This window comes from Schistocerca piceifrons, chromosome X (assembly GCF_021461385.2).
Source record: "Schistocerca piceifrons isolate TAMUIC-IGC-003096 chromosome X, iqSchPice1.1, whole genome shotgun sequence".
Classification (NCBI taxonomy): Eukaryota; Metazoa; Arthropoda; class Insecta; order Orthoptera; family Acrididae; genus Schistocerca; species Schistocerca piceifrons.
In genome coordinates, this window is record NC_060149.1 from 41,822,124 (window position 1) to 41,966,302 (window position 144,179).

A 144,179-nucleotide genomic window follows, 5' to 3' on the forward strand; every position below is an offset into this window, starting at 1 on the left:
AGTGCGGTCTTTATCTGTGGAACAGCTTTGGAAAAGGTGTCTAGTATTTCAGCTTTACATGTGTCATCCTCTGTTTCAATGCCATTATCATCCCAGAGTGTGTGGATATGCTGTTTCGATCCACTTACTGATTTAACATAAGATCAGAGCTTCCTAGGATTTTCTGTCAAGTCGGTACATAGAATTTTACTTTCGAATTCACTGAACGCTTCACACAGAGCCCTCCTTATGCTAACTCCCCGGTTGGTAAAGTCGGGAATCACACTTTATTAATAATTGTAGTGCAACGTAATATCTCCAGTTACAGTTACATTTTCAGCTAGTACACCAAGCCCTTTCATCCATGCATGAATTTTTTCATCATTACTAACTTTTATACAAGAGCGTGTATACAATGAAAATGGCATGTTACTTTAAACATAGCTAGGTCTACTTTGCGTCTTCAGATCAATACCACAATGACACGTCTTGTAGGCGATGACACCTCGATCGGCGAAAGACTCAAGACCAGGAAGAGACGCGTTATTAATACGTGGAAAGGAGATACTCATCAAAATAAGAAAATTTTTTTATTGTCTTCTTAGGAGCAGTATTCGTTGCGCTAAAGTGAACAAAAGATAAAATAAAACATAGAGTATATCATTGTGGCATTTGGCAGGTTGGTCACAATGCAATATTCTAGACTTGGCTGAAGGTAACTGTAGTGTTTTGGAATGAATTCCAAATTCATTACTTGTCATTCAATTTCAAATAGATGAGAGAATATTCTAATATTGCCACAATAGCTTCCCAAATATTCAACATTCGAGACAGCTGTTGCGATGTTTCTTGCAGAGCAATCGCAGTTCCAAAACAGATCCCGAGATTATAGCCCTCCTCATTGCTTAGATTCACATTTCGTCTTTTTGTTCTATAAAAAATCCGACCTGTCAATTGCATTCCTCCACATTCGTGTCTCACGACACCAGTGGGTTCTGTTGCAACGTTGTTAAAATGATAGTGGTTGTTTGTGTAATGGTAATGGCATTCACAGGCGGATGGGCTATTCACTGAATAGCTGCAACCATGCCAACTTTGGCGAATACTGTTTGTCGGTCCTTCATCCAGGTACACTACTGGCCATTAAAATTGCTACACCACGAAGAAGACGTTCTACAGACGCGAAATTTAACCGACAGGAAGAAGATGCTGTGATATGCAAATGATTAACTTTTCAGAGCATTCACACAAGGTTGGAGCCGGTGGCGACACCTACAACGTGCTGACATGAGGAAAGTGTCCAACCGATTTCTCATACACTAACAGCAGTTGACCGGCGTTGCCTGGTGAAATGTTGTTGTAGTGCCTCGTGTAAGGACGAGAAATGCTTACCATCACGTTTCCGACTTTGATAAAGGTCGGATTGTAGCCTATCGCGATTGCGGTTTATCGTATCGCGACATTGCTGCTCGCGTTGATCGAGATCCAATGACTGTTAGCAGAACATGGAGTCGGTGGATTCGGGAGGGTAATACGGAACGCCGTTCTGGATCCCAACGGCCTCGTATCGCTAGCAGCCGAGATGACAGGCATCTTATCCGCATCGCTGTGACGGATCGTGCAGCCACATCTCGATCCTGAGTCAACAGATGGGGACGTTTGCAAGACAACAACCATCTGCACGAACAGTTCGACGACGTTTGCAGCAGCATGGACTATCAGCTCGGAGACCATGGCTGCGGTTACCCTTGACGCTGCATCACAGACTGGAGCGCCTGCGATGGTGTACTCAACGACGAACCTGGGTGCACAAATGGCAAAACGTCATTTTTTCCGATGAATCCGGGTTCTGTTTACAGCATCATGATGGTCGCATCCGTGTTTGGCGACATCGCGGTGAACGCACATTGGAAGCGTGCATTCGTCATCGCCATACTGGCGTATCACCCAGCGTCATGGTATGGGGTGCCATTGTTTACACGTCTCGGTCACCTCTTGTTCGCATTGACGGCGCTTTGAACAGTGGACGTGACATTTCAGATGTGTTACGACCCGTGGCTCTACCCTTCATTCGAACTCTGTGAAACACTACATTTCAGCAGGATAATGCACGACCTCATGTTCAGGTCCTGTACGGGCCTTTCTGGATACAGAAAATGTTCGACTGCTGCCCTGGCCAGCACATTCCCCAGATCTCTCACCAATTGTAAAGTCTGGTCAATGGTGGCCGAGCAACTGGCTCGTCACAATACGCCAGTCACTATTCTTGATGAACTACGGTGTCGTGTTGGAGCTGCACGGGCAGCTGTACCTATACACGCCATCCAAGCTCTGTTTGACTCAATGCCCAGGCGTATCATGGCCGTTATTATGGTAAGAGGTAGTTGTACTGGGTACTGATTTCTCAGGATTTATGCACCCAAATTGCGTGAAAATGTAATCACATGTCAGTTCAAGTATAATATATTTGTAGAATGAATACCCGTTTATCATCTGCATTTCTTCTTGGTGCAGCAATTTTAATGGCCAGTAGTGTAATTCATGAAAATAGCCCCTTACACTTCACAAGGGTGCGAGTGTCTTCCCTATTTTATGACACTTATATCATACCATAGCTACGTGATCATGTCTCTCATAGCATGCACTATGACATTATAACTATTTAATCTCCACAGTTCTACTGTGGGGAAGGTGTCAGACACAAATGAATAGAAATCATACGCATTGTTGTGCTCTTTTGTAACCTGATAGACCTCGGTAAGCATTCCTTAAGGCTGCGGACAGTTCGCTTGCGGAATACGGAAATAGTGATTCTCTGCTTCATATATTAATCTTATTCGCTCTCCTTAAAAAACCCATGAGCGCCCCTCAAGAACCGGTGGAGCGACTGTTTTGTAAGACATCACTTTCCTAGATTAACTACCTTTACTTACGAATCTTCCACAACCACACCTACATACATACTCCGTAGGTCGCCATACGGTGAGTAGCAGACGGTACCCCGTACTATTATTACTACTGATGCAGTCTAGCATCTGCAATTTCTGCTGTTCTTTTTTTTTGTGGTCGTTCCATGTTAAATTACCTTGGACGCTCGTTCATTGAAATTGCGCAGTTGTGTCTGTTTCTGTGTTTAATAGCCAATAATACAACTGAAAAATAACGTCTCTTTCCAACTATTTGTGCGAAGAAGGCTACATTTTATTATAGTAAGGGACAACTAAGTGCAGATCCACTGCAGGTTTTCCTGCTTATTGCTGCTATTTCCGTGTATTACGAATTTCCTCTATACAACGGCAACCTTAGAGAACAATCCTACGCAGCATCCTACAATACCCTCAATATCATTTACTTATGTTGTCTTTCTATATATCACTGGAGTTTTCAGACTCTATGATGTTCCTATACAGACGAGCAACATTTGAGAGCCACTGTATGGAGCTTCAACGTTATGCATCAGATCAATCTCAGATGAATATATTGTCAATAGCAACACCAGTTGATTCTACAGAAAAAAGGCTTATAACCTGATTTCTGTACCGTCTGGGAGAAATCGTTCCATCCAACAAAGAGCGGGACACTCAACTTTGATTATTGATAGACAAAAAGGGATCCTTAAGAAGAGTGTCTCTTCGCCATACATATAAGGGGTTACAATACGTAGCGGGCACACAAATATCTATCAGGCATTTTATGACCTCAGCACTACAGGTAGAAATGGTTACCTAACGCCAAACTGGACCAGTACACAATGCGAAGGCCCCGTAGTGCTACCGAGTCGTTATGACACTCATCATTCACTGAAATTCCCTGTTCTCACACGTTCTGCCCTCCGAGAAGTGGTCGATGGTCTACATTTGAGTGACAACTTCCATATCTGGATACACCTATCAAAGAGATGAGTCAGAGACAGATCATCGCAAAGATGGGTGCTCCGGAAATTAAACGAGACGCTGTACAGCGAGCTGTTCGGAGAGGTAGTGTCGAGGAATGTGTGGAACATGCTACCAGTATGATCCTTCTTGTGACTGATAGGTCCTGCTTAAGCTCTTTGGGCAACTAAGAAGATATCCCGTTACATGGGGTAGTGAAGAAAGTAATTCGATAATAAGGTACAAATCCGCGGCACTGCGTAGGTTGAAATGCAGACCATTAGTTTAGCACAGCAAACTCTTCCCGGTCGCGAAAACAGAATGCTGCCATATTATAAGAAAGAGCAGTAATTTTTTGTGTGAGAACTCCTTAGCTCCATGAACAGTTCCCTTAAGCCATCGAATAAATAGGTGACCATTAGGAGGATTTCGGGGAAGAATTTTGCCCATGTACTGCTTTAATGAAGATATTGTTTTCTTCCTGTTCTGCTCTGTTTCAATCAGACAATACAAATATCAAGTACCGTAATACTTTTCTACTAGACGCCCAGAACACAACGCTTACATATTTGAAAAATTTCATGTTACCTCCATGAGTTGCTCGTGAAGTACTTAATTATATAATGAGTTTCAGTCGTCAGTCCTTCATCAAGTTCATAGAGGTATACACACCATCATATTATTCTGAATATAAAATCGTTATCTTCAGGTGATAAAATACGGAATAGTACACTGTCATCATATTGTAATATATTCGCTTCCCAGCGAAAGTCCTGCAGCGTTTCATTTGACTGCCCCTTTTAACACGAAACAGAGTAATTACCTTTTGCACCGAAATAACGAGTTCCCTTCTTTTCCGAATGCCACTTATTTTCGTATTATGTGTATCTTTTAAGATAAAATGAAAAACTGACCAACAAAGTTGCGTAATCATGTGTAGAATAAAGTGTTACTACACGTAGTTTTCTTCGAGCGAGTGCCCATTGCACGTCCGCACGTGGGGTGTGTGTACCGCCCTGGAGAAGACTCAAATATGGCAAAATATTTAACGGGGGCCACTTGAATAAAATTGATACTAACAATGATACAGAGTACGGAACCGTACCATATGAACACGAGGCAAGGAAGCACGTTTAAGTTTACCTCCTTCACTTAACAGTTAATACCCTGTAACCACTTCAAGCAACCTTAACGAACAAAGTGTACACTGGTAGCGCTAAGACAGCACTGCCGAACATCAACTTTAAAACTTCCATTAGAGCAGTACAAATCGAATAATAGTCGGCATGTTTTTTTCTGTGAGTAAAAAAAGAACTTAATTACAAACTAAATTAGAAAACAGTAAGTGTATCGTCATTATTACACAGCAGACAATTCTCCCTAGCTTTATACTAGAAAATAGTAAATGATGCTGATTTTGTTCATTTCACTGATCAAAATGCAAATAAATCAAAAATTAATCACCCTAGCATAAAAGCAACACAAGAAACTATTAAAACGCTAGCCCTTTAGCAATAAATGTAATGTAATTTTGATTCGCTGTGTAGTTAACTGGTAGCAAACGAAAGAAATTGTATTAGATTTACTAATAAAAGGTCCAAGAAAGTTGTATTTTACCATCTTAGAAGAACCACGGAGCAATGGAGAGTTATGTAAAGTGCTTACATACTCTATACTAATAGCAACGTTTACAGAATGTGTAGTTTTTTTGGGGTTTACCAACGACAGACCTAGACTATTTAAATACAGCGGCAGTGTTTGCCTGGGTCCGTTGGTAGGAAAAAACTTGTTATGTCAAGGAATTGGTGGATGGGAGGTGTGACATTCACATTAAGATATTTGAAATTTGTCTGGGCACCGGTCTATGGTGGTTTAGAGTTTCTGCTGGCTCTCTGGGACATAAAGAGGTTTCAGACGTTCTTGAACTCTATAATTTCGTTTTAGATTCTAAACAAGATTGAAGATTTGAATAACTTACATTCCTTCACAAACTTAAATTCAGTACTGCTAGAATAGAAAATAAGTAACCACTAGTATGTATAAATCTGTGTTATAACATATATACATTTGTAATTCCTAGAAATAATTTCATACTGTGATATTAACTACAATTCGTCACGGTCTCTCTTATTGTCATATATTTCGTCTACCCAACTTCAGAAATGAGTCATGCAGAAGACTTTGTAAACAGATAACAACAAGTACGACTCATCGATAGTTAAAGCGAAATAACCGTTACTTTTTCCACCAATTTTTTTTTCCTGCACAGGGGGGGTTGATTCTGAAGAATTGTTTTAAGTGTCATTTGCAAGTTTATAAACAGTCGTTAACAAGATCCTGGGAGCCATAGCAGTACATGTAACACAACACTAGAAAACAACCATTTAATGTGAACGAAGTGAGCCATTATTTAAATAAAAAAGGAATGTGAACAGTAGACCAATAAACCATCATGTTAGGTTATCCTTCCCTTTCTCCGGAGGATGACCACAGAAGATACCAAGACAGAACGGCCACAGGACATCCCAAGGCTAAAGAACACCTTCAGTATGAGTATGTAATTATGTTAAATGTGTCTTGTGTTGCCATTGTCGCCAGAAAATTAGGTTTTTACCTCAAAGCATGTTGCTTTATTAAATAATTTTAGTAAATTAATAAAAATTTGTCACAGCTACTCGTCTCTGAAAAACTTTTTCGTAGTTTGGGAACATTAATGATCGTTTAATAGTCTGTATGGTTTAAAAAGGTCATTCAGCTTTGAGCCATGGTGTCTTGCTCCAGTAAGAGAACCCACCAGTTTGTGAAGCTTGTGGAGTGTGTATTTCAATATACGACATTTTAAAAAAAGAATGTTTTATGTTTTAACGCAGTAAATGGCAGTAGGAACCAGGCTCCCATTTTAGCTGATGACCACATGAGTGTGGTACACAGTTTAGCATTTTGTGTACAGTACAGTTTTCAATGTGTTGGAGAGTATTTGGAACACACATATGTCGTTTTGCATTCAGATAGACACAAGTATGGGCTATATTCAGTTAACAGTTCCTCTCTGAGCTCACGTTTCCGTGTTATTCCATGTTAGTAAAACTGAGACAGGGAAAGCTCTCACTTTCTGTTTGTGGAGGTGTGTTTTTCACAAGAAAACTATTAGGAAATATATTTTCATTGCATAACTTTTTTAACACTACTACAAGTTCAGCCTCAGTCCTACAGCTGGCTCTGGTATGGGCACTAAAGATCTCGATGTCGTACGGCTGAACAATTCTGTCATATTCGACTTAATATTATCTGTTAGGGACTTATGGAAATGTTGTCATATTTTTACAGTAATGATTGATAGCATTCAACCTTATTTCTGTAATACATACGGCTTAACAAAGCGTTTCGAGACAAAATGCATTCATTATCAGATTGTAAAAACTAAACTCATTACGTTAAAACACGCTTTATGAAGGCTAGAATAGTGTTGTAGAATTCCTAGTATATTAACGTTACGAGGTAAATTTTTGTACAACATGATGAAGAGATCATAGCTTCTCGAAACGCGTTGTTAAGCTGTATGTAGAAGCGAAATGCGGTTGAATACTACAAGTTGTTACTGTTTGTCATCATCATTTAGCCTAAGGCATCATTAACTACGAGAAACAGAAATATGTACTTTTGGTACAGCTCGTATTAAATGATGTTAAAATTACATTTCTTATTTGAATAATTTCGTTAAAATTTGATGACAGACTGTAAGAGCTGTGACACTAGCTAGAAAGTTTAATACTTATAAGAAGATTAAAACTACTAAAGTGATTTTTCTGTTTACTTTAATTTTGTACACAGACTAATAACAATAATAACATACAACTATTTATTTTATTGCAAATAGGCCACTAATTAGCAATATTAAAGGTAACAGACGAATTTCATCACCAAATTTCATTTCAGTATTTAATGTGATATCCACAATATGATAGTAAATGAGTACCGCCCGCACAATAACGTAATGTCAAACTCGTTAAGAGATGAAAACTGCTGTGCTATAGTATGGAACCTTGACAGTGATGTCAAGATTTGAATTTGCGATATATTAGGATTCGAAAAAAAGAAAGCACTCTCTCTGTCTCTCTCTCTTTCTCTCTCTCTCTCACACACACACACACACACACACACACACACACAGACAAACACACACACACACACACACACACACACACACACACACACACACACCGTAAGAGTCACACAACCTACCACACCATCATCACATGTAGCAGCCATCAGGTAATTATGGCTGCTCATTAGCTGCCATTATATTATTCTGTCCATCTTTTTCCACACAAGCTTCAATGTACACACGTGACTCGCGTCTGACGCGTTGTTTGCATTATATGCAGCGAACGTTGTCAACCAACTCTGTCAGCTGCATAGCAGAACTACTTCTACGTCGCTCTTACCTGCCTGCTTGTTAGTTGCATGTTGATGAGCAGCCGTAATGCCTTTCAATATTCACACCACTTTCTCGTGACACATCAAACATTTTCTCACATAATTCGATCACGTAAGTACCACTTTTCACGAAGAAATATTTTTGAGTATTTACACACTGGCAAATAAAAAAAAATTATATTTACCTGAAAAAGTTGATAGATATTTCTAGAAATTTAAAGACAACGTGGACATATTCATACAATAATTTAAGGCAAAAGTGATTTCTCATTGAAAGCAGCAAGCAAATGTTGATTATTCTAGTAACTGGAAGTCGTGCTATTCCCGGTTTCTAACACACATGTCAATCCTCAGGCTGCTGTAAACCTACATTTCCAATTCTGACGATAAGACGTCGACTGTGACCGTCTGTGATAGGTTGGTGGTGTTGTGTCAATTCCCCTGTCGCTTCTTGGAGGATTTGTGTGGACGCTGAAATGTCTGTGTTACACAGGAACAATGGATCAAGACTGGAATGCAAGTATCCCTGCCGACTATATCCACTACGATATATAGGTTGTTTATCCTCGGCACGATGGCGTCTACCAGCAGCACAGTGCTATGTATCACAGAGCTCGCAGTGTAGGTGCGTGTTTCGAAGAGCACTAGGATGTGTTTACCGTACTCCCCTTGCCACCATATCGCGGGGATTTAAACCAAATAGAGAATATGTGGGACCAAGTCGATCGAGCTGTTCACCCCATGGATCCTCACCCGTGAAACCTAGCGGAGCTGGCCACGGCACTGGCCTCAACATGGCTTTACATCCCTCTCGGTTCCATTCAAAACCTCAATGGCTCTCACCTGCACATCAGCAGTGCGAAAGTGGTTATTCAGGCTTTTGAAAGGTGGCCACAGCAATGTTACTTGGTCGGGTAGAGTCATCATCATCGTAGAGCACCAAAGGCACATTTCTACGTGAACCACGTGGCGTGAGCCACTGCACAATAATTGCTTAGTCCCTTGTACCGCTCCGCTATAATTGGGGCTTAGATCATTCTTGATTTATGTTACATGAACACTAGGCCCTAGCCCAAGGCATAGCTTTGTGCCGTATCTTAATGTTGGAGACATCATAAGAGGCTATAAACATTCAGAGCCATCAAACTCCGACACGCTTATCAAACAAAATAGTTTATACATATTTACGGCAAGACATGACCGTTGCGCGAATATTGTGAAATGTTTCAGTTTGAAACTACTATGTGAGTCCCTACAGCTTCTGATAGTATCTCCACCATTAACGGAACTTCAGACACAGAAATTCGCCCTGGGCAACGGAACAATTCAACAAAAGTTAACGTTTATGCAAATACCCGCGGTGGAAGCCTTCATTGCCGTAGATCTGCTTAAAACTAGGCCAGTGATGTGTAGATTAGAATTTTTACTAGATGAGAAAATGGAGTATGGGTGAGTGTGCATTCCGGGATGATTTAATTTTGGATCGCGTGACCATGGCCGTGGGGTGTGCAGTTAAGATGAGTCTGCAGAGCAGGAGCGAATTATCCAGTAAATACTCCAACAATTTGTATTCTACTGGAGCTGTAGGGAGAGATGAAACTGAAAAGAATACTCGCACTAGCTGGTATTACAGTTATAAGGAGCCTTCAATACATTTCATACGGGATTACCATTTGAAGACCCGGAAGAACACAGATGTTAGCCTTCTTCTTCTATTACAGTACTTGAGACTTGAATTCGGCTTACCGATGCTCACCCAAAAAAATCAATATCTGTAAAAACTAGATTGATGACAACATTATACTATGACAAACATCTATAAACTAGAGTAGACAACAGTATCGTAGCACATTTCACGTTCTTCATAGTTGGCAGGTAACTATATCTTACACAGATGTTAACAGATTTACTTGATTCTAATTCAAACAACCCACACTGCTGATCCACAAGAAACAGATACACCTAACGAGGAAGAGCGCGATAACGTCTCATTACCACTGAACAAATGGTGTTTGTAGATGTCCAATGACGCGGTAATGTTAAGCGTGTTGGATTAGGGGAAGCAACTGTAAATATAATGACTGCTATCCAAGCTCGTGTACCGAACCTACTAAATGATTTTACTAAAGTAAATGACGAATTAATTCAAAGACCCTGTGCTACATTAACGCCAATTCCTTAGTATCGATGGAGGAAGATGCATAGACCATATACACCATAGGGTGAACGGCTCCTTCACAAGCTACCCAATCAACCGCCTGGCTAACTTATAATATGGCGATACAACCGGCCGCAGAGGGATCGGAAGTCAGTTCCCTTTGGACAGCCCCCTCCAGCACAACATCGTCACCCTTTATGAAGATGGTATCTGTTTTTTCGGACAGGTCCGAAAGAACACATACAATTGGTGATCTTACAGCTCTCGAAGAATGAAATTACAAGCCTTATCTATATGAAGACGGTATCTATGTCCGAAAGAGCAGATACCATCTTCATAAGCCGGCTGGTGTGGCCGAGCGGTTCTAGGTGCTTCGTCTGGAACCGCGGGACCGCTACGGTCGCAGGTTCGAATCCTGCTTTGGGCATCGATGTGTGCGATGTCCTTAGGTTAGTTAGGTTTAAGTAGTTCTACGTTCCAGGGGACTGATGACCACAGAAGGTAAGTCACATAGTTCACAGTTCCATTTGAACCAACCCATAGTGCTCAGAGCCGTTTGAACCATTTGAACCATATTCACACAGGTAAGGCTTACCGGCCAAAGATCTTCTTCAGTGCCGATGCACTCACATTGCTCAAACTATTACCGGAATCGGTAGTTGACTGTCGCGAGTAATGAGTATAGTGATCAGGGACACTACAGATGTAGTGGGTGGACAGTAATTTGGGAATGTGGGTCTCACGGTGATCGTGCCAGAGGCAAATCCCTGCAATAGCACTATCCTCTGTGTCCTCTGTGACTCAGTCGGTCGTCAGCCTTAGGCTGTGGAGCGGTACCCTAGGTGGCCGTGCGGTTCTAGGCGCTTCAGTCAGGAACCGCGCGACAGCTACGGTCGCGGGTTCGAACCCTGCCTGGCATGGATGTGTGTGATGTCCTTAGGTTAGTTAGGTTTAAGTAGTTCTAAGTTCTAGGGGACTGATGACCTCAGATGTTAAGTCCCATAATGCTCAGCGCCATTTCAACCTTATATATATATATTATATATATATATATATATATATATATATATATATATATATATATATACAGCGCCACCGCGGATAGCCACGATGTAACGACAAAAGCGGCTTATAGTGAAATTGCGTGCTTGTGGAATATCGTCTCAGTTATGTGACTGGATTTTTGACTTCCTGTCAGAGAGGTCACAGTTCTTAGTGATTGACTGAAAGTCATCGAGTAAAACAGAAGTGATTTCTGGCGTTCCGCATGGTAGTGTTATAGGCCATTTGCTGTTACTTATCTACATAAACGATTTGGGAGACAATCTGAGCAACCATCTTAGGTTGTTTTCAGATGACGCTATCGCAGCCCGATCAGGACTCTGTATAGATACCGACGTATATGACGCCTACATTATGCCTAGAGATGTGGGCGGAGGAGGTACGGCTATTCTGCTGAGGGAAGGGAGTATGGAAACTGATGTATCGTATTTACCGTCTTCCTGGGGGTTCGCACGGTTGGTACAGTTCGTCTGGTGAACCTGTACGCCCCTTCCGGCACCGACAGAAGGAGAGAAAGCCGCACCTTTTTTCCCGCCGACCACTTGGTAGTAGGCGGAGATTTCAGTTGTGTACTCAGACCATCCGACCACGTGTCGCACTATACCACCTGCCCAGCACTTCAGGCACTTTTAAAGGACTTGGCTTTGTTGGACACTTAAGTCACACAACACGACGACCGAAAGGCATACACCTACTTTATTAATCATTCCGCGAGCCGTCTGGATCGAGTGTACATCACACGTGGCCTGCTGTCAGCAGTTGTCGACGGTGAGATGTGACCGGCAGCGTTCACGGATCACCAAGCGTATGTGTGTACTCTCACCCTCCGCCGCCAACGCGTCCTACGAAGTAGAGGTCCGTGGCGCCACAATGTTGCTCATTTTGATGGGGTAAATCGCAGACGTGAAGTTGAGTCCACATGTAGCAAATGTCACCGGCTGTTACTCGCCTACGGTTCCATACTTCAGTGGTCCCGCCTTGTCCCGAAAATTAGCCAGTTATGGACAAGATAGAGCGCTCTGGTATACTGCGACCACTGATTTCTACTACACTGTGCTCTGCGAACTGGCTGTGCAACCGCCGTCGCCCGAAAGACAATCGGCAGAGCACCACGTCAAGGCACAATTGGTACGTATCACCACCGTACGTCTCGCGGGTGTGCGGGTGCGAGTGACGACAACTGATGATGTTAGTGGAGAACGACCTTCCCTCCACCATAGCATTCAAAACAGAAGAAGGCGCAAGAGGCAGCTTATTGCCGAGGTCGAGACGGATGATGGACGACGAGCTGAAACGCAAATGGACATCGTCTGAGCGTTCACACAGCCATATACACTTCTCTACGAGCGCGAGTACAACATGGATGTATGTGTCAGGGAAGTCTCTTGAATTTTACAATAGGTATTTTGATCTCATGGGTCCATTGTAGGCCAGGATGTACAGAGAACTCCTAAGCCCCGATTTTCAGGCACCATCTGAATTCTCTGAGTTCACTGAGGATGTCTTGAATCGGGAGCCCAAACCCGGCGGAGGCTGTCGCCCACTTGCTTTTCGCCCACTGACAATGCTAAACACTGAGTAAATGCTGTTGACACGCATCCTCCGTGAGAGGCTCAAATTTACGGTAATGGCGGCCATTCACACTGATCAACCTTGCCTCGGAGGCGATACTAATTGGTTTACGACTTTAAGTACCTATATACACGTGGTGGCGCTCATGGAAACATGCCACCTCCACGGCGCTCTTGTTGCGCTGGCTTTTGACCATGCTGTCGATGGCATCGAACATGGCTTCCTGCGTGCAGTTAGGGAACACATCGGTACCCCACGCATGACATCTACTGTCCTTCGTTTGATCCTTGGGGCGGTCACGAAGATTACTGTAAACGGCTAGTGGTCCACCCCCGTCCGTGTTAACAGGTCCGTCAGACCGGGTTGTCCTCTTTCTGCTGTGTTATGCGCCATTGCCCTTTAACCAGCTCCTCACGGACTGCTTGGAAAGACTTAGCCTCCACTCCGTGACCTTTCGATGTGGTACATACGTCGTTAAGCGGTGATCCTAGCACGGACTGGTGACGAAATACAAACGGCGCTTTCATGGCTCCAACAGTATGGGGCTGTGGCAGGCAGTGTGATTAACGTCCGGAAATTACGCTAATGGAGGTGGGACGAGGCGCACCTGCAGAACTGGATGTACCCCTGGCAAAGGTCCCAATGCTCAAATGTTTAGGTATATCGCTCCACTGACAAATACAACGTAATGAGGCCTTTAAGTATCGTAAGTTCTTACTACGACTCATCATAGAGGCTCGCCTCAACAAATTTAGATAGTTGGATATTTTGCAACGCACTCAATACGTCAATGTGTACATGGCTTCTCACCTTAACTATTACGCCCACGTATTACCGATGAGACACACGATGGCTTCTTTGATATAGGCAGAGTTTGGACACGTGGTGAACGCTGATGCCGTTTCCAAGATCCGTTTTGTTACTCTTACTTTACCCTTCCACAAAGGAGGTGTTGGACTTACTCATGTCAAGCACAGAGCGTTGGCGCTGTACCTTCGCTCAATGTGGCGACTCTGGTTTTCATCAACATATTAGGGCGTTTTTCATGGAGCACTGCTGTATGTTGGGGGTTATACCGGAGACACGGAATCCGACAGCAATGACTTATTATAGTGTTCTCAAACGCTGGAATCCGGCTAACAACATTGTACGACGCCACCCCACGGTCGACTGGACGCGGGTTTGGCGAGCCATCCACGCGTCCTTCCTGTCAACTTTAGTGCAGTCGACGTGGTATGTGGTCACTAACGAGAAATTTCTGACAAGACGAAGGCTGCATGCCATTCACCTAGCTGACAACTCTATGTCCCACCGTTGCGCGACGGTAGACACAGACACAGACTGAACTGTGGCCCCGCAATCGAGTGCTGGCGTATGATCCGCCAGATACTGGCTTTCCTGCAACGCCGCCCCAATGTTTCGATTGTGCCTCTGGAACTCTCTCATCCCGACGCTATTTCCCTATGACCCGGTTGAGTGCGGTCAGTTGGGTTCATGGAATAGTGATACACTACATGCACCGCGACAGCGAAAAGGAAGCCCTCGATTTCTGGCAATACATGATCGACGAGTTCCTGGTCTTAACGAACAAAACAGAATACCGGGACCTTTTTGCTAACTATTTGAGATCGTCATTCATGGTCCCACAGCCCAGCTGGGGTGTGCCGGGTGTGAGAAGAAATTGACTTGCAGAGTGATGTTTCCACAATTCCCCTACGGTAACAGAAACAGTCTCTCGCTGTGTACAGCGGCCCCGTACGCTCCAACGGTTGATGACTGGTGATGTCCATTGCAATGGCGACCGCCTCTTACTGGTCGCCCGCTTCGATAAGGTGAACCCAGCGGGCAAGATAGCCCGTTTTCGTTCACATTATTGGCATTATTTTTGGCGTATGGCTCCCTTGTGTTTGTTGCTTCTTACATCACAAAAAACAGGATTGCTGGTGCGCTTTAGTGGTAGGAGGGGAGACACATCGTGGTTAGGCCTCGGAATTCGACCCGTACCCGCCTTGCTTCCTCCTTGCCTGCCGCTGACTGAGCTACTTATATATATATAAAAAAAAGTTATTAAACATGGTCGGCAGCCCGAGTTAGATTTCGGCCGATGCATTTCTTTTTAATTTATTGTTCCGTTTCCGTGTTTCCGTACACAAGAGTTGGAAGAAATGCAGTAATCGTTTTTACCATAAAACGGACAAAACCTCTCTTTTTTCAATTAAAAATAAAATAAAAAATAACAGAAAATAAAAATAAATAAACAATAATCGTCAGAGCATTAAAACATATGAAAATGCGGTTAAGCCAACCACTCATGAGAAGCGACAAATAAAATAAATTGTAAGACAACTGCACGCATAAAAAAGGTCAGACAGAGCGTTTGCTATGTAAGCAGGAGACCCCGCCTGCGAGTCCCGGTCGGGGAACACATTTTCAACTGTCCACGTTGATATTTATCAGCGCCTGTAGGCAGATTAAGGTCTGGATTTCGCTGTAATTTCATTCGTCACCGCTACTGCCGCTGGGTTGAGAACGCCATCGCACCACTCCATTTCATTCTCCTGAATCCGACGTCTAGCTCTGCCGACTGCCGACTTTGGCAGGAACTAATCACTTGTGAACACACACTGCTCACGGAGTGAGTTTCGGAAAAATTGCCCCGTATGTCTTTGCAGCAGTGGCTTATATGATGTCTGACACTAATCATACATGCTCAAGTTATTATTGTCGATGTTGTTGTTGTGGTTTCGCCGGCCGTGGTGGCCGTGCGGTTCTAGGCGCTGCAGTCCGGAACCACGGAACTGCTACGATCGCAGGTTCGAATCCTGCCTCGGGCATGGATGTGTGTGATGTCCTTAGGTTAGTTAGGTTTAAGTAGTTCTAAGTTCTAGGGGACTGATGATCCAAGATGTTAAGTCCCATAGTGCTCAGAGCCATTTGAACCGTTATTTTGTTGTGGTTTTCAGTCCAGGGACTGGTTTGATGCAGCTCTCCACGCTACTCTATCGTGTGCAAGCCTCTTCATCTCTAACTACTGCAACCTACATCCTTCTGAATCTGCTTAGTGTATCCATCTCTTGATCTTCGTCTACCATTTTTAGCCTCGACCCTTCCCTCCAATACTAAACTGGTCATCCCTTGATGCCTAAGAACGTGTCCTACCAACCGATCCGTCTTCTAGTCAAGCTGTGCTACAAATCCCTCTTCTCCGCAATTCTCTTCAGTACCTCCACATTAGTTACGTGATCTACCCATCTAATCTTCAGCATTCTTCTGTAGCACCACATTTCCAAGGTTTCTATTCTCTTCTTGTCTAAACTATTTATCGTCCTTGTTTCACTTCCATATACATACTTTCAGAAAGTTCTTCCTGACACTTAAATCAGTTCTCGATGTTAACAAATTTCTCGTCTTCAGAAACGCTTCCCTTGCCATTGCCACTATACATATTACTACTTCAACCATCATCAGTTATTTTGCTGCCCAAATACCAAACTCGTCTACGACTTTAAGTGTCTCATTTCCTAATCTAATTCTATCAGCTTCACCTGCTTTAATTCGACTACATTCAATTATCCTCCTTTTGCTTTTGCTGATGTTCATCTTATATTTCAAGACACTGTCCATTCTGTTCAATTGATCTTCCAGGCCCTTCGCTGTCTCAGACAGAATTACAATGTCATAGGCAAACCTCAAATTTTTTCGTCTCTTCTCCACGGATTTTAATTCCTACTCCAAATTTTTCGTTTGTTTCCTTTACTGCCTGCTCAATATACAGATTGAATAACATCGGGGATAGTCTACAACCCTGTGTCAGTATTGCCTCGCGTGTTCCATCTGAGTTTTTGATATTCATTTATGTGGTTCTCTTTTCACCAAAGGTCTCTTTAATTTTTCTGTAGGCAGTACCTATCTTACACCACGTGATATATGTTTCAATATCCTTACATTGGCCCTCTAGCCATCACTGCTTAGCCATTTTGCACTTCGTGTCGATCTCTTTTTTGAGACGTTTGTATTCCCCTCCGCCTGCTTAATTTACTGAATTATTGTATTTTCTTCTTTCATCAGTTACATTCAGTATCTCTTCTGTTATCCATGGATTTCTGCTAGCCCTCGTCTTTTGACATACTTGATCTTGTGCTGCCTTCACTATTTCATCTCTCGAAGGTACTCGTTCTTCTTCTACTATACTTCTTTCCCCTGTTCTTGTCAATCGTTCGCTAATACTCTCTTTGAAACACTCTACAATATCTGGTTCCTTCAGTTCATTCGGGTCCCATCACCGTAAATTCCTACCTTTCTGCAGTTCCCTCAGGTTACTGATTACTTCTAGTGAATTCTGGTGTTTCGGGTATTTTTTCCGCTTTGTTTACTTTCTTCTGGATTTTAATTTCTCCAGGTACAATATGGCTTGAAGGCTATATCTGAGTTTTATTATTGTTTGATGACCAGTAAATACCGTAAACCTAACAGAAATTATTAACGTTTTAGGTTACAGCAATAACTGGCGTGGTAGGAAGCATCTTTAAACTGGACGACCCTTCTGCCCTGCATTTCGCTTGTAACTAAGGTGTGCCGAGTTGAAATCAACGATTGTGCTTGCATGCTGGTGTGTGTGAGTGTGTGTGTGCGTGTGTGTGTGTGTGCTTTTTATTGACTGAGGCTTACCCTTCGGCAAATGGACGATTCCTTTTGAGTACACTAATTGCGAGAACACCTACGGTACTAGTCTATCTTACTGCCGACTACAAATTGGCGGTGAAATGACATCTGGCTTTCAGTTGCTTCTTATGTGTATCTGCGCTGTATGTACATATGAAATAAACTGTCCTTATATTTCAGATAAAAATCTGACTATGAGGATAGGTGATTTACGACGAGATAAATAAAGTAGCGTACCATATTAACTACGTGGTGGAAATTAATGAAAGAGTGGGAGCATGTTGCCAGAGGGGTTCCAGTCACGCACAGAAATTCAGATGTCACAAGGCTTGATGCCAGCGAGACTATAGCGCCAAATGGGGCTAACGTCGCAAGACGAAGCAGTTCAATAAACGTAAAAAGACTGCGTGTGTGTGTGTGTGTGTGTGTGTGTGTGTGTGTGTGCGTGTGTCTCAATTTGCCAGCAATTACTGTGCGCTATGATGGTTTCCTGCCACACAACGTGGCGCGAAGATATTTTCATGACATCACACAAGGAACATTCATCGGGAAACTGGAATAACGGCCGGCCGGAGTGGCCGAGCCGTTCTAGGCGCTACAGTCTGGAACCACGCGACCGCTACTGTCGCAGGTTCGAATCCTGCCTCGGGCATGGATGTGTGTGATGGCCTCAGGTTAGTTAGGTTTAAGTAGTTCTGAGTTCTAGGGGACTTATGACCTCAGCAGTTGAGTCCCATAGTGCTCAGAGCCATTTGAACCAATTTTTGGAATAAGGACGACGTGTGAAACGTGTAGCTCATGAGATTATTATTGGTCACAGCATTATTCCACAGTCATGGGGAGCAATCCTAACCACAGCACTGCTGCCCAAAGGAGAAGAAGTGGTAAAGAACGGTCAACTACAGCAACTGAATACCGCTGCACTGAACAACAGCAAGACGGGATCCACATCAAACAGTGGGTGCATTTGTTGCCACATTTCACAGGAGTGAAAGGTACGCAATCTCTTACTCTACAGTGGTACGGCTACTGCATGGAGGTGCTCACTTTGCCTGATGACCAGTATGTAGCGTTCCGTTGACACTCGCAGATTGGCGGCACCGTTTGCAATGATGCCAAGAGTGTAGGGTAGGGACTCGAACAGTGCGGAGCGCGTTAGAAGCTATTCTCGGGTGATAGCAGATTCAGTCTGAATAGTGATTTAGTACTTCTCTTCTTATGGAGACAAGTGATAAAAGGTAACGTACGCAGGAAATTTGTCGAAATGGTTCAAATGGCTCTGACCACTATGGGACTTAACATCTGAGGTCATCAGTCCCCTAGAACTTAGAACTACTAAAACCTAAATAACCTAAGGACATCACACACATCCATGCCCGTGGCAGGATTCGAACCTGCGACCGTAGCGGTCGCGCGGTTCCAGACTGTAGCGCCTAGAACCGCTCCGCCACTCTGGCCGGCGAAATTTGTCGAACACGATCGTTTTGGTGTGCAGGTGTTTAGGTGTGTGGCGCCAATTTTTACATGGCTATACTGATCTCAAAATCTTTGGACATGGTACACTCACTTGTCCACGCTATTGTGACGCTGTAATCCGTCGCCATGTGTATCTCTTCAGCGGTGCGTTAAGCCGTGAGTTTACTTTTAAGGATGATAATGCACGACCACATCGAACAACGGAGATGGAGCAGTTTTTAGAACTAGAAGATATTCGTTAAATGGACTGGTCTGCCCGTTATCCCGACTTATATGTCATCGAACAAGTGTTGGAAGCGGTGGGAAGACGCATTCCAACACGTCCACATATTCCAGTGACTGTCCAGTTTCCAACTACACTGTTGGAGGAGTGGAACGCCCTACCTTAGTAACTCCTTATCAGTCTTGTGGTCAGAATGTGAACACATTGTAGAGCATGTATTGTTGTCCGTGGTGATTACACACCAAATAAGAACCATGTCCCGCCTTTTTCAGTGTCCAGGTGACACCATAAATCGCGGTAGCTCAAATGTGCTTATTGCCTTTGAATAAAAATGTCATTCCTTTTCGTCCCATTGCATATTCCTTTCATTTACCTTCTGCCTTATAACGTAGCAGTTCTTCTAATGTACGCTCCAAGATTCATCGAGCTGTGTTACTTGGCTGTGACACTTCATGCGAAAGTTGTATTGATCCTTAAATTTTGCACACCAGTTTACTAGTGCGGAGCCAAGGAGGATGGGAGCGGCCGCTTATTGTTAGAGAGCCTGCAGACCACACGCAAGATGGTTTGCCAACCCCCATTCAGCAGCTTGGAGAGAAACATCGCCAACGGATAGAAACAATAAAAGACTTTCCAAATAAACACGGCAATACATCGCCAGACAACATGTGACAGTGTTCCAAGAATCGGAACTCATATGACTCCGCCGACCTGGATTTATAAGCACGCCTAGACCGTAAGACCGGCAGTGTTTACCAGCCGCTAGGAACAGCTCCGGACAGTGCTTCAGCCGGCCCTAGCATTGTATGCACTCGCCGTAACATTGTAGTAGCACGCTGTATTTTGTATTGTATAGAGTAGATTTTGGTCCGTATTTCTCTTCCATTGTCTTGTTTCCTTATTTGGCTTGCCACCACAAGAGTTGTGGATTTTCTTGTTGATCTTGAGTTCAAAACGTAGTGTGTGCCAAAAAGGCGTCATTTTTTAATTATAGTGAAGTGTGTTCAAATTGACTGTTAGTTCTTTTTTAGTGCCGACCGCAGTACACAACAGTTATTGGTGACGAGGATAAAACTTTCATTTTCGAACTGAATGGCCTCCACAGATGAACTTCTTCAGTCCTTGGTGGAAAATCTACAGCAGATTCAGGCAGCGGTCACAAGGTCAGGGCATCGCTGTCACTCCCCAACACTGCAAGAGGTAGTTCATAAAGTAGATTCCATCGGACGTAAATTGAACACTTTGCACGTGCCTCCACCGACGTTTCCGGCTTTCGACAGATTTGTCGAACTCTGGTCAAATTATGCGGAATGGTTGTAACAACATTTACTGACACATGGGATCGACGGCGAAAATCTTTCTTTTCAGCGACAGTCGGTCCACACGAGTATCTTTTATTTCAACAATGGAATCCTGAGCAGTCTCCTCCCGATCTCTCATTTACCCATATTAAAAGCCGCCATTTTGTGTACCCTGACGCACAAATACACGTCAGCTCCACCCGTCAGACTTTCTTGTCTTGTCGCAAGTCACCAGGTCAGACTTATCGGGAGTGGATTACGACGCTCCAGGGTCTATCCCGCAATTGTAAATTCAGGTGAGCTAACGTTGCCTGCAAGCATTCTTATGCCTCTTCGTTGATCCGCGATATGGTGGTGTTTCAAGCCCCTGACGAGGGTCTTTTAGTTGATATTTTGCGTTTGAACAGCCATCGCGTCTTGATCCAGCTGTATTCGCGGGTCGCCAGTTGTCTAGCGCCGAGCGGGAGTCTCGTCGATCCGTTGGTCCATCCCGTGGCCGGAAATCTTTCACCCGGCTTCCCTCCTGTCCAAACTTTTTCCGGACTCACCGACGGTCTAAGTAGCCCCACTGGCGAGCAAGATGCATGGCTTGCGGGCCATATCGCCGTGACGTGTCAGGCTTCGCAAAACAACAACACGTAGATGCCACGCTTCCTACGGATGCACAGGCTCATCACGAATCGTCACCTCAGGACCTGGACGCCTCGCATTCCTTTGATGGCCAAGTATTCTCCATCACTCCCCAGTCGGGTACCCGTTTTCTCCTTAGTTTGGAGGTCGCGCATATTCCGGTGGTCTTCAAACTGACACGGCATCATGCCTTTTCTATTGCAGATGATGCTACGTACCAACGCTTGGGATCGGTGGCCTTATCCCCGTACACTCGCGCCTTGCACAGTTTCAGTAATCACTCTAAATCAGTCGACGGCGTTTTTTCCACACAAATCTCTTACTGCGGCCGTTCATTCGCCGCTCAGTGTTTAGTGGTCCGATCTCCTGGCGCTACTAGCCTTCCGGGTGTGGACACTTTTGTTCGTCTGGGTTTATCAGTGCAGGACGCCGCTCAGGTGGTGTCGATTCCCTAATCGGATACCCTCTCGCCTCGTTGCTCAGCAAATACAAAACGTTGTTCTCATCCTCTACACCAGGGGTGAAGGGTTTCACTGTGCATGTTCAGCTATTCCCTTTGGTGTTCCTCGTTTTTATAAGACCCATATGGTCGCCTTGGCTCTCCGAGACTGGCCCCAGGTGGAACTTCGCCGCCTGCAAGACGAAGGCATCATTTCTCTCGTCACGCACAGTCGCTGGGCGACGCCTATCGTGATAGTCGAGAAGCCGAACGGCGCTTAACGCATCTGTCGAGAATTATAAGGTCACGGTCAATTCTCAGTCCGTTATCGATGCCTGTCCTGTCCCATCGATGGATGAAATATTCACACGTCTTGTGGGCTCGACAGTTTGCACCAATTATGATTTGCGCAAAGCTTATTTGCATCTGTCATTGGACGAGGTATTGCAACAGACCCTACTCATCAATACCCCATGCGGCCTTTTCCAGTACAACTGCCTCCCTTTTGGCAGCACCAGGGACCGCTCCATTATCGAACGTAATTGGGAACGCCTAACAAGCCATGTGTCTGGGGCGGTCAATTATCTGTACAATGTCATCGTCGGTGGCTCTCCCCGACGGACCTCGCTGACAAGCTGGATTAGCCGTTTCAGGTGTTTTCCGAGGCTAACCTGCGTTGCCGGAAAGAAACGTGTGACTTTTTTGCGCGAGATGTCATCTATCTCGGGTTCACGATTCACGCCCGCAGCCTACACGCTTCTAAGGAATATGTCGAGGCGATTCAAAATCTGCCTTCTCCCACCAACGTGAAGCAACTGCAATATGACCTCGGTTAAATCAACTATTATCGGCGTTTTATACCCTGCGCACAAGGGTGCGCATTTTGTTTGGGACACGGTGAGTGAGCAGGCTTTCACATGTATCAAATCAGCTCTCTTCTGCCCTCCTTGTCAGGCCACCTAGGATCCTTCCCTGACCCTCATTGTCGCTGCCGATGCCTCGGACTATGGCCTGGATGCGGTCCTCTCGCAAGTGGTCGGACGGTGGTTTTCGCACCCAAGTAACTGATCGACGCTCAAACCAAATACAGTCAAATTGAAAAGGATGTTTTGGCGCTGTTTTCGCCCTGACGAAATTCTACGATTTCATGTATGGTCGTCCGATCACCAACCTTTGGTTTCTTTGTTTCACCTGGATACTGCAGTGCACACCCTGACGGCACGCCGCCTCCAGCGTTGGGTGCTCTTAATGGCGACGTTAGTCTTTGATAATGTCTAACGCACCTCAGAACGGCACGCAAACGCCGATTTTCTCTACCGGCTCCCTCCCAGTGCGGTGTTAATGCGTCAGGATTGGCCAGGAGGGGAAAGCATTGAGCACCCATTGGGATGAAGAGATGAAACGTAGTTTAAACTGTATGAATCTTTAATGCCGTAAAGGAAGGCAGGCCTGGAGGAGCCGCCGAGACTGAATGGGCAGCCGCCCAAGAGAGCAGCTGCGATAGGCGTCTGATCGGTTTGGAAGCTGCCAGCAGAAGAGAGCAAACGGCGTGTCCACTCTCGGCAGCTGGCCGCAGTTCCACCCACATTTGACCACCTCCAGGCCTCTCTATTGCTCGGTCAGATCGTAAGACGCACAGATCGATAGCGTTACCTCGTCAGCAACGCGTGAGTTTAGCTACTGATGGTTCAACACGTGAGTTTCAGGGTGGTTATATACGGTTCCGGGTAACGTGACTAAGACGCTGCAACTTACCGTCAGGCAGAAGGCACTGACGAACATCAAATAAAAAATTAAAAATCAAACTTTATACAAATAAATCAATTCAGTATCGGCCCCCACTGTACAGCAGACTGTGAGTTTGACGCTTCCCCCTTGGTTTGTTTCCATGTGGAACCGGACGTGGATGCAGCTCTGGACGCACTTCCACTGGATGCCGATGCGATCCACTGGGGCACCGTTTGGGATCAGACATTGAAAGCTCTCCACCGCCAAATCGCTGCGGGTTGGCCAACCAGTCGTCGTAGCGTCCACAATGCAGAGGTCCAGCATTTTCTGGATCATCAGCACAGTCTCTTTTTCCACAGTGGTGTCATCCCTTTGCATACTGATTTGGACCAAACAGCTGGCTCGCCCACACCTTTGTTGGCGCTGTTTGGATAAAGACATTGCCTCCCTCGCGTTAGCCTGCAATACAGGCCAAACACATCAGGCGGCACACCCTCTCCTGTATTTTTCGTGGCAGGTGGCAGCTGCTCCGTGGGAACGTCTCCATTTGGATTTCGTAGACCATTTCAAGGTTCTCAGTGGCTCATAATGATAGACTCTGTATCAGGATACCCTTATGTCTCCCGCGTGAAGAACACCACTTCTGCTGGGGCAATCAAAATTCTCAGCCAACTCTTTCCTGTTGAGAGACTCCCCAAAACGACTCTTACATATAATGGTCCACAGCTTATTTAGACCGAATTTAAGCAATTCTGTGGAGCCAATGTAATTTCCCTGCTCCATACTGCCCCATTTCACCCTGCATCAAACGGCCGGGCAGGACGTTTTGTATGGAAGTAAGACCCAGCTCGATTAGCTGCTGAGACATTACCCGCTGGAGGAGGCCATGCTTCTTTTCTTGGCTACGTACTGCGCCGCACCCCATGCAGGTAAAAGTCCGATGGAGATACTTCACCGTCGATCATTCCGCTCCCCCTCATCTGTCCCGATTCCCGAGGCTTCTGACCCTCCGGCCCACACGCCGGAACACTACTTTCGCGTCAGGCTGGCGACCTGGATCGGACCTTCTCTCATCTACGGGCATGCTGGGCGCCTGCCCTCATCACTGAGCCCTGCGGCCGGGTGTTGTCTCTCCGGTGGGCCGACGGTTGCTCTGACGCTAGCACGTCAACCATCTCCGCAACCGTCTAGTTGAATATGATGTCCCGGGGGAGCTGCCAGTGCCTATCGCCGATCGTCTCATGTCGGAACTTCCCCCTCAGCCGCTGTCTCCGTCACCAGCTGCCCGTGCTGCGTTTCCACCTCCCGCCCCTGCCGGCCACGGACCCATGGACGTCGACCAGGACGCCCCTGTTCCTACGGACTTTTGTAGTGTTGTGCATTTTTTTCCCAGGGGGAGAAATGTTGTAGCGGCCCCTAATTGATAGAGGGCCAGCAAAACCGCCTTGCAAGATGGGTTCCTAACCCTCTTTCAGGAGAAAAATATCGTCAGCATTGTGTAGAGTAGATTTTGGTCAGTTTTTTTCTTCCAGAGTCTTGTTTCCTTATTTGGTTTGTCACCACAAGAGTTGTGGATTTTCTTGTTGTTCTTGCGTTTAAAACTTAGTGTATGCCAAAAAGGCGTTTTTTTTAATTATAGTGAAGTGTGTTCAAATTGACTGCTCGTTCTTTTTCCTGCCGCCCACAGGACACAACAGGACGGGCGCTGGGGTGGGAGTGGAGGGGCAGGCGGGGCAGATGTCATGAGTGTCGTCATCCTGCCCTAAAAAATATGCCACGAAATCATTTTTCCTTTTACATACCTTATTAATAATTGTCTAGAATAAGACAAGGTTTTCTAAAGAAATTACAAGCTTCGATTACGGCAGGATAAGTAAAATTTATGTTCCTGGGACCAAACTACGGAGGTCATCGGTCCCTAAGCTTACACACTACTTAATCCAACTTAAACTAACTTACGCTAAGGACAAAACACACACACACACACACACACACACACACACACACACACACACACACATGCCCGAGGGAGGACTCTAACTTCCAATGGGGGAGTTGCGCGAGCCATAACAAAGCGTTCAAGACCTCGCGGCTACCATGCACGATTGTGTCATTCTGAGATTTTGCTCTCATGGACTGATTTGCAGCGTAACTGAGTGTGTAAAACATTACATGAATCTAACACCGATCCTGAGCTCACAGGTGGAAATGACTAGAAAATGGAATTTAATGTATGGCAAGACATGTGAGGAATGATTCTCCACAAGGAAAAACCAGTAGAAAGAATGAGTTTCCCCATTTTTGAGCACACGTATCCACAGTCTGCAGACTTACAATCTAAAACCTGAGTGCAGTTCTGATAATGGTGAGGGTACACTTTGATTTCATATCGAAGTTGTGGAAGCGTTTTTGCTATTATGGTTCTTAAAACAACCGAATGGCACAGGTACGTCTCAACATTTGGGGGACGCTATAAAAGGGGTACATTTATCTGAACTGCAATTTTTTCGAAGTTATAGTCGAACTTTGAACTAGGAAACGATGTTGACAAACAATATCAAGTGCTTTAACATAATAATTATCAAATACACTGACTTGAAAAAAATCGCAACACCAGGAAGGAGTTGTGCGATGTAGCCCAAAGTTGGTAAGAGTGTTCTACATCTGAAAGATGATGTCTATTCATATTTCATGGCAGTCGCATAAGACTGGCACTAGTAGTGCCACTATGAGGCTACACATCAGGTTTGCTTTAAATACACGCTGTAACGGTCGTGAGCGATAGTTCCCTTTGACATTGGGCGTGATTAGTTGATGTTAGAAAATATTGCCTTTAAGGTGACAAAGACACCACTATCAACACAGGCATGAGTTATAATGAGGTCGTGTAATAGGGCTACGAAAAGCTGGATGTTCCTTCTGCAATACTGCGGCAGAAATGTAGCCATTGTACATGATAGCTGATAGCGGTGGCCATGAGAATGTACCGTCGATGGGAGACCGTGTTTCAAACGGCCATGTGGCACTACCGAGAGGAAGGACTGTCGTGCCGGCGCATGTCTTTGTTGCATCTTACTGCATCTGCAGCGACAATTTTAGCAGAAGTAGGCAGCACTGTCACACAACAAACTGTTACAAATCGATTGTTTCAAGGACAACTCCGAGACAGACGCCCTATAGCCTGCATTCCATTGAACCCAAACCACTGCCATTTGCGACTTCAGTGGTGTCAAGAGAGAGACTGACTGGAGGGTAAGGTGGAAATCCGTTGTATTTTCTGATGAGAGCTAGTTCAGCCTTGGTGGCCATGATGGTCGTATGTTGGTTAGAAAGAGACCAGCTGCGGGCTTGCTACCAACTTGTCTGCATGCTAGACACAGTGGACCTACAGCGAGGTTATGGTCTGGGGTGTGAGTTCGTATGACAGGAGCACTCTCATGGTTATCTCACACAAACAAACTACAAATTTGTAAGTTGTCATACGTCTCATCTTTGTATCTGCACAGTGAGTGTACTAACGTGTACATATTTAGCTTACCACTTAGCGCACAAATGGAGAAAACATCTGAACTGTCTTCTCAAGCCCTGGGTGTCAAACAGACATTCTAAATAAATATGACCCTGGCCCTGTAAGGCATCTAATATCAGGTGCGGATCGTAGCAAAAATTATTACAAATGCTGCTGTCACGTACCTAGAATGCATGAATTAATAACAGTGAGAGTTTAGGGTACATTCTAGAAACACAACACAGCTATTCGCTTTATTTTTACAAATAATTTATCAACTGTTGCTTTCTGGGATCAAGTAATAAACAACATTAATGTTCAATTACTTTTGGCACTCATAGCAAAATATTTAATTCTTGTACATACTGAAATGACGGTTGTTAAAATCATTATCTCTACACATTAAATTTTTTTATCACATGAATGAATGATTATTATAAATCCTCATCAGCTCATTTAAATCTACGCAGTTGTAGCTGTCAATGCACTGAGTTGATGGAGAATAAATTTCCTTTTAGAACCAACGAAAAAACTCTCATGTACTCTATGTGAGGTTAGGTTATTATCCTAGCTTTTGATATTCGATGGTCAAAGCATATGCAATTGGGAGTGAGCAAAATCTAGACTAAACATTTACTGTGGCCTAATGCGCAATGGTACTTTACCAAACGGCATCTGCAATGGTGTTGTCTCCATGCTGGATCTGAAGCGCTAATCCCCTACTCTGGCCTTGACTGAATTCACTCAGTTGCTACTTTTCTGCATTCCATAGAACGTTAAACTTTCCCTAGGCGAAATAATGGCTATTGCACACTCGCTATGGGTTGGAGTGACGTACAAAATTTCTTACCCACAAAAATTTTGACAGGAATAATTAACTACTGCTTTTTCTATCTGTCGCCATGATACGTGAAGCGTATCATTCTGTCTTTATAGAAAGCAAAGCTCTCAACACCCTCACTTAATTCCACACTCTTGTGTGGTCTGTTGCAAGATGCGGGAGAGAGAGGGAGAGATGGAGCCTTAAGGTCTCAAAATGCTTTTATACAATGAGGATCTCCCCACCAAGCGTCTGCACCGTCACACTAGAGGCGAATGAATCTTTTTTTTTAACTGGGTGGCAGCCTAGCATTGTTAATGACGAGCAGCCTTTTACCCTCTGTCCTGGCCTTATTTAAGTTAAAAGGAATAATTCATTGTTGTGGCCTTATCCCTTTCTGCACTGGAGCTCACTGTTCTCTTTCTAAATGGGAGTTTTACGATATCATTAACCAATTGCTCGGTTCATCTCCAAAATGCGTTTCGCTTTAACTTGTTTGTTTCATGCCATTGTTCATATTGATAGAGATAGTTTTGTTAGTTTTCGGTACATGGGATTAACTACAATTGCTTTTTGTTGATATAATATAATTATTATTTTCTGAGGCTCTCATTCTGTATCGTTCTATCATTATGGATGAAGATCATGTAAGTTCCGTAAAATCCAGATGCCTCACAAAGTCAAGCTGGTGTTTCATTCCGTTGTGCTGCCAATCATGAACATCATTTCAGGAGGTGTTTTCCAACAGGATAACACTCGCCAACATGCCGCTGTTACGACCTATCATGTCTCACAGCTTTCCTACATGTCACCCTGGCCTGTTTGACCACCAGACCTGTCTCACGTCGAGCACATATGGGATGTCATCAAACGACAATTCCAGTGTCATCCACAAACCGCATTAATCGTCCATATACCGACCAATCAAGTACAGCTGGTATGGAATTCCATCCCACAAGCTGACAACCAGTACTTGCACAACACAGTGCATGCACCTTCTGCCAATTACACCGGTTATTAATGTATTATCAATTCATATTTGCAATGGCTTATCTCACACTTTAATTATCCTGTGAACATGTAACTTTTACCCCTTAAATATATTATCCAGCAAGGTTTCGTTACTCTACATCAAGCAATGTTGCTCCTCTTTCCCGTTACTTTTAATACAGGCAGACACACACACACACACACACACACACACATTTGGATGGTGTATCCCAAGCAGTATTGTGGACATGTTTCGGTATCTGAAAACGGAATTCCTGGAGGGATGGCGACACCCTTTGCAAAGAACACTAGTGAGAAAGTTAGATAACTGTTATTTAATGCTGCTGCAGAACGATTCTACAGCCACCGACGTATATTTTATAATTTGGGCTCGTACAGTCACACATAGTTCTTTTGCAGTCGCTCAGTTTGTTAGTGTAAAAGGAGAGGAAAACGACTAACAGTGGCACAAAGTACCCTCGTCCGCGCACCATACAGCTGCTTTCTGAATATGTATGTACATGCAGATGTCTGTTAAAATTACTGTCTTCTGACGTAAGGGGTATGTTCCTTGATTTTTAACAGCTTTCCTTATTGATTTTGGTTAGTTTTCGTAGTGTGCAAGTACTGCAGCAAATTTATTTTCTCTTGTGAACGGACACTTTTCCCTAATCCTTTCAGAAGATTCTTTAATCCTCTTAGTGAGACATGATTCTTTGCATGGCTGTCTTTTCTCATGATGTGAAAGATATTTTCATATAATGATACGAATTTCTCAAGGAATAGATTAAGTTCTATGTCATTGGTTAGTTCCTTACGAGTTTTTATTAAAGGTCATATCTGTTTAACTATTTACAAAGACGTCTGCCCAGGGTTTTTAATTTGAAGGCTCTGAGCACTATGGGACTTAACAGCTATGGTCATCAGTCCCCTAGAACTTAGAACTACTTAAACCTAACTAACCTAAGGACACCACACGACACCCAGTCATCACGAGGTTTTAATTACTCCAACTGATTTCCATTGAAGAGTAATCTATACTATAAGGCAGTATCTTATACATCCTAAATAACTGTGCATTACGGTGAGAGAGAGGATTTGCTACAGAAAATACAGTAGGTTTCTAGCTCTGAGCTTCATCAAAGGAAACATTATCAATCAGAGTCCTGCTGTCTTTATTATCGTTGTTGGAAATGTGTGTACTAAGACCAAATTGTAGAATCCTAATAATTTTTCCAGATCAGTTTTACTACCAGAATCTTTTACAAGAGCTACATCGAAATCACCGCCGACTATTAACTGCTTGAAGGTTTTATCCAAATCTGTCACGATGTACAGGAAAAGAATGATCTGAATGACAACACTCTAAAATAGGCAGTATATGCATCTCACAGTGACGGTAGACAAATATTACCCTACACATGTGCGCGCTATGTAACTCAGAATCAAACTCTGCATGCACAGTGAGCACATGTATATTGTGACATGTATCTACCGCCAATGTGTGATCTACTTATTGCTAATTTTAGATGGTTGTCATTGCGATCAGGCACTTTCAGTGCAGCCGCAGTATGTCTGGCTTAAAAATAGGCCAGCTGTTTCGAAACTAGCCGCCAAAATATATGTATTGCCACTGTGACGGATTTGTAATCAACTCTTCATGAAATAAAGAGGTTGCTGGTAACAAATCAACAAAATGTAAAAATGTCATATTAACTGCTTGTTGCTGTCTGTCAGATATCATACTAAGAATTTCATACCCCTCATAGACAGTTCAACATCCCCCAGTGGGGAGCCATATACAGTTAGAGTTAAAAGCAAACTATTTTTCAGAATGTTCTTTTCGCAGGACAGTACTGAAAAACTTTAGAGAATCGGAATTTGAGGCTGACTGCAGAGACATTCTACTGCCGCCAGCATACATTTTGCGTAAGAGCCACAAACACAAGATAAGAGAAATTAAGTTCGCACGGAGGCGTATAGACATTCGTTTTTCACTCGATCTATTAGCGACTGGGACAGGATATGTAATATCAAGTAGTATTACATGGTAACCTACGGCAAACACCGTACGGTGGCTTGCGGAGTGTATATCCAGAGGCCAGCTCCGGTTTGTGGCGGAACCCGGTGCCGTCAGTTGGTGCGAGAGTCTGGCGACAAACCCGAAGCTGGGGTTACCACCTCGCTCGTCGTGCCATGCCGGGCACTGACCAGTTTTTTACTCCTCAAGAAGATGGTGCAGCAAATTATCGAAAATTCGGCGTTTTTATTCGAAATGACTTTCTTATAAACCGTGAAGATTTTATTCGAGCATAGCACTGCGAACGACTTAGATGTTCCATTTATTTAATGGAAAACTAATGCAGGTTCAATCCCATATGAGTACACACTGCCACTATATGGTAATTACAAAGCACGTTTAACGTTAGCAGTGTTTCCTCAATTGTTCAGTCAGAGACTGCTACATTTTTACGTTTAGTGAAGCATACACCACCTTTCTCTAAATGCAAAAGAAGAATACAGTGTTTGCATCTGCCTCGCGTTTCGTCTGCAGCTAACTGAGCACTATCTCTATTTTCAAAAATGGTTCAAACGGCTCTGAGCACTATGGGACTTAACATCTCAGGTCATCAGTCCCCTGGAACTTATAACTACTTAAATCTAATCAACCTAACGACATTACACATATCCATGCCCGACGCAGGATTCGAACCTGCGACCGTAGCGGTCGCGCGGTGTCAGACTGAAGCGCCTAGAACCGCTGGGCTACCACGGCCGGCTGACTATTTACATAGCATAAAATCCTCAGCCAAACATATATGAGATGTAAACAATTGCTTGTTGAAATAATCCACCCTCTTTCATTTCATTTTCATTTTAGTGGTAATTATGTCTTTCATTTCCCTCGGTTCTCTACTTTATTTGATTTCCTGTCGTTTCTAAGAATACCCAGTAAGCGTATCTCCGTTTCTCGCTGAATAACCGCCGATTTTTTAAAGGTTTTGCTTGCTACGGTGGAGTGTGCGCTGATTTGAAACTTCTTGACAGATTAAAATTGTATGCGGGACCGAGACTCGAACTCGGGACCATTGCCATTCGCCAACGAGTGCTCTACCGTCTGAGCTAACCCCCTCCTCACATATGCATTTCTGCCAGTACCTCGTCTCCTACCTTGCAAATTTCACAGAAGCTCTCCTGCGTACCTTGCAGAACTAACACTCCTGGAAGAAAGGATATTGCGGAGACATGGCTTAGCCACTGCCTGAGGGATGTTTCCAGAATGAGATTTCACTCTGCAGCGGAGTGTGCGCTGATATGAAACTTCCAGACAGACCCGAGTTTCGAACTCGGGACTTTTGCCTTTCGCGGGAAAGTGCTCTACCGTCTGAGCACTTGCCCGCGAAAGGCAAAGGTCCCGAGTTCGAGTCTCGATCCGGCACACATTTTTAACCTGCCAGGAAGTTTGTTAGAAACTGCTTTACTGTAATAAATTTTATTACAACGTTTATAGATTCTCATGCTGGAAAAAAGTTTTCCTTGTAGAAATTTATCCCATGAACGTTTACCATAGGTTAAAACTGTGTGCCGAGTGAGAAGTCCTAGCAGCCTGCTACCCCAATGTATGTATGTTTTGTATGTAATTATTTTTATCCATTACCAGTGATTTAGTGCATCGTGACTGTATAATGCATGGAATGTAACTACGCAGGGGACTGGACGGTATGCGCAGTTGACAAGAGCCACATGTGACGTTCTACATACCTTTCAGAAAATATCTGCACAGTAGTAGTCCAGTAAAGTAAGCCACAATGATGATATTATCCAAATCTTTGCCACGAACTGTTCCATTCTGGTAATTTTTTAATCGCTTCGCACTGCAGCGGCCCAATTTCAAAAGCCACTATTATCGTATTATTTAAATCTCCGCCAACCGCTGTTCCATTCAGATGTGTTTTAATCACATCACTGAAACAGGACGTTTGCGTTTTGATTAAGAGAAAACGTAGAGCGTACGACACATCAGCTTGTAATGGGGCAAATATGAGTACGGGTACTGAAGGTGTTAATGCATATGCTTTCTAACAAATGGTTACCTTTTTGCTTAATAGAGCATAAACTATGACTCTTTTGATCTGCTTGTCATAAGTGTCTGCTCATAAAACAATTTTTACTGTTAGGTCACAATTTACTAACAATTGTGACAAGGGTCGGAAGCAGTAAAACTTCTTTCGCAAGCTGATAATACAGTCACCAACCTCAAACAATTCCACACGACATTGATAGATTTAAATGAAATTGTCTGTTACACGATAATGTTTTCTCAGCCTTCTGTTACTGAGTGTACCCAAATGATGTGTTTCGTGGTCGTATAGACTTGAAAGGTGGTAGAACAGACACTTTTGCACATTTTTAAAATACTTTTATTCAGTTCCAGCCGTCCAGACGTGTTAATTCCATTGCTAAAGCTGGACATCGGAGGTTGTTCGAAGTATGAACATGTAAAAATTTTGTACGATTCATCTGAGATAACTCTGAACTGGGTAGGAGACGAGTTATTGAAAATTAAGTAGCATTTCATACATGACTGGTACTTGCTACCTGCAGTAGTATTTCTCACTGTATGTAATTGCTGTCTCACATTCCTGACATCGAAACAAAAATGACGATAATTCGGATGGATTTTTTACGTCGACGAGAAAAATTTCGTGTGCTTTCTACTACGGAATTTCCTCACTTGTAAAGTACAATGTACGCACTGAATCAAGTTTTCAGAACACGTAGTACACTACCTGATGAAAAGTATCCGGACACCAGTGTGGTAATATGGAAAGGAACACAAAATGTCACGAGTGGATGACCTATAACACAAACTCACAAAATACAAGTCGTGTATAACCTTAAGTACACCTCACTGCAACTAGTGTTACCCTCTGGGAGTAATTTTGCTTAGTTTGACCGTGTTTACCTAGAGGACAGAGGGTATCGAACTATGATTTCGTACAGATTGCAATCACTAGAAAAACTGAAAGACTTCATTTTTGGAAGTTAAGAAAGTAATTAAATTCACGTAGAAGAATGCATATACGGTCTCGAGACTAACTTAGAATATTAAATTCAAAGAATTTAACTATAATTTTACGAAAGGAAATATTCGTTACTTCTTTCTTTGTGAAGTGCAATGAACACACGCAACTACCAGACGAACCGAACAGTAGATAGCAGTAGTTATCATTCGAATAATTGGCGGCCACAGAAAGACAAATGGCCCTATACATCTATTAGTAATAATTATCATCTCAACCATTAACCGATTCAGTAACAAATGTTATCAAAGGCATCACATGACCAAATTTGAGCATGAACAGAGTCCTGATTTAGCTAACACCCAAATATCACAAATGCAATTAAATGGCACTGTACAGACACTTTATATTCTCCCTATTGTGAAAATGTTTCATATTTCATTAGCAAAACTAATATCTAGATTAACTTTCTCATACTATAAAAGATTAAAGTGGGGACCCATAAACACTCCCTTCCTTTAGAAGCAAACTATGCACATATTTCATAAACAGTTTGCATCACACTGATACTGATTTCTAACCCTACTTCAGATTACTTATCTTTCAATGCTTAAAGCAATTTACACAAATAATATTCTTAATGAACTTCAGAAATAAGTTCAAGTTAAAGGTAAGTTTCAAGTAGGTTCAAAATTGTGTGCCTCTTTGATTACTTGTGAAGTAAGTGATTTTAATTAAAAACATTTATGCTCTTTAGCACTAAAACTTCAGCTCATTCAAAGTAGAAACAATTCAAAGCCAAATAAAGTTTTCTTTATAAGATCCAAATGACGTGCTTTTCTCTTTACCTGTGAAATAAGTAATTTAACTAGCAAAATTTATGTACTATAACACCGAAACTTAGGCACATTGAAATAGAAATAAATTACTGGTTCTTCATAAACAGGACACTCGGTCTTTAGCACGTTTAGGATAGGACCCTGCTTGGTTTCATGAACACGACAGTTTCAATGTTGAAACACGAATTTTCATCACTGAAATTATTATTGAAAAGCTCTCACACACAAGCATACTGGTTGATACTGGTAACATGTCTGATTTCCAAGGTTGGTGGATCGGTGGAGCTCTAGTGGTGGCAAGCACGTTGCGGCTACCTGGTCTCACCTCTGGCGGTTTCACGCCCTATTCAAATCCTCTTGGCGACGTATTAATCATTTTAGAGTCATTCCAAAATGCGAGAGCACCATTTTACAGCCGAAACCACACCCGATGTCATTCCATCATAAATTGGTTCCTGAATGCCTCACGTGGCACCCGCAGTGTTGACTGTACAACTCCTGGCCATTGACTGCGTAATGTGCTCTCTCTCTCTCTCTTGCCGCCCAGATTGACAGCCAGATCCTCCTTTTACCTTAGCGGAGGGGCTTTCCTACGTCTTTCATGTTACATCATACAATTTCACTAAGTATGAACCAGTATTTAAATTACAAATTCTCTTTAATAAACAGGCATCATTTATAATGTTTCATTATTTAAACACACTGTTAAGTTTTTTCAAATATTCATCACAAACTTCCTCTTCCCTCTGGCAATTCAAAGACATTAATCAGAAAAGACCAAACATTCCATAGTTACATACATAAAATTACACAGTATAAATTATTTATAATCCATCTTGGTGTTATAGACCCACCCTATAAAAGAAGGAGGGGGGGGGGGGTGAACATTGGGTTGTCAGTAGAGCAAACACAAAGGTACAACCACAACCAAACCAAAATCATTCATCTCATGTATTGATGGGGTGAGACCGTTGAACATTACCCAACGTAGTTTTAAGACGGACCCATCGTATCAGCGAAAGGAACAGTGGTGAAGCGGCTCGTTATTAGCCACACGTTTCTGTAGTCAGTGCTAAGTCACGATTGATGGGGTATGAAGAGTGATACCACAATGGAAACGAGTCATTCAGAGTGATAAAGCACGCAGTACCCTGTGACATTTCCGATGGAAAGGTTTGTGTTTGGCGAATGCCTGGAAAACATCAACTGTTGTCTTGTGTAGTGCCAACAGTGAAGTACGGAAGATATGGTATGAACAAATTTTATAACACAGGGAACTACGAGCATACAGTAACGGGAACACTTCAAAGATTATCAGTATATCTGCATAAAAATGCACCCTGTCCTAAAGCAGCATCTGTGAGGCCATGGTTTGAGGACAGTAACATTCCTGATATTTACTGACCTGCGCAGAGTCCCGATGTGAAACCAATGGAACATCTTTGTGATGACTTAGAACGTTGGCATGACCCTATCCCCCTACACCCCAGCATCGAAAATCACTGTCTATTATGGTTTCGGCTGTTATTCTTCCTCAGACATTCAGACACCTAACTGAAAGCATCCCATGCAGCCTTCAAGCCGTCATAGAGGTGAATGGGGGGCATACCCAATATTAATGTCCACTCTTACGTGAGTGGATAGTTTTGGACGGGTAATGTACTGTGTACCCATAATTACAGCTCCAGTTTGAAAAAGCTGTAGGAAGAGAACCACTGTTTAGAATGAGGTCGAATTTTGACACCATATTACTGACGTAGGGATAAATGTCATTAAAGAAACAAAAATTACAAACATTTTACCAATATATGGTTCTGTAAGCGTCAGAATATGCACATCGACAAAAGTGCGGCACACAATTGTTGTTCAGTTTGCATCTGAGACGACCAACATGACTGTCTTTCTAAAAGATTTCCCGCGATATGTAAAGCTTTCCTCCAAGAACAGTGACTGTGCGCCAGAAGCCCTGCAGAAGTTCCTGACACAAAATGCCATGCAAAAGGGCATTGGTCCGTTGTCTGACAGGGGTCTGAAGAAAATGATTACAAGATTCGAAAAGACAGGTTCTTTTGAAGCGCATTCCGTCAGAGGGGGGAGTGTAGTTGATATGACTTCTGTCGAAGATGTGACCACAGCATTTGTGGGTTGTCATGCGATAGTATGTAAACTTCCAGTGAGTAGTAGGCTGGTGGGGTTGCAAGTACACTTGTGAATATCAAATTGATTTGCAATTTAAGATTACTAATCAATTAATCATCCCTGCCCTGCTAGCCTCCATGTGTTTTTCTCAGCCTGCATGTGGGCCAAATCCCTGAACCCCATCCCCAACCATCCTCCTCCCACAAACTACTCAATTGGGAAATTCAAACTTCGGTAGGAATTTCGAAGTTTGGTGGAATTTTTTTGTCCCAGGGCTGTGCTGACATCCCACCCCACACCCCACAGAGGAATTGACAGGAAATTAAAGTCGGCGGTACCCTGGTGATCCTGGATGCAAAGCACAACAGCATCCACCTAGCACAATTATACCACCACAGGTGACTGAGACTGATATGAAATTAAAGTTGGTGGTGTCCTTTCTCGGACTCGAACCCTGATTCTACTGGATGGAAGGCCCAAGTGCACCGTCCCAACTCATGGAAACTGTCCAGATGCGATAAATGCTAGTGTACTTTATTTATTGTGGTCGAAAAACTGACGCAAATATCGATACTAATTAAATTAACGACCACAAAGATTGCTCCTGATTACACAACTATATGTATAGTGCTACACAATGACGGCAATAAAGCGCAATACAAGGCGATGCTCCTACGCCGACATAGTAGCCATTACAGTCAACTTAACAATAGGAGATAAAAGGACGGCCGCCTCAATTGCAACTAGTTCATATAAAATGTAGTGACACAGCCGCCCCTAATGGTTAGGGAGCGCACCTGCAGTGGCTACCTGACACAGACTAGGCAGGCTCCCCGACGCCTCCAATAGGCCTCTCATTCTGCGATGGAGACTACTTTTATTTGACCTAAACACAACTATAGTCAAGAATATTCTAAAAAAAGGAAAACACATTTGCGATCATAAAAAATGTTCTCATTCCACGAAAATAGCCCAAGTCAATTTTCATTTAGATTTATGAGCAAAATCGATATGGTTTTTACGTTACACTGCAGGATACAATCCGCATCTCATTATTTTGTGAAGTCCAACGAAGTGCACCGCCACAGTTCACAAATGATCAGCAGAGAGATGTCCACCATTTGTAAAATCAGGAAAATAATTCGACTATTTTGCTGTGAAAATTGTCGATCACCGCAGAATGTCCTCGTTGTCTCGAAACAGTCATCAGAGCAAAGGAAAAGAGAGAATACTAACCCCAAAGAACAACAATCCATATTAAGCAATTTCTTTTTCAGCTTGTTGAACAAATTAGATGGCCTAAGCGTGTCTCTCGCGTTCAGTGTTTATAAATAAATCGTCATCCAAATGTGTATTACAAACATTTCAGACAAGCTTTCACGCCATTGTGCACATGTTGGGAAAAAAAGACGTTCGTTTATTGTTCGAGAACATCAAGCTGTAATTCAAGAGAGCGCAGCTGTGGCACGCCCCCTTTTAAAAATGCAATGCTGCATCATACTAGCGTTTACGAAACTAATCGTGAAATCCTGTCTCCTATTGTGTAGGTGGGAAATTGAAATGTAGTTAAAAGTCATCGCTGCAACGAAGAGAAAAGAAACGCTTGTCAAGAACGATTCCGCGGTGCCTTAGCCATCTCCTCCACCCACCAGGTGGCACGCAGTTGATATCAGTTTGATAGGCTAAGGAATCAAAATGATTACGAGAGTCAGTTTTCATGGCGAGTAATGGTTTTTTTTCAGTAGTCGGATTACACTCACCAGGTAAGTTCAATGACTGTCCGTTGAGGGAAAACAATGTTGTTTTTGAGGAGCAGTATTGAGGACCAACCTCCGAAGCTAACCCCAGAGGGATTCTACAGCCACCACCACACTTAAGAAGAAATGCCCTATTAAAAACAGGCTCGTAGCGACTGTGTTGCTGTCACCCTGCATAAAAAGAGGCCTTGTGTCTACAGGCACACACACGAGTAGCTGATAGTGCTACGCTTTTGGGTAGAAACACTGTCTGCGATTTGGAATCAAAACTGTCGATTCTACTACGTACCCGTCTCGGATCCGGTAGAGCCGTCGTTTACTCATTACAGCCACTGGTGAACCATTTTCGTACCACTCTTATTTCTCAAAACGATTCACTTTTTTCGAACCTATCTGCTAAGGATCCTATTCGGGGAAAACTCCTGCGCTATTTGTTAGAAAGCCCCTCTGCATCTTCATCGTGACCAGAGTCATTTCCACAGACCGGTGTGAAGTTTCATCACCTCTAGTGTAGGATGACTATCCAACAGACTATCAATCACACGAAAGGGTTCTTGCATTGTTACTTCATAAGCACTTTAATACATTTTTTTCAGTTATAACACCCCAATCCAGTGTACAGCGCCATACACTTTGTTGTTTGCTACAATGACTTAGATATTCGTGTCACCTGCTGCTAAACTGACGTTAACACTTTTCAGTCCTCTGGCTCTCACGGAAAGCTGAACATCCCATGACATAAACTATACAACCGTAACGTCCCCTTAGAAAAATTACAAATGACTGTGCTTATAAACCTCTTACGTTATTTGATTTTCAAACAGCTAAACAAAACTGAACGTACTCAGACATTTCTCTCTTTACTTATTCTGATCATCAATAAACTGACACACAATATTTTTTTTTAGTGCCACGCAATCTGACTTTCAATAAAATCCCTTCAAAAGAATGGCCCTGACTAGAAGGTAGTAGTGTAAGGTACTATCTTTACTCTTTTTGGCGGGAAATACGTTGAACTGACAAGGCGGTGGTGTAGGACAGAGAGGAGTTAAAAAAATGCATTACCTGAAAGCACGCAGTATCTATCGCTGTTTGACGTCAGAATTCGCTACAGATGTCTGATGAAAAACCATCCTGCAGCCCACGTAATCGAAGCCAATATGCCGTGCCACAATTGACGGAAAATAATGCGGCACAGTTCTACTTACACTTCGAAAGTGTCATGAATAAACCAGCACTTGCAATGAACAGGTCATAATGCAGCACATGTACTGGGAAAATCATCGTCCTAAAAGACTGCAGAGTTGTGTGGCAGCTGAACATGTGTTCTCCTTGAGAAGTGTCCACAAACTGCCGAAAATCGAGATACTCTCCCCTCCCTCCTCCTTCTAACCATCTACGTGGGGGACACAGGCTTTTTCAAATGGCCAGGTGCTCCGACGACCCCCTCGCGGCACGGGTTAGGCCAATGTCTGCCCTTTGCTGCTACCCGTCTAAGACCACAGGCCTCACGAGGCTCCCTGCATCCTCTGGTAATAGGTGACACGCCTCGAGGCGATGGTCCTAGACAACACAACAGGGGAATTTAGTAGCACAGCCCCGCTCATCCGGAGGATGGTCCAGATGGTCCCCTGCACTCAGCTTTCCACCATCCAGTCGCCGCCTTGAGATGATGCACCTATGTCAACAAAGTAGCGTGTTGGAGACACAAGGATGGCCGCCTCAATTGAAACTTGTTCGTCGAAAGTCTAGTGACACAGTCGCCCCTAATAGTTAGGCTCCCCAACGCCTCGAATAGGCCTCTAATCTCTGAGCTGGAAGACATTTTTATTTGATGTCAGCGCATCTATAATGAAGCATGTACTAAAGAAAGGAAAACACATTTTCGACCGTAATGAATGTACTGTTTCCACGAAAATACGCCAAATCAATTTTCTTTCAGTTTTACGAGCAAAATCGGTATAGTTTTTACGTTTGACTGCAGGATACATTTCGCATCTCATTATTTTTGTGACATCATACGAAGTGCTCTGCCACAGATCACAAATAATCAGCAGAGACATGTCCACCAATTGTAAAATCAGGAAAAAATATCGACTATTTTGCTGTGAAAATTGTCGATCACCGCAGAATGTCCTCGTTATCTCGAAACAGTCATCAGAGTAAAGATAAAAAGAGAATACAAATCCCCAAAGAGAAACAACCTACATTAAGCAACAGCTTTCAGTTTGTAAAAAAAATTACACTACCAGAGTGCATATCTCACATTAAGTGTTTGTAAATAAATCGTCATCCACGTGTGTATTTCAAACAATCTTTCACGCCATTGGCTCACATGTAGGAAAAAAAGCATATTCATTTTACATTATACAACATCAAGCTATAATTCAAGATAACGTATCTGTTTTGTACACTGTGGCACAAAAAGCATATTCATTTTACATTATACAACATCAAGCTATAATTCAAGATAACGTATCTGTTTTGTACACTGTGGCACGCCCCACTTTTACCAATGCAATGCTGTATCATACTAGCGTTTACGAAACTAATCGTGGGATCCTGTCTCCTATTGTGTAGGTGGGAAATTGAAATTTCGTTTAAAGGTGTCGCCCCAACGAACAAAAAAGAAATGCCTGTCAAGAATGATTCTGCGGGGTCTTAGCCATCTCCTCCACCCACCCGGTGTCACCCAATTGACATCAGTTTGATAGGCTAAGTAAATAAAATGATTAAGGGAGTCCGTTTACATGGCAAGTATTTTTTTTTTCAGTAGTCTGATTACACTCACCAGGTAGGTCAAATGCGCGTCCGTGGAGGGAAGACAATGTTCTTCTTGAGAAGCAGTATTGAGGACCGATATTCGATGCTAACCACAGAGGGATTCTACAACCCACACCATTCATTTCGGATAAGAACTGCCCCATTAAATACAGGAGTGTAGCGACTATGATGCTGTCACCCTGCATAAAAAAAGGACTTAAGTATACAGGCCCAAAAACAAGTAACTGATAGTGATACGCTTTCGGGTAGAAATGTTGTCTGCCATTGGGAATCAAATTTATCCATTCTACCACATAGTTGCGTTGGTTCCTGTAGAGACGTTGTTTAATGATAAGAGCCACTGGTGAATCATATTCGTACCAATCTTATTTCTCGAAATGAGCCACCTTCATCGAACCTATCTGCTAAGGATCCCATACAGCAAAACTCTTGCGCTAATTTTTAGACAGCCCCTCTGCGTCTTGGCCATGACTGAAGTCACTTCCACAGACAGGTGTAAATTTTCATCATCTCTACTGTACGATGACCATATCTAACAGATTATCAATCACACGAGAGGATTCATGCGTTGTTCCTTCATAACCAGTTTAATACATTGTTTTTCCGTTTGTAACACACCAAATCAGAATACAACGCCCTACACTTTGTTTTTTCTACCATGTCTTAGAGACTCGTGTCACCTGCTACTGAACTGACATTAACACGTTTCAATCCTCTGGCCTCACAGAAAGCTGAACATCAAATGACATGAACGGTACAGCTACCACAACACAGGCTGGTTGAAATAAAACACAGAGACGATGTTTCTCATAGACAATAATGTGGAAGAGATCGCAACATATGGCTACTGAAATATTTTCGGTATTCTAGTGTGCTTCCAACAGCTATTCGACGGTAGAGTTAATCTGATCTTTCCCATTGACGGGATAGCAGAAGTCTCAGTGTTCCATTTCAAAAAGCATTGTTCCTTCATTTTGCCAACATGTACTGGTGTTGACTATCGCCGGAAGGTGCTGTTCACAACACGCGTAGGGAAGTACAAATAAAAAATAGGTACTGTCACCATATTGATGAAAAAAAAACATGTGGACGGAATCGCAACGTATGGAAATAGGACCAGTCTGTAGCATTGACGAATTCTACCAAACAACTGTAAGGTGGTGATGACCTGTACATTTAATCCTATGCTCCGCAACAACTAGTAGCAAATATCCGGTGTTCCACCAAGGCTCCCTCCATCTCAGCCGACTGGTGTCAGTCAGTCATTACGCAGTAATCATCAGCACACTTATTGGACGGCCGGGATGGAAAAGACATCATTGATATGGAACGATTTACTGTAATACACACCGCTTTTGATAAAGAGATGAATTTTACCCAGAAGTCGGAGAGAGCTGCAACCCGTGTAGAAACAGACTGTGCTGAGCTACTGCTATAGGACCGTGTTTTGACTACTCGGTGGAAATGGGAACATGTTGTCGTAGATTCGCCACCCATGTACGGAGTGTAAGGTCAGCCCCAAATGAAGCCGGTCCTTCAACACAAGACAGTACTAACAGTTATGGTGGTGTTTCTTATCGAGAAAATTAGGAAGACTCAACAACACATAGGCACTGTAGTCCGAAGCAGATCCGCGTCCCTCAGGGTCCATTCATGTCTATAACCCAAATATTCTATTATCGTTATTCTCTACCATTCCACAGAGAAAAATTGTGAACTATAAAACCACTGATAACTTCATAAAATAGTTTTTACCACATCTCTCTTTTCCGATTTATCGAAAACGAATATCGTTTACATGCCGGCATCGAGCATATATACGATGATCCTGTTAAATATACGGGTATTTATCCATTGGAGCAGGTGGCCAGTGATCGACGTTGCTTGCAGAGACAGGTTTAAATTTTCATCGCTTCTACTGCATGAGAACCATCCCCCTCAGGTTTGTCACAGGAGTGGGTCCCTGTTTCGATACACCGTTTTCTCTGCTGTAACACGCTTTATATACTGCCACAAGTTTTGTTTTTCCGCCACGACTTCGACATCTATGTCAGATATCGAGTAATGCTTCATATGGAGATATGATGGCAAATCTTCGAAACGCTAGTGTGACGATTGATTTCACGACATCCAGTGATTTATTGCTGGATAGGACATTTTCGCTTATTTGGATGCATACAAGGCCTCAATATAACATAAAGAAAGGCTGAAACTGTTAGCGTTCAAAATAAAATGTAGTAACAACTTCAGTTACACGGCTGTTCGTGAATTTAATTGACATTGACAACTGCATATTGAACATGTCTTGCGTCAGTCCCAATACAGTTCGAAACCGATGTAATTTCGATTTTTATGCGGTTTTTGTGCTCTGGACAATTTGTCTCACGATGGTCAAAAACAGATTTTTCCATCCGATGTGATGTAACATAGCTGTGCGGGATGTCCGTTCCTAACTAACAGTGCCACAACTGTTGAAAGCCGAACCTGTGCAATCATGAAGACTGAGTAGTACGGATGGTGTAATGTGCAACTCCCACCATAGCTGTCATATTGCGATTCCTCTGCCATCTGTAGCCGACCCCTTTTACAGCCGACACTACTTGCGTTGAAACGCTTACAGCGCCATCTATTGATAGTATTTTCTTACATTTTTTTAGTTACATGACGTTTACCCATACATCAGTATTATTCTGTTCACATTTGACGTCATTCTGAGCAGCGGTTCTATTTACAAATCGTTTTGCTACTGGTACTTTAATTATGGACAAACTGTATTCCATTCATGGTCGACTTAAATCTTATTTGCACTCATTTTTATAATTAAACTTCCTACTGCACGTCTACGAACAATAGTAGTAGTATCTGCCCAGCAGTTATAAAAGCATGAAATATTATACTGCAGTACGACACAGATCTTAGCTGACATCTAGCGAGATTCGAAGAGCTAGGGTGACATAATATCGCCATATCCCTTTTCCTTAGTGAAGAGTAGTTGAATCCCCATCGCTGACAGACTCGAACATAAGAGCAACGAGAACATTATGTGAGAATTCAACAAACGCCAAAGTCTTGCAGAAGCTTTTTCAACGAGTATTTCACATAACTTAAAAGTTTCCATGAGGTACAATGGGCCAAAGAGACAGAACCGCGTCTTAAAATCAGCGACGTTGAATTGATATATTAATAAGTACGTACGTCTCCGGAATAAGTGGACATGAAGACCACTGCGCAGGAAAAGGTTTTAAAGACGCTGTTATTTCGTAAGGCAGATGGACGGCACAGCACTCACTCATTGGACCTTGTAAGGGGTCCGCAGGCCCTTACTACTAGGTTTGCACTCACACAGGTCGACAGGGCAACTATCGATTAGTGTGTCGGGTCGCGAGAGCGAGAGTTGAGTCAAGTCAGTGCGTGTTGTAGGTTCCCGCGAGGCGGGCAGAGCTGAGCAGAAGCCAGCAATTGATAGAAATTACCGACAAAGGGAGTGGCCTTCGCCGCGGTTCAACCCCTTTGTGTTACTAATATACGTTAAAGTGAAAAGTATAATTACTAGTGTGATTCAGTGACATTTTTGTGCCGATATTTGTATTTTCGCGTCTACCGCGCCGGCATTATTTGGATTGCAGTGTTGGATACAGTGATTAAAATCTGCGTGTGACGATAATGAATAACAAAGAGGCCTGTGCTAAGATTAGCCGTTATTAACAGTGTATTGACGAAGGCAGTGGCTGTCTCCTTATCTTTGTGGTTTTTGATGAGAATATAGGTTTTGTTTAATGAAGCTGTGTTTGTTGTTCTTCTTGCCACCAAACAGTACATTATTACAGTATTTGCGAAGGACAAAATGGAATGTAACAACTCCGTAGCAGTCCAATCCGATTTCCAGCCCCATTAGGCACACGGTCACATTAATTAATATCTGTTTGGGCTGCTAATCAGATCCCGATCGAGCGGGATAAGTCAGAAGATTAAACCGGAGTGTTACACCCTTGGCGACCGTGACAGGACTAGTGCAATTTTCGGACGAGTAGTAAAGAACAATAGATAATTTTACCTTGCTCAACGCAAGAAAGTGTTTTTTCAATTTGGATCGAGACAGAGTAGGAACTGTAAAATCGCGACAAGGAACAGTGCATTTTTGAACAATACGAAGTAATAATATCTTACGATTGTGACTAAACTGTTTTTCTTGCCATATTAAATAGAACAATAGTGTCAATAAACTGTGTTATAATGTGCAAATGCGTAAATCCGCACGAAAAACTGTGAAAAGTGAACACCAAAGAAAGACACGTGTGAACATTATTACGACCAAAACGAGCCAAGAATTCGCCACGAAAGTTTTAAAGAAGTGTTTAGTGATAATATTTTGACTGGAATTGCTTTTTAAATAGTGAAAATCGGACAGCTTCGTGTGGACCCATAAACTGCTATGCGGACGACAATGTATTGTGGTGACGCAATTATTGAGTGACGTCACGCAGACCCGTGTAGCAGTTGCACCAAAGAGCTTCGATCCGCGAGGTGATTTCACACGACATCCCACCATGGAGCGGCCGGCTGAGCGACGCGACTTCGAGACACCGAGCACAGTCCCGGCACCTAGCGGCCAAACTACAAACTACGCCCGCCTGCAGCGCCACGGAGCGGCCGACGGAGAACTACGACGACTTGCAACAGCAGCGCAACCTCACGCAGCTCCAGCGGCAGTACAGCGCCACGCCCACCTCAAACGTCAAAACATCACGACTCGCGGTAACGTCAGTTGGTGAGTGGAGACGACTGGTTGACATAACATTAAATTGCAAAGTGCAGTTTTCGCGGTAAATAAACGTTTGTAAACTGAATTGCGCGTTAGGAAAAGTGCCCAATTGCAGTAATTTCCGAAAAGTTTGCGAAAAATACTCTAAAATTGAGCATACTTATTTATGCATACTGCGCTGTCTAAATGATAATTATACAGATATGCTTATTGTTTTTGGGGGATTTCATATGTATATATTTTATGAATGGTATGATTTATCTTATTTAAAACATTTTCTGTGAATGTGAAAATTGATATTTGGAGTGATTAGGTTTTGAGAGTTGTTATGTTCGATGCTCCTGCATATTGTATCAATTTTGGGGTTTAATTGAAAAATACTTCAGGTACTGTTTGTTTAGTTTCATGATAATTAGGAGTGTTTTGGGTTACTAGAGGTTATTTTGTATTACTTGCCTGTGCATTAAAAATAAATCAAACATGTCTACTGAAGATAAGCAGGTTTGTGAGGCAGTAGTTGAAAGGAAAGGGATAGGACAGGAGGACAGAGATGATTCAGGAATCAGTGATTGTGGATAGTCATTAGATAGCCCATCAGCACATTCAACTAGTTATCCCGAGACACCGGAACAAACGATGAGAAATAAGTCAGTTTCAGAGGATGCAGATAAGTGGTCGATGTTGGTAGACTTGATAAAGGAGAATAGCGCATTAATAAAGGGTTTACAAGAAACTAACGCATCATTAGGGAAAGGTTTACAAGAATATAACGCATCATTACGAGAATTTAGAGAATCATTAAAGAAAGGTTCACAAAATAGCGAAACATCATACACGAAGATGGAATGTAATCTGAAGAAGGAAATGCAGGATTTACCAAAACGACTGAAGATGAACATCGACGAGAGAGTGAGTAAGCTACAGAAAAATATAGACCAGGTCCAGGAAGACGTGGAGAAGATGGAAGGAAAGTTAACAAAGAAGATAGAAGACGATGTTGAAGAAACTAAAACCGAATTGGGAGAAAGGATCACCGAGGTGACGCAGATGCAGAAACAACGCAACGATGCGGTTAAGGAGATGGGAGATAAGCAAAACCCATTGCCTGTCCATCTGAGAAATGCTGTAGCCGTGCAACGAGGAGAAGATAACCAGTGGGTTGCAATAGAAGGTGAGGCCTTCACTTCTGAAATCAAGAAGAAGAAAGGGACTACTAATTATGATCAGTTTGAAGGAGGATTCTTGAAAAACTACTGGTCCAAAGGTCATCAATGTGCAGCACTTGAGGACCTACTACACCGCAAGTCACTTACTACATGGAGAGGAACGTCGAAAGAGTTTGCCGAGCATTTGTGGGAATTGAACGAGATCTTGGAACAACCCCTGAGTGATGACGTAATGATATCTGCGATAAAAAGAAGACTGAATCAGAAGATGCAAGAAACTGTATCTGGGAGCCTAATTAAAATTAGGGAGGCCTTGATGGAGATACTGGAACAGTTGGAATCTGTTCGATCACAGGGACACAATCAAGCTAATGATCGAAACCGAGAGGGAAGTAATGACCCAAGGATTCATTTTAATCATTCGTCTGATTACAGAGGAAGAGGCGGAGGAACCGAAAAACTGAATGACACTCCAGGTGACGTCCAGTCAAGATTGAGGGCTACCAGGACCTGAATAAACCTGCTAAGATATATTTAGGACATTAGCTGTAAAATGGACATTTGAAAAAGGGAAAGGTTTCTTTACATTGTGTTTTGTGATGTATTACAATTAGAATTGCATATTTCATGTCGAAGATTATCTAAGAATGAGTATAAAACCTGTAATAACTAATTTGTAGTATAGTAATTCATATGTCCTGTGTTTAAGTAATAATTTTTGAGTGTATATGTTGTGTGTTTCATTCAATATTGGACTAGAGAGGACTATTGCTGGTTGATATAAAAATTGTAATTTGGACAATGCCATGTTTATGAGATGTATAACCTTTTGTAAAAATTATTGTGGAGGCAGCCCACTGCCGGAGTCGAGGGATTATTTGATGAATTGTAATTTCATTAATTATTTACACTGTGTGTTTGTTCAAATGTAGCAATGTTTCATTCCCTTGCCGATTCTTTTTCGCATGCGGCTCTAAAGAAGTTTTCGAGGGCGGGGATGTAAGGGGTCCGCAGGCCCATACTACTAGGTTTGCACTCACACAGGTCGACAGGGCAACTATCGATTAGTGTGTTGGGTCGCGAGAGCGAGAGTTGAGTCAAGTCAGTGCGTGTTGTAGGTTCCCGCGAGGCGGGCAGAGCTGAGCAGAAGCCAGCAATTGATAGAAATTACCGACAAAGGGAGTGGCCATCGCCGCAGTTCAACCCCTTTGTGTTAGTAATATACGTTAAAGTGAAAAAGTATAATTACTAGTGTGATTCAGTGACATTTTTGTGCCGATATTTGTATTTTCGCGTCTACCGCGCCGGCATTATTTGGATTGCAGTTTTGGATTGCAGTGTTGGATACAGTGTTTAAAATCTGCGTGTGACAATAATGAATAACAAAGAGGCCTGTGCTAAGATTAGCCGTTATTAACAGTGTATTGACGAAGGCAGTGACTGTCTCCTTATCTTTGTGGTTTTTGATAAGAATATAGGTTTTGTTTAGTGAAGCTGTGTTTGTTGTTCTTCTTGCCACCAAACAGTACATTATTACAGTATTTGCGAAGGACAAAATGGAATGTTACAACTCCGTAGCAGTCCAATCGGATTGCCAGCCCCATTAGGCACACGGTCACATTAATTAATATCTGTTTGGGCTGCTAATCAGATCCCGAGCGAGCGGGATAAGTCAGAAGATTAAACCGGAGTGTTACAACCTGTTGATAGTGTTTGAGGTATATCAGAGCGGATGGCTGAGTTTCATTTTGTATAAACTATGAAGAATATAACCAAGCAAGAGACTGCTTAATATCTCTGCAGTAAATGTAAGTTCTTGAGTAAATCACATTAGAGATGTTTCTGGAATAACATACATTCCATTGCATTGTGGAAATACGAGGGCCGTTCAGAAAGTAACCTCCGGTTGATTTAAAAAAATACACCAAGTTAAATAAAAATATTTTAATATATACATCTTACAACTACATCTTTGCACTATTTTTCTACATAGTCTCCATAGCGATTGAGGCACTTATCGTATCTCTTCACAAGCTTTGAAATTCCTTCTGCATAAAAATCACCCGCTTGTGCCTGGAGCCAGCCTGTGACCGCATCTTTGAGCTCTTCGTCGTCATCAAACCGCTGTGACCCGAGCCATTTCTTCATATGCATGAAGAGGTGATAATCACTTGGCGCCAGGTCTGGGCTGTAAGGTGGATGGTTGATAACGTCCCACTTGAAGGACTCAAGAAGGGCCGTTGTTCTGCGAGCAGAGTGAGGACGGGCGTTATCGTGCAAAAAAACGATACCAGAAGTCAGCATACCACGGCGATTGTTCTGTATAGCCCGTCGTAACTTTTTTATTGTTTCACAGTACACGTCTTGATTAATGGTCGTACCACGTTCCATGAATTCAACCAACAACACCCCTTTGGCATCCCAAAACACCGTTGCCATCAGTTTTCTGGCAGAAAAATCTTGCGAGACTTTTCTTGGTTTGGTAGGCGAATTTGAATGTGCCCACATCTTTGATTGTTCTTTTGTCTCAGGGTTCACGTACTTAATCCAGGTTTCGTCACCGGTCACGATTCTGTTTAACAATGGTTCTCCTTCGTCCTCATAACGTGACAGAAAGTCTAATGCAGAGGCCATTCTTAGAATTTTGTGGTGGTCGGTAAGAATTTTGGGCACCCATCGTGCACAGAACTTACGGTAACCCAATCTTGCTGTCACTATCTCGTACAAGAGAGTCTTAGAAATCTGTGGAAAACCAGTAGACAACTCCGACATTGAGAAACGTCGATTTTCACGAACTTTTGCATCAACTGTCTGAACGAGTTCGTCAGTCACCAATGATGGTCTACCACTCCTCTCTTCATCATGAACGTTTTCTCGTCCACTTTTAAATAAACGTACCCATTCACGGACAACTCCTTCACTCATAACTCTTGGTCTGTACACGGCACAAAGCTCACGATGAATAGCTGCTGCAGAATATCCTTTGGCTGTAAAAAACCTTATGACAGCACACACTTCACATTTGGCGGGGTTTTCTAATGCAGCACACATTTCAAACTGCCACAAAAACTAAACTAGCGCAGGTACGACGTTCACTCGACCACGGCTTGATGCCGACTGACCTGTTGAGTGCGTGAACGCACAGATGGCGTCGCTACTCCCCCCACAACCCGCACTGTGACCAATCGGAGGTTACTTTCTGAACCGCCCTCGTATTACTATTTCAAAATATATTTTGTCTCCACAACGGAACGAGACATACAAGAATTGCAGTATATTTTATGTATTGTTCTTCAGAACTTCTAAAACTAAATCCCAATGTACAGTGTGACAAAATCTTGTGCTTGTTTAATGTAATAGTGCCTTTTTTCCTGTTAAGTGCAAAACTACTGGAACCACGATAAATTAAATGATTAAGAATCGGCCCTTGGGAAATATTTGCTATTACGTCACTATCAGAGGCCGAGTATACGATTTAAAATGTATAAATGGCTCACTTGTACAATAGGGGTTCAGTCATGCATTATAGCTTTAAATTCGTACAGAAACATCTATCTACCATGAACCACATATATTTATCAAAGGAAATTCAGTGAATTTTTTTAGTAATGCTACTTCACTAATATAGTAATAAAATGAAGAGGATAATGAACAATAATTAGTAAACTGACGTAGCCTAGAATCACAGAATTAATGTTCAGTATCGGTTTTTCGAAATAAAAATGTTCAAAGGTGTGTGAAACTTTATGGGACTTAACTGCTAAGGTCAATAGTCCCTAAGCTTACACACTACTTAACCAAAATTATCCTAAGGCCAACACACACACCCATGCCCGAGGGAGGACTCCAACCTCCGCTGGGATCAGCCGCACAGTCCATGACTGCAGTGCCCCAGACCGGTCGGCTAATCCCGCGCGGCTTTCGAAATCAGACACAAAGTTACTTCTAATTCAAGACAGTGGGGAAACAAAAAACCAAATGACTCACTTAGCGGAGGAACCAGAGTGACCGAAGGCAGAATTGGAATGTAAACCAAAGGTATTGAGCCGTGCATCAAGTCACCCACATTTAACCGAATTCGTATAGTTCAATATTTCACTCAAGACTTTATTCATTAACAAATTGAGCCAGGCAACAATTCATTCACTGGAAACCACAGTAGAAATTTGAGTTCCAAATATTTCTTAGTCCCAAACTTCCACCCATCGAAATCGTTTTAAGTATGAATCAGCACTTAGGGCCAAACAGTTCACTATCCACGCAAACCTTACAAAAAAAGCCTTAACAACCAAGACACGAACAGCAAAAGAACACCACCCTGCTCTGCCTACCTACTTAAAAATTTGGTCGTGTTACCCGCTACTAGTTTCAGTGGAGCAACTTAGAACTTAACCACTACATTTACAATTATAGATTTTATAACTTTTACACATTTTAGACACACATTAGACACATTTTTGATTCATTTTCACTCTAATATTAAGCCAATAAATGCTAAACATCACTGAATAATCAAATTATATTTAAAATTTACACACCATGAAAGGAACGGAGAAAAAGTAGTCGAGTTCATATGTTGCTTGTCCAGAACTACGTTACTCATATGCTATTTTACTAACATTATCTTCCTCAATTCTCATTAAATAAACGTAAACGAATTGGGATAAGGTGACTAATCACTCGTGCTAATGTCCACCTTCAATGTTCATTGTGTCCGTATTTCAGGATTCAATCAGTAAACTGTTTGTAACAATCTGTGTATTTGTTCAACAACACAAAACTCACGACCATTCTTTAGCTGAAGTCAGGCCTGATCTAACTGTAGATATTTAGCAGTGGTTGTGTGTCTCTATCACCTGTTATTAATTTCGTAAACGGTTTTCACTATAAAAGTTCGTTAAAAATTTATTTGAATATATGGCATTAATTTTAGTTCGTCTGTTCACTGCGATTTCAAAGCTGACGTTTCATAATGTGTGGTACGTATAGAAGTTGCTATAACGTTTTTTTATTTTGAAAATTTGAAGCTTTAATTTTCTCGCAGTTAGAAACTGTTCAATCTGCTTTACGTCCATCAGCACGAGGTGGCACAGTTTATCTCAACAGGCACGCATTTCCGAGAATCGAGCGCACTGTTGCCAATCAAGTGACCTCCTCTCACAGCTCGCTACAATGACTCGCAATACTGATCAGTGCTCGCTCACTTACCTAGGGCTCCTACCACAGGGCAACTTGTCAGCCACATGCCACTCAGTCAGACGTTCTGTTCTTTTAATATAATTCCATACTTGACAACCGTTCATAATCTCACAACGTTCACATATATTAGTACAACCTAGCAGCTCCTACGATCCATTAGTAATAATTGGCGACGTATATTTTAAAAGATTCTACACAACTGCGTCAGTTTTCACAAGGATCTGCAACTGATTCATGAGCTAATATCCGTAAATATCTTCATCTGTTAATGAAATTCCATTAATTTAAAGTTAATTTGTGTGACAATAAATAATGTCTGAAAATAAATCGTAACTGACTGCATCCTCTGATACAACAGTCCTCTAATTGCACTATAGCTCCGGTGTTCAGTTACGTCCAGGATTGATAAGGTAACTCAATATATTTTAGTTCGACAAGTTGTACACAGGAAATTCACCTCAGACTCATAATAAAAAGCATCAGCTTATTTCATTCTATTAGAGACGTTGATGTCAACGCGAATGATATCAGTCTGTTTCTTTCAGTTACACATGAGATTCTTTTAGAAACGATTTTCTAGTTTGATGATCTTGTGGCAGCAGTAACGACAGATGAAATTACTTACAAGAGTCCCAGTCGGAAGTTGATACCATCGTAATAAATAACTTTTACTTCAACGTGATATACACTGCTATAACGCGTCAAATGTTTAGCACAAAAGTGTGCGTTACATTCTGAAATACGATAATCCGTACATAAAAAGCTTCGTGGGGAGCGGTCGTGAGTGCAGCAAGTTCCGCTGCGTCGTTCGTTAAATGAGATGCTACGTTCCCGGATGGTTCGAGGCTGCACTGCTGGCAGCATGATTTATTCGATTTGTTCTTAATTAATCCCAGGACACCTGAGAACTCGATCTTCAAGTTTCCATGCCGTCAGCGTTACCATGTGTCACCAGAAATAGTATGTTGCCAACAGTTTCCGTTACCGACACCGGCGCTGCTGACTGTTTTACTGTGTCGCTGCCGTAACTGAATTTGCATCAACAACCGAGCTAGCACTTTCTGTACGAGAGTATCAGAAACTCTGTCACTACGGATATGGTAGTAGGAAACCATGTCGATTTTTATAAAGAAAGGCATGGAAGTTGGCGTATTGCACAAACGTGTAGTAACAGCTGTCTCTTTTAATTATGCTGATCGCTTTCATTTTCAATTAGTTTTCACATAATATTAACATTAAACATCGTTATTTGGAGAAACACACCTTGATAGCTTTGAATTCCTTGAGCTCATCGAAACGTGGAGGCGTAAACTGCCAATAGACCATCCAAGTTTCGTCTCAGTAATCAGATATTTAATTATTTCCCTTACGCTCTCTACCATATTGACCTTTGTAACTGATATAGGAATTAGTTAGGGAAAATACTGATAGATCACCAGTGAGAAGTATTATGATCAAGCAACATTTCCTTTTTCTCCTACGATTTTAACAGTATTATTATTATAAATAAGAGCATTTGTAGACTTAGAGAAACCTTTTGACAATGTTGGCTGGAATACTCTCTTTCAAATTCTAAAGGTGGCAGGGGTAAAATACAGGGAGCGAAAGGCTATTTATAATTTGTACAGAAACCAGATGGCAGTTATAAGAGTCGAGGGGCATGAAAGGGAAGCTGTGGTTGGGAAGGGAGTGAGACAGGTTGTAGCCTCTCCCCGATGTTATTCAATCTGTATACTGAGCAGGGAGTAAAGGAAACAAAAGAAGAAACTGGAGTAGGAATTAAAATCCATGGACAGGAAACAAAAAATTTTAGGTTCGCCGATGACATTGTAATTCTGTCAGAGACAGCAAAGGACCTGGAAGAGCAGCTGAACGGAATGGACTGTGTCTTGAAAGGAGGATACAAGATGAACATCAACAGAAGCAAAATGAGGATAACGGGATGTAGTCGAATTAAGTCGGCTGATGCTGCGGGAATTAGATTACGAAATGAGACGCTGAAAGTAGTAAATGAGTTTTGCTATTTGGGGAGCAAAATAAGTGATGATGGTCGAAGTAGAGAGGATATGAAACGTAGACTGACAATGACAAGGAAAGCATTTCTGAAGAAGAGAAGTTTTTTAACATCGAGTATAGACTTAAGTGTCAGGAAGTCGTTTCTGAAAGTATTTGTATGGACTGCAGCTGTATGGAAGTGAAACGTGGACGATGAATAGTTTGGACAAGAAGAGAATAGTAGCTTTCGAAATGTGGTGCTACAGAAGAATGCTGAAGATTAGATGGGTAGCTCACATAACTAATGAGGAGGTATTGAATAGAATTGGGGAGAATTGGAGTTTGTGGCACAACTTGACTAGGAGAAGGGATCGGTTGGTGGGGCATATTATGAGGCACCAAGGGATCACCAATTTAGCATTGGAGGGCAACGTGGAGGGCAAAAATCGTATAGGGAGACCAAGAGATGAATACACTAAGCAGATTCAGAAGGATGTAGGTTGCAGTAGGTACTAGGAGATGAAGAAGCTTGCACAGGATAGAGTAGCATGGAGAGCTGCATCAAACCAGTCTCAGGACTGAAGACCACAACAACAACAACAACAAGAACAACATACATAAGAGAGTTTTCTGTCGGTGCTTTGGACAACATGATTGTAATATTAAATAGGAAACACTTCCTAATATTCCGCAAAACTGTATTTATTTGGTCGGGAACCGACTTTCAGCTTCTTAGGCTATCTTCAGACTGCCACCTGAAGAGATTCTAAGATGTCTAAAGACTATTCGAGACGAAATAAATACAATTTTGCAGAATATCAGAAAGTGTTTCCTACTTAATACCATTAATAAACCATAATAGAACAGCACGACGCAAATTTGCTACACTGGAGTCGTTAGAGGTAAATATTTCCCAGTTTTCTCGGTTACAGCTTATCATTTTTTTCCCTCTTGTCTATTGCTGCGTGCCACTTCCTTCATAACCATGTGAGTTGAACTACAAGCACACTGCCAAAAAAAATTAGTGCACACTTTTAGAGGTTTCCAATTGATTCAGGGTTTATTATTGCAAACAGTGAATATGGAGAACACGAAATGATCACATTTAAAGATCAATACCACAAACAGTTCTGAGTTTACAGGTATCGTTTCCTGCTGGAACATCCATATTAGCATGTGGTGTCGCCTCCATGGGCGACAATGCAGGCTCTGTCTCTGAGATCCGTCGTGGGCTACGTATCACCACGGCTGCTTGAACTGTTCATTTAGTTCTATAAGAGCTGTTGGCTGGCGAGTCGTACGAGTCACTTTTAGTCTTGTCATATCTCACACGTGCTCCATTAGAGACAAGTCCGTGGATCTTGCTGGCCAGGGAAGTTGCTGCACGTCTTGAAGGCACGTCGAATTTCGCAGGCGACCATTAAATTATTAGAAGAACACATGACCTTCCTTTTGCAAGAACGGCAGAAAGAAGGGTTTAACTACGTTCTGCACGTTCCGAGCGGTGGTTAGCGTTCCCTCCAGAAACATCAAACGACCCCACACCCTAAGGCCAGTGAGTCTAGGACGAAGGCACTCCATGAGGCGGCGCTCACCAGGTCTTCGTCGTACGCACAAACAACCATCACTTGCGAGCAGGGAGAACCTACTTTCATGGCTGAAAACGACTGCACATTATTACATCTTCCAGGTGATCCTCGGACGGATCAGTTGACCCGTGCATGTCAATGGTGTTGCTTGAGGGCTAGAGGTATGCGTTCCCGTAGTTTCATTGCTAAAAACCGGCACGCAACAGTTCGTGTTGACACGTCTTCACTCACAAGACCTCTTGTCTGTACTGTGGTGTCAAGTGTGCCCTTAAAGTACAACGATTACGGCGGGCGTCTGTGCTGCGTGGACGTCCAAAGCCTCATCTAGGGGTGTGTGGAAGTTGATGTGACCACTGGTAACAGTATCGTTGCACAACTGTCGCAGCACGTGCAACTTTAGGTGATAATTCCCCGGAAGGACTATCCCGTCAGACGGAAGGTCACAATTTGAGCCTCAGGGAAACATTTTGAGTCTTTTCCTCGCTCTGGGGGGCTCTGAGCAAAAAATTAAACAAAAATAGAGTTTTCCATCAGTCCCCAATTTTTGAAAATCGGACTTTTTATGTTTCCTCTGAGTTACTTCTTTATGCCTGGTGTGTGTTGCTCTACTTACTCTGAGGGTTGTTCCAGGAGAATATAGTCCTCAGACGCCTCAGACAAACAGTTTTCAAATCGGAGGCAAAAACAGACGTTGAACTAGCAAAAACTTATTGAAAAATCGGAATTTTTATGCTTACTCTAAGTTGCTCAAGTTGCTGCGGACATTGCTTGAGAACAAAAATGTCCTCAGACAAACAGTTTTAAAATGGGAATCAAAAAGCGATTTATCACCAAACCCATTTTTTGAAAACTGAATTTCTTATTCGAGTTGCTCTAGCCACTTTGAATGTTACTTGAGAAATACTGTAAGGTGAAACATTTTTGGGTTATTTAGTCTAGGATTGAATACAACTGTGTAAGTTGAAATGACAGGTTTAATGTCGCAATATTGCCACAAAAATACACGTTTTTCCACAATTTTCAATGTGACAACCAGAAAACAGTGGTCAGGATAACGCATCTCGTCAGCATCAGAAAGTAAAATAATCCTAAACACAACAGTATTGAATATTAAGTCTCAGAAGTTTAAATTATTCTAAACACGACAATATTGTAGTTTAACTAGAAGTGTCTCTACAAAATTATTCCTACACTTACGTTATGATGTTGGTCATTACTACGACGAAAATCATCCGATTCCAGTTCAAAGTTCGGTACTGTTTTTAGGATGAAAATCAAGTCTACAGTTGATGGTTAGTTATGTGACAAACTTAGCAAAGGATTAACCAAGGTCGCTCGAGTTTATAGTGGACGCAAGCTACAGGCGGTGTTTGCCTTACGCTGCGATGAGCTGTCGTCTGATAGGCCACTCTCTTCCGGTGAAATTCCTATAATACTAATTACACCTTTGCTGAATTTTCCAGCAGAAACTTTCCCTATGATTCTCGTTATGTAAGAGAACATGTACTCATTCCTAATCTTAGAGTGTGGCAATATATACGCGCATGGTCGGAGCAGCGTGCATATCATAATGCCGTCTTAGTTCTCGCAAGAACAATTAACTAATTGGCTGGTTTGTTTCTCCTTAGTTGGAGCTAAAAGATGCTACAGCTAATTTCTAGCTGGATATCAGCTGGTGTGAGGGCTGTGTTCGGACAAAGTACTCCTCTGCATCTTAAAGGGCGTTATGCACTCCGTTCTGCACTTGAGGCCATTTCAGAGAAGAGTCCCTGAAAATTTCCGTCTTGTCTTACTTATAGCCAAACTGTCTCCTGACGCAGGTTCTTTCTTTCTTCACACCACGGCTTGTTTCGACCTATAGGAGCGTTCCTCTTATTTTGTGAAAACTCTCTCTACCAATCACAAAGTCCCTACCATTAAAGTGAGTCGAAACTTTGACTCTTTTCATCTTCCTAGCGTGTTTCCGCCAATTGGACATTTTGTGCCCATTCCAGACGCCTAAATGTGTACATTGACTGTCTCACGTGTGTACCAATCGCTGGACACGTGATCGAAAATACGTCACTGGTCTTGTTTCGTATCTGTATGTAATTCCAAAATGCAGTTTTCTTAAAGCTTTCTTTTCCTTCCTTCCTTCAGATGGGCCATTATACTCGCTCCCCCCGTCTGAATCAACTGGTCGATCGTTGAGTTTCCGCCTAGGACACCCCTTTAAGTGGTTTCCATGGTAACCCCTGTAGCTTGGCCTTGACTCTGTCCTAGTCTCTCTGAATTCCGAACTAAAACGACTTTCGCTGCTTGTTTCACCTTCTACTCACACATGCATTATAGGAATGGTGTATTCATTACTGTTGATAGAGTGTTACATCTTTTTGCAATACATACTGATAGTCAAATTTGCTCATTACTGTTGAATTAAGCTAGGTGTCACTGCAAAATTGGTTGCAACTGCTGGCTATAGCAATTGACATATTTAATGACCTAATTCTTATTTTAATATTTTGTACAACTTAAACAGTGGTTCAATTCAGTCTTATTAATTTACATTATAATTGATTTCATGTCTATGGATTAGACCTATTAAGTGATTTGCTTTTTTTTTTGTTTTAGAAATTAACATTGAGTCTAATTTTCTCATTTTTTTACACAGTTCTACTTAACTAATCTAAGGAATTTTTTCTTTCAAATTAGTTGACTATATTTTTAATTTTAATTATAATTAAAATAATTCAATTATATATATATATATATATATATTTCCAGAAGATATATATATATATATATATATATATATATATATATATATATATATATATATATATATGTATATATATCATCTGGAAAATTTCCTTTTTTGGAGACCGATCAGTTTTTTTTTGTTTACCTAATTTATGTTAAATGATGATGGATATGCATTCAAGTTGGGGAAACGTTCATTTAATATTATCCTCCCCTTTTTTTAATAAATGTTACTGTTCTCAAGCTTTCATATTAATACTAATCAAAGACTTGTTCATTTCTTACAATTAAGCTTAATAAACTATAACTCAACCACATCCATGACTTTACAGGCCTAATCATATACATTAACATGGTTATATACCCCAAAAGTCTTAACTCTATGCATTTTGAATTTACAAACATTTTTAAACTTGACTTCTAGAAAGATATTACATTTCTAATCCTACTAATTACTTTACAACATTTAAATTGACATCATGGAATAGCTAAATCCTTTCATATATATCTGTCCAATATTTTAATGAACACATTACACTAGAATCTTAACCCTCCAAAAATGTAAGTATTAGGTTTTCTGAACTTAAATATGTCGAAAAAAATATGTAATATAAGAAATTATTATTGACATGTCAAGATAAAAAATATGTCTTTAATAAAGATCTATTGCTAACACCTAAAAATACTCAGATTCACATATTTTTAAATACAAAAAGAATTCCCTTTATCGGATAGTAGTCTGTCACAGACAGTTCTTTCTCCTACATCTGTAATGTGGTTTATTAAAACTTGTCAGTTTCTTTTTCGAGTGTTTCTACGTTTCTCGGTCGAAATGGAATGACGGTCGGTCGTGCGCCTCGCTGCTTCTCTGTTGAGCATGGAAGGATGCTTGGTATGTGTCTCGCCGCGTTTCCGTTCAGTATGGTATGACGGTCGTCGGAGAGAAAGGCTGCTGAAGGTCTGAGCGTGTCGTGAGTGCGTGGTTGCCTTTGTTACATGTTGCTTACACCCATTATGAGGTTATTTTGGAGATCTATTTTTATCATTATAAACCTTTGTTCATCTTTCGTCGAGTCTTTCTTCTTGTTCATCGTTGGTCACTTCATCTCTAGGTTTCCAAACGAGTTGTATCTCCCATTTTTCGGTATGGCATCCGAAGGTGTTGCAATCTGCCATAATGAATATTGGATGTTTATATCGCTAGAATAGTAAATTGGATTCCCCTTGGTAGTTAAATGAAATAATGGTCTTGTATGGGAAGGGATTTGAAAAGATTTTTTGATCTCTTCTGGTCCAGGCTCTTCCTTCTTCCTAATCTTCTGCGTTGCATCTTCTTTTCTTGGTGCATCTAGCTGCCTTCTCAGCTGTATCTTCGCTCTTCTCTGGACCGCGAATTATGATTGAAAACCTGTTTCATCTCGTTCTCGTTTAATCCGTTCTTATAATGTCTTCTTTGAAATTGTTATGTATTCCTCATTGTAATCGGTTGTTCATCTAGACAAATTGAACATATTACAATTGAAGATATTTCATTTCTAATCCTACTAATTATTTTACAACATTTAAATTGACATCATGGAACAGCTAAATCCTTTCATATATATCTGTCCTATATTTTAACGAACACATTACCTTCCATCGTTTTCTTGTTCTGTCCCATGAGTGTTCAGGGATTGTTTCGCAATTGCCGAGCTTCGTTTGGTCTGATATCAGTTTCCGCTATTCTGATCAAACACTTTCGCAAAACCATTGTTATAACGCTTGTGTGTGGCTTTCATATGAATAAAGCTCACGTCATGGTACATGTTGATTGTATCCAGGATGCGTTGTAGCTCTCCAAAGTTTTCCACAGAGGAGTTATCCTTTAGGAACGTTGCTTCCACCAAGGCCTCTTCTTTCGTCATCTCGTAGCTGACATACCAGGCACTCCTCTCCTTCCTCTTCCTCTCACACCTAACCGCTCTCCTCAGTTTTCTTGTCGATCTGGCTGCAATGATGCCGCACCTTATCTGCTGACTTCAAATCTAATAAAAATTTTCTCTCTTAAATTACGCTAAGACTTTATGAACACTAAACTTCTTTTCATGAATTTACAAAAAGTATTATAACTCTACCCAAATCAGTTTTTCTTAGCCCTACATATTTTTTCCATTCGTTACCCATTTTCTTTTCTTAATATAAAGGTCATGGTTTCCTCATCTTCATCACGATGTTTAGTAAGAGTAAAATTGATGGTGATGACGGTTAGTAAGTTAGCGATTTTCAAATTTTACTTCGTTTTTAGTTTTCTAACTGCAAGTATATTATGTTATTTTGAAAACTTTGCACCTTGACTCCGATTTCAGCGTCTTTTTCTCTGCAATCAATTCTTTTTATTCTTAGCTGTAACAGAACTTCAAAATCAATTTTATCGCTGCTTTATTGATATTTTCCATTTCAAACTTTTTGTCTACTGTTCTATTTTGTTGTTTTTAAAGCTTAAAATTTCTTTTTCTCAGTTGTACTTGTCACTTTCTCCTTTCTTCTTGATAGTAAACTTTTATATTCTTTTCTTCCCCCATCATACTCTTCCTTATTGAAATCTTTTCTGGGTTAGTTTTTCTTCCCACTATTTACCTCCTTCCATGGAATAACATGTTTCTTGCTTAACTGAAAACTTTAATTCTCCTTCCTAATTATTACCTCCTAATGACTTCTTATATTTAGTTCCCTGATATCTCTCGTTCAGTATCAGAGTGTGGTACTTTCCACAAATCATATGTGCTTCACATATTCCCCCGAAATATCTCCTCAATTATTTGTTCATCATCTTCGACGGAACAAATTAAAAATGCCTATCTTCTTCTCACCTAATTATCTATTTCCTCCCTACTTCTTCACTTCCTTTTGTCTTCAAAAATTAACTTCCTTCTCCTTCACACTACATCTCTAAGAGAAAATCTACTACTATTTAATCAAACTATCCACATGCTGATCTCTAGTTTTCTCCTTACTTCCAACTCTTTCCCAGAACACATTTCGTTTGTAGAAGAGTTACTTTAGTTCTTATTTTCCTGTCTTTTCGTCATTATTATTCATTTACCTTCCTACGAAATTTATTTTATTGACATAGTTAACTGAGATAAGTACAAGTTAAATGTTTTATCTTGGTGCACTTTGCTATCTTTCATGGCTCTATAATTTCTGGACATTTAATACAATTAAATTCTCGTGTGGGGTTAGTCTTTTTTCATTTGTCTAACCTTAGTATAACTTTAAATCACTCACGCCGCTCAAATCCAATGATTTTCGTGTTATTGGATTCATCAGTTCGATTGCATTATTATAGACTACTTTACTTACATCCATGGGGCCTTTGTATATAGAAGAGAATTTATGATTCTGGTGTTTTTTCTTGCTAGAGAGATGGCGGGTTTGATTGGAGGTAATAACGCACTGGTATGTGGCATTTCGTTTATAACGTTTTGGAAATCGGACAAATGTCTGTCCCAAGTATTATGCTGCTTCCTACGATACAAACGACAGAGGGTTCCCAAATCTTTCACCGTTCGTTCTGCCAGGTTGGCGCTTGGTTCGTATCTCGAAATAAAAATTGATCTAATTTTATGTCGCCGCAGAATGTTTTGCCATTGTGCTGAACGATATTGCGGCCCAGTGTCCGATAGTCGAAGGAAATGTCGTGTCAGCGCTTTACTTACGCTCCTCCCTGTTGCTTTCTTCAAGGGTGTAAATGTCACGTATTTTGAAGCCAATTCTAGGACCACGAAAATGAAAACATGACTTCTCTGTGTACGGGGTAGTGGCCCCATGAGATCTGTTGCTCCTATGTGTCTCAATTTCTCCGGAATTATAGGGAATATTGGTGGTCTCGTTCGGCATTTCTTACATTTAGCTAGAAGCTGTTTGATTCTTTGCTCCATATTTGAGAAGTGACAAGACATCTTTAATTTTAAAAACATTTCTTAGGTGAAAATGGCTGTTACTCAAATGAGTGTACCAAATGTGCTTGTTCATCAGTTCCTTTGGGATACTTGCAACCCATAAACTTGTATTTGTGTTACGTCTGTAGAATAATACATTGTCCCTTATGAGATAAAATTGTCTAATGTCCCGTGATTCCCTGTTTTTTTACTTAATTTTAATTTTGGCTATGTCTGGTCTTTGTCCTGTTCTCTGCCTAACTGTTTCAAAGAAATTATGATTTAGTTCTCAAAGAGCACATTTTTTAGGTAACACATAAGTACTTGCTTTTCTTCCGTATTGCTCTCTCTGTTTTTGTTAACTCCTTCTGGCAATCGGGAGATGGTATCAGCTATGATATTTGACGGACCAGACACGTAATTCATTTGAAAATCATGTTCCTGCAGCAGTAACATCCACCGACCTAGTCTCCCTGCCAGTAGTTTTGCACTTAACATGAGTTCTAGTGCTTTATGGTCTGTAAACACATTGGTTTTTTGCGCAAACAAAAAGTATCTAAATCATTGAAACTCCCATACTACTGAAAACTCTTTTATTTCCGTGATTGAATGATTTTTTTTTTACATTTTGTGAGGACTCGACAAAAGCTACGGTTTTTCTCACCCGCTGTCCGTCTTCCTCATATTGTCGAAAGAATACCTCACCCAAGCCTGTTTTCGCACTGTCACTTTCCATACAGAATTCCTTTGTTAAATCGGGATGCGCTAAAAGTGGTGCCTTTCAGTACTTGGAATTCCTGTTCTGCTTGGTCATCCCACACCCAGGGCATCTTTTTACTGGTCAACGCACGTAAACGTGGGGTAGCAGGGGACTCTATTCAAATGAATCTTTTATAAAAAATAAAGTGTCCCAAGAAACCACGCAACGTCTTTCTATTATATGGCATAGCTATGTTCTGTATCGAATGTAGTTTGTTAGGATTAGGTTCAATTCCTTGTTCAGTAATAACATGGCCTAAAAACTCAATCTTTTTATTTCCTAAATTGAATTTATTTATGTTTACGGTTACTCAATATTCTTTTAATGTCCTGTATTCGATCTCCCGCTAAGTCTACTTCAAAATATTGCTTATCAAAACTAAGTCTATTTACATGTTTGATTACACAGTTAACTTCATTAATCGATCGAATCAATTGTGACTGGTCTTCGTACCGTTCATCTAGTTAATTCTGTCTTTTACCTGGCTTTGGTGGTCTCAACTCGACCTCCTCTATCGTTTCATTTCCCGTGATTTGCCCGCTAACGCTTGATTTTCCCAAAGTGTCTGTGTCCTGGCCATTCCATTTCCACCTGAATAACTTGAATTTTATTGCTGAAAACCTCTAAATCTTCCGGCTTTGTTTGCACGGTGATTATATCTCGGATCATAGTTACCACCGTAGTTTCTGGGACCAAATCCACCGTTATAATTCTGCGACCCACTAAAACCATAATTGCTATTCGCCCTCTGTGCGTTTTCTAAACCATAATTATTATTGTTATCCCATTGGCTATTACCACTCCTTCCAAAACCATTACCTTTTCGTACGTTATTACTGCTATTGGAATTATTGTTATTAAAACCTTGTCGGTTGCTGTTATGCCCCCTATTATTGTTTTCTCTGATTGTACTTTGTTGCTTTGCGTCATCTTCACTGAATATGAATTCAAGTTCTCTTAACATTTCTTTAAATGCTTGTATATTATCTCCTGCCCATTAACCAATGACTGCTGATAACGTAACGGTAACTTCATTGGGCACATCCGTAACAGTTCCCCATCACTGTATGGATTATCTAAACACTGATTCTTTTTTGTCATTTCGTCGAAAAATCAAACTTTTTTTTCTCCTGAAGTTTTGAACAACGCTTTCTGTAACAACACATACTTTATTCTATTTTGTGTTTCTGTGACCAGTATCGTTCCAAGAATGAGAATTTAAATAGATCCTACGACTGCTTGTTTAAAGCTACTCTTTGTATGGTTTCCGCTATTGCGTCGTCCATATGCCCACAAATGAAGTCAAGTTTACGGCTAAGTGGCCAGTGCTCTGGTACACAGACCTGAAACTGATTTATAAATGTGCGTGGACGTAAGCCGTTCCCGCTTTCTTTGTCATGTTGAAATTTTCTGACTGTCAAAAAGTATTCATTGTCAAGTTTTTCTCTTTCACCATACGGCGTTTGTGTTTTCACATTGCTCGTTCCCTTCGACTGTGTTATGTTCTCTTGTACTCGTTCTACCACAGTTGGGTCTTGATATGACGTATTAATGTCCCATCTTGCATGGTATCTACGCAGTACTGTGCAGTTATCTACACTGTACCGTTCCTCGTGTATCGGACTGAAAGATTCGTTTACATTTCCTGTTAATAATTCAGTGTTCTGCCATACTATTACATTCATATTGTCTTGGGTTCTATATCCTGTTGTACTGTAACTTGGAAATTGCGCAAATGGTACATGTGTCGCTGTAACTTGCTCGTCTCTCTCGTCACACGTTCAGAGTGTCGCATGCCGCTCTGCTGGAAAACGCGCGTTTACCGTTTCACGCTCCCTTGCCTACAGTGACCGCACATCACCTGCTTCGCTCAGCTGTTCTTTCCCTATGTGATTCTGTTTCGTTTCTGTAATTACTGACGCATCCTCTTGTGGTTATACGACTCGAATTTCATGAGGTTATTGTGTTTCCGCTACTGCTACGGAAGATTGCGCAACTGATTTCTTTATTTCCGGATTTCTGTCCATCACTATGACAGATGATAGTACCGTTTCCGTTGCTTCGCTACTGTTTTCTGTACGATTCTCGATACACTGTTTCAATTCTGTACGAAAGTCTTCACACTGTTTCTGATTTTTCGACACTGTGTTTTCAATGCGTGCGTCGAATCGCTTTAATGCGGCTCGCGTGACACGTTTTCTGACATTGAGATCTTCCAAGATTTGTTGCGCCTTAGTAGACGTAACGACTTATCCACTCTTTGGTCAACGTTAGACACTGCATCCTGCACCTGAATAACGTCTGAACGCAACTTTTTCTGACCAGCTATTAACGATTGTATAAGTTCGCGCAAATCTCTCTCCTCTCTTCGTATTTCATTAAACTGTTCATTAACCTCCGTTCGTAATTTTTGCTGATCTTTGCGGACTTTTTCGAACCCAGCATAAGTTCGGAATTGGAGACTACTTACGGCAGCATTTGTTGCTGTTTCCAACTTCGACGTATCGGTTTTTAAATCTTCTAACCTTGCATTTGTTTCCGTATTTAAATTCGCTAACACAGCATCTGTTGCAGCTTTTAAATTCGTTAACCCTGCAATTGTTTCTATTTTTAAATCTGCTGCTTATGTTTTTCAGTCTGCTAACCCTGCATTTGTCTGCTTTACGATTACAGTGAGTTGCTTCATTATTGTGAACGCGCTCTGATTCTTCGTCACCTGTAACCATTTGATTGTGAGGTAACGGGCGAATTTTGGCGCCCCGAAAATATTCTAAGTTCGGAGTTGGCGTGGCCGCACAGGCCGCTAGGCGGGCGCAGGCCGCTCGGCAGGCCGACCACGTGGTGCCGGACGTTGGCCGAAGCAAGAGGGGTCCAGCCCGATCGCGTGGCTGGGAATTCCATGGTGACGCTGCGTCAGTGAAAGAGACTTGCATGCCGAGAGTGCCAAAGATGGCGGACTTAGTGAAACCTTAATGGCAGACATTTCAGTTCATATAGAAATTAATAGCAGCCAGATGAATCATGATTCCTCAAAAAGAAACATGTACATTACCATTATTTGCACGACGATTGTGATGGTGTAATCAGATTTTCAACATCTTTACTAGTTTAAAGTTTAGTATCTGACTGTAAATTATACAAGCAACACCCAGCAACGAATTTACAAAATCTAAATGGTTCATCCGATTTCGTCGACCGACGTGTCTTTAGAAAGTTATTAGTGTAAACATAAATTGGTATAAATTACAGACATGTAACTTGAATAGTGCATGAGTTATGGGAGGTAAAAGTGGCCGATTACTATCGATCGCATCAGGCCGTAAGTACTCCACAGTTACACGAAATACCGGCAGCAGCATACTTATAAATATATTTATTCATCTATGTCTTTGTTTATATCGGATATATACTCATCATGAAGAAATTGGTCAAATATTTACCGTGTTTTACAAAGCACAGAGACATTACGCTACTTGACCTACTTTGTCTTGCTATTCCTTTGATACATGTTTATTCAATTTGTTTAATTACCTGTATTTAATAATGTATGTTAGAGTGTGTTTATGGTCCAGTGGCAGGAATATTTATTTTATTTCAAGTTATTTAAATGTAAATCCAGTATTTTGCATGTTTCATTATGTTTGTGAATGTGCGTCGGCTTGAAGACATGGTGGTAGCGCTCTAGCCAATCACAGTGCTCGTGAACGGGCAGTACAGGACACGACACGGGGAGTGCTGGACGGCTGGACGTGACGGCGTGGCGGATGCACAGTCGCAGCAGGGACTTGGTGAGTATGGGGCGGTTTGCTCGTGGTCACAGCAGAGTGCCGACCTGCATTTAGAAGTGAATATCTCACGAGCTATGCTGTTGTTCATAACTAATTACGTTCAGTAAGAGTCTATTGTTTCCCTGTTATTCAACTTATATTTTATTTAATTGCTGGACCATCGACACCAATAAGTGTTTGAAGAAATATACCACAATCTCAGAAGTACTTCTGCTATCATACACAAGATAGTACCTGAAGAATGTATTAAATTTCACTAGACCTATCTTGTTGAAAAGCTGGTTTTTTAAAGTGTGCTTTGGGTTCTTGTACGTATTTCGAATATTGCTCGAGAACATCTATGATGACAGTCAAATAGTACTGAAATAGAAATACAATACTCCGTGTCTCTCTAGTTTTTCTAAGCATTATATCTTCAGATCAACGGTGCCAACTAGTAAATAGTACTCAAGTGGAAACTATAACTGTTTTCTTATCAGCCTCCCTTTTGTGAAGAAATATAGTTCTTAAATTTGTTCTGACTTCTTCTAGTTCTCAACACTGCTCAAGAATGGCTATGTCGACAATAATAATAATAATAATAATAATATGGAAACGATATGAAAATTTGCTTCAGAATTTAGACCTGACGATCCGTTGGTTCATCCCACGACAGAAAGTCTTTCACCCGGCTTGCCTCATGTCCAGACTTTTTCCAGACGCACCAGTAGTCAGAGTGCCCCCACCAGCGAGCAAGATGCACGATTTGCACCTGAGCGGGCCATATTGCTGTGGTGTGTCAGCAATCGCAAAAAAAACCTTACGTAGATGCCATGATTCCTGCGGATGCACAGGCTCATCGTGAATCGTCACCTAAGGACCTGGATGCCTTGTGTTTTTCAGGATGCACCAATAGTCTGAGTGCCCCCCCCCCCCCCCCCCCCCCCCAGCGAGCAAGATGCATGATTTGCAGCTGAGCGAGCCATATTGCTGTGGTGTGTCAGGCTCCGCAAAAAAACACCTCGTAGATGCCATGCTTCCTGCAGATGCACATGCTCGGCGCGAATCGTCACCTTAGGACTTGGACGGCTCGTGTTCCATTGACAACCAAGTATTCTCCATCATTCGCCTGTCGGGTACCAGTTATCTCCTTAGTTTGGAGGACGCGCATATTCCGGTAGTCTTCCAAATTGACATGACATAATCCGTTTCTATTGTAGATGGTGCCCCATACCAACACTTGGGCTCGCTGTCTTTATGCCTGTACACTCGTACAATACGCAGATTCAGTAATCGCTCTGTATCAGTCGATGGCGTTTTTTCCACACAAATCTCTTACAACGGTCGTTCCTTCGGCACTCAGTTTTTGGTGGTCGGATCTCCTGGCGCTACTAGCCTTCCGGGTGTGGATTTTTTGTTCGTCTGGGTTTATCAGTGCAGGTCGCGGTACAGGCGGTATCGATTCCCTCATCGGATACCCTCCTCGCCCCGTTGCTCAGCAAATACGAAACGTTCTTCTCATCCTCTACACCAGGGGTGAAGGGTTTCACTGCACATGTTCAGCTTCTTCCCTCTGCTGTTCCTCGTTTTTACAAGGCAGATCTGGTCCCATTTGCTCTCTGAGACAGGCTCTGTTTGCAACTTCGCCACTTGCAAGATGAAGGCATCATTTCTCCTGTCGTGGACAGTTGGTGGGCGGCGCCTATCTTGATAGTCGAGAAGCTAAACGGCGCTTTTCGCATCTGTGGCGGTTTTAAGGTCACGGTCAATTTTCAGTCCGTCATCGATGCCTATCCTGTCCAATCGCTGGATGACATACACAAACGTCTTGCGGGCTCGAAAGTTTTCGACCAAATTGAATAGTGCAATGATTATTTGCATCTGCCATTCGACGTGGTATCGCAGCAGATCCTAGTCATCAATACCCCATGTGGCCTTTTTCCGGTACAACCGCCTTCCGTTTGGCATCACCAGTGTCCCCGCCATTTTCCAACGTTATGTGGAATGCCTCACAAGTCAGGTGGCTGAGTCTGTCAATTATCTGAACAATGTCATCGTCGGTGGCTCTCCCTGATGGACTTTGCAGACAAGTAGGATCAGCTGTTTCTAGTATTTTCTGAGACTAACTTGCATTTCCAAACAGAAAAGTTTGACTTTTTTGCGCGAAGGGTAGCTATCTTGGGTTCACAATTCACGCCCCCAGCCTACATGCCTCTAAGGAGTATGCCGAGGTGATTCAAAACCTGCTACCTCCCACCAACGTGAAGCAACTGCATTCTATCCACGTTTAAAACAACTATTATCGGCGTTTTATACCTCACACCGCCGAGATTTCGGCGCTCTTGACCAGGTTATTGTGCAAGGGTGACCGTTGGGTTTGAGACACGGTGTGAGAGCAGGCTTTCACATGTCTCAAGTCAGCTCTCTCCTGCCCTCCTTGTCTGGCCAGTTAGGGTCTTTCCCTGCCCCTCATTGTCGCCGATGATGCATCAGACTATTGCCTGGGTGCGGTCCTCTCGCTAGTGTCGGCGGCGTTGTTTGTCCAGTGGTTTGCGCATCCCTAAAATTGATCGACGCTCAAACCAAACATAGTAAACTTGAAAAGGAAGCATTGGCACTGACTTTCGCTCCGACGAAATTCTACTATTTTGTGTATGGTCACCATTTCACGCAGCAGACCGATCATGAACCTATGGTTTCTTTGTTTCACCCAGGTGCTGCAGTGCCCACCCAGACGGCACGCTGCCTCCAGAGTTGGGAGCTCTACCTGGTGACGTTAGACTTTGATATTGACTACCGCACCTCTGAACGCCAATTTTTCTCTCTCGGCTCCTGCCACGGTGGACTGTGAGTTTGACGCTTCCCCCTTGGTTTGTTTCCATATGGAACCAGACATGAGCACATCTGGGCACACTTCGATTGGATGCTGATGCGTTTCATTGAGCCACCATTCAGCATCAGACACTGCAAGCAAGCTCCCCGCCACCAAATCGCTGTGGGTTGGCGAACAAGTCGTCGTAGCGTCCACAATGCAGAGGTCCAGCATTTTCTGCGTCATCAGCACAGTCTCTTTTTTCGCAGTGGTGTCATCTATTTTCATAGTGATCTGGATGTTCCCTGGGAGGTCATACCACATACGGTGCACGGCCATGTTCTCAACCTCCACCACACTGGCCACTGGCGCATCATCCTCACAAATCAACTGGCATGTTGACACCTTTATTGGCGCGGTATGGATAAAGACATTGCCTCCCTCATGTTAGCGAGAACCACATGCCAAACATGTCCGGCAGAGCCCCCATAGTAGTATTTTTCGTGCCCGGTTGCAGCTCCTCCATGGGATTGTCTCCATTTGTATTTCGCGGGGCCATTTCATGGTTTCCAGTGGCTCATACTGACAGACTCTGGTTCGGGATACCCTTATGTATCCTGTGTGATGAACACCACTTCTGCTGAGGCAATCAAAATTCTCAGCTGCCTCTTTCCTGTCGAGGGACTCCCCAAAACGACTGTTAAAGATAATGGTCCACAGCTTACTTCGATTGAGTTTAAGCAAATCTGTACTACTAATGTAATTTCCCTGGTCCATACCACTTCATTTCACCATCCATCAATTGGCCAGGCAGGACGTTTTGTGCAGACATAAGATCCAACTCGATAAGCTGCAAGCTGCTGAGACATCACCTGCTGGAGGAGGAAATAGTTATTTTTTTGGCCACGTACTGCGCTGACCCCCCCCCCCCCCCCCCAATGCCAGTTACGGTCGAATTGAGATACTTCACTGTCGACCATTCCCTGCCCCCTTATCAGTTATCAGACGTGTTTCCTGAGGCTTCTCACCCTCAGGCCCACAAGCCAACACACTCCTTTTGTGTCGGGCAGGAGGTCTGGGCTCTGACGTTCTCTCATCCATGGGCACGCTGGGCGCCTGCCCTCATCACTGAGCCCTGCAGCCAGCGATGGCGTCTCTCTGGTGGACTGACGGTTCGGCTGCCAGCCGGCACTTCAACCAGCTCCACCACTGTCTGGTGGACCATGATGTCCCAGAGGAGCTGCCAGTGCCTATCGCTTGCCACCCCATGCAGAACCTCCCACTCAGCCTCTGTCTCCGCCACCAGCTGCCTGTGCTGTGTTCCCGCCTCTGGCCCCTGCCGGCCACGAACCCATGGACGTCGACCAGGACGCCCCGGACAGAGGCAATAACAGACTTTCCAAAAAACATGGAACTACTTCGCCAGGCAACATGTGACAGTATTCCACCATTCGGAACTCGTATGACTGATGTAGCTCTCCTCCAGCGTGGCTAAGCACTCCTAGACTGCCGGGCCTGCAGTGTTTACCAATCGCTAGGAACAGCTCCGGCCAGTACTTATGCCGGCTCTAACATTGTGTTCACTCGTCGTAGCATTGTAGTAGTATGTTGTATTTTGTATTGTGTAGAGTAGATTTTGGTCACTATTTTTCTTCCATTTTGTTGTTTCCTTATTTGGTTTGTCGCCACAGGAGTTGACGATTTTCGTGTTGTTTAAAACTTAGTGTACGCCAAGAAGGCGTTTTTTTTCTTTAACTATGGTAAAGTGTGTTCACATTAACGGTTAGTTCTTTTTTTCCTTTCGCCCGCAGGGTTACAAAGGGGAGGGGGTTGTGTGATTGAGGGGACAGACTTCATGGGTGTCGTCGTCCTGCCCTAAACAACATGACACTAAAATCATTCTTCTTTTTACATTCATTAATTTTAACTATGTCGAATGAGACAAGAATTTCTAAATAAATTACAGGCTTCGATTACGACAGGATAAGGTCAATTTGTATTCCTGAAAATTTCGAAATTTGTGGTAAGTTCTATGGGACCAAACTATGGAGGTCATCGTTCCCTAAGCTTACACACTACTTAATCTAATATAAACTAACTTACGCTAAGGACGACACACACACCCATGCCTGAGGCAGGACGCGAACCTCCGATGGCGGGAGCCGCGCGAGCCGTAACAAGGCGCCCCCGACAACGCGGCTACCCTGCACAGCTGTGTGTTCCTGAGATTTGGCTCTCATGTACTGGTTTGCAGCCTCATTGGGTGTACCAAGACGTGTGAGGAATGATTGTCCACTAAGAAAAATAGTAGAAAGACTGAGTTTCCCCATTTTTGTGCAGGCATATCCATAGCCTGCGGACTTACAATCTAAAATCTGAGTGAAATTCTGATAATGGGGAGGGTACACTTTGATTTTATATCGTACAAATTACGAATTAATCGAAGATTTGGAAGTGTTTTTGTTATTATAGTTCTTAAAACAACCGAATAATACAGGTACACCTCAAAATTAGGGAGAACGCTATACAGGGAATACTTCTGTCTGAACAGCAATTTCTTCGGAGTTACCGTCAAACTTTGAACTAGCAAACGATGTTGACAAACAATATAAAATAATTTAACATAATAAAGATCAAATACACTGACTTGAAAAAAATAGTAACACCGGGAAGGATTTTGCTATGTAACCCAAAGATGGTAAGCGTGTTCTACATCTGAAAGATGATGTCTACTCACATTTGGCGCCAGTCGCATAAGACAGGCACTAGTAGTGCCACTATGAGGTTGGACATCAGGTTTGCCTTAAATACACGCTGTAACTGTCATGAGCTTTAGTTACCTGTGAAATTGGACGTGATGAGTTGATGTTAGAAATTATTGCTTTTAAGGCAACAAAGACACAATTATCAACACAGAACTGAGTTTTAATGTGGTCGTGTAATATTGCTACGAAAACATTGACGTTCCTTCCGCAATATTGCGGAAAGGTCTGGCACCACAGAGAGGGAGGACTGTTGTGCCGGCGTATGCCTCTGTTGCACCGTACTGCACCTGCAGCAGCAATTTTAGAAGCAGTAGGCACCACTGTCACACAACAAACTGTTACAAATCGGTTATTTCAAGGACAGCTCCGAGACAGACGCCCTATAGCCTGCATTCCATTGAACCCAAACCACAGCCATTTGTGACTTCCGTTGTGTAAACAGGGAGAATGCCTTATACATGACGTCATTTCTGACTTAATTTTATGCTGCTGTGATTAATGGTTGAGGCATTGCTCACTGTAGTGCAAGATTATAGATTCAAATAAATTATTCATAGGCCAGCTACTTGTCTATCTTATGCTATATGGTGTTGTTTTAACATTATACTTTGATTTGAAATGTAATGGTTTACAAGACTTATCTGTTTAGATGATTGTTATATGGCTTTACAGTCCTTTATCGATAGTTATTTAACTGATCTTACAACATTCTTCTCTAGTTCTTTTCGTTAACTTCTATTAATATGGTTCATCCATCCTTTAGATTCTCTCTTCACAATAAGTTCAGGCATTCCACAATTCTGAAACATTCATGACGTTTATGATAGTGAAAGGTGAGTGAAGTTAATGAAGTGTTCCTTTCCCTTATATTTTATCTCAACACCTAAATGCTACCCCACTATTGAAAATTGTCATCATGAACAGACCTTTATTTACTTAAGTGGACATTATAAATTTGAAATAGTTAATGTTTTTGCATATTTCCATTCACATTAACACAACATTTTATTGCATTGGCATTATTTATCACAAAAACAAACGTTTCCACAATATCTATAATACACGATTTTTATTAACATATATTTAGATTGAATGGCAATTCAAAAAATTACACATGAAATACAAAATATAAAACATGGTACATTTGTGATATACTTTAACAATTTTCAAATCGAATTATAGAATACTAATGAAACATATAAAGTACGAATTCACTGTGGTAACGACATTTACAGTTCTGGGTGTTCGAGAACAAATGTCATTACAAGTTCGATTCCATGTTGCATTGTTTTGACGACAGACTTCTCGTCCAAGGCAATGCCATTATGTGACACATAAGTGGCACAGCCCTTTATTGTTGTAGTTACCAATAAGGTTTATCCATGTAGGCTCTCAATGCATTTTGATGTCCCCATTATGCTACTGCCTTTGGTAGGTTTGATAGAATGAAATAACTGCCATGGTTTTGTTGAACATTGCTTTCTTTTCATTCTGTCGAATGTCTTCTTTCTTGGAACTCTCAACTTCTCGGGCATAGTGATAGGATATGTTATTCAGCGAAAGTTATTCGGAAAGTTATTCGGAAGGACTACCAGTAATATTGTTATGAGATGTGGTCAAGTCTGAACAAATAATTTTGGTAGTGATATATCTGTTTTCAGTTATCAGCTTCTCCATCTGGTATATTGAGCGAAATATTCTGAGTTAATTTTTCCAGGTGGTTGTACTAATGAGCTGTTGCAGACAGTTTGCTATTGTGCATTGCTTCTAATGGGCTCACTTGGCCTTCCTCGCAGATGTGTCGCCTTTGTGTCCCTTGCTGCTGTTGGGTTTTACCGTCCGCCCCCTACTGGGGTGAGTCATGGGACAATGTTCTCCAAAATACACCTGGCTTGGTCTGCACACTATTGTGAAGCGTGAGACAGTAAATTCCTTACTTTTGTCTTCAGTTTGTCGCCAATGCCATATAGTGCATTCGTACAAACTCTCACACTCAGTCTGTATCTACCTGTCGACTTTCTGCTTCTGTCATCAGCTTCGCTCCTTCCCCAGACGATTGTAGTGGTGCTGTGTTGTGTGCCTTCTTTGTTTCATTTGTTTTACAATGACTTTTGCTTAACGTTACTAGTTACAATTCTCTTTATGTAAATTTACTAAGAACTTTAAATTTGAAAATTTACATGAATTATACAAAATGAACGCTTAAATATTTTTTCTGCACTTTACATAAGAAATTAAAATATATCTCTGTCACCTTAAGTAACTTTATTTTATAACGGTTCCTTCACTTCTTGAAGGAGCATGGATTGATGATGTGTAGGTTAGATATTTAGTACACCATGCAATTAGTTTTCTATTAGTTTTTCTCTAACCTACTTTGATGGTTTAAATGACTAGAACTATTGTACCTACATTTGAATATTTACATGTTTGTAGCTCGTCCTGTCCGCCTCTTGAGATCTGCCGCTATCTGAAAGATATCTACATTCTTTTTCTGTATCATCTGTGATAAATTTATATTTTAGTTTTCATGGCTAATTTCTGTATGACCACTCCAAGCATTATCATTCAGTATAAGCCTTAAGGTGGCTGACATGATATAGACCTATACTTTTTCCCATTATTGGGTTTACCAAATCCACCACATTTGCATGAACCACTTTACTAATTAACTTGGGTCACTTATAAACTGGATAAAATTTATTGAAAAACTGTTTTCCTTTATCAGATAATAAGGAAGTTCTAACAAGAACCAACTGTCCCACAGTGAATACCCGTGTGGAAGCACCTTTGTCTGCTCTAAGCTTCCTTTTTGCAGCTGTTCGTTCAATGCTGTAGAGTGCTAATTTTGTTATCTGCTGGTACGGTGGTCTTCTGGATGGGGGAGCTGTACAACTTCTCTTACCCTATACACTGGTCTTTCATTTTTGACCGTTGTGGCTAGTGATATTCGTGTAGTACTGTGCGGCTTTCCGTTAATAATAGTCTGTAAATGATGTAAATTGGCATCCCATGTGGTATGTCGTGAACTACAGTACAATAGACACCCTGTTTCAATATCCTTCATCGTTCGTTTTGCAAATTTGGCTCTTGGTTTGTACCTGGATATGAAGATGGGTTTAATTTTATGTCTTTTTAAAGTCTCCAACCAAGGGTTAGATCTATATTGGGGCGTATTATCTGAAATTAACCTTTCTACGTGCCCAACCTGCTTGAGGAAATCACATTGTAGTGCCTTACTGGTCGTAACACCCGTTGCATGTTTCAAAGGGGTCAAAGTGACATACTTTGATGTTAACTTTGAAACTACAAAGATAAACGTGTTCCCATGCCTTGTCCTTGGTAATCGTCCCATCAAATCTGTTGCTGCTAGCTGTTTTAGCTCTTTTTGTATTATGGGTGACAATGGTGGTCTAGTCTGAAAAGTAACATGTTTGACAAGTTGGAAATCCTTACATTTTTTGAGTACTTGCCGGATACGTCTTTCCATGTTGGGGAAATGTCCGGTCTCTTTAAGTTTCCTAAAACATTTCTTCGCCCCATAGTGCCCATTACTTAAGTGAGTGTGCCATATACTTGTTCATAAGTTCATCAGGAGCACAACACTGTCCATAAAATTGTACTTGGGTCTCGTCTGTAGAACAACACGTCATTCATCAGCAAATAATGCTGACGAATGTCAGCCCAGTTCTTGTCTTTCCACTTATGGTTGACCTTTAACACTTCTGGGTATTTCTTCTTTTCGTTTGAATTGTTTGGGTAAGCTGTTGTTATGTAGTTTTCAAAAGGAACTCCTTTTATGTAATATAAACCAGTTTGGTCTTAATCTGCAAGGAATTTCGGGGTACTTCGGGTTGCACCATGTGGACACTGGGAAAGAAAATCTGCTAAGATGTTTACCGGCCGGCCGGAGTGGCCGTGCGGTTCTAGGCACTGCAGTCTGGAGCCGAGCAACCACTGCGGTCGCAGGTTCGAATCCTGCTTCGGGCATCGATGTGTGTGATGTCCTTAGGTTAGTTAGGTTCAATTAGTTCTAAGTTCTAGGCGAGTGATGACCTCAGAAGTTAAGTCGCATAGTGCTCAGAGCCATTTGAACCATTTGCTTACCGGTCCTGGGATATGTTTTACCCAGAAATCATACTCTTGCAAAATTAAAATCCACCTTGTTAGCTTACCATGTGTCGACTTCGCTGTGAGTAAAATCTCAAGAGCTTTATTATCTGTGTATACAATAGTTTTCCGTGAGAATAGAAAATATCTAAACTTTCGTAAATCCCCGACTATCGCTAAAGCTTCCAGCTCGGTAATGGAATAATTCCTCTCACTTTCCTCTCACTTTTTAATAACACACAACTCTTAAATGCAGTGGTCATATGCGTTATCTGTCCATTTTGTCCTTAGCGTTGAAATAATACTACGCCTAACCCAGTCTTGGATCTGTCTGTTGCAATAAAAAAAATCTTGGGTAAGATCTGTGTGTGATAGTATCGGTGCTTCCGCTAACGCCTTTTTCAACTTCTGAAATTCTTGTTCTGCAGCATGATCCCATATCGATGGCGTGTTTCTCCCAGTTAAATTGCATAATCGCGGTGTAGCTGGAGTGTCTATACAGATGAAACTTTCAAAAAATGTTACGAGTCCCAGAAAGCCTCTAAGCGTCTTACTATTACATGGTGTTACAAAGTTTCTTATTGCTTCTAGTTTTTCTGGGTTCAGTTTTATTCCCTTCCAGATTTTTCTTATTGCAACAGACAGATCCAAGACTGGGTTAGGCGTAGTATTATTTCAACGCTAAGGACAAAATAGACAGATAACGCATATGACCACTGCATTTAAGAGGAAGTCTATGTGTTGTGTTCCAAATTTAGATTTTCCCAAGTTTACCGTTACCCCATGTAGTTTAAGTGTTTTCAGTAAGGTATTCAGAATTTCATTATGCTCCTCCTACGAAGACTCTGCTATGAGGATGTCATCCACATAATATGTCAATCGCTCCTGTAAATCCTTATGTAGAATACTTCATAGACCTCTAATAAAAGTTGCAGATGAAATGTTCAATGCGAAGGGGAGACTTTTAAACCTATAACACCTTCCAAAAGCAGTAAATGCAGTAAATTTCCTGCATTCAAGAGCTAATTCAATTTGCCGAAAGCTATATCGTAATCTAGTGGTGAGAATACTTTTACATTATGAAATTTTTGGAGCAAGTCTTCTAGTCTCTCGGAACGATCCGTTCCTGGAAGTATGATTGTGTTAACTTGTCTGTAATCTAACTTCAAACGTATCATTCCATCCTTTTTGTCAACAATACGTAACGGGCTGTTATAAGTTGATGGCACCTGTTCAATAACAACATCTTGTTCCACCTTATTTAACTCCATGAAAACAGCACGTCGGTAAGTCAATGGGATGTTACATGGAGCTACTCTAAAAGGATTATGGTTCTTAACCTCGAATCTGTATTGCAGATCTTCAACTGCTCCAGGTTTCGGTCCAAATACAATCGCATGATTTGTTATTATTCCACCTAATTCTAACCTTTACTTATCTTTTAACCCCTCTAGACTTCGTATTTTTTTTCCATCCTGTGTAAATGACTTCAAGTATTCCCAAATCCATAGCCACTGGTTCTTTCGTCCTTAGACATCGCGGATTATTCTGACAAGCCATATCTCCATCTACTTGCACTTGTAACTGTGTATAATTTCCACGCATTTATTCATGTCTCAGGTTTTCCTCGAATTTTAAGGTGATTTCTCCTAAAGTGACACTTCCTCTGCCCATATCCAACACAGCTTTATGTTGATTGAAGAAGTCAGTTCCGATAATCATATCGACTGACATCTTTGGTACTACGACAAAATTCGTTTCTATTGCATGACTCTGGCAATCAAAAGCAAGTCTTGTCTCCCTTGTGACGTTCGACGAACGTCCCAAAATTGGTAAGTGTACTTTGACCTTTCGTGTTTTTAATACTAATAAGTCATTGTCACCATTGCAACGATTGAATAACGGCTCTGATATCGCCGTTAACTCACTCCCACTATCAACTATTGCGTTAACGACAATACGCTTGACTGTTACACGGAGTATCGGACTTACCAAATGTTCAAATGTGTGTGAATTCCTCAATTACCAAGGTCATCGGTCCCAAGTCGTACACACTACTTTAACTAACTTAGACTAACTCATGCTAAGAACAACACACACACACCCATGCCCGAGGGAGGTCTTGAACCTCCGACGGGGTGAGCCGCACGAACAGTGGCAAGAAGCCCTAGACCGCGCCGCTACCCCGCGCGGCCACGGACTTATCTCTGAATTTCTCTCGTCTTCGACTTTCTTCATTAATATGTCCTCAGTTACTTGGTAATTTAACCGATGTATGTGTGTTTGTTCTGTCAGAACTGGATGTTTATGGACATCCAAAGTTGCGTAATTTTCCTTAACATTTGATCGTCTTCACCTAGAGTTTTGGGAGAAGTACTTCCCTTTTATAATTGTCCAACTTTAGTCTCGCTGCTTCTAGATCAGCTTCTAAAGTAACCAATATAGATTTTAGTTCCTCATTTTCATACCTTGCTACTTCCTTTAAGTTTGTCTCCTCGTCACACATCTGCGCAATCGTGTTTAATCTGGATTTTAGAGCCTGGCAAGTATTCTCTAAGTGTGACAGTACATTACACTTAGATTCTGGAGAGTCATAAGACTCTACGTTAAGTGTATGTGTACTCGCACCCCGGTTCAACTCGTTATCATATTTGTTATCTACCACTGAGAGTTGCAGATTCAAATTTTCAACTGTGTCGTCATTTATTACAACCCTTTTTTCTGTACCTGGTGTGATGATTACATAGTCTCGGTAATGCTGCCGTACTATGTCCTCGTATGTGCCAAAACTGTATACATTTGAATCTTATTTATCAGACTGTTCTCATACCTTATAATCTGGTTCGTTTTCCGATCCCGACAGGATATTTTTCCTGTCATTTTTCTCTCCATCATCAACTTGTTCTTCCCGATTTAGTTTGATTCCCGCAATCAACAATGCCTCAGACTCTTTCTGATTTTCTTCCAAAGTTTTGTGGAAGGATTTTAGTAGATTTTGTAGCGTGTCGAACTTTTGATCAGATGTATTTATGCGTACTTCCTTTTTTTTTCTATGACCTGCATTAGCCGTATTTTGTCGGTTAATACTGTCGTCTTGATCAATCGTAGCGTCACAGGTTACAGTAGAATATGTATTATTCTGCTGAAAATCATTTTTCGTCTGTGCAGAATCAAACAACTGCACATATACATTAATGCATCGTCACAATCTTGCTTTATTTTCCTCTTCATTCATGTGTTATGATAGACTTATTTGGATTTGTGACTTCACGTGCCATCTCATCCGCAGCAGAGGGAGAATTTAATGATTTGAAACGTCACTTGTTACGAAATAAGATTCGTTCAGTGTGAGTGGGCATATTTGTAACTAATTAACTGAAATCTTTTTCTGGACCTTCCAAGCTAGTTTGGGCCAAAGGAGTAAAACATGATTCAGTAAATGCTGACCAGTTCGCTACTGGTTACCATAAACAGCACGAAGTGGAAAGGTCAAACAGTATATTGTCGAATGTACAGAACTGTTGGACGTTTAATGTTGCGGATTCCGACAAAAAATAAACGAATTCGCCTTACCGGACACTGCAATCACCAAATCGGAGGTGATAACAGAACACCAAGGAATCTTTGTTACAAAAGAAAAAGTAGACTCGTCGATAGGAGACTCGCATGAGTTAAGACTTGAACACAATCCGCGCAATAAAAACGGCCCTAAAAAGTTAAGCGTACCTACTTACATCCACGTCCTGCGTTAGGGATGGCCACATCGTGTAAAACTGGAAAGATCGATATCAATGTGCTCGTGAATGGTAATATTTGGGAATGTATTGTGGACAAAGGCTGAAGAATTGTTGTGACTAATACTTGTGGCTTTTACAGTATTCTGCAGTTACTGACCACTGCATGTACTTATAATAGCTTTCAGAAGACAGTTCAAACCACATCGTCAGATGCTTTTCACTTTTTAAAGCTTTTTGCGAAAATGGAATCATGTTAACAGTTGTACACTGCACGAACACGACTCTTAGCTAGCATTCCAAGCCTAGTTAAGCAAGGACATACATCGGGAGTAACTACCATTGACGTCAACTGAGATATTTGTAATTTGTTCGAACTGCTTTTTAAACATGAGTGCAGTGTAGAACTGAGGGGAAAATATGTCAGTTGTTAGAAAGAGAGAGAGAGAGAGAGAGAGAGAGAGACAGAGAGAGAAGGAGGGAGGGAAGTAGAGAGAGTAAGCAACAAACGCAAACCATTTGTCCCATTATACTTCAATACGATTAGCAAACACGGATATGAAATACAAGCAAAAGCTATCCGTCCCAGCTATACTACAGAAAGGGAAAAAATATGTTCCATTTGTAATGGACAAGGTTGTATCTTTCTAAAGCATTTTTTCCTTTCATCTCCTACTCTAAAATCACTTAGAATTGTTAATTCACAATTCGCTATCACTTATTTGCCTACATGCTTGTTCAGAGGAATTGAGGCAACTCTGAACTAGTGTATAAAAAGGCTATTTTTTTCAAAAACTTAGTGATATCGTAAAATATGGTTTTGGTTTCCATTTGAACACTATTTGTCCGGAAATATTGTTAATCTGAAGCACTGTTCAGAGCACCTGTAACAACTTAGAGCTACCATAAAAAATCCGACTTTTCAAAAAGTGAAGCCTGTGAGGAAATCTATTGTTGCTTTTCACTTGAAAACTGTTTGTCTGAGGACACTGTTGTTCTGTAGTAACGTTCTTTAGTTATTTTCTTGCTTTCATATTTAAATTTGTGTGCTTGTGGAGCAACGTAGAGCAACCTCAGAGCAACCCAAAGCAACAAAAGAAGTTCAAAAAATTTCCAACTTTGGGGATAAATTTCCTGAGGCACTCAGCATTGTTTTTCAACCTAGGTGACTTTACATCCACGTCCACCTTGTCAGCTGCAGAGACATTAGCTACAACGTACAAGGATTGCAATCACTCGCAATAAGCTGTGGACTTCACACAACGCAAGTTGCATAAATTTTTGTAAAAATCTAAATCGGCAGTGGTGAGAACATAGGAGTATGCGAAATTGAAGTAGTTTATTTATCACAAGAGACAATAAACTCGGATCCACTGAGATACAAACTAACGCACCGAGCGAGGTGGCGCAGAGGTTAGCACACTGGACTCGCATTCGGGAGTACGACGATTCAATCCCGAGAGCAGGCATCCTAATTTAGGTTTTTCGTGATTTCCTTAACTCGCTCCAGGCAAATACCGGGATGGTTCCTTTGAAAGGGCACGGCCGACTTCCTTCCCCGTCCTTCCCTAATCCGATAAGACGGATGACCTCGCAGTTTAGTCTCTTCCCCCAAACAACCCAACCCAACATACTGAAGCTGCGTGCCGTATTATTGGGGCAAGATATGGAATCAAGTGTGGGCGTAATCTTATAACTGGGTCCATATCTTGATTACCAGATTCATGCCCACATGTAACGGAAACATTTAAAGAAAAATTCATCTCATTAAAATACATGTTTTCCAATCACACCGTCATCACTAGAGTAGATTTTATTCGTACACATAACGAAAGGAATAATTATACATTTGTAGGTGTTGGTAATAGTGAGACCCTTGCTAAGCGTTACCAGATGGGTCTAATGGCAATATGTGGACCAGATGATGTTCATATTCAAACTGGTATGGGTGACCTCGAGGCGAGAGGCAACCCATGAAAACGATACATACGGAAAGAAAGGTAAGTAATCTGTTAATTATTTTAAGAGTAATCGCGATAACTATTGAAACATTTATACTACTGCCAGTCAAGACTGGCAATGCCATTATGCCTAAATGTTTGCGGTTGCCTGTGGTAAAATCATTTTACCAACGCGTGTCCCTCTTCGTCCGAAGCAAATGGGTGGCCGCGAATATCTTTCTTCATTGCTCCAAAACCATGAAAATCACGTGGGGAGAGATCTGGATTGTACGATGGATGTATAAGTGCTTCCAGTGACACTTCAGCAGCGTACTCAAAACAAGAGTGGCAGTATGTGGACGGGAATTTTGTTGCCATGTCTTTTCCGCCTAGTCAGCAGACGTTTCTTGATCAGCCCTTACACATCCTCCATACAGTTCCGAACTCTCCTCTGGCGATTTCCTTAAGTATGGAGCTCTGAAGGAACATCCAGGTGGCCGTCGATTTGCTCCTGACGAAGAGATGCAGGACAGGGTATGAACACTATTCTTTAGGTAAATCTGTGCAGTTTTTTTATTACGAAGCAAATGATATTTGAAAAAGAGAGCTGAATCTGAGAATTTGCGGTTTGGAGACCGACAGACTGGGCGTGTCGCTTTATTAGTGACGAAAGTGATGATTTTGATGAAAAGAGTCAGTATCCTTGTAGTATTACTTGGTATGTGTAACCTGCAGAAGAGAATTAAAATACGGAGACAATGGAAGCAGTTCGAGCGTGCAGAGGCGGGTGAAACCCAAAAGTTTCCAGCTAATTATCATAGCAGCACCGTTGCAGTGAAATATCAAATTTTAAGTGGAGATACGATTTTTACGAAATTAAAAACAGAGAAGAGAAGGCTAAGGAGATAGCAGACGTAAGACACAATATTCAACAACTGAAGTTTCAGTAAGACATCACCTATATAATCTTCTGTCTCCTGCGTCGAAGATAAAGGATGTCGAAAGTGTGAGAAAGGGCCAATCGTCATCACAAAACGAGAGTACACGTTACACCGACAGAGAGTGTGTACGACACAGATACATACGTTAACTAAACCAAGGACACAAGAGGTTGGCTAAACTGAAATTATATGTAAATTAAGGGTGGGGAGGGGAAAAAAGGAAAGGAAAGGGGAGGGATCATTACTGTATGCGGCATTGTGACCTTACGAAGAATCCGTACCGCCGAGTGAAAATATGCAGCTGACAGGGATTCGAACCAGGGATCTCCTGCTTACTATGCAGATGCGGTAACCACTGCACAATTCGGGACCAAACATTCTGTCCCCTACACAAACTATATCGGCTCGACTAACGGCCGATCCACATTCCTATCGAGAGCCACCTATCTGCAGCCCCTGTCCGTTTCTTCCACGCACTGTCTTCTGAAATCCCCACAGGAGGTGGGACGTATATTTTGTGCATTCGCTGCGGAGAAAGTGAATTCACTGCCCAGCTAGGACTATCAAATTGTATGAATGTGTGGGATCTGTTCTTTCGGAAAAAGGAAGAAGAGACACCACACATTGAAATAGATGAAATACAATTCTCATAAGCGAAATTTACAAACCTAGACGATACACAAACGCCACTGTGTAGATTAATAGCATTTTTCTGAACCAATTTATTCACTTTCAATACTAGTCATAGTCAACTTCTAGTCTTCCCGTGGTCATTTGTCTTCCTATGGCTTCTGCGATATTCAGCTGCTGCAGAAGACACATCTCAGGTGAGGGAGCATCTACATTTCCCTATTGGCAGCCATTGTTTTAAACACAACGTTGGCTATTTATATTGGAGCCTAGCATAATGCAGCAAACTTCTCGTAGAGATAAATAACAATAAAAGATAATGAAACTGAATAAGTTATTTCAGCACAATAGCAATAAACGTAGATATATTCGATTTTTACCTAGTATGTATATTTTTTCGCAGTCATATGCTTTGTCTCACTATTTAAATGAAGCAGTGACATCATGCTTAACTGAGAGCAAGGTGTAAAATGAAGCATTAATGTTATCTTCAGCTGCTTCAAGCAGTTTTAAAATTTAAGTTTGTTTTGTAAAGTTTGTTTATTTTATCACTTCACATCAAATTGTACTATCAAAACGGAATTTAACTAAGATGTTTCCACACTATGCCGCCATAATCTTCCGATAAACAATTCATGTCGTAAGATTCATGCTTATTCTCATTTACAGTCAGATAGCTCAATAATTTTCTAAATTAATTTTAACTACATGTTCCTGGCTCTCTAAATGAAAAATTACTCAAACTGTTATGATACAAAGAAATCCTGTTGTTGAAACAGAGGAATTAAATATCTGTCTAAATAGATACATAAATATTATTACGACCCTAAATATGGCTCTGCTTAATGCGATTAAGTGTATACGTGCGTGTGTGGAATCAAGTCATCTGTCTTAGTCAAAGTCACATGTGAGTTAGTAGGTTAGAAGAAAGTATTCTGTGGTACTGAATTATTTTGAAAAAAAAGTAAAAGGTTTGGTGGCAGCCTTTCATGAGTGTTTATTAACAGTGACCTCTATACAGCGATATTAGAAAGTGCTTCAGTAGCTGTACAGCGAGTATTCCAAAATTAATAATTTTGTCAGTGTTATTTAGTTCAACAGTCGTATTACATTATTACTGTTTTAAGATATGCACGACTTTTGTTGTGTCGAGAACGGTCTATATTCAGGGCTGTTCACCTTTATTGATGACATCTTGTCGGCTTATCTCTGCGTTTAGTCCTCGGAACATGTTGCTATGTTCATACATAGCATATACAGCTGATTCTACGTAAGCCAGTCGGTGTGTTATCGTATTGAGTCTCTGCTAGAATGACAATAGGATTAGTGAATGCTGTGAAGTGTCAACCAAGTGTACCGGGAAATGAAGTGTTACTTCACACAGGAAACTGATGACATATTAGTTTACTACGGTTTATTTAACGGCAGTTATCGACATTTTAAACCCGCATTCCATTTGAAATAAATCGTTCGGCAGGTACATCCAGCCACCTGCAGACACTGACGGACTCATAAACAAAAAGACGAACGTTAGCGGCGGATCTCGCAGTGTCCACATGTCGTTTGTGGAGCAGTGAGTGTTGTGCTGCGTAGAATACGATGCTGAAAAAAATATTTGATGAATAGGAGTTGCAGAAATCATAAGCCACACCCTTGCTCACGGTATTTCAATGAAGCTTACAATATGCAATATTCTCCTCAGAACTGATCGCGGACCCTTTGTTCTGAGACGAGAGGTCGGCGCACAGAAGAGACGTCGGAGATTTTGGACAAACTGGAGAGGGCTGGGAGTTTTTAGATTTGCCCTTTAGATTCGATAACTGTAGGGTCTCCGTAAATTGGTCAGTGGTGCACTATTATCTGAGATCCTATCCATCTAGCTGATGTATGGGATACGCACGAGCTTTTTTATTTTTTTATTTTTTTTTAGCTTATGAGACATTCCGTGTACTTCACCCATATCAGCTGCCGATGCATTCGCTTCAACTTACAAGCACTGGTAAGAAGTTATTGAGTTCACACAACACGAGGTACAGTAACTTAGGTAAAAATCTAAATTGACAGCGGTGAGAATTTTTGTAGTAAATGAAATAGTATATGGTATGGTCAGGAGTATGGGAAATGGAAGTAGTGCACTTACCGTAAGAGACAAAACACTCGTATTCACTGAGACACTGTATCTGAGACACTGAGACGCTGTAACTGTAGCTACATGCCAGATTATCTGGGCAAGACTGAGTTTCATGTGTGGTCATAATCTTGTTACTGAATATATCTTCTGACCACCGGAATCACGCCCAGATGTAACAGAAAACATTATTGAAAAGCTCATCTTGCTGAAATGTATTTTCCCCAATAATGTTGTGATCACTGGAGAAGTTTTTAATTTTACACATATCGATAAGAACAACTACACTTTTATAAGTGTTGTTCATGGTAAGACACCTTCATACCGCGATTGTACTAAGGCGTTCTCTTCTTCGTCGGAAGCAAATCTATGGCCACGAACGTCTTTATTCAGGCCGCCTAAAATATGGAAATCACATGGTGAGAGATCAGAATAATGTGGAGGACATGTAAGGGCTTCCAGCGAAACTTCTGCAGCGTACAAAAAATAGTCTTGTCAGTATGTGGACAAGCATTTTATCCGAAGGTTATTTTTACCACGGTACAAGTTTCTTGGTAAGGCCTTACATATATGCCATACAATTCCGAACTCTCCCCTTGCGGTTTCGCAAGCCGCTGTGGCCTAGTGGTCTTAGGCGCTTCAGTCCGGAACCGCGCTGCTGCCACGGTCGAAGGTTCGAATCCTGCCGGGCGCTGATAGCCTCGTTGTTGTGCGCCCTAAAACACTAATCATCATCATCATCGAATCCTGCCTCGGGCATGGATGTGTGTGATGTCCTTAGGTTCGTTAGCTTTAAGTAGTTCTAAGTCTAGGGGACTGACGACCTCAGATGTTAAGTCCAATAGTGCTTAGAGCCATTTGAACCCTTTGAACCTCTTGCGATTTCCATACATTTGGAGTCGTGGAGAAAGGTATAAGTGGCCGTCGATTTGCTCCGGATGAAGAGATAAAGGGCTGGGTGCAAACGTGATTACTTAGGTATATTTGTGCCAATTTTTATTACTAGGCAAGTGATAAATGGAAAAGGTAGTAGAAGCTTGTGTCAGTTTACAGACGGACAGAGGGGCGTATCGGTGTATCAGTGAAGAAAGTGATAAGTTTAGGGAAAAGAGGCAGTATTCTCTGTAGTAATAGTTGGAATGCGTACCGTGGAGAAGAGACTTAAAGTACGGAGTCAATGGAAACATTCTGGGTGTACAGAGCTGGGTGAAACGCAGAAGTTTCCAGCTAATTTTCATATCAGCACCGTTGCAGTGAAATAGCAAATTTTAAGGGGAGACACGATTTTTTCGAAATTAACAACAGACAAGAGAAGACAAGGGAGACAACAGACGTAAGACACAAGATTCAAGAACTGAACACGCAGCAGAACATCGTCTCGATAATCTTCTGTTTCCTGGGGCGAAGATTTCAGACATCGAAAGTGTGAGAAAGGACCAATCGCAATCACACAACGTGAGTACACGCTGCACAACGTACAAAACAGAAAACCATGGTATTTTAACTAAGGACACAAGTGGGTGGAAAAAATGGAAATGAGCGTTTGGCGTCATTGGCCGGCAGGCCCCTCGCGGGGCAGGTCCGGCCGCCATATCGCAGGTCTTATTACATTCGGCGCCACATTGGGCGACCTGCACGCCGGATGGGGATGAAATGATGATGAACACAACACAACACCCAGTCCCTGAGCGGAGAAAATCTCCGACCCAGCCGGGAATCGAACCCGGGCCCAGAGGACGGCAATCCGTCACGCTGACCACTCAGCTACTGGGGCGGACACAAGTGGGTGACTTAACCACAGTTGTTATCAGCGAAGTTTACTGAGCAAGACGATTCACAGAAGCAATAGAGAGAATTGATAGCATGTTTGTGAATCAATTTACTCATTTTCGATGCGACCCATCGTAGACCTATCGTCTTTCTGTTGACATTTGGCTTACAATGGCTCAAGCGGTTTTAAGCTGCTGCAGAAGATACATTATGTGATCAGAAGTATCCGGACACCCCCCAAAAACAGGTTTTTCATATTAGGTGCATTGTGCTACCACCCACTGCCAGGTACTCCATATCACCGACCTCAATAGTCTTGAGACACCGTGAAAGAGCAGTATGCGGCACTCCGCGAAACTGACGGACTTCGAATGTGATCAGGTGATTGTGTGTCACTTGGGTCATACGTCTGTATGCGAAATTTCCACACTCCTAAACATCCATAGGTCCACTGTTCCGATGTGATAGTGAAGTGGAAACGCAAAGGGACACGTACAGCACAAAAGCGTACAAGCCGCTCTCGTCTGTTGACTGACAGAGACCGCCGACAGTTGAAGAGGGTCGTAAGGTGTAATTGACATCTATCCAGACCACCACACAAGAATTCCAGACTGCACAAGGATCCACTGCGAGTACGATGACAGGAAGGAGTGGGGTGAGAAAACTTGGCTTTCATGGTCGAGCAGCTGCTCATAAGCCACACATCACGTCGGTAAATGCCAAACGACGCCTTGCTTGGTGTAAGGAGCGTAAACATTGGTCGATTGAACTGTGGGAAAACATTGTGTGGAGTGCCGAAACACGGTACACAATGTGGCGATCCAATTTCAGGTTGTGGGTACGGAGAATTCCCGTAGAACGTCATGATTGTTGTTTAGACCGACAGGCATATTAAATTATTACTGTCTTAAGATAAGCACAACTTTTGCTGTTTTGAGAACGGTCTATATTCAGTGGCGTTGACGTTCATTGCTCACATCTTATCGTCTTTTCTTTGCTTTTAGTCCTCTGCACATGTTGCTGTTTTCATTAACAAGGTGACTATAATTAAAGTTAAACTTTCAAAACGCTGTAGAAATCACACCACTGGTCGGGATGACGTCAAATTGCAGTTCGCGTCTACGACGTTCGCCATGACTGTCTCAATGCAGGATCGCGCTCTGCTTGTAAAGCTGCATTTGTAGAATGATGACTGTGCACACGTCACTCTGCAGACGTTCCGGGAACTGAAGTGCTTGAAAAAAGGCGTTGATTCGATAACTGCCGTGGACCTGCAGAAAATTATTCGGAAATTCGAAAAGACGGGTTCTTTTGATGTGCAACTTGGTAGAGGGATGAAACGAATTGATTCGACGTCAGTAGAAACAGTGGCCACAGCAGTGTGGGAGGAGACGATTGGAGGTGTGCAAACGTGTAGTGCACCGAGAACTGCCCAAACATTGGACATACCCGTGAGTACGGTGCGTAAAATCCTACGAAACATCCTTCTCTGCTATCCGTTCAAAACTACCCATGTGCACGAGTTGCTTCCTGCTGACCTTCCAGAAAGAGAGATCTTTGCTTTAGAATTTCTTGCTTGTATGGAGGTGGAAAATGATTGGCCGTCGAAGACTTTGTGACAGACGAAGCCCTCTTCCATTTGATAGGATATGTCTGTACACAGATCTGTCGAATACGGGTAACGGAAAATCCACACGCAAATAAATCATCCAGTATCACTTCACCCTGAAAAGAGCACTGCGTGGTGCGGGTTTAAGGCATCATTTATCATAGGGCCATATTATCTCGAAGAGACAGGTGCTTCCAGTACCGTTACCTGTACCGTCACTGGTAAGAGCTATGAGTGTCTTTTGCGCAACCACGTCATTCAAACTCTCCAACAGAGTGGAAGTGTGGATGGGATGATTTTTATGCAAGATGGCGCACCTCCGCACATTGCAAGTCCGGTTAAGCAACTGCTGAAGTATCATTTCGGAAATGCTAGAATTACGAGTCGCCATTTCCCCACAGCCTGGCCGTCCCGATCTTAATCCGTGTGCCTTCTGGCTGTGGGGCTGTCTGAAAGATGTTGTGTTCAGTGTTCTGGTTCCTAACTTAGCTGCATTGAAGGGACGCATTGCGCAATACATTCTGAACGTGACGCCAGAAACACTTCGATCAGTTGTGGAACATGCTGTTTCTCGATTTCAACTTGTTGCAGGAAACGGTGGACAGCATATTGAACATGTTTTGCGCCGGTCATACGCAAATGAATAGTCCGATTTGATTTTCATTCAGTTTTTGGGCTGAGGCCAATTAAAAACCGATGTGAGTGATGCTTTTTATGCGATTTTAGGCCTTAGGACAATTAAAAACCGATTTTTCCCATCCAATGTGATATGACCTTGCCGTGGTGGATGGGCTTACGTAACTAACAGTGTCACTCCTGTACACCCGTGCACACTGAGCAATACAGTTTGTTTAACGTCAAAGGTACACCTTAGGCATAAATGTATGATTCATTTGTCATTTGTAGTCGACCACTATTAAATAATGGTGCTTACATTGCCGTCTATTAATATATTTTGTAACTATTTATTTTTCTTCTGAAATACGTTTTCCCCCCTTCTCCGATAATATTCAATTACTGTGGAGTGCGAAGTAAGTGCAAGCTGAAATGAAGTCCTCTTACTTCACACAGTGAATTTGTGATTTAGTATTCTACCAAGGTTTAGCCAACGGCACTTATCGACAATCACTTACCATGTAGGACAAACGAAATTTGAACTCCGCATTAAATCTGAAATAAATTGTTCAGCGGGTTCATCCAGCAACTTGCAGGCACTGAGGGATTCATAAGCAACAAAACAAGTGATAGCGATGGACCTCGTAGAATCCGCATGTCGTTTGTGGAGCACTGACTGGTTTGCCGAATAGAAGACGATACCAGCCGAAAAAAATGTTAGATGAACAGGAGCTGTACAAGCCCTAAGCAAGGCCCTTGCTCACGGAAATTCGACGAAGCTCACAGTATGCTGCATTCTTCGCAGAACTGTTCGCTGACACATGTATGTTCCCCAATAATACTGACATCATTCGTGAATATTCAATCTTACAGATATCGATATTAGTAATTACACTTTTTCATATGTTGGTCATGGTCAGAAACCTTTCTAAGCCCTAAAATACACCTTTTTTAAACAGTACCGAGACCTGATTTTTCGATAGCCCACTCGTGCTGGAAATATACAGGTATTGTAAGTAATGGCAATAAATGGACCAGACCTGCCTGAGGCTGTTCATGCTCAAAATGGTATCAGTGACTTTGAGGCGGTTGTATACGGGGCAGTCCGTGAAAATGAAACAGTTGGGAGAAACGTAAGTGATATGTTTAAGAGTAATCACTATAATTGTTAATATGTTTATCTTACTGCGAGACAATACTATCAATGCCATTATGGATTAATATCTGCGGTAGCCTATGACTCCATGATTTTACCAGGGCGAACTCCTCTTCGTCCGAAGCAAATCAATGGCAGCGAATGACTATTTCAGGCGTCCAAAAACATGGTAATCTCATGCGGAGCTATCAGGACAGTATCGAGGATGAGTAAGGGCTTGCAGCGAAACTTCTGCAGCGTACACTGAACAACCTTGGCAATATATGGACTGGCATTGTTTGCCAAGGCCATTTCAACTACGATAGAAGTTTCTTGGTAGACCCTTACACATCGTCCATACAGTTTATATCTCTCTGCTTGCGACTTCCATATTTTTGGAGCCCTGAGGAAACGGTGATAAATGTCACGTCATCCGCAGAAGAGGGGGAATTTAATGATTTGAAACATCACTTGTTACGAAATGAGATGCGTCCAGTGCGAGTGGACATATTCGTAACTAACAATTTGAAATCTTTTTCATGACCTTCCAAGCTAGCTTGGGCCAAAGGAGTCAAAAACCACTCAACAACTGCTGACTAGTCCGCTACTAGTTACTTAAAGGAACATGGAGTGGAAATGCCAGACACTATTTTATCGAATGTACAGAGCTGTCAAACGTTTAATGTTGCACAATCCGAGGAAAAAATGAAAGAGTTCGTCTTACCGGACGCTGAAATGAAGAATTGGTAGGTGATAACTGAACATCCAGGAAACTATGTTACCGAAGATGGAGTAGATTCGTCCATAGGAGGCTCGCATGAGTTGACAATCGACAGCCCCAAACAATCAAGCGTACTCGCTTACATCCACGTCCTGTTTTAGGAATTGCCACATCTTGTAAAACTAGAAGGGTCGGTATCAGTATGCTACTGAGTGGTAATATCTGGAGTGTATTAGGACTAAAGTCAAAGAATTGTCGCGACTAATAGCTGTGGATGTGGCAATATTGTGAAGTTACTGGCCACCACGTGTACCTAAAATAGCTTTCAGAAGAAAGTTCAGACCACATCGTCAGATGCTTTCCCGTTTGTACAGCCTTTTGTGAAAATGGGATCATGTTAACAGGTTTACACTGAACGAGCACGACTCTTACCTATCATTTCAAGGTAGTTATCAAGGACAACTACCATTGACGTCAACTGAGGTATTTGTTCGAATTGGTTTTTAAAAATGGGTGCAGTGAGGGTCTGAGAGAAAAATGTGCCCAATGTAGGGGAAAGAGAGAGAGAGAGAGAGAGAGAGAGAGAGAGAGAGAGAGGGAGGGAGAGAGGGAGGGAGGGAGAGAGGGAGGGAGGGAGAGAGAGAGAGAGAGAGAGAGAGAGAGAGAGAAAGAGTGTACTAAAGGCAAACTCCTAGTCCCATTAGACTTTGATACGATTAGCAAACACGGAGGTGAAAAACTCGCAAAAGCTATTGAACTCAGCAGTACTACCGAGAGGCAAAAAATATGTTGCATTCGTAATGAACTAGTTGAAGTAATCGTCAGGTGCTGCACGCACTTGTTGGTTGAGTGCCTAGGACAAACTAGCGTCAAAGTGAGCATCAAAGCTTTTCCGTACATTATCACTCTCAGGGTATCTACACACCTCTGGTCGGTATCGTTAATTACTACGGAGGCTGTAATGTAAGGTCAATAGAGCATTATACCCCATTATTAATTCTGGTGATGAACAGTTTGGAATTATCGCCAACGAATGTGAAACCGAAACCGGAACGTATAACTGAAGACTACTTGAATCAGTCCGGTCTTTTGTCTTTAAGTCTGAATGTAGATACTGCATAACACCAACATGATTCGGTAATTCTTGTTTACCTGAAACATTAAGAAAGCGATAGGGCGAATACAAAATATTACCAATAACAGAATAAATAAGGAATTAGGCGATAATGATCTAAATTAACACTTATCGTAACATTAATTGTGGGTTATAATGTGGCAACATGAAATCAATCATTACATTTTCCTTGAACTCAGTTCAATAGTACTTCAAAAAGATAAAATTCATAGACGAGAAGCGCTTCACTTCTCGCTTGACATTAAATATATGATTATAATTCTACTTCAGCGAAATATGTATAGCTATAAACATAAAAAAGCTGAAAATGCTCAACATGTGAAAAACTGTAAAGAAACTTAAAGAAAGAAAAGAGCCTAAAATGTACTGTCATGCAGAGGATAATTATTTCGTGAATGCTACAGACATACGAAATTGATTAAAACGAGCCAAAATAATGAAAACAATATGTTCACAAACAAAAACTGAAACAATCATAAGAATTTCAAAAGTATGTATATAAATAATGACATAAGAATTTTCAAAATTAAAATAAGGTAAGATAATTCGCAATTTGTACGTGGTTTTTCTTGTGTACCCTTACGTTGATAATTTTCCCGCCTGAATGAGAGAGCAACCAAATCATTTCAATGAAATTTTAGGATATTTCTCTCTTAATTTTCGATTATGATTTGATTCATAAGACTGCCATTTTGCAAAGATCGAAACCAGGACTGAAGCTTTCTAATTTAACTCCCGCGCTAAAATCCCTTACTTTTCTTACCTCTCAATTCAGTATCAGTTGTTTACCGACCTTTTTGTTTAGAGCAACTGAAGCAACTTTGAACATGTGTAAAATAAGGCTATTTTTTTCAAAAACTGAGTCTGGTGCTAAATTTAGTTTTGGTTCCCACTGGAACACTACTTGTCCGGAAATGCCGTTGTTCTGAAGCAAAGTACAGAGCAACTATAGCAACTTAGAGCTAACATGGAAAATTCGATTTTTCAAAGAGTGAGGGCTGACGGAATATTTGTTATTTGCTTCCCAGTTGAAAATTGTTTATCTCAGTACACTGTTGTTCTGGAGGAACGTTCAGAGAAACCAGAGAAACTAAGAGCAAGCATAAAGAACATTAAATTATGGAGCAACCAGTCGCAGAAAGGTAAATTATTTATCTTGTAAATCAATTTCGACTGATGTCAGTCATCATCGGTGCATTTTTCTAACCGATACATGCCATAACTAGAAGTACTGTCCTTGGCAGTTTTCTGTCTTCATGACAGAAATCTGCCAAGGACAGTACTTCTACTTATGGCATGTATCGGTGAAAAAAATACACCGATGATGACTGATATCAGTCGAAATCGATTTGCAAAAAGATTCTTCATAATATTATGTTCCACGGTCGCTGCACAGAAAGGGAACCTTATGGAGCCCAACATTCATAAAAAATATGATCTTTCAAATAATCAGGGCAGGTGGAAAATTTGTTTTTGCTTCCCATTTTAAAACTGTCTGAGGGCATTGTTGTTCTGAAGCAACGTTTAGAGCAACGAGAGAATTTAAGAGCAAGCATAAGCTACCTGATGTTTCAAAGAGTGGGGGCTGGTGGAATATTTGTTTTTGCTTCCAGGTTGGAAACTGTTTATCTGAGGACACTGTTGTCCTGGAACAACGTTCACACCAATAAGAGCAACTTAGAGCAAGCAAAAAGAATCCGATTCTTCAAAAAGTGATGACTCCTGGAAAATCTATTTTTGCTTCCCGTATGAAAACTATTTATCTGGTTACGTTGTTGTTCTGTAGTAACGTTCAGAGCAATTAGAGCGACTCAGAAAGAAAGTATAGATAATCCGAATTTTCAATAGGTAAGGGCTGACGGAAAGTTTTGTTTTTGTTTCATTCTTTGCTTTTTTTAATGTTTACAGATGTGTACTTCTGGAACAGCACAGAGCAACCTCTGATTAACCAGAGCAACAAAATAAATTAAGAAATTATCAGATTTGGCGGCTAGCTTCCCTTAGGTCAATCTGGCCACTTATCAAACTCGCTCATCAATCTGTAGGAAGCACCAGAGCGTCTCCGTTGCATGGTTGCCTCCGCTGTGAGCATTCCTTGTTAGAGCGTAGGCACAGATTCCGCGTCTCACTACGCTATCTCTTGGCGGACGACGTTGAAACCAGAACATCCACTATACCCCAGGTGGCACATCTCGTCATCGTATCTACATCAAAATCCTCTTTCCAGTTGAACTAATCTTTTCCGGTATTGTACTTTAAATGATACACTTAAAATATGTAAGTGCATCGCATCTATTATATAGCAAACTTAGTCTCAATAGGCTACTTACAGTCCTGTTACTTGTCTACTGTGAAAGGTATTTCTGTTGAAAGATACGTATAACCTCTTTAATCGCTATGAGGGTGGCAGTCGTACGACAAGTGGTAGAAACTCTCGCTGTGCGTGGGCGGGCATTATATTGTTGAAACGCAGGCCCAGGATGTCTTTCCATGAACGGCAACAAATCGGAGCGTAGAATATCGTCGACATGCCGCTGTGCTGTAAGGCGTGACATCGAAAAACGTAGAGTATCCACGAAGACAAAACATATCAAATAACACCTTTCATAAAAACACGATATCAACTTGGGAATCGTAAATAAACTGACGTAACGCAGCAAGCCGTGATTGGGAACATATCCTAATAACATGGAGGGTTAGAAATGTATATGCCTGCCTCCGTTAGCACATGTAAGGTCAATGAAACAACACTAAGGAAAATGCACTCATCACGCCCTTCTCTCCTCAACGTCCGGAGGCGGTGGAAAGAAGGTATAATTCTAATCCTCCCCACCGGAAGCCGAGGAATCTTCGTTTTTCTTTTTATGAGGCGCGGCTGCACTCGCAGGTTGAAAACGCTATTTCACACCACTCCATGAAAACATACAATCTTGATGTGGAAGGGCGCATCAAGCTCCGATTTGATAGAGGAGCCATCTCCACTGCACTCATCTGCAATCGGGGAGCACAACTCAGAACGACTTAACAGCAACATCAGGTACAGAAGACACAGGTAATGCAGTGCCGGTGTCGGTTTGCATCACGTGATCATCAGGATGATAGCCCGTAGAATACCGTTGCCCCACCGTCTCAGCGTGGAGGAGGGGTGGTATTTAACTGGAACACTGTAAAGGCTGGCCAGCAGGAAACGCCTCTGCGGGAATATCTGAACTCACGGGAACCGTCGCGTCTGCAAGTGAAGTGGGCGACGCAGATAAAACACACATTTCACTAGCTACAACATCTCTAGTAATACTGGAATGACAATTAACGTCAGTGGACAACTCATTACTGCCAGAACGTGCACCCTTTCTCAACGCCGTATCAGAAGAACGAGACTGGAGAGGGACGCTCTCGAAATCTGTACCGTCCTCAGTCTGCCGGCGTTTGACTTGCACTGCAGGAGCCGTCGTCCCCTTATGAACAGAGGTCGCACTGGGACATGTTGGTAACGGTAGAAATTCGTGAGGAGTAAAGGGTAATGTTGCCCCAACATCGCTTAAACTAGAGACTGACTGTCAGTAGACTGTGAAGGCACTATGTCTGCTAATGTTAAAGGAAGAAGTTTTTGATAAGAGGACGTCAAAACAGTAGTACGGCGAGGACAATCAGATCTGAGATGACCGCTTTCGATACAGAGAAAACAGGTTCCATCTTGCCCTGTATACATAACATGGATCCGGTAACCACAGACAGTTAAGTGGAAAGGAATATTCTCTTTAACGCACATGTCCACAGTCCGGATAATATTATTTCACTGGAAGCAATGTCATGCTGACCAGCGTTCTCATCGGATATGGCGTATTACTCCAAACGGAAGCTACGCTGTTTTAAGGAATGATTAGTCTACTTCAGGAGGCGTGTAATAGACTCGAACCAAAGTGCACTCGGAGTGCCGCATTTTCAAGGAGGACTTGACTAACAGAACCATCTCGATGTGTAAACAACACTTTAGAACCAACCCAAGAGAGATGCCATTCTACTTTAATGGGATCATAAAACTTCACATACAATGCGTACAAATCAGAATCAAAGTAACACGGATAACATTAGCCAACCAATCGTGAGTTTCTAAAGAGCAGGGCGGAACACGACGCGTACTCTTGTCAAAACGCCATAGTATATGTGTTTACCGATCCGGCACGTCCGGAACGAAGACTCCTCGCACTGACTGACTGCATTGTCCTCTTGATTCTGAGAATACTTGTGGACCATACCCTGCTGGGTGCGACTATCTGGCGCCGGATGGCCAGTGGTCTAGCCAGGTTGTTTTCGTAGCCTGTCAAACGGCAAGTTTGGTGCCCTCAGCTGAATAGCAGAGGCATGATTAGTCAACTTAAACTGAGGCTAGTTGACGTCATAATGCCCTGCTCGAAATTAGAGGGAAAGGTCGCTACTGGCGCGAATGATGTTCTGAGACAGTGTGGGGGAATTTTGGAATCCGCACTGAATGCTAATTCGCGGTTTTCTAGGAGAGAAGGGAGTTGAGCAATGTTGGCATCGCTCTTGCGTTGCGTGGGCAGTAGGGATTCAGGATCTGATCTTCATCGCAGTCGGACGGTCTTGCGACGTAGTCGCACTTTTTTCGGCAGAACTTAGAATTCTTAGACAGCCTTCGAGACCAGGGGTTGAAACACAGTTGCTGCACACCAGAAGTCGGCCCACACATCATCACATAGCTGCCTACAAACGACCAGCTATAAATTTCTGGATTGGTAAAGTATTTTGCGGCTCCGGCATTGTAGCACCTATCAATTTTATACTGAAGTCTTCAACAGCATGCACGCTCGCTTTGCCATAAGTCCACCATGCTAGCTTCTCCATCTGATCCCATGTGAGCTCTGACTACTAACCGCTATACTGCAATATAGTCGAGAGAGTAATATTTGATTCATTGGGACCTCCAGTCATTGTCGTCAAACCATTGCAACACAGAGAGTTGCAGCCCTTGTTCTCGAGCCAACTCTATCCTTTAACCTACGGTTAATATTGATAATCATGTGCCTTTATGTTCTGATGTATAATAAATCTCATTGTAATATTTAAGCCACATATCTATATACACTTCTTGGTTTCAAAAAATAATAGTGCTGATCGAAAAAAATGTTTATTTACATTGCAGTAATGTTAACAGCTGTTGCAGAGGTATAGTTTCTCTTACAATAATACTATTACTAGTGAAATTCCATCCAAACAGAAGACTCAATTTGTACTACGAACTGGGTCGCTTTCAACATCTTCTACATTTATCGGCTGAAAAAAGTTAATAATACAATGAAGCTGATGGCCCTAAGCTATTCATCGCTAACAGCTGCACTAAAATGAACTGGATGGAACACACTTAAAACTATTATGTCTTGGATAGCTAATGGTTGGTGAAACTTAAAAACTAATCTATTTACACATGCAGTCATACAGTCACACATGCACATAAAGTGCAAAAGCGGGAGATATGGTAAACTATATTTTTTCCTTCACTTACAACTTTTTAAATCTTTTGATATATATATATATATATATATATATATATATATATATATATATATATATAAAAGCAGTATGTGCTGGGAATAAAGTTATGAAATTTATTTTAAAAAATTCCATTATATGTTGGAATTTTTTTTAAAATGAATTTTACAATTTTTTTCCCAGTGCTTACTGCTTGTATGCTCGTGCCCAGACATTATGCAACTTATTTACCAAAAAAAGGATATATTAACACACAAGCATACATATTTACACAGATACACACACTCAAATGCACTCACAAGCATACACACACAAACACTCACAGATGCTGGCATGACATACATCACACATACAATATTTAAACTATGATAAAAGAGCCATATTGTTAGATACAAGCTGTCATTCAGTCAGTCACTCACTCACTTTCTGTCATTCACACCGTCGGAGTCCCCCAATCCCTCTCGCACTTAAAGTAAATAGTATGAGAACAGGGGAGGTCCGACCACATCATCACAAATGGCTCTTTCGTCGTCATGAGGTGACAATCCGACTTTAGTTTGCAGCACAGTGCACGTCTCATTAACTCAGGTGAACGAATACTAGTGTGCTTCACCAAATGCGGAGGACATGGCAGAGCACTACGAATGCCGCCGTATAGGCACTGCAAGTAGTCTTCGACCGTGATGACAAACGGTGCCTCTGATTTGCTCCATCTGTTGTACGATATGCATTTATTAAGGATCTTAGACCCACAAATTCCACAGTTGGCAATCCATCTTCCTTATCTCTCATTAATCCGATAACCTTCTTGTTCTGAGAAACAATACCGTAAGGATTATCGGCTGTGTATCCCGATGTGTTGAATTCATTACTGTGACCCCTAATTACTTAATAAGGATCGCAGTTCTTCACCCAATAGATGAAGCTAACTGTATCCATATAACGTAGCTTTGGCTCCACGAAATGAACTCACGAACCCAATTAGACTGGTTTCGTAAACTCTAATGAAACCCTCGACATCTCCACAGTAACAAAGCTCTCATTGAGAACAGTGATCGACTTAAAATTTGGTCTGGCGATGCAGTTTCTTATGCCACATCGCCTTCCCCCCCCCCCCCCCCCCCACGCCAATCCCAAATTCGGTCCTAATCGAAATATTGAGTTCATTTCTTACATTCTGCAAGTTTTACAGAAAATAGAATTATTCATCAATTTATAAAAATCTTTTTCGAAAATACTAGTGGCGCCTGACCTCTTTTTGGGATATCTTTCACTATACTCCTTCAACCATGGGGACTCAATGAAGTGGATATCCCTACCTAGCTCCATCCCTAAGCTGAGACACTGCTGGAGATTACGATAATGATTTACATACCTCTGCTTGTGTCCAACAGTGGTCATCAGTTTAGGGATTGAGCTTCTTCTCGGAACTGTTTGCTCTGGACATAACGGCTAGTCACTTGCCATTTCATGCAAACTAACAAGGTATATGAGGCCTGTACAAAACGGTTAAAATGGCTCTGAGCACTATGGGAGTTAACATCTGAGGTCATCAGTCCCCTAGAACTTAGAACTACTTAAACCTAACTAACCTAAGGACATCACACACATCCATGCCCGAGGCAGGATTCAAACCTGCGACTGTAGCGGTCGCACGGTTTCAGAATGAAGCGCCTAGAACCGTTTGCGCAAACAGGCCTGCCATATGAGGTCTGCTTTCACCACATACCCTACAACAGAATCAGCCCCCAAACCCAATATTTTTCCAACTGATCCCTCTAATGCATTTTCAGGCACCCATTTAAACCCACCACCCAGCAGTGGCTGCATCATGGCGTGCCTGTATAAATTATTCACATCCAAATATAAAACTAAACATGAATCAAGAGATGCATTGAACCCCGCACCAATACGTGGATTATTTGCCTTAGGGTGCCTATGGACAAGCTGCCAGAGTCCTCCACGGATCCCGCACTCAAAGAAAAGAAGCATATTGGAATTAGTCAAATGTTTGATGCTGTGCCTCGTTTTCTTGGGAATCGCGTCCGAGGACAACCCAGGTGCTGTGTAGTACAAGGCGAGGTCCAGAGAGTACTTGGCCCTGCATACACTCCGGAATTTTTCAAAAACTTAGGCAAGAAAGTGCACATCGGTGTCGACATATAGTCTTGCATATTCACCCAAATTTTGAATGGTGAATTCCCGACACACATTCACGTCATGGACATATTATGCACTAGTTATGGCATCGCCTGTGAGAGTACTGGTAAATGCAGATATGTCGGTAGCCTTCGTTCGTTGAGTTTCGCCTTACATTGCAATACTCATGAAGGGAAACTCCTGTCCTTGTCACAAACTTAAACTTTTCCTCATCGGGGTATGCAGATTGGGTGATATGCATATCCTCCCTAGGTAGAGTTTCAACGAGTTTCTTGCGTGGCGCCTCTATAAAACGTAAGATGTCAAGGAAGCGGAGCTTAATTTTTACGTCATTCGTTTGGAGGTGTGAAATATAATTCTGAATACTCTCAGGCAAGACATCCGATTTTTCTCTCACCAGAAATTAACCAGTTGCTCAACTAGAAAGTGAGCGTCATACCCACTGAAATTATACAAGAAAACGGGTGAGTGTCGTGGTAACTGATACTTCAAATTACATGCGTTGTGAGCTGCACCACTGAACTTCCCTGTATGATGATAATGATTTCTACGGGGAGTTTCAGCTTTTCTACCTAATGGCAGCCCACGGATATGATGGTTAACTGTATCAATGTACAATTTTTTATCCTCCTCTGATTCACTCATGGGCTGTTGGTGCTGTAAAGCCTACCAACATCTCATAAGAGTTTTTCAAGCTCAGTGAGCAACCAAACCTGCAGGATTATCGCCAACATAATATCCATAGCGGTTAAGACTTGAAACATATGAACATGGAATTTGGTACACTGTCACATACGGTGCGTGTTTTTGCATGAAGGTGGTATGTGAGGTTAAAGGTTTCCCTTCAAGTGGATGATAGGAGCAAGGAGACTTTCAAAGTCTGTGTATACAACAAACGTACATCGTTTCTGGTGGTGAGCATTCTTGAATTTAGTGAACTTGCTTTCTTCCGTAGGCTCTGAGCGCTATGAGCGCTATGGGACTTAACATCTTGGGTCATCAGTCCCCTAGAGCTTAGAACTACTGAAACCTAACTATCCTAAGGACATCACACACATCCATGCCCGGGGCAGGATTCGAACCTACGACCGTAGCAGTCCCGTGGTTCCAGACTGCAGCGCCTAGAACCGCACGGTCACCACGGCTGGCCACGTACCGGTTCCTTGCCAAAGCTGGTTCCTTCATGTTTCGACAATTGGTTGTAAAGGAGGTGGGACATGTATTCGATCCATATGTAGTGCTGATTATCACCTTCAGTGGAAAGCAGCATGTTTACACGAAGATCACACTCACCTGCATATTTTGAAAAATGGAGTGGTCCAATATATGTTCTGCTCATATTGCTTACTTTTCTGCTTCTTCTTCAGGCTATAAACTTGAACCGATAGTCAGGGATGTCGTGCCTCAAAATCCGGTATGTCCTAAATGTTTATGGGGAACGCGATAACGTCTGAGTTATAACATCGACGAATGTGAAGACCTATTCCAAATCGAGATGTGTGCTCTGGATTTTGTTTCATTTTTCTTTCACAAGCCAGGACTGACCATGCAAAGTAATCGTTATTTTTTTCAATTTGAACTTTAAGGCAAGCCTGCTTCGTCTTAACATCCTCAGGGAGTTTGCTATAACTGGACTCTCCATTTAGCAGATTATAAACATGAATATGGATGTCGGGGTGTTGTATTTGACTGAGTGCGTTAGCTAACAGTATTACTTCCATTTCGGAAAACAGGGTCAGTATAGCACCCAAAGTGGATTCACGAAACCACTCGGCGATTGATGTACTCCGAGATATTGTGCCATTATCACCCTAGGTAGAGTGCAGGGTTTTCTCCTCAGCAGCACCCTTCTGTTTGGGTGGATGAGTCAACTCGCAGTAGAGTACTGCATTAGATTACATGTCATTATATCTCGTATCATCTAGGGCTTTGAGAGGCTCTGCCCCTCAAACGCCCTAGCAATAACTGAATATTCTAGAGGGGTCATGACACCACTAATCTGATGTCCTTCACTGTCAGAAAGGGATAGAGCACTACCGCTAGGAACAGATTATCATTAATACCACAGCTAGGAGACGACTGCCGGTAGATGAGGTCGATGGCATGGAGGCGTCTTCAGGAGAAGGGGTACGCACTGATGCATACATACCTTTCGTTGCCGGCGAAGGCGAGCAGCAAGAGCCTGAGAAGAAGGAGGTGGTGGCGGTGAGCTGCTGTGGGAACACCGAGGCTTTGGCGAGGGCGCTCGTTGATGCTCGTTCATATTGGAGCCTACACTATTGCCAGACTGGGTGATGGGAGATGTTGCTCTGAATGATCCACCCACAGACGCCAGAGGGTATGCGGTGATACGGGAGCCGGCACTGCAGCAGCCGTGGCCGCCTGTCGCGTGGCAACGAGCGGCACTCTGCAAGACGATGCACGCTGCTCGGGTGTGTGTTTGATACCTGACCCCACAACCACCGCTCTAGGTGCACATGCCACAGCAAGCTGTTGTGGAGGTGTTGGTGGCACCTCTGTAACGTATCAATAACGGAAAGAAATTAAGCACAATGCTCAACATTTTTTAAGTATGTGCTGTAGACAAACAACGGCAATTAAGTACATCAGCATTCCAGAATAATAATTATATGTTTTAACGATGACGGTCGCATTAACCTTTTACAATCTGTGTCCCAGGATGGAAGTTTTCAGATGGTCTTCCTGGTGGTTCTCCTACCCAGTTGCCGAAGGGAGAGATTGCACTGTCTTTCAGCAGCCATCATCTCACTCTCCCACACATGCATCACACCTTCGCCGGAATTGTTGTGTTGTTGTTGTAGAGCCACCGATTCATCTCACGAAGGTCGTCTACAACAAGATATTGATTATAACAAACGACGACAACAACAACAACAATTTTGTACTGAATTTGACTATCGCGAGATATTGATTATACATAACTACGAAAAAATTTAATAAATAAATAGAAGGTTCATTCTAGATGGAAGTGATGGGTCCTGATCATCATTCTTGATACATACCCATACTAGAATTTCATTTTCCTCTTGATCCGTAGCAACATCTACAACAATGAATAGTGTATGCCTCACACAACTGTAAACGATGAAAAAAAAGTCTAACAGCAATATATTACAACTGTACTTACGTTCTTGCTGCATTTCAGACACAAGCAACAGCTCAGTTTTCATGAGCTGAATAGATAAAGAGCTATTTTCTGAACTATTAAACTATCACACAGAATTTGGAGATGTACTTACATGATGGTAGCACAAACTCTTCCGCTTGCTGGAGACTTTCAGCTTCCTGATTGCGTTCTAGTTCTATCAGCATTTCGAGAATGAATGCTATATTAGTAAGAAAAGAAAAATTTGATAACCACTGGTTAAGAAAATGTATTACAATCTCGAAAAATTCGAATACTTTGCTACAAAATTTTGTAAATGTCGCAACTTGGACTCATAATTCTTTTATAAACACTTACATGGGAATTGATCCAAGTTTGGCTGTTTCCCTCCACCATTACCACTGGCATCGTTTCTGGCTGACTGTTTCATGTTGCAGGATTCATTCTGCCAAAACTAGCCACTGCCAAAGACTAATGATGATTGTTGTGGGTGATGGGCCTTACATACCTTCATATTACACCCTCTATCTTGCAGAGGACTGATACGGACTCAGACCTCCATACCAGCAAGTTATAACTTGCCTTCTTTCTTCTTTAAGCAGACTTGGTGTAGGTGTTTCAGGAAAACATCGCATCTTGGGTGGGAGGGGGGAGGGGGGAGGAAAAGAATTCTTAGACAAACATTCTTTGTTTTCTGTGGCTGGAATATTGGATGCAGCTGCTAGCTTTAGAAAAAACACTCTTTCTTCATTCTAAAGGTTCTAGGCGCTTCTGTCTGGAACCGCGCAACCGCTACAGTCGCAGGTTCGACTCCTGCCTCAGGCATGGATGTGTGTGATGTCCTTAGGTTAGTTAGGGTTAAGTAGTTCTAAGTTCCAGGGGACTTATGACCTCAAATGTTAAGTCTCATAGCGCTCAGAGCCATTTGAACCAATTTTTTTTCATTCTGAAGGAAACAGATAGCTTGATGTATCTCATGTCAGCTGCACCCTTCGGAATACATGTTGTTGTTAGTTAGGGTATAGCTGTGGGGTGAGGACGCTAACCTCACCTTCTTTGTTTTCTTCAAACAGGCTTCTTGCGGATGGTTGCCGTGGGAGACAAAAAATTCTCAAAAAAACGTAGAGGCCCCTTTCTGAAAACAGCCTTTGTTTGCCAGTAAGTGGATGGAAAATTATACACATCTGCTGTCTTTAGAAAAACACCCTTTGTTCATTTTGAGACTGATTGACAGTCTGGCACGCCAAATGCCAGCTTCATCCCACGAAATATAGGCTTTCTTTAGGACAGAGCTGTGGGGAAAGACGCTAACCTTCGAAAACAAATCTATCATTTGCGATAGATGACCAATAAAGCGCGCCTTGAGAGTAGCATTGTACAATACAATCTTTTGCCGATTTCCAACTGCTGGCTGCTGCCCCCCTTGGCGTGGAAGTCAAGGGCTGTGGGACAGTCAGGGAGGCAGAAAAGTGGTCACCAGTAGACCGCTGAATTAATAGCCAAGCGGCGCATGTGTCGGGGCTGTGTCATCTAACGCCTCCTCAATGTTATGAGCTCAGTTGGTGTGGTGTCTCTCATGCCAAATGGCCTGCAGCTGGCCAGGAGGCGAGGGTAGACGTGTCCTGCAGTGCCCCCGACGCGGTCACCGTGAATGCGGCCGGACCCCTAAGATTAGGTGATGGCTGGTACGTGATGCGGGGCGGAGGGGTGGGGAGGCTGGCAGCGTGGAGGCAACTACGCCAGTACTGCATGAGCCCAACACACCACTGCAGAGCGTCTTAATGACATTGTGATCGTACTATATGAAGTGATGAAGTGATCGGAAATTAAATAAGAGAATCCCTGTCCTACGAAATGCAAATTATGTCCGTCTCAGAGCATAATTCTGCGATTTCCCGTTATCTGAATTTTTTTCCCGATCTCTACCACATATTTTGGTTTTAAAACGAAAATTCGGAATTCCCACGAAAATTCGAAATTCCAGCCAATTGGTAGATGGGGCAGGGGTGGGGAAGGGGGAGGGTGGGGAAGGGGGGAAGTGTGGGGAATGGGGGAGGGTGCTGGGGCCCACGTGCAGACTGAGAGCGTGACTGGGGGTGGGAGAGGGGGTGGTCATGGTGTAAAGAATTAATAGATCAATTTAATTACTTTGCATATCAATTTGATATCAAAATTCCACTGATGCTTCCACTACCCTACTACTCACGTCTACTCAGCTGTTACATAGACGATGCTTTTGTAAGCTGTTATTGGTGCAGTTGCTGATGTGTGGTCTTCTGTCTGAAGACTAGTTTAGAGCATCCCTCCACGATAGTCTCCTGGTGAAGATCCCATCGTCTCTCCATAGCTGTTGCCACCTACATACCTTTTCAGTCTGTTGGTTGTATTCAAGCCTTTGTGTCCCTCTACAATGTTTATCCCCAAACTTCCTTCCATTACCGTAGCAACGATACTTGATGAGTCAGTATGAGTACTATTAGCCTAATCCTCTATTAATTTGTTTTCCACAATCATATTCACTACCACTCATTGGTACACCACATTTAAGAAACTTCTTTTCTCTTCTTGGCTGAAAAGTTTATAGCGCTTTCCTCAGAGCCGAGCAAGGTTACCCTTCATAGAACTATATGCGTAAAAGACATCCTAACACTTCAAATTCGAACAGAGCTTAACAAATTTAGCTTTCTTACAATCGCATTTTCAATTATGGCTGATCTACAGTTGACAGCCTCCCTATTCAGACCATTGTCTGTTATTTTGCTGCATAAAAAGCAGACCAGATGAACTACAGTGATGTGCAAAACTTAAGGACGAAAGTAACTTTAGTATGGTGTGTCGCTGTCAAGCAACATAGCTCGGTGAAACTTATCTTATACATAGGAAGAACCTCTACAGAATACCACAAAGGCAATAGAAAGATATACGCAGTGAGACAAAAAGAAACGATACTTTTATTCAAAGACAATAAATACTCTGAAGTCACTACGATTGATGATGATCCCGTGAACATTACAATCTGTATGACTTGGTTCTTAATAGAATGTATGATCACGAAGAATGGCTGTGCAACGCGTTCCCATGCAGGCCATTGGGCTGGTATCGAATTCTAGTGGTAGGCATTACTCCACCAGTGCTTTTGGAAACATGATCGTCGGTTGACAGGGACGTGCTCAGCTACGTGTCCCCATGCATCATTCGTCGAATAACCTCTCGTTACAAGAGCTCCTCGAACAGCGTTACCGAGCGAGGTGGCGCAGTGATTAGACACTGGACTCGCATTCGGGAGGACGGCGGTTCAATCCCGCGTCCGGCCATCCTGATTTAGGTTTTCCGTGCTTTCCCTAAGTCGCTCCAGGCAAATGCCGGGATGGTTCCTTTGAAAGGGCATGGCCGACTTCCTTCCCTAACCCGATAAGACCGATGACCTCGCTGTCTGGTCTTCTTCCCCAAACAACCCAACCCCCCCCCCCCCCCAACGAACATCGTTGTTCAAAATGGTCGAGAGCTGTCATCGATAAAAGTGATGTTGGGGTCAAAGGCATCCCTGAAAGGTCACATGTGAGGAATGAAAGCAGTGTTCACTAGCGAATGTACTGCCTTCAGAGATCTTGTGGTAAGTATGCACATGCAACATTATGCCTCCCCATATCATAACACCTGCACCACAAAATCGATAAGGTTCAACGATGTTCCTGGGTGCATGATGTATCCTCATATGGATATGTACTGAAGGACATCCACATGCACCAACCACCATCCAGCAGTTGTCAACAACGTTGGTGAGGGAAAGAACTGTTTATCCAGCACGGAAGCACATTGCAGCAAATGCGTTGGCGTCCGTGGTGATTACACACCATAAGAAGAAAGTTAATCCGCCGTCTGTAATATCCAGGGGACCACCGTGAATCGTTCTGAGTTCAATGTAATTGTAGCCTTTGAATGAAAGTGTCATTTCTTTTCGTCTGATTGGATACTTCTTTCACTCATCTTCTGCACTACACTGTAGCAGTTCTTTCAATGTATGGTCAAAGTTTCGTGGAGCCATGTTACTTAGCAGTGAAACATATTGCGAAAGTTACGTTCCTCCTTAAGTTATACACACCACTGTAATTTTATGGTCTCATTTCGTAAGCAGATCCTGCGAGTGTCACCTGATTTAATTCGACTACATCCTATCACCTTTGTTGTGACACAATGCAATCCGTTCAACTAATCTTAAACATCCCTTGCCGTCTCCGATAGCATTACAGTCTCATCGGCAAACCGTAATTTTTTTATTCTTCCCTCGATATTTTAATTCTCTTTCCCAGCTTCTCCTTGGTTTTACTTCACTGTTTCCTCAACGGACAAACTGAATAAAATTTGGCACCCCTGTCGCTCTTCCGTTTCCGTACTTGATTAAAAAATAGCAGAAGGAAATACCAACATATCTGTTTCGAACATTTATGCTCACACTTTCTCATCCCCACGCCTAACCCTTGAGGTAGTCGGGTATTTCCATCTGGCAGTATACACATACAAATACTGAAGCATGTGTCTACCCTCTACCAGTCGCTTGAATGTGATTTGCAGAGTATCCACCTAGGCGCAGATGTAGATGTAGATATACCAAATTTTGTTGAATCTGTTCACTTCGATCCTGACTAATGCTTTAATGTAACATCCCTTCACCCCCACTCTCAGCCATGGAAGCTATTGTGGTGTCTTACAGTCATAGTAATTTTTCCCATACTGAAACTGATACGTGTGCCAAGTTCTATGGAAATTTCCTTCCGCCGTTACATGCATGTCCTTTACATGCGTTCTCAGTGGAAGCACAACCCGTAAAATTTATCTATAGACACAAATGTCTCAGGATTATTATATGTAGAAACTTATATGTATTTTTCCAAGGAACAGCGGCAGAATGAAATCTCCGAATACTAGATTTACCCAGCTTGTCATTAATACGTGAATGTGCTTTTTCGTCTGGGTGTGGTTCTTCTAAAAACTTTTTATTAGATTGCGTATCATTAGTAACCCTTTCCACATGCTGGTAGAAGAACAAGGTCCACAAGAAAAAGTAAAGTTTTTTATTAGTAACAAGTTAGGTAAATTTTGTTTGCTTTGCATCCAAAGACCACAACCTCCAGGGGTGAAACGTCATCTCAATTGTTACCAATAACCCTATCGGCACCGAAAACTGTGTATTTGATACTGATATCGAACGCTATGCCATATTTTTACATGTCACGGATTCTGACTCAAGTCCCCATCGTATGGGTCGGATGGGCACAATTATATGTTTATACAAATAATAAAAATAGTGCGTCATTTATGTACAAAATTTGATCGTAATTGCTTGAGGCGATCCTGACTTATGCTTCTACGTGACCACTTTTCCACTCGCATCCCAACCACTATGCAAAGTAGATGGTTCTTACCACAAAGTGCTTCTTGGCAGATAATAATTGATTTGTGGACGATGTTTGGTTCAAATCGATCCATCTGTTTAGGAGGAGACGAGGAATGTAAGTAGGTGCGTACATACATACATAAAATGATTTTTATAAATGCACTACCTGACAAAAATAGTGAAGCCTCCAAAGGAGGAAGAGAAAAGACATAAAACTAAACGAGTTAGAAGCTACGTGACGTTATCGCATTGATTCCAGAATCGATTTCCATTGACAAAGAACTTGGCGGTATCGGTATGTGTCTAGTTAACAGTATGAATTTGTGCCCTTTCTGGCCAGAATACGTACAATGATTCGGCTGGGAAGGGTGTCATAAAGCCACTGTACCCTCTTCTGAGGCAAGATGCAAGATGGCCCGCAACTACTTCATCTGGTCTTGTACACTGGCACAGGGACGGACTCAATGTCAAAGCTGGTCTGACACATGCACAATCGGGGACAAATCTACGCATTTTTATGGGCACGAAGTACCTCAATATGGCGCACGAATTTCATAGAGATACATGAAGTTTGTGGACCTGCATTATCCAGTTCAAAAATAGCACCAAGATAAAGTTCTATGAGAGGAACACATGAGGACGTAGGACGTCTTTGACGTACCGTTGTCCCGTCAGAGTCACCTCAGCTATTATCAGCTGAGACCTGAATTCATACCCGGTGTACTCCATACCAAGAGCCCAGGAGTAACACTGCTGTGCCTCTCCAAGACTTTGGAAGGAGGGGACCTCTTCGCAGGTTGCCTCCATGCTCGTCGGTGGAAGAGCGGCGCTATTCATCAGCAGTCCATGTTTCCTTATCACGGCACCACTCTAAATGCAGTCGTTTGTGTTGTGGTCGTAGGATCAGCATACGCTTGAGATGGTGATTTTCTATTCCAACTGCTGCCATTAGCCGGCGACTGGTGAGGGATGACACAGAACATTGGGGGATTCCTCCATTTTGGTGGTCGGATGTGGTCGACTGAAAACTTCACTACGAGTATGCCTGTCCTTACTGTCTCACATAGTTTACCATATGACCACAGTCACATCTGAATGCCCCACTTATCATATGACGTCCACATTTACGTAGACGACGGCAGCCTATAGTCCAATTGTATTCTCCACACCAACCCTGACGCTGCCAGCCCTACAGACTGCCACATTCTAGAGTTTGTGGTACTGTGGAAGGGGCTAAACACGTCACGACTTTACGTCTTTGTGGTCAGACGTGACAGACTGGAACCTTCAGGACAAGTATGGCAGCCCCCACGATCTCATACAGTCCTCCATTGGGCCACTGTCACATAAAAACGCCTCAGTAATATCGATATTGTTGATTCGTCCATACGGCAAAATGGAGACGAACAAGAAAATTCTTTTCAAATTCCGTCAGATGATGACAACGCCGTCTCACACAAGTACGTGGAATGTAACTGGCCTCAGCAGTGATCACTCAACATTCGATGCTTTTCCCCCTCCTTATACACCCTGACACACCTCCTAATATCAGCACTTATATTAATATTCATGGAGTCTGGTGACCTTCTTACCAGTCACTAAGAATCGTAATTCTAAATATTTACTTACTCACCGATGGTGTTTGGGCGTAGGAAGTTACGTCTACTATGTCCTCGACGTGCTTCACAAATTTAGTCAGATACTGGATATCGATTGATAAACGTGAACTGGTAACGAGAGTTGTAAATGTGTGTAATCGTTCTGTTACGATGCAAACTGCCAACCTATTATATGACGTCTACATCTACCTAGGCGATGGCAGCCTACAGGCTACATAAACCCTCCATACCAAACCCGACGCTGCTAGCCCTAAACCCTGATTGGGACAAGTGATACATCGGTAACAGCAACAGTCCAGTGCTTCCGTTAGTTAAATATGGCGGTTAACTCGCTACAACTTTTCTGCTATTGTCGACACTGTTCGTGAGCCAGAGCGTCCTCCAGCAAAAATCAACTTCTGCCCACTCGCAGCTGTTTGTTGCTTCTAAAGCAACCGTTTTTACTTAATATAAAGGCATATATCGTTTCTACGACGCCACTCGGTTGTTGAATGGATTTCTCCTCACAATGAGTGTCTAATAGCTGGGTATCTACTTTGGATTGGTTCCTTTACTCTACCCGAGTCACCACCGTCTTGAATCACAACATATACCATCAGTCCTAAAATTACTGAGGTTTTAATGCCTCAGGTGTTCTAGATAGTCACCCTCCCACTAGCGGAAAACACACAGAACGTTAATACATCCAGTGAAACTGTCAGAGAGCCCTTCTTTGGGAAGTTATTCAACTCTCGCGTCACACTGCCTTGAATGTCTGTTATGTCATCAGAGCGTTGATCCTTCATGTGCAATTCTGGATATTGTCGTTTTGTGGTAGGTTCGTAATGGTAACACCAAATCTTGTCACACATAATGATTTCTTCAGTGAAATAACTGCGTTTTGCATTTGAATTCATTCGCGGCAGGTGTCCAGGTGTTGTTGTTTCATTTGGCAGTCAAGGTGTGCCGGGCAGACTTCTCACAAATTTCGCCGCACTGTACTAAAGGGTACGTTAATGGTATGTCCCACATTTCTGCTATTATTTCACGCAGTGTTTCTTGTCTTTTAGCACTGGCAACTCTATGCAAACGCTACCGGCGTTGGTCGTTACGAGGAAACTTTTGGCCACTGCGTTGTCCGTGGTGAAGGGACTGCCTCAGATGTAGTATTTTCGACGTACCCTTATCACTGTGGATCTCTCAATATTATATTCCGTAATGGTTTCCGAAATGGAATATCCCTTGCGTGCACCTCTAACTACCATTCCGCGTTCAAGGTGTGTTAATTTCCGTCGTGCGGTCGTAATCACGTCGGCCACCTTGTCGTATGAATCACCTGAGTAGAAATAGCACATCCGGCAATGCTCTGTCCTTTTGTACCTTGTGTATCCGATACTACCGTCATCTTTACATGTGCACGTCGCTACCCCAGAAAGTGAATCTAAAGAGAAAGTTAATGAAGATGGATGGAAATAGGAAGAGTAGGGTAGTTACTCAAGAAAGAATTTTGAGAACAAAACTTTTTAAACGTGTTTGTCACTAAGTGTTCAAATGTGTGTGAATTCCTAAGAGGCCGAACTGCTTAGTTCAGTGATCCCTAGACTTACACAATACTTAAACTAAGTTATGCTAAGAACGACACACACACACACACACACACACACACACACACACACACACACACACACATATCCGAGAGAGGACTCGAAACTCCGGCGGGAGGGGCCCCCAATCAGTGACATGGTGCCTCTAACAGCGTGGCCACTCCGCGCGGCGTTTGTCACTAAAGAAAAATCTCTCCATGCATTGTAATCATGAACTTTGGACAGTAATACAATAACCATATCACTGAAAACAAATAAGAAAGACTTGTTCAGTTAATTCCACTGGCAATGACCTCAGACTACGAAGTAATAATGACCCTAAACAACCACGGCGACGTTGGGAAAGGCACATTCATGTTTCATGCCCGTATCAACAGACTGAGGGTAGACTCAACTAATAAATAATTTAATTCAAGGAAGCAGAAGGTACAGGAATGAATTTAAAAAAGAAGTAGGATAGAAAAAATGAGAAATAATCCAGAATCAACAGTGATCTCACAAGATAAGGTGTTGAATGGGAATGAATGAAAATGTCAGTAAGGGTGAAAACGTACAGAAAAGTCGGAAGTAACTAGGTCGTAGGAATGTTTGGTGCACTAGCTAACATTTTTCTTAATGGTAGTTGAGCAGATAAGATATAGACAGACTCTGTTTCCTCGTCTGCTCCGACTACTTAAGTGCATTTTACTGTATGTAATACACGTAATCTGTAGATAAAGAAGTCCAGAGCATTCAGGTCTCCCTCCTCTCTATACAAAATCTACGAAAGGAGGAACCATTCCGCTTGTTAATAGCCCAGTGATGTAGCTGATCTCCACACGAAGTTGTTTTGAAGACCACAGCGCTTCACTGAGCATGTTCCTACTGGTGATGGTATGCCCTTGCTGTAGACGTTGCGCCACTTAGGAGTGAAGGACAGCTGTCACGGAAGCTTATCTTGTCACTCATCCTGACATACCTTTGCATACTGTCACCTTGCTTTTGAGATGGCGTGCAATGTGTAGGTAGGAAAAGTATGACACACATCGTCGAGGGCAATATGTCGTTGGCAACGTCAGCTACTCGGTTCTGGTGTACATGGTTTGGAACCCCGAGAAGAGTTTAAGTCCTTGTCCACTCGTCTACTGTTAAGGAAAACAATGCAGTGACGCATGAATTCCTGCTCTGACGAAAGAACCCGCCGGTGTGAAACATTGTTGACATACGAATTTCAAACGGTCACAGTACAACAGGGAGTATTTTACAATACTGGTCTTTAAAGCTACAACATTTTACAGGGTAGTCAGTAACGAAATTGATAACGAAATTTTACTTATTGTGCGTAGCCATATAGTGGGAAGAAGACATTAATAAAATTCTAGATGATATGGGACAATACAGGTTGCAAAATGTACTTTAAGGAGCAGTTACTCTGGTTGCTCATCTGGCTATAATCCAGGAGAGTGTCCAGTCGAACCGGATTTGACTGACAAATAGAGACATATCATTACATGCTGTCTCTACTGTATGCCAAAATTTGTCAACAGTAGTGACTGGCGAGAAGTGGCGTTCCATTCCCCTGTCATTCCATGGCGTGTCTTTTTATGCGGATGCGACATCTGAAAGGCTCGCAGGCCATGGCAACACTCAAACATCCGCCACCCCGTGGTAGGTCAGAACAGCAAGAAAAACATGCGATCATGCGTTATCTCATTGACAAATTACGTCACTGAGACCTCGAATACAAGGCCCTGCCACCGACCATAATACGTCAGAAATGTGGCGGCTACACCGAAATTACCGACTATACCAACGAGAAGCGATGGTGTTGGGTAGCGAATGGCGCTTATTACTATCATGCCACGAGCTAGACTTATTTGACGATGACGAATACGATCTGACAACTTTTATTTTCCTAGAGCCTCCAACAGAGATACTTCCGTATTGCTGCAACGTACAGAAACTAGGCTCGTCTGAAAGGACGACGTGGTGTCACTCTTGTACCCAGTGCTATCACTGAGCACATCACTGTCGGCCCTCCTCTTTCTACTGATACGTCTAGCGAAGCCGCCACAATGGCCGTCGTGCTGACGGTCTGTAGAGCTCCAAACAGACGTAATCATCCTGACCATACAGATATTTGACTTCAGCCCGCAAGTTGACGGGGTTGACATATGCTAAGTGAGATGGTTGTACGATCCTGCACATCACAGAGAAAGAAATGTCCCTCCTCTTCGTCGAATGTGACCTATGTGATCCAGCATTCCCTTGAGCACGTTCCTCCTTATCCTGTGATTAGCAGTTTTGCAAGACTGTCGTCGGGTATCGAGCGACACAAGCAGAAACATCACGGAACGATAAACCACGGTATGCTATTGGACATTTCTCCTTCTTCCAAACCACCTTAATCTCGAATTATAAACCCGGTGTCTACTCTTTCCTAATGTACGGAAGGTATATGACATTAATGAAATCTGCTTAGACCTGTTGAACTGAAATACTAATCATTTGCACATCCAAGTAGGTAACAAATTTCATGCCGATTTGACGTTTGATGCACGCCTACAGGGTGTAACCGTTTTCTAGCCCAGCGGCGTAGATTCAATTCAGATTAACCTCTGATCTGCCCTTGCAGACGAAGTGACGAATTTTATTCAGTTTTTCGATCTCTAATTTTGCTATTTCATGCAGGCAGAATGTTTTGTATGCCGTTAACCAATCACATACTGAAGTTGCTACTTTAGCTTTAACTATAGTGGTAATTCTAACCTATCTGCTGACTGGAGAAACGAGGCCAAGTACAAGATTTACGGTGGAACGTGATAAGACTATCTGAGCTATTGAACCAGTTCGACCAACAAAAGCCTTGTGGAATTATTATTATTATTTAGTGCGTGTATGTGTGTGTATGTGTATGTGTGTGTGTGTGTTAAGAGAGATTCTGTTTAAAGTCACCAGATACCCACTGCACAAGTTATTGCTCTACACACACTAATGATTCGTTATGTTTTCCGAAACATATTTCGTTACTGAGCCTGTCACTCTTACTCAGCAACAACAATTAATCAGCATGAGAAACTGAATCAGTCACAACTTGATCTATAATATTAATGAAGGTTCCATGTACGATTCCAGATTACACTATGAGCGATCCATCAATAACAAGTGGTAGCTCCATATGCTGTGAGAAAATCGTGGCACAAAAAAATAATCGTTGACTTACCTCAGTAATAGCACACTAATTAATGCTGTATTTGGGATAAATGTATATCTCATATCTGTACCATTATCGTACAATATGCGAATAGTTGTCTTTGAAGAGCGCTTTCTACCTCACAGGAAACATGGTTAAATGCAAAGTAAAGTCCCTAAGTTCAAGATACTTCTGTTTAAAATTGAGTACTTACTTTTGATTCCTCCCTTTATTGAAATCTTTCACGAGTAGAGGTGTCCAGCATGTGATTGAAGTCGAATTATCAAACTTAATAAATCCCTAGAGCTCCACACACAGTTTTCCTAGGACATCAACGAATCCTTATATTTTCTCTCAACAGTTGTGATAAGAAAGAGGTCGCGAAATCTTGAACTTGGGTTTTCCTCATTGTACACACTTTTATCAAGTTTTAAACCTATATCGACTTTCAGCCGATCGTGACTATGAGTCAACTAAACATTTTTATGACTGTTATTCTTGAGTAACGAAAGCTAAAAGGTATTCTAAAATAAAATAAATTTAATTTTCTACCTTAATTTGTCAGTTTTCCTTGGAGAAGGTTTATTTCAACTTGTGTCTGTATTAGAATGGTAACATACTGAAATTCCAGGGTGTAGTGATGACAGTGATTGAAATGACGATTTTCCTTGTAAGAAATTTGAACTGACTTCCGAACCTGGAGACTCTAAGGAACCACATTTAATCAAGTGATGTTAAATTAATGATTTGGTCAGTACTCAGGCTTGTCTAAGCAGTAATTTCAACTTCTTGGTTCAAGATTACAAGCATGGAAAACATGAAACTACTACTACAATCATCGTTAGGAAAAGAAATGTTGATTTACAGAATCCTATAAGCAAGTAAGTACATTCTGTGTCTGTCTTGTAATAACAGTTTAAAGAATGAGCTTGAAGCAAACCATGGCCTGCCAGAATGTTGACTCATCATTGAGTAATCAACAGCTGTTTCAGTTTAAAGTGGCACTCAGAAACCATACAGCCGAGTTGCTCATTCAGTTCCAACAGAGTATGATAAAATTAAGTGGCAAATGTGTTAGGATTTGAAGATTATAAGTGGTAACACCGAGCATTTTTATTTAATACTTATGGGACAATAGAACTACAGGGTACCATTTCGTTAAAAAAGACTGGTTCGTAAGAGTATCTTATCAGGCCTGTGAAAAATATTTATCTTATGCCCTCATAGTTTATCTGAAGCCCGTCCAACTTCCTACACTTTCTTGTTTGCTTATTATTGTGTGTGTGTGTGTGTGTGTGTGTGTGTGTGTTGTGTAGTGTAGTGTAATGTTTGTGCTGTGTGATGATGATGATGATGATGATGATGATAATGGTGATGAGAGCAGGGAGACGGTAAAACCCGGTTCTGGCTCATACCCAACTCCTCTCGAACAGCACTAAGGAGACCGCCAAGCTTAACGTCCATATCCGTCGGACGGATCATCATCAACAGTGTCACAGCACTCACCTCATGAGACACTGCAGAGACGTTGTATGTTTAAACCACGACTTTGGCGCAATGTCTGGTGATCAGGAACTTTACGCCACCAGCAGGATTCGAAACATAACACCGGGTTAGGCGCCACCGCTCATCCCAAGAACGTACTTCTTCCTACACTTCATGTCGAACTTTAAAGTCTTTCTGAAAGTGCTGTTCAAGTACTTAGGTTTGTTAATGGTCCCTTTTCTGCCGCGCGGGGTAGCCGTGCCGTCTGAGACATTTTGTCACGGTTCGTGCGGCTCCCCCCGTCGGAGATTCGAGTCCTCTCTCGGGCATGTGTGTGTGTGTGTGTGTGTGTGCGTGTGTGTGCGTTGTCCTTAGCGTAGGTTAGTTTAAGTTAGTTTACTTAGTGTGTAAGCCTAGGGACCGATGACCTCAGCAGTTTGGTCCCATAGTCCTTACCACAAATTTCCTAATTTTTTTTTCCTTTTCCTAGAAAGTAATTAAGTAGTTTTCAAGTATTTGACAGGATTCTTTCCTAAGCAGATTTCAGGAAATTTTAACAATGAATTTGCAGTGGATCTGATATCAGACTCAGAATTTTAGAGTTAGCTAAATAAAAAGTAGCACGTCACATTTAAGGCATTAGTGATGGCAGTGACAGTCTGTCATGGCAGAATCGAGAAGATATATTACAAATGTCTTGGTTCAACCCTCCTGAGGACAGATAACGCCATGGGATGCCGAATGTCCTTAAAACTACATCGCCTCCATTCACACCTAGATCAGTTCCCAGAAAATCCATCAACAATTTTATTTCTAGAGATTACGAACTCCAGGAAAGTTTGCCATACAAAATTTTTTACAGGAAATATGTAAAAACTAGTTCAGATGATAATTTGTTTCTTCTCTAAACTAGCAGTAATGCCAAGCGACATGTTAGTGAAAATAGCTATTTGAGAAGCTTCATAATATGTTCATTCCATTTCACACATTACTGTCGACGGAAACATCCAAAAATGTTCATTGCTATTCAGTGACTACTGCTGGTGTCATTCTGTTTATTGGACAAACCTGAATGGAATTTACTTTTTCTGAAATTATGAGATAGTCCATCTGCAGAGAGCCATGTAACAGTATTTAGAAAAATTGTAGCAATCTCTAAAAATCCTGCCTCTACCTATCAAGGTTAACTACAAAGCGTGTGTTATCACCAAAGCAACAAATGCTAAACAGAAGTCCATTTACGTATTCATAAACTGCAGAATACCCTAAATTGAGCACTATAGGATTATGTTTGTTGTTTATCTCCCATAAATAACTTATTTTCTTTCTACCTCATTACTAATTTTACTCATCAGACCCTTTCGTATTCATTTGTTGTGTGTGGTTCAAACTGACACAGTGCTACCAGTCAGTTGACAACACTTCAGACAAAATTGCTAGCAAAACGCAGCGTAGCTTTATGATGATTTTGATGAGGTGTGCTGGGCAGTGGGGTGGCGCGTGACGCGACTGCAAATGACAGAGCGCCGGCCGCATGCGTGTTCTCGCGTTTTCGCTCCCTGCGAATTAATCCTTAACTGGTACGCTAACCTTAAGGCTCACTCTATCCAATTTTATATGCAAATTTCGGTAGCCCGGTTTTCTTTTTATACAACGCCCTCTCTTTGAGAGACTTTGCGAGAAGGCGCCCACGACGAGAGCGGTAAACTTTAGTCTAAACGAGACTCGTTGTCGGGAATTACAAAACTACAGTATGGGCGCCAAGCAGGACGAAATCTAGCAAGAGTCCGTCCTCTACAGATAATGTGATAACGGGGACACACTGCCCAGCAGAAATGACCTTTTGAAGTTCAACAAGCATTCTTCCTTGTTAGGATGTGCGAAAGTTAATTTAAATGATATGCGTAAATTCAGCAAAGTAGTTGCTGAGAACATTTGAGAACCAAGCTTTTAAAGCTGCGTTCTTATTGTGACATACATACACAGATGACCCAAAACGCTATAGCGTCTACGCATGACGAGACTGAACGACACTTGATGCGTCGTGAACATGTGACGATGTAGGGAAAATATATGAGAGGAACAGCTACTTACGGAAATTCCTTCTAGCTATAATATCGGCCGCAAATGGGAAAGTCTATTGACGTAAGTGACATTGACAAAGGGCAGATTGTTATGGCCTTGCGCCCTGAAAACGGTGAAGCTGTTCGGCTGCCCCTTAGCTTCTATGGAGAAAGATTGAAGGACCTTGAAACCATGAGTGGGAGACAAGATTTTGGAGGTAAACGTACAATCGAAAGAGGTGGATGTTGGAGCTGTGCCTTCACTGTATAAGTAGTCAAGGCTACGTTGAGTTGCAGATACGACGACCGAATACAATGCTAGCGTAGCTACAACTGTTTTGCAACACACCGTTCAGCGTATATTATTGAACGTGGGGCTGTTCACTAGAAAACCAGTCCGTCTTGCCAAGTTAGTCGCTGGTCGTTTATCAGGTGAGACTTACTTGTTCGGCATGTGGGCGGGTTAAATATTACAATTTTATTCCTGCTAAATCTGTCGATGTGGTGTTAACGATTTCGTGACTTGTTGGATTAGTATCAGTTGATATGGAAATTCTTTTCCTCAAGCTCCTGTAAAAAAAAAATATATATATATCATTCTCCCAGCAATGCTGGCCTCTGGTGATGTGGAGGTGAGTTGTTCTCAGGCATCTGTGGAGAAAATTATTTCCGTATCATACCGGGTCAGCGTGTTGTTGGCTAGAGATGTTGCTGGTTGCCCAGTTCCAGGAAGAGCCGATTGTCGGACTGACTCGACTTTCCGTAAAACACGTTAACAGTCTGCAGGATTCTGTCCCGCAGCAGCGGGATACCCGTTTCGAGGTGCAGCCGACGAGTTTAATACCAACTCGGGAGGCACAGAGCTAGTTCCAGTTCTCGACTCTGCAGCATCTGCAGCGCTGCAATATATGAATTCAGTGGCCCTTCCCCAGCAGCGTTCTCCAGCACCGGTCTGACCAGTGTTAAGCAGAGCGTAATGCCGTGGTGTGGAGGCAACGACGACCGGGCCTTAAGTAGAGGATACAAGTCGCGTATACGCTGCACTGCACTGTTTCTGACGTCACGTATGTGCAAGGCCTATGTGAACCTCCTATCGAGAACCATCCCGAGGTATTTCGCAATGTCGTCCTCTCGATGGACCTCCTATTTTCTGTTTCCATATTGATCCAAACACATCGTCAGTTACGACAGTAGTTGACACAGGGTTTTTGTGATTTATAATGGGTTAATGAAAACATGTTGCCTGCTCAGAGCTATCACGATTATTCTTACAGCAAGTAGTTGGTCGTGTCTGGATACGTCGTCGTACAGGCGTACTGGTGCTCAAAACATTCACCGGCGAAGACTGGTGGTGGCAGTCTTGTGTAATAGCGGACCTTGACTCATTCTTCCGTGGGACCTGTGGTAGTAATCCAAGGCTCTGTGCTTGTTGTGGGCTACGTGGAAAATATTACAGACCACCTGCATCCATTCGTGACTGAGGTCTTCACGGATGGCGACGGCCTGTTCCAGCAAGATAATTCTCAGCGCTACAACTCAAAATCGTGCTACAGTGGTTTGAGAAATACGATAGCGAACTCACTATGATAGATTTGGCAACCATATTCGTCCGTTATGTCCCTCATGGACCTCATCTGGGACTCTATCGAGAAACAGCTCCTCGCCCACAAACCACTGATTCATCATGTATGAAAATGGCGTGACCTGACGTAGACGTCTGGTGTCTTTTGGGAAACTACTAAGGAATAGCCAAGTCCATGCTACACAGAGTCATGGCTATACGTAAATACCTGTACTCACCAGCTGTTTGAGAAGCAGCATGACCATGGATGATCTAGGAAGAAATTAAATGGACTGAGAATTACATGGTGATGTGAAAATACAAGTGTTGTAAATGAAGTGTACGTAAGCGAAATGAATATATTTAGCAGTAAACTAACCTTCACAAATTCGTTCTTACGTGTATTATATGCTGGTCCATATGTTTCTGGAACAATAGGTGAAATGGTATACTTTGGGGTGGGAATACTATAGTGTATACTCGAATAGCTTCCACCTGTTGCTAGTCTTATCGTGAATATTAGACGATCTTTAGTAGAAATCGCATTTCCAAAATAAGAATCATGTTTGCAAATATGATTAAAAAAATCGAAATACGTGGTTAGACTGTCATAAAGAACTATTTACAGCCACCCGCTGAATTCGAAGTGGCTGCACTGTGGACGATTTCAAATTAAAATGTTCGTTCATCCCTTCTCAAATAATTTTCATAGCTCTTTATGTCCTTGCACTGCAGCTCTCGAAGCAAATTCTAGTGAAGACATTGGGTTTCTGTTCTCAGTATCAATGGTTCGACCCAAAGTCGTTTCAGTTTCTCTTTCTTTTTAAGCAGTTTGATAGCTGCCAATATAATATAAAGTGCTGCTGCACAAACAATTGACTGTTCAGCATCATTCCTGAACAACCATGAAGAGAAATTTGACAATAGTGTAATAGTTTCAGAGGAGCACTTTAGTCAAAGAGGTTTGACAAAATCTTTGACAAATACCTACGATCAAAGAACTTCGACAGTGCAAAACTGACTTAAAGCAGACATTCGAATCAGAAACGTTCTTGCGAGAAACAAATATACAGATATTATCGATCCACACAAAAAATATAATACGGAATAGGCTTTACATTATTTATTGTTGTCGAGTAATTTTTGCCCAAACCATATCCTACTGCCATATTACCGAATATGGAAATCTGAGGTTCTACGTTTTAATTGTGATAACATAGTTGCAGAGATACACCATTAAGTTTTCGCTAGTAGAAACGACTTTTCACTTCTTTTAAATTTAGGAAGTCAAGTTGTAAGTACAGCACAGCAAATACTGTGCACAGTCTGCTAACACATGATGAAAGATATATACCGACGTCGGTCACATCAGAGAACTGAAATAATTCAATGGCGATAAGCGAAAATTTGTGCTGGACCAGGACTGGAATCTGGATTTCCCACAGGGGCCATTGCCTTAACTCCATCATCTATGTCCGAAAGAACAGACACCATATATCCAGTTGTAATATCCAAGCACTGACAGCATTTCATCATATCTTCGTGTTGTGGGTGCAACCCTAAGTTCACTACTTCCAGGAATCACGTGAGATGCTGTGAGCAATGAGGAAAATGGATATAGGGTGATATGGAAGTAGTGAATAACGAGCTGGGACTTGGGCTAGAAGTGAGGTATGTTTGGATAACCGAAGCACTGGATCGAGACTCATTTTCTTTTTTATCGTTCTTTCAACAGTAGTCATATTTAATTTTATCCATATTTAGCAGTTTTCGTTCATATTGCATTTGAAGGATAACATGATGAAAAGACACATGATTTTGCATGAAGTATTATTGAATTGCCAATGTTATTTTGTTGTTTACTATTTTTCATTATCACAACAAATATTATGCGACTTTCATTTCTATAGGCAAGTTAAAAACTTTATCAGGCCCCACACATATAACTGTAGCTACTAACATGTACCTGAAAGACTTTCTAATGGTTTCACGCCTGCTTTAAGTCTGCAGACAAGCAACAGAGAACTGAGAACACAATACGGTTTTGCAAAAAAAGAAGGATACGTAGAACCTTTTCCATTTCTACTCTTCACGTGATAGATAGATAGATACCCTATTTCTCTGTATTATTTATTTTTATTTGTTTATTTATTTATTGTTCCGTGGGACCAAATTAAGGAGAAGTCTTCATGGTTATGGAACGAGTCAATACATGAAATTATAACACGACAGTAGAAACATATAAAATGAAATATAAGAAACGTATTCAGGCGACAATTCCTAAGTTTAAATAAAGAAAATCAACGATGTAACACTGGAATTTGCTTAATTTTTCCACGAGCTCCTTGACAGAATAGAAGGAGTGAGCCATAATGAAAGTCTTCAGTTTACACTTAAAAGTGTTTGGACTACTGCTAAGATTTTTGAGTTCTTGTGGTAGCATATTGAAAATGGGTGCAGCAGAATAGTGCACTCCTTTCTGCACAAGAGTCAAGGAAGTGCATTCCACATGCAGATTTGATTTCTGCCTAGAATTAACTGAGTGAAAGCTGCTAACTCTTTGGAACAAGCTAATATTGCTAACAACAAACGACATTAAAGAATATATATACTGCGAGGGCAATGACAGAATTCCCAGACTATTGAATAGGGGTCGACAATGGGTTCTCGAACTTACACCACATATAACTCGAACAGCCCGTTTTTGAGACAAAACTACCCTTTTTGAATCAGAAGAATTACCCCAAAAAATAATACCATATGACATAAGCGTATGAAAATATGCGAAGTAGACTACTTTTCGTGTTGAACTGTCACTTATTTCAGATACTGTTCTAACGGCAAATAAAGCAGCATTTAGTTTCTGAACAAGATCCTGAACGTGGGCTTTCCACAATAGCTTATTATCTATCCGAACGCCTAGGAACGTGAACTGTTCCGTCTCGCTTATAATATGCCCATTCTGTCTGATCAAAATATCGGTTCTTGTTGAATTGTGAGTTAGAAACTGTAAAAACTGAGTCTTACTGTGATGTAGCATCAAATAATTTTCCACAAGCCACGAACTTATTTTATGAACTACATTATTTGATAATGTTTCAATATTATACACAAGATTCTTCACTACAAAGCTGGTGTCATCAGCAAACAGAAATATTTTTAATCACATCTAATACTAGAATGCATATCATTTATATAAATAGGAAACAGCAGTGGCCCCAGCACCGACCCTTGGTGAACGCCCCACTTAACGGTGCCCAATTGTAAGCTACTCCCCTTACTCCGTAGTAGTCCACTTTCTGCAGTAATATTTTGTTGTCAACACGTTCAAAAGCCTCCGTTAAATCAAAGAAAACACCTAGCGTTCGCAACCTTTTATTTAATCCGTCCAAAACCTCACAGAGAAAAGAGCATATAGAATTTTCAGTTGTTAAACCATTTCTAAAACCAAAGTGTACATTTGACAGCAAATTATGTGAATTTAAATGCTCCAATAACCTTGTATACACAATCTTCTCGTTAACTTTAGCAAACACCGATGGTATAGAAATAGGTCTATAATTGTCAAAATTATCCCTGTCTCCTTTTTTATAAAGTGGTTTCACTACCGAGTACTTTAATCGGTCAGGAAACCGACTACTCCTAAAGGAAAAGTTACAGATATGGCTAAGAACTGGGCTAACATACATAGAACAGTACTTCAGTATTCTGCTAGATACCCCGTCATATCCATGAGAGTTCTTGGTCTTTAGTGATTTAATTATTAACTCAATCTCCCTCTTGCCTGTATCATGGTGGAGCATTTCAGGTAACAGTCTCGGAACACTTTTTCTACAAGCGCTATATGATTCCCTGTTGGGACTAGGTTTCTATTTAGTTCACCTGCTACATTCAGAAAGTGATTATTAAATACTGTACATATATGCGACTTATCAGTAACACGGACATCCCCACTACCCACTGATTGTATATCCTCGACCTGGCTCTGCAGACCAGCCACTTCCTTTACGACTGACCATATGGTTTTAATTTTATCCTGAGACTTAGCTATTCTATCTGTATACCACATACTTTTTGCCTTCCTAATAACTTTTTAAGCACCTTACAATGCTGTTTGTAATGGGCTGCTGCATTTAGATTTTGACTGTTTCTTACGTTTTGATATAATTGCCACTTTGTTCTACAGGATATTCTTATCCCTCTAGTCAGCCACCCCGGCTGCCTGTTTGTGCTACTACCCTGTTTTGAACATTCTAATGGAAAGCAACTTTCAAAGAGCACGAGAAAAGTCTTGAGGAAAGCATTATATTTATTGTCTACTGCATCAGCACTATAAACATCTTGCCACTCTTGTTCCTTGATAAGGTTTACAAAGGTCTCTAAAGCAACTGGATCAGCTTTCCTACGAAGTTGATAACTATATTTAACATGTGTTGCAGCACAAAAATCTTTTAGAGTCAAAACTTGTGCATCACGATCTGAAAGGCCATTCACCTTTTTGCCAACAGAATGCACTTCTGGTAATGAGGGATGAACAAAAATGTTGTCTATGGCTGTTCTACTGTTCCCTTGTACTCTCGTGGGAAAGAATACGGTTTGCATAAGATTATATGAATTAAGGAGGTCTACCAGCATCCTTTTCCTTGCACAATCACTTATACAATTAATATTGAAGTCACTACATATAACTAACTTTTTGTATTTCCTATAAAGTGAACGAAGAACCTCCTCTAGCTTTAGCAAAAATGTTGTGAAATTGGAGTCTGGGGATCTATAAATAAGAACTGTTAGAAGTTTCACTCCGCTAAATTTACCCACAGCTGCACAACATTCAAACACCTTTTCAGTGCAGTACTTTGAAACATCAATTGACTCAAATGAGATACCGTTTTTCACATTTATGGTTACTCCCCCACAACGCAAAGAGCTCCTAGAAAAACTGCCAGCAAACCTGTATCCTGGTAAAGGAAGCCTCTGAATTATCTCCTCATTTAAGAAGTGTTCAGACATACCAATAATTTCAGAGTTAACATCTATAAGCAGTTCAATAACTTTATCTCTAACACCTTGTATATTTTGATGAAATATACTAATTCCCCCATTACTCGGATACCTAAGCTTTGTCGAAAGTGGTATCTTTGTTAGAGAGACATCCGTCAAGCAGGAATACCTGTCAGCTGACTTCAATTTAAAAAAGGTACAGCTCTAACACCCACTAGTACAGGAATTTTCCCATGAGTGATCCCACCACCCCCACCTATGCTGTCACGTATAAGCTTTGCCAACCTCCCCTTTCCATACCTGTTGAGGTGCAGTCCATATCTAGTGAAACCCGTCCTGCTGATAAACTCCACCGACGCCACTGAAATGTGACCCATCCTTCTGTCATCAGCGCACCCCAAAGTCTCATGTTATTACGCTTGACTGCTGTATTAAGATGAGGCCGATCGTGACGCTGAAACAGTTCCACGAAATGTACATTCCTGTTGCCAGTCTGAGTGGCTATGTTTTCCAGGTCATCCTCTATGTCATACTCCCCATCCCCATGAATACTATTACCAGCCCCATACACAATCACTACCTGATCCTCTTTAGTAAAATCCTTACATAACCCCTCTATTTAACAGTCACCTGAGCCAATCCTGCATTAGGCATCACAATGCTGGTGACCTAGTACTCACTCCCCAACACTTCCTGCAACTGCTGGCCTACACCTCATCCACGAGAACTACCTAACAGCAGAACCTTCTTCTTTCTCTTAGGTTTTGCAACTGTCCTAGCCACCGTAACTGCTGAGGTCTGCTGCATACTTCCTACATCTACAGCTACTAGAAATTCCTCTCCACTAGATTCTGACAGTTGGTCATATCTATTGAAAACACTAATAGTAAAGCTATCTGACAATCTCCTAGCAGATCTCTTGCCAACAGCCAGCTCCCATTCTCCAACCCCCTTCTCCCTCCTCATCCTATCTAGCTCCTCCCGTGCGCTTTTCAACTGCACCTGAAGGGCACAGATATTACGCTCCTGCTCGTCTATCAACTTACTCTTGCTACATAACCTGCAGTTCCAGGAGAGGATCTCACCAGAATGCCCACTGGCTTCACCACTGCATTCCCCGCAATGAAAATACTTCGAACAAGTCTCACACCGCAATCCACTACTAACGAACCTATGGCAAAGCCCACACTTCTCACTCATGGTAAAATTTTACAGTTATTGAAACAAGAAAGCTACTTTATCTGCGTTCCGCTACTACAATAAGATGTTAAAAAGCTGACTACAATAATCACAAACTTACTCTACAAGGGAAGTAACTACTAGTATTAACAGTATTAATCAACAGCAAATGAGAATATAACAAAATACTGACACAGAAAGAAAATCAAACGTCTAATGACATAGTAACGAAACTGAAAACAGTTCCCAAAAATTTCTTCTGAAATTATTTCACCAGAAAACACCAAGAACACCGGTTGAACACTACTAAAGTTCCTAAATAAACCACTATACTAAAACGATTAATTAGTACTTAGCTTTCTATGCGCCGCTACAGCTGCAACTGGTCAGCGCGGAATGTACACACCGGTAAGACGTTAAGTTGCTCGATACGAAACACTCACAGATATCAGGTCACAACACAAGAAAGGCGGAGGTGAGTTAAGAAACCACTAATAAGCCACTTATATAGTAAATATTATCATAAAAACCGTTAAAATATCTATCTGAAACCTAAAAATATATGAAAACTTAGAGAGCGATCTCACATGCAGTCACGCGCTTATCTACTGGTATATTTGTTTTTGAATAATCGTTGAGTTGTTCCAGTGTGTTTGAAAAACAAAAAAATATTTTCAGTGATATTTCGGTTTTTTTGTTTTTAGCAATGGTTCTGAGAATAGTACAATGAAGCAGTGCTGTACAACAGTATATGCCCATAACAATGACCACTGCTGTTTCAGAATACCACATGACAGCTATCCACTGAAATACGAAGTAGGTTGTACCATATACTCGTAGTTTACACAACAATATCTGTACTCAACTGTAAGGTGTCAAACAACAATGTTGTAGTTGTTGTCTTCAGTCCTGAGACTGGTTTGATGCAGGTCTCCTTGCTACTCTATCCTGGGCAAGCTTCATCACCCAGTACCTACTGCAGCCTACATCCTGCTGAATCTGCTTAATGTATTCATCTCTTGGTCTCTCTCTACGATTTTTACCCTCCACGCTGCCCTCCAATACTAAATTGGTGATCCCTCGATGTCTCAGAACATGTCCTACCAACCGGTCCCTTCTTCTCGTCAAGTTGTGCCACAAACTCCTCTTCTCCCCAATTCTATTCAATACCTCCACATTAGTTATGTGATCTACCCATCTAATCTTCAGCATTCTTCTGTAGCACCACATTTCGAAAGCTTCTATTCTCTTCCTGTCCAAACTAGATATCGTCCATGTTTCACTTCCATACATGGCTACACTCCATAGAAATACTTTCAGAAACGACTTCCTGACATTTAAATCTGTACTCGATGTCAAAAAATTTCTCTTCTTCAGAAACGCTTTCCTTGCCATTGACAGTCTACATTTAATATCCTCTCTACCTCGACCATCATCAGTTATTTTGCTCCCCAACCAGCAAAACTCATTTACTACCTTAAGTGTCTCATTTTCTAATCTAATTCCTTCAGCATCACACGACTTAATTCCACTACATTCCATTATCCTCGTTTTGCTTTTGTTGATGTTCATCTTATACTCTCCTTTCAAGACACTGTCCATTCCGTTCAACTGCTCTTCAAGGTCCTTTGCTGTCTCTGACAGAATTACAATGTCATCGGCGAACCTCAAAGTTTTTATTTCTTCTCCATGGATTTTAATACCTACTCGGAATTTTTCTTTTGTTTCCTTTACTGCTTGCTCAATATACAGATTGAATAACGTCGGGGATAGGCTACAACCCTGCCTCACTCCCTTCCCAACCACTGCTTCCCTTTCATACCCCTCCACTCTTATAACCGCCACCTGGTTTCTTTATTTTACCCCTGTCACCTTCAGAATTTGAAAGAGAGTATTCCAATCAACATTGTCAAAAGCTTTCTCTAAGTCTACAAATGCTAGAAAAGTAAGTTTGCCTTTCCTTAATCTGTCTTCTAAGATACGTCGTAGGGTCAGTATTGCCTCACGTGTTCCAACTGATCTTCCCCGAGGTCGGCTTCTATCAGTTTTTCCATTCGTCTGTAAAGAATTCGCTTTAGTATTTTGCAGCTGTGACTTATTAAACTGATAGTTCGGTAATTTTCACATCTGTCAACACCTGCTTTCTTTGGGATTGGAATTAACACACCTTAAACTGAACTCCTGAAACAGTTCCATTTAAATCTATATGTAACACGACATAGTTATGTGGAAGTGCACGAATTTTATTGATATGCAGATCTAATAAATAAGCCAGCATTTCCTGAATATAAAACACTAATACTCGTACTAGTAATTGCATGAAAGTAATGTTCCTGACCCGAGCTCCAAGACGCAGTTCTGAGGCAAGAAGAATTTTACTACGGCACGGCCATCCCACGTAGCTCAAACTTCACAGCAGGACACCTAGCAGACACAATGAGACACTGGAGCCGCTGCGTAGGCCGCCGGCAAAAGCAGCCCTGGTCCCTGCTTTTAACGACGACCCTTTGGAAAGCCTTTCTACAGGAACACAGTGGGAGACGCCAGATAAAACGTATGGAGAAACCCAACTCTGTAGCCACCTGTGATAAAACTTGCATGAAACGAAACGCTGTTTATCTCAGCATTACGTAGCAGATGTTAAAACTCTCCCCCACGAAAGAAACTATGCCTCCAATACGCTACAAAAAACTGTAGTGGGTGGAGTTACAACAAGTACGAACGCTATGATTGGCTAGAACGGAAAAGTGTGTGGAACAGCTTTGATATAGGCAAATTGCAGACAGAGTAAATCACCTCTTTTCTTGCAGAAAATCGTTGAGTGTTTGAGTGAAGCGACTCACGCGACGCTGAGACGATTGCGAGAGCCATTATGTGTACACTTTTTCACAGGTTCGTCTTAACCCGTAAAAAGGTAAACTGTAAACTCTACTAGTACAGAGAATCGCACTGAGCACTAACAGTTAACGCTTGCGAATGATTTGAGGGCAACAATGTATACAATATTCCAGCCAAATAACGTGAACCATGCCAGTTAACTTAGTATTATGGCATCAGACGCCAAATGCGGCGTATTGAGACCAAGTATAGTGGATGGGTGCCAGGAGGTACCGTATTAAAACTTGGCGAGAACTTTCCAAATGATATATTCGCTCCCTTTAAAGAGCTTTGTTCACCTCGGTCCGTGTCACAGGCCCCTCATTGGTGAGGAAGTACCCCCAGCGGCCCGTGCAATGCAATGCTGCGTCGTGCCGGCCTTGTTTGTCAGCTGTAGAGTTCCGATTACATCAGGATGGCTGGGCCAGCAGTTGACTCAGTGGCCACTGTCCCCATTGACTCCGCACAGCTCCGCCGGGAGCCGTAGGCCTGTCCCGCTGCTGCTTCTTCCTCAGCTGGCGTAGCTGGGAATGAGGCGGCAACGACCGCACCCGCTATCCGGCGTCCGAACCTGCGGCCCTCGTCTTGTGGGTCTCCAGCGTGTGTCGGGAGATGAGACGACTGCCCACATAGCGACCCGAAGAGTGGCCCGCCCTGGCTGGCTGCGGACCCCGCGTCGGCCTCAGAGGGTCGAACCTACGACCCACCTTGGACTGGGATGCTGTCGCCCCATCTGTTGCTGCGTGTCGCCGGTAGTCTGACATGCCCCGCCGTCCAGGAGAGCTGTCACAATTCAAAGAATCTACACCTATTTATACTCGGCTGCGTGCCGCTACTTCGCTAACGCATCGCTCCAAGTCACGCACGCCCCACACCACAGTTGCGCCAGTGGACCCTTCTGCCTATAGCTTGCGACATGCGAACCCCTGTGTTTATTCTTTTCAGCGGTTCGATGGCCCCACTGGTCTCCATTCCACTTTGCAACCGCTGGTCAGCATAACTTACTGCAATCCAGCCCGCGGCTGGCTGAAATTTGTGAGTTCAGAAATATAGCACCAAATCTAACTTACGTATCTTAAACTGTGGTGCCACTACATTATTCCCCTCTTCGGAAAGTCCGGTCCCCAGGTGGTCCTTTATCTAATTCTTACTCTTGTTAGGATTGGCACTTATGACATTCTTACTTACTACTAAAAAACTTAAATGTGCTAGTGCCCCTTGAAACAATGGCATGAAACAAAACGTAAAAATTCCACATTGGACAACCACTATTTGATCAACCCCTTACCTACTCGTCTAACGCCCTCGCTATCCAATCCACTGGGACTTGGACTACCCTGGAACCCTCTGAGAATGGGATCTCTGCCTGATCAGAAAGAAAACAACACATAACAAAGTTAAGCCTGCGATGACACTTGGCACAGAGTTGCTCATAATGATAGTTATTTGCCGTTGTCTTTCCCTATACTGTGCGACAGTTGAACAAGCTGTTCAGCTGATATACTCCCCTCTTGCTCTATAGCGAACTGGTTTACGGATCTCAACAGAACTGGCTCCAGAGTTTGATTTAACAAGGTCAGATTCCACTCTAAAGTGGTTTCTGGCCAGTACAGCTGTGGCTGCGCAATATTCAATTGTGTGAATCTTGAAATTGACGCTGGCAGATGGAAGGTTGGTCCTAGTATGTTACACTTAGTTCCGTTCATAAAAATTACGCTCTCCTCGAGCTCTATACATTTCGCTTCCGTAAACACTCCTTGCTCAAAAAAAAACTTGCTACTACTACCAAATTCTCGAAGGCGGAGAAGATCCAATGCATTCCGACCTGTTGCAGCATCGATTTGGGTTCCACTATGTCCCTTGAACAGTTTATTCCTTTTCCCCTTAGTTAAAAATAACTGCACCGTGCACGTGTTCCATGTTTGTAGCTTCACAGATTTTTCTCCAACATTCACTATTTTTTATCCAAACTCAACAATGATTGTGTGACTACTTTCATACTGAAATTTAGATACTATGAACTTGTACAATATACACGACTTTCCTGCCACAGCACTGTCGATAACTAAAAATTTAAACGATAAATCGTACGACTCTGACATCGTTCAACACATATTTATTACGGCTTCGCCGCAAAATTTACTCTGACTCATTTATTTCTCCCGAACTGCGTTTGATTTCTCCTCCAACAACACTCCACATACGTCAGACGCTACACTTCCCTTTTCAGTGACCTGAGGACAGGGATCACCATCACTCTTTCTCCCTCTTCAAAAAGACTGCTGCCCCTAGCAGGCTCACAATGCCTAATGTATCTACACAAACTCAATGATACATGACACGAAAACAAAAAACAAAAAAAAGTACAAATACTCCACTACTTTCTAGATCGCAAAGCATACGGTACTTCATGCTGTACTCTATCTTAATGGTTTTCTCTGCGCTTGCCATCTCTCTTCACTCTCTCTTTCTTCCTCTTTCCTTCCTGTGTGACGCCTGGAATCACATCCGGGCAACCCTTAAATGGCCGTAATCTCCCAACGTGTACTATCATCGTTCTAGTTGCCAGCTGAAGCTTAACATTAACGGGAGATGTGGTTTCAACAACTTGGCATGGCCCTTGATACCTCGTGAGGAACTTCTTAGTTTTCCCTGTTTGCGTATAGGGGCTGGACAGCATTACCCATTGCCCCACCCCATATTGCAGTACACCTCCTTTCCGCTTTACTGCGTCTTCCTGCCTTTCCAAGGCCATTGCATTCGCCTTTTGTACTCGTTTCCAAACATACCGATTCGTACTCGCGAATTGACGTACAGATTCACCAGTCCTTCCTTTCTGTAGCTTCACTAAATCAAACAGTGACGACATTTTTCGCCCGTACACTACCTCACATGGAGAGAATCCAGTATTTGTATGGACTTTTGCATTGTACGCGCATACAATATGCTTCAAATACTCGACCCACTGATGGTGATGAGAATCCACATAAAAACTCAGCATCTTTTCGATTGTTTTGTGTACCCATTCTGTCCTTCCGTTGGCCTGTCGATGCAACGCGCTCGCCCTCAACTTCTCTACATTCAATAATTTACATAGTTCCTTCAGTAAATCCGACATGAAGTTGGTCCCTTGGACAGTAATTATTGTCTCTGGTACACCAAACTTCAAAACCCAGTTATTTACTAACGCTTACGCCACCATTGCTGCCTGTTGATTTGGCATAGCCACCATCTCCACATACCTTAATAAATGGTATATTATTGTCAGAACGAATCTGTTCCCATATGGTGATCGCCTAAAAGGTCTTAAGACATCAATCCCCAGGAAAGAGGATGGACATGTTGCTTCCGGTAATCGTTGTAGTTGTATCTGTTTCCGACTCAAATCTGCTCTCTGCGCACATGGTATGCTATTCTTGACATACTGATACACATCTACCTTCCTACCTCTCCACCAATACCTCTACGCCACTCCCCACTTCGTCGCTCTACACCTTCCATGACCGGATAACAGGTGATCATGAGCTCCCTTTAAAATCTCGTCCCTCAACTCCGCTGGCACTACTAGCCTTGGCCCTCACTTCGTTTCTCTGCACAAAAGACCGTCGTACATATTATACTGTGGCTGTGTCCGATACAACTTACAATCGTTGTCCGCGTCCTGTAATTTTTGCTAGGTCATAACCTATGACTTCTACTTTTGCCACCTTTCTACTTGGTGCATCCGCATTACCGTGCTTCTTCCCAGACTTGTGCACCACCTCTTAGTCGAATTCACTAAGTCTCACAGCTCATCGAGCGAGTCTAGTAGACGGATCCTTCAACCCCAACAACCAGTTCAATGCAGCATGATCTGTCACTACCAGAAATCTTCTCCCATATAAATAACATTTAAAATATGTGATTCCATAGATTACGCTTAGCATCTCCCTCTCTGTTGTTGAGTAATTCCTCTCTGCTGCATTCCACTGCCTTGACGCATAGGCTACAGGATGTCCTTTCCCATCAATTTCCTGAATAAGAACACACCCTAATGCTTGTTTCGATGCGTCGCATGCTAGTATAAACTCTTTTCAAAATCTGGAAACACAAGAACCGGACTTGATGTTAACACTTCTTTCAGTTTGTTAAGCGCTTTCTGACACTCTTCTGTCCACTCAAATTTCACGCCCTTCTGTAACAATCGCGTCAAAGGCTGTGCTAAATCTGCAAAACCTTCGCGAACTTGCAATAGAAATTGCAAAGTCTGACGAATGACTGCACTTCCTTAACTGTTTTCGGTTCCCGAAAATCCCTTACAGCCTGTACCAATCTCCGATCTATTCGCACTCCGTCCTTACTGCTAATATGACCAAAATATTTTACTTCTTCTAACGTGAAATGACACTTCTCCAGGCTCAACGTCAAACGAGCTGCTCTTAACCTTATAAAGACTTCCCTTAACCGCTGTCTATGTTGCTTCATACTACTTGAAAACACTGTAATGTCATCCAAATAAACAAGACCCTGCCGTGGTTTCAAACCCCTGAAGACACAGTCTAGCAACCTCTGAAACGTTGCCGGAGCGTTTTTCAGTCCGAATGGCATTCTAATGTACTGGTAATGGCCTCCAGGTGTAGAGAAAGCAGTTTTTGAACGATCCTCTGGAGCCACCTCAAACTGATGATAACCACTTGTCAAATCCATCGCAGAAAAGTAATGGCACTGTCCTAAGTGATCCTAAGTCTCCGATACGTTTGGAATGGGGTATGAGTCCATTACTGTCTTCTTATGGAGATATCCGTAGTCACAACAGAACCTATATTTCTTAGTTCCATCCGCAGATTTTTTAGGCACAACGACAATGCCTCCTTCCCAGCAACTATTACTATGCTCTATAATACCATCCGCAAGCTGCTGATCAATGAAATCGTCCACAATCCGCTGCAAATATCTCGGTATTCTGTATGGTTTACGGTAAACCGGTGCTTCATTCCCTGTTGGTATACTATGTTGAAGTAATGGAGTTGCTGGTAACGGCCCTTGTGGAAAAAATAAATCCTTAAACGCCCACAATAATTCTTCCATCTGATCTCTTTCTTCTCCTTTCAAATGCTTAATTTTCTCACGCAATGCAGTTTTACGGCAGTTAGTGGTTGATCGCTTCGCCTACCTCTCGAACACCAGACTTCATCATCTGACACATCCAAATTTGATACTAAAAATACTTTCCTCAAATTCGCGTCTACAGCGCTGTAATTATTCACAATCACGGGAACTACTCGCCCGTTGTTCCCCTCCTGTATGCGTCCAACACTACGTCTCACAGAACAACCCAATCAACCCAAATCTTCATAATCCTCCAATGGTTCCATAACACATACTGCACCCACAGATAAATTCGACTCCACGCTTGCCCAAAGCGACTTCCCCGTGCCACTAGACACACACTCATGCGAACTACGCCTTAATGCTAATGTACGCGGTTCAGTTGGTTTGTTCATTACATTGAACGCCCCTCGCGACGGCTCTGCACTGACCGCAGTTTCCCCTAGCGGAAATAACATTCCACCAAGTTTCACAGTTCGTTGTTCAAGGTCAATTTTGGCATGATGTTGATTAAGAAATCTACTCCTGGGATCATGTTGTAGCCCTCGCTCACCCATGGTACCACCTCCATGCACGCATTAAATCGGACTTTCTTTATGCAAAAGTGAACTGTCACTGACCCAAAAGGTGTGACCTGCGTATCCCCCACTCCAAGCAACCTATAAAGTGAGGGTCTAACTTCCTCCATCCCATTATATTCTTAGTAGCCACTGACGCTTGCGCCCCTCTCTCAAACAAAATATTAAACTTTTTACTTCCTACGGATCCTACCACTGAACGTTCCACCTCTGCATACGTACCAGTAGCATTGAAATTGGACGGGAGCTCCTTTAGGTGGGGCAACGGCCTTGCCGCAGTGGGTACACCGGTTCCCGTGAGATCACCGAAGTTAAGCGCTGTCGGGCGTGGCCGGCACTTTGTAAGTAGGCTGTTTAGGTTTTCTTATTGGCAACGTTACGTAGCGCTCTGTATGAAAATCACTGGCTGTGCTGTGTGCAGTCTGCGGCTAGTTTGCATTGTTGTCTGCATTTGTAGTGTTGGGCAGCTGGATGTGAACAGCGCGTAGCGTTGCGCAGTTGGAGGTGAGCCGCCAGCAGTGGCGGATGTGGGGAGAGAAATGGCGGAGATTTGATATTTGTAAGACTGGATGTCATGAACTGCTATGTGTATTATGATTTTTCAACACTATTAAGGTAAATACATTGTTTGTTCTCTATTAAAATCTTTCATTTGCTAACTATGCCTATCAGTAGTTAGTGCCTTCCGTAGTTTGAATCTTTTATTTAGCTGGCAGTAGTGGCGCTCGCTGTATTGCAGTAGTTCGAGTAACGAAGATTTTTGGTGAGGTAAGTGATTTGTGAAAGGTATAGGTTAATGTAAGTCAGGACCATTCTTTTGTAGGGATTTTTTGAAAGTCAGATTGCGTTGCGTTAAAAATACTGTGTGTCACTTTAGTGAATGTTTGAGTACGTTCAGTTTTGCTCAGCTGTTTGAAAAGCAAATAATGTAAGAGGTTTATCAGCACAGTAATTCAGAAATTTTTCAAGGGGGACGTTTCATATGTCGACCCTTAGCCGGCGATACCTCACTGGAATCTTCTGATTTTTTCTTGTAGTTTGTGTAATTAGTGTAGATTTTGTTTATTGCTAGCGCGTAATTGTAGAGAGAATCTCCTTTGTAGTTGCAGTCTTTCATTGTTGTACAGTAAAACAGTTATGGCATGCATGTAGATTTGCACCAAGTATTTTGCAGCTGCGCTTGCAATTAACTAGATATTATTTTCAGGGCTATGTTAATGTGTTCTCTTATTTTTGCTCTTCAAATTGTGCTTTTCTGTGTTATCGTGTGAAATATTGTGACTATAATGGTGTGTGAAAAACGTAACACTAGGCTCCAAAGTAAACTGAGAAATAATAGTGACGACGAGCGTAATGAATTAACAGACATTCGAAGTAGTAATTTGGTATTCGTGCGCGCGGCAAGTAATGGCGTAGACAGTGAAACAATTAGTAAACAGGGAAGCATTATTGATCGATCGGTCGGCAACAGCTCGCCTCAGGAATCCGAAATGACAGGACACAATCTTCCAGATACTGCAGATTCAGGTTTTGGGTCCTCACCGTTTTCTCAAATAAGGCAAGACACACTTTCTGCTGTTTATAAAATGTGAATGTTGTCGGTGCAAATTCACTGCCGAAAAGCACTGAGGAACGTGTTTCAGACACCAGTGCATTGTTATTACAGTTAATGCAACAAATGGGACAAAGGTTACGAAAGTTAGACACAACGCTTGAACAAAATCAGAAACAAATGGGACAAAATCTTCAAAAGTTAGACACAATGGAACAAAATCTTCAAAAGTTAGACACATGGGAACAAAATCTTCGGAAGTTAGACACCACGCTTGAACAAACACGTGAAGATTTAACTACTGAGTTACATAACATTGAATCGAAATGTCAAAAAGTCTGTAATGACGTCAAAACACAAATTTGTGAGCATTTCCAACCTATGTTTTCGTGTCATGAAAATGCATTACAGAATCACGAAGCAGCCATAAAAGAACTGCAAACTACTGTTCATGAAAATCACGACACCTTGCAAGCTAAAATTGACTCAGTTGCATCTACCGATTCGGTTACGCAATTTGCAAAAACTCAGGAAAACTTAAAGGACACAGTAGATACTCTGAAAATTGGTTCAGAAAGACACATGGAGGAAATTAGTTCATTATCAGAGAAAGTAGTTGAACTTTCGGATCAGCTAAATAATTTATCTACGAAGGTAGCTGATAATCTGAATGACACAAAATCGGTAGTCTTCAATGACACAGAAGAGTGCGAACACATTAGGAAATTCAAACAAAATCAGAATCAAATTAATACGCAGCACCAAAGAGAAATCCGGGAAGTACAAGATCAGCTGACACAGGTAATACAAGAATTACGTATTTCAGGGGACACTCGCGCTCCAATACGGGAAGAGGGACATAGAAATACGGAACAGCCACAAAATAATAACACAGCACATTTCGGAAATTATGAAAGATTGGCAAGGGGCAACGAATTTTGAAATGGAACCGCCGAAACGACGTAACAATGACCGATATGTGACTCGCCGACATGATGATTTTGACTATAAGCTGTTCATTACTACACGTAAATTTAAAACGTTTAAGAATTCTGGCAACGACATTCATCCACAAGCATGGCTCCATCAATTCTCTCATTGTTTTCCTCCCAACTGGTCATTAGAGCACAGATTAGAATTTATGTGTGGCTATTTAGAGAATGAACCAGCTGTAAGAATGCGATCGGTCATTCACGACTGCCACAGTGAAGGAGAATTTTATCATGCCTTCCTCTCAGCATATTGGTCTCAAGCTACACAAGACCGAATAAAACATAGTATCATAATGATGAAACATTTCGAACAATCTGAATTTTCCAGTCTTGTGAAATATTTTGATGACATGTTGCACAAGAATCAGTAGTTGTCAAACCCATACAGCCCCTCAGAACTCATCCGCATTTGCTTAATCAAACTACCTGAACATTTACGACATATTATTGTGGCAGGACGTTGCAAAGATGACATTGAAGCTTTTCGGGGACTGTTACAAGAAATGGAAATTGACACTGACAATCGCGGAACGCGGAAACAGGAAAACAACAATTACAGGTCACATCCGTCACAATGCCGTGACGACAGAAACAATAACTGGACACGACAAGTCTATTCTTACAACGCAAATCGTGACCAAAACAGACACCACCCATATGACAACCACTGGCAGAGTAGTAATAATTACAGGGAAAGATCACCTCTCCGCAGTAGTGACTATCACAGAGACAACCATAGAAACAGACAATATGGGAACAAAAACAATTATTATCAAGGGAAACAGAATAACTTCAGACGCAACAGTTCAGCGCGCAGTTACGATTCAGGGAGAAATTCTCCACCACGTGACCGACAAGAACGAAACTATGGAATCTACCGACATGACGACAGACGATATGATCGTAACGAGAGACCTGAATTGCATCAGAACTGGCGAGATTCAAACAGAGCAGGGCACTCTCGACAAGGTGAATTTGTAGAAGTTAGGTCTCCTAATCCCTATAACGACGCGCGCCAACAAAGGAACAGACAATGACTCGCACCGCAGGCAGCCGCGTGCGCCGGCTGGCTCAGAGAAAAATAACATAGACGCTAACCTTGAGAAAAGTTTTAGCATTCCTCACCGACGTATACCGCATGATAATTCCGTTCAAGTTGAACCTCTGCGTACTAGGAAGAGTAAAGGATTGCACCACATTTCACATGTAAAACCGTTTATTGAAAGATAATCTGCTTTATAACTTAGTCTTTGCCATAAAATTTTTCACTTCACGTTACTAGTATGCTTCGTTAGACTTAGAAACTGTTAACATGCAACAAAGTTCTGAAGTTAACTATCCAGTCTAGAACCTAGGGAACATTTTTAAACAGAAATTACGAATGCATTGTTATAGTGAACAGACGACACAGTGTTGTTATTTGTACATTCATGCTAGTTAGTTGCACGATTACGTAACGACTATAAGGCTTACATATTTAGAACATATACTGGTACTGCTAATGACATTTTAATGCAACATTTTGGTTTACTTGAAAATACATTCTGGATTTAAAGTACTTTCTGTTAGATACCAGATGACACAGTGGTTAGTTTATGTGACAGCTACACGATTTTATCACGACACTACTAATGAGTGACAATTTACAATGTTGCTTTTGCGGTGTTTCTGTTTTATATCCGCACAGTTTTTCTGAATTCTTCTGGAAAGGGAAACACGTTTTAGTAGTAACTTTTGTGGTATAGCTACAATGAGACAGCCTTTTCTGTAGCACAACAATACGTTACAGCACACTACTTTCTTCATCACGGCAATAAGCGTAATAAGTAAGATATCTATACGCAAAGCATTTCACTTTTGTTTATCATGAGGTAAATACATTGACTTCTGCTGAACTTAGCTTTCGGAGGACAATAACTATGACACTTCCACAGAAATTATCTTACAGCAAGACGCACATTTAGCGCTACAGTACACGTATTTGAGTGATTAATTTTGTATTTAAATCATTTATTTTTAAAGATATTTGAATTACAATGATACAAAGGTTTTCTGTGATACATTTCATTCCATTTCTGTAATCTGTAACACCTGAGGGTATAATTACTTTAATCCTCAGTGGGGTACACGCCTACTTTGTGTACCATGTGTTTGGCGAGCACAAGGAGCCCCAGCTAATATGGTATTTGCTTATACAACTTTACACATCGGTACCATATTTCTCTAATACATAAATTACACAGCTATCTGATCATTTAACTGAGAGAGACAAACTTTTTTTTACTACATCAGTGACAGATGTTTACGTAATTACACAGTTGGATAACTTCACACTTATGAAACTGTATTTTGCCTGTACTTTGTGAACTGTTCATATTTTTTCACAACCATTGTGATACTATGAGAGCTTTGAATGTTGTATTTGTTATGAGATCATGATTTTTAAAGTACGTTTGAGGTAGATGACACTATCGAAATGAGCAGAGAATTTTTTTTTAGTTTCTGAAGGTATTGCAGAAGTTACGACGATTTTAGATTTGACTGAGGTGTTATGTTGTTATTATTACGATGACAATGTGTATTACGCTGTTGAGGTATGTTTATGATCAATAAGCTGATGCTATATGAGGAATTGGATTATGCTATGTATTTATTATGATGAAATATTGAAGTGTCGTCGCAAGATTGACGTGTCGACGAATATGTATATGTGTAATTAGGTAAGGAGTAATGAGTAGTGGTTAGGGACTCTGACTTGTGAAAAAGGATGTTGGAAACCAAGAATCGTACTTTAAGAGTTATGAAATGTGTGTAAATGCGTGAATGTGTCACAATGCCGGCGAAAATATTTTGGACACTGTTATATTCATAAGATTTTGTTTCTACACATTTGCAACGCAAATTCTCGACCCGTGAAATTTTGTATATGAGACTGCCACTGTAGTGCAAACTGGTGTCGTAAATATTTCAGTAAGAAAGTTAAGTGACCACGTAATACGTCATGGGCACGATGCATTACATGGGCAGCTGCGCAACAGTCGCCTGGAAAAAAGCCATTAGTGTGTGCCTTTCAGAGGCACAGGTGGAGAAAAAAGGAGGCCGCTATCCTCGCTATTGACATTTCTTTGTAGAAAGCATCACAAATACGACACGCTCAAACTTGAAAATATATGATTACACTGTGGAGCTCTTAATTTATGATATTTACTAAAATGCCTAATGAAATGATGAGAAACATTTTACACCTATTGTCTTTCTAGTTGAGAGATTGCTCATTTTGTTTGATATCTAGTTTCTAGCTGCACTGCAGCATTGGTTAAAATAAAATTTAATAAATGTACTAATAAAGATATTTTATGCCCACAGACCCAGTAAATAACCATTTTATAATCTTTGTCATTGTACTTAACCCCTCACTAAAGTACCAAGTTCTATACTGTTTCTTGTACCTTTGTAAAAGCCCTTCCTTTAGCTGCTTGTAGTGTCCTGCCTTCCTCAAGGCCTCAGAACACCTTACATATGTTTTTGCTTCACCCGTTAGTCTAATCTAGGCTATATGTAACAACTGCTCATCAAACCAACCATTGCCGGCCGGAGAGTCCGAGCGGTTATAGGCGGTTCAGTCCGGAACTGTGCGACCGCTACGGTCGCAGGTTGGTATCCTGCCTCGAGGATGGATGTGTGTGATGTCCTTAGGTTAGTTAGGTTTAAGTAGTTCAAAGTTCTAGGGGAATGATGACCTCATAAGATAAGTCCCATAGTGCTCAGAGCCATAATTTTGAGACCCACCATTCATCACAGCTGAAATTTCCAAATCTTCCACAAACAAACCCACATTCTCAGATGTCTTGCCAGAAAAAGGAGTTACCAAACTTGCGGCAGCTAGATCAATCCCCTGTTCCCTAGGCAGCAACGACTGATCAGATGTGGTTTCCCGCTCAGTTCTAGATGTTAATTCATTTCTCAACTGCGTATTATCCGCTATCAATTGTGCTACCTTCTGCAACAAAATCCGCACCGCTCCTAGTTCCGACACACCTTGCGTCCTTTACTCTGCCATTGTGTTGCTTTTGTTCCCAGGTAGCCCTGAAAAAGCATTTAAGTACAGGAACAATCCGACTTCCTACAACTCCGTATCACCTTACTCAGTAACATCATAAACCAATACAAAGTAATCAAATGCAATGTAAACGAACATCTTACTGTCAAAAATACACTAACACTTATTCTGACAACAAAAAATACTATGCATAGGCAAAATATCGAAAATGTGGATTGCCATGAGCCATTCTCGAAAGAACAAAAAAGAAAGGAAACGTCCAACACTCAAATGAACAATTTTGAAAACAGTCACCACATCTTGTGACTGTACTGTAGGCGGTGTCCGGCCAGAGTGACTGTGCGGTACTAGGCACTACAGTCTGGGACAGAGCTACCGCTACGGTTACAGGTTCTAATCCTGCCTCGGGCATAGATGTGTGTACTGTCCTTAGGTTAGTTAGGTTTACTTAGTTCTAAGTTCTAGGCGACTGATGACCTCAGAAGTTAAGTTGCATAGTGCTCAGAGCCATTTGAACCAGTTTGTAGGTGGTGGGCTCGAACATCGTACTGGACAAACGACGTCCACTATTCTGACACCAGATGTTGTCAGGTGGGTGCCAGAAGGTGCCGTATTACAACTCGGCGAGAAGTTTCCAAACGATTTATTCGCTTCCTTTACAGATCTTTGTTCACCTCACAGGCCCCGCATTGCTGAGGGAGTACCCCCAGCAGCTTGTGCAATGCAATAATGCAATGCTTTGTCGTGCCGGTCTTGTTTGCTAGCTGTAGGGTTCCGATTATGTCAGGATGGCTGCGCCAGCAGCCGACTCAGCAGCCTCCATCCCAGCTGACTCCACCCTGCTCCACCGGGAGCCGTAGGCCTGCCCCACTGCTGCTTCTTCCTCGGCTGGCGTATCTGGGAACGAGGTGGCAATGACTGCCCCCCCTATCCACCATCTGAACCTGCAGCCCCTGTGGCCTCCATTCCACTCCGGAACCACTGGTCAGCGTTAACATACTGCAATCCAGCCGGCACCTCGCTGTAACTTGTGCGTCCGCAGCTCATGGTCGTGCGGTAGCATTCTCGCTTCCCGCGCCCGGGTTCCCGGGTTCGATTCCTGGCAGGGTCAGGGATTTCTCTGCCTCGTGATGACTGGGTGTTGTGTGATGTTCTTAGGTTAGTTAGGTTTAAGTAGTTGTAAGTTCTAGGGGACTCATGACCATAGATGTTAAGTCCCATAGTGCTCAGAGCCATTTGAACCATTTTTTTGTAACTTGTGCGTTCCGAAATATTGCACCAAATCTAAGTTCCCTATCTTAATCTGTGATGCCACTACATTAGATAGGGTACAGCTAAGAGTCTGAACTCCATCAAAGATGCAGGAAATGTATTGAACTTGTGTTTAACAGTTGCAAGAGATTTATAATAGTTTCTCAGGTTGACAGCTCGCACCAACAGCAGCCACTGCTGCCGCCGATCAAAGGTAAATACATGTGATTGTGCTACGCCAGCAAGTCATATTCAGCTGACACTCAGAACTGCGGTCGTCTCCATCGCTCCTAATTTTTGTACATTCTACCATGACCTACAGATAAACATATTCTCGATTGTCAGGCTTAACAGAAGCAGAAATGCGAGATATCTGATCTAATGAAAAGGATTGATTAGCCACTGTAGAGTGCTTTACAATCTGAAATTATTAAGGTGTTTTAATTGTGTACTTCTTTTTGATTGCTATTTGCCGGCGCTCATTCAATTTTGGGTATTTTCTTTGTGCATTTTAGTGAAATTGTTATCTCTGGCCTTAATTGTAATCAATTTGTTTGTATTTTTTTGACCCCAAGAAATGGTCATC